Source organism: Hibiscus syriacus, unplaced genomic scaffold (genome assembly GCF_006381635.1).
Source record: "Hibiscus syriacus cultivar Baekdansim isolate YM2019G1 unplaced genomic scaffold, ASM638163v2 tig00116996_pilon, whole genome shotgun sequence".
NCBI classification, from domain to species: Eukaryota; Viridiplantae; Streptophyta; class Magnoliopsida; order Malvales; family Malvaceae; genus Hibiscus; species Hibiscus syriacus.
The window spans coordinates 3,495,032-3,639,210 of NW_024063512.1; the positions used below are offsets into that span (position 1 = coordinate 3,495,032).

The 144,179-nt window shown below is 34.5% G+C and overlaps 8 protein-coding genes, 1 long non-coding RNA gene and 3 pseudogenes across 10 annotated transcripts; 6 read left to right on the plus strand and 6 right to left on the minus strand.

Annotated features, from left to right (window-relative positions):
- Positions 1-22,601: 22,601 nt before the first annotated feature.
- LOC120193491 (NADH dehydrogenase [ubiquinone] 1 beta subcomplex subunit 8, mitochondrial-like) lies at positions 22,602-25,718 on the minus strand. Its single transcript, XM_039195973.1, has 4 exons — positions 25,521-25,718; positions 25,333-25,419; positions 25,122-25,217; positions 22,602-22,927 (listed from the first exon to the last, which is right to left on the minus strand). Exons 1-4 carry the CDS (start codon positions 25,656-25,658, stop codon positions 22,871-22,873), a joined length of 378 nt encoding a protein of 125 aa, XP_039051904.1. The 5' UTR covers positions 25,659-25,718; the 3' UTR covers positions 22,602-22,870.
- A 1,964-nt stretch (positions 25,719-27,682) lies between these two features.
- On the minus strand, positions 27,683-29,642 carry LOC120193717. The gene is made up of 4 exons (XR_005522885.1): positions 29,515-29,642; positions 29,286-29,374; positions 27,805-27,867; positions 27,683-27,711 (listed from the first exon to the last, which is right to left on the minus strand). It is a non-coding gene; the product is annotated as an uncharacterized LOC120193717 (long non-coding RNA).
- Positions 29,643-30,512: 870 nt separating this feature from the next.
- On the plus strand, positions 30,513-34,741 carry LOC120193667. The gene is made up of 5 exons (XM_039196105.1): positions 30,513-30,836; positions 31,833-31,910; positions 31,988-32,072; positions 33,351-33,439; positions 34,283-34,741. Exons 1-5 carry the CDS (start codon positions 30,540-30,542, stop codon positions 34,424-34,426), a joined length of 693 nt encoding a protein of 230 aa, XP_039052036.1. The 5' UTR covers positions 30,513-30,539; the 3' UTR covers positions 34,427-34,741.
- A 688-nt stretch (positions 34,742-35,429) lies between these two features.
- LOC120193635 lies at positions 35,430-36,108 on the minus strand (annotated as a pseudogene).
- Positions 36,109-37,952: 1,844 nt separating this feature from the next.
- Positions 37,953-38,576, minus strand: LOC120193636 (21 kDa protein-like). The gene has a single exon (XM_039196080.1). The coding sequence runs from the start codon at positions 38,574-38,576 to the stop codon at positions 37,953-37,955; it is 624 nt and encodes a 207-aa protein (XP_039052011.1).
- A 6,403-nt stretch (positions 38,577-44,979) lies between these two features.
- LOC120193504 (pectinesterase inhibitor 9-like) lies at positions 44,980-45,805 on the minus strand. The gene is given in 2 exon segments (XM_039195987.1): positions 44,980-45,369; positions 45,372-45,805. Coding segments are annotated over 2 exon segments (615 nt in total). The 5' UTR covers positions 45,769-45,805; the 3' UTR covers positions 44,980-45,151.
- A 6,772-nt stretch (positions 45,806-52,577) lies between these two features.
- Positions 52,578-54,002, plus strand: LOC120193514 (annotated as a pseudogene).
- A 12,470-nt stretch (positions 54,003-66,472) lies between these two features.
- Positions 66,473-68,092, plus strand: LOC120193656. Of its 2 annotated transcripts, none has more exons than XM_039196090.1 (2): positions 66,473-66,594; positions 67,406-68,091. In XM_039196090.1, the coding sequence occupies exon 2, from the start codon at positions 67,432-67,434 to the stop codon at positions 67,972-67,974; it is 543 nt and encodes a 180-aa protein (XP_039052021.1). In that variant the 5' UTR covers positions 66,473-66,594; positions 67,406-67,431; the 3' UTR covers positions 67,975-68,091. The 2 variants fall into 2 exon arrangements, with proteins under 2 accessions (XP_039052021.1, XP_039052022.1); XM_039196091.1 differs by having other exon boundaries at positions 66,493-66,643; positions 67,406-68,092.
- Positions 68,093-70,365: 2,273 nt separating this feature from the next.
- On the plus strand, positions 70,366-72,151 carry LOC120193751 (flavonoid 3',5'-hydroxylase CYP75B138-like). The gene is made up of 2 exons (XM_039196191.1): positions 70,366-71,304; positions 71,452-72,151. The coding sequence occupies exons 1-2, from the start codon at positions 70,417-70,419 to the stop codon at positions 72,064-72,066; spliced, it is 1,503 nt and encodes a 500-aa protein (XP_039052122.1). The 5' UTR covers positions 70,366-70,416; the 3' UTR covers positions 72,067-72,151.
- Positions 72,152-78,812: 6,661 nt separating this feature from the next.
- Positions 78,813-81,460, plus strand: LOC120193750 (LRR receptor kinase SERK2-like). Its single transcript, XM_039196190.1, has 4 exons — positions 78,813-79,512; positions 79,614-79,874; positions 79,967-80,848; positions 80,941-81,460. Exons 1-4 carry the CDS (start codon positions 79,101-79,103, stop codon positions 81,420-81,422), a joined length of 2,037 nt encoding a protein of 678 aa, XP_039052121.1. The 5' UTR covers positions 78,813-79,100; the 3' UTR covers positions 81,423-81,460.
- Positions 81,461-81,910: 450 nt separating this feature from the next.
- LOC120193752 lies at positions 81,911-83,968 on the minus strand (annotated as a pseudogene).
- Positions 83,969-108,232: 24,264 nt separating this feature from the next.
- On the plus strand, positions 108,233-111,742 carry LOC120193484 (acid beta-fructofuranosidase-like). Its single transcript, XM_039195969.1, has 7 exons — positions 108,233-108,708; positions 108,985-108,993; positions 109,699-110,555; positions 110,646-110,807; positions 110,901-111,136; positions 111,217-111,304; positions 111,406-111,742. Exons 1-7 carry the CDS (start codon positions 108,318-108,320, stop codon positions 111,613-111,615), a joined length of 1,953 nt encoding a protein of 650 aa, XP_039051900.1. The 5' UTR covers positions 108,233-108,317; the 3' UTR covers positions 111,616-111,742.
- The last annotated feature ends 32,437 nt before the right edge of the window (positions 111,743-144,179 follow it).

Sequence of the window (144,179 nt, forward strand, 5' to 3'; positions counted from 1 at the left end):
CATTTCCATTAGAACAAGAAGAGAGAGAGAATGTGAAAAGAAAAAAGAAGAAGAAAGGAACTAGCCAAGCTCCCCAGGAACAAGAAGAGGAAACGTTGATGAAGGCACTTGGAGAAGATGAACAGTGTACGACGCAAGTGGGGTCTAAGGAAAAGCATATTAAAAAAATTGCTAAATTGAAATTTTGTCTCTAAACTATTTTAGATTTTACAAAAGGGCCCTTAATTAGTATTTGTCTAAATATAAGGGTTAAAATAAAAATTAAACTCTTTTACTAATATGTCACGTTATCAAACTGACGGCATTTAATGTCCCTTTGAAATTAAATGCTCATATCCCTAGTATTTCTAGTGCTCGAATCCGAGAACTCAAGAAATAACAATAATTATTTTACCACCGAAACTATTAGGCTTCGTGCCCCAATCCCATAACACCTATTAAAGACGATATTCCGTCTGCTAAAATCCTTAAACAAAATCAAAGAAAAATTGATTATGGGAAAGATTTAAAGAAAAGTAACCAAACAAAGAATTATAAAGAAAGAAGAGCTGAATTGGAATGGTCCCTCATAAGCACTAATTCAAACCCGTTAACCAATTTTGTCGCCTATTATAACCTCATACCGCAACCATCATGATCCAAATTAAGTTTCACACTCTCCACGACACGTGCATGGAACGCGTATTACTATAATATTATTGATAGATAATAGAACTATTATAAATTGAAAATCAAATAATAATAATAATAAATAAAAGCTGTGTGTGTGAACCATTATCTTAGAATTGATTTAGTATGAATTTATATCATGAAAGTAGACGTTAGTTTCAAAATTAATTCAGGTTTTTAAATTTCATACACCTAAAATAAGAAGTAAAACTCGAATAAAATTACTTTCTTTAAGAAGACATCAAAATAAAATAGAGAAATATATCACTTTTGAAAAATGATTCAACATTTTTCATAGAAGGTGACTAGTCCTTAACGCTTACATATGAAATTTCATTAAATCTATTTCAGTATAGACAATCCAAATCAAGAATATGAAACCGTTAAGAGTATGTAATGAGTTCAACCTCTCAAAATATAAATTCGATGAATTCATCAAGTCTATCTCATTATAATCTCCCTTATTTTTTTCAATCATTAGATGAAACATTTATTTTATTTTTATCATAACAGTACACTAAATGGCTTGAGCACTGGCAGTAACTTTTCCAACATCATTTCTGCAACTTCAACTGGAGGGTGATGAAGGAAGATAAAAATTATGTCCCTTTTTTAGTTTACGTCTCAAAATTATTTTTTTGATCGAAATAAGTCCTTAAACTATTATATGTAACTACTCTAAGTCCTAACACTTTTTCAGTTAAAAAAATTATTGGTTAAAGAGATTAACATGTCACATAAAATTAGATGCTTTAAAATAATAATAAAAATACAAATTTTAGATATTTGTCTTGACAAAAAAATTAGGTTCTTAAAAATGATTACATATAATTGTTTAAAAACTTATTTTGAAAAAGTTAATTTAAAGATTGAAGAAAAAAACCCTCATTCGTCTCATAATTTGTGTCTTATACTGTATATGCATATAGTTTTAAGAGATATATTTGACCAAGGAAAATGAAAAAATTATCCCTGAAAATGATTGATAGATTTGATATTTATTTTTATATGTGTAAAAGAGTGGGGCATACAAGGATAAACAAAGAAAATAAGTTTTGTTATTTGTTGATTTTTCCAATAGTACATTTTGAATGAGATAATTTTAAAAATTAAGGAATAAGTATAATTTAAGAATTTTATTTGAATTTAAGCCAATTAAAATGCAAAGACAGAATTTTCATAAAAATAAAAAAGGAAGGATTCCTTTTTCATGTCATATATCTTGGTTGACAGTGATGTCCAACTCAACCTGTATTATTATTGTACTTTGTGATTTAGATCGACTTGGATGCAATGAAATTTTGATTAGTTAATGATAAAAGTCAAGCTATTTAATTCCATATTTTCTCCAAGGAAATGACTTCCACAAGCAAGTTCTATTTCGATAATGCTGAGGTGCTAGCAGTTGTAAGGATGATAATGGCATTTTGAGTTTGAGGATGAAAGGGATCTGAAAGCGATATATACTTCATTTTCTCTTTAATTGCAATTATTATAAGAGATTCTTCCCTAGATAGTTTCCCTGTGCATAAATTGAAGAATTTATGTGAATGTGTATAGTTGATCTGAGATTTTAATTAGGTATACATATATGTTATTACTATGATGTATAAATGTAAATTATTACTATAATCCAGAAAAACAATGTAATTAGTTTAAGGGAAAGATTATATAAACATTTAATACACACTAAAATAATGCTATAGAAGTTTTCAAAATTTAACTATATAATTCATTAATGTAATAGAAGTGTGAGTATCGTTGTATTCATCTCTATCCTAAGTACCAATTGTGTATTATTAGTCATAGTTACAACATCATTAGTTCATTTTAATTAAGTTAAATGAATATACTTTCAAATGCAACGTCCATAAATTCCAGCCCTTAAGATTAATGAAAATCAAACTCTAAATCAATTGAAAATACAACAACAATGGTTAAACCGTAGGACAAAGCGACCCTAATCAAAGGCAATAATGGAAAAGTAGACGTTAAACAATTAGCACGGGTGACCAAGGTGGCAACCCCGCCTAGAAGCTGAGCTCACGATTGACTATCTTGTTCCTTGTGTGTCCGCAGAAAGTTTCTTCGATCGCCTCGTTATTAATGAATGTGGGCCTTAAAGAGGGGGACAAATGAAGCCAGGAGGAGGATTTTTTCCACAGGTTATTAAAGCTTGAAGAGCGAGGGGAATGAATGAAGATGTTTAGGTTTAGGAGCTTAAGCCTTAAAGCAGTGCAAAGACAACGGCTGCTTCAAGCTCCAGTAAACCTCCCAGCACGGGGCAGCAAGCATTCTCACTGGGTTTCCTAACCCGATATGCACCAATCCTCCAAGCACGTCCACGCACAGTCCTAGCTTAAGTGCATTCACTGGGCATGTTGGTTGTGTAGTTGGTGGAGCAGGACTACTACTACCCCCACTCCCACCTCCGCCGCCACCTCCACCTCCCCCTCCGCCTCCACCACCTCCTCCTCCTCCTCCTCCACCACCTCCACCTCCACCGCCCCCTCCCCCAGAAGGTGGACAAGGAGAAGAAGGTGGTTGGATTGTAACAGGAGGGTTCGTTATTGGTGGAACAACAAACGGTGGCCTTGGTGGGTTTTTGGATGGTGGCTCTACCTTGGGGCCGCTTCCATGTTTGGTGGATGCTTTATTTTAGGGTTGCCAGGGTGTTTTGGCCGATGGTATGGGGGAGGGTGTGGATGCGTGCAAGGCGTACACGCATAAATGGGTGGCAACGATACACATGAAAATAACAAGATAGAAACATGGCTGTAATCTTCCAAGCCATGACTTAGAGCTCAAAGAGTGCTCCCCCTTGAGTTTAGATAGGATTGTATCAAAGCAAATATATATATATATAACTGAAGTTTACGTGAAAGTACTGTAACCCGTGACTGCTAACAACTAATCCCCTACATACTGAAGTTGAAAAATAAATTGAAGATTTTGGAACGGTGTAGGTTCTTTGCAAACTACAATGTCGTATCCGTGACTATTGAGCTCAGTTTGAATCCGTGAATAAGTGTTTGATTCCTGAGCAGCTGCAGGTTCAGTCTCACAGATTTCTATGGCTACTGTTTGTCTGTTTCTTCCCTACACTACTTTTCCTCGTTGTAAACGCCGTTCACTATTAGGTTTAAATTTTATCTTAGATTAGTTCTGCAATTTCATTTTGAGATATATATCTACTAATTAGCAACTGATTCGGCGATTTTTCCGATATATCACCGTTCATCTTTTTTTGTCGATCAGGCATCGTTTAGATTATATTTCTTGATCTAACACCCTTTGCAGAAAGGCGCGCTCCTGCAGTGCGTTTAACGTTGATTTGGCGTCACGTGGGGTAAGGCGCACCCCATGAGACGCGCCTTATGCTGACATGGGATACACGTGTGTATAGCGCGGCCCTGGGGCGGCCTTAGGCCACGTAGGGTAGCGTGGGGTAGGGACTGCCTTACCGTTACACAATTATGTTAGGCGCGGACCAGGGGTCGCGTCTTAGCTTTATCTGATATAATTATGTAAGGCGCGATGCAAGTACCGCTTCTTGTAGCTTTTCCCGACAATCTTTTCATATTTGATTCAGAAGTTCGTGCGATTTTTCGTTATTAGGTAATTTTATGATAATTTTATTTATTATACTTATTTTTTATTATGATTATTTGAAAAAATATTATACTAATCGTTGTCAATTAATTTATGTGTTTGTAAAATTAGAAAGCGGGAGCATACGCGAAATAGTTTTGCGGTACATGTAATAATATAAAATTATATTATTTAAATTATTTACGTTTATGTGTAAAAAATTTATTGTGTTATATTTTAGTTTATATATTATTTATTTAATCAATTTTGTTTCAGTTGTTTTTTTTTGCAGATATAATATTGCCGCACTTTTAAACTCAAAGAATGGCGCGACTTTCGGCTATTGTTTATTATGATGGTGAAATTCGAGAAAATGAAATCGACGTTTTCGTATCAAATGAGCGTGTTAACATATCATTGAAGAGAAACATAACTCTTGAGGAGCTGATAACGAAGATTTCGATGAAGATTCGTGTTGGAAGTAGTAGAAGAATGTCGTCGTTGCAGTACATATTTCCAACATCATTGTTGCCATTAACTTATACAGCGTTCGAACTATCAAACAATGATAATGTTGAAATGATGGCTGATTCTCAAAGTAATTATTCAGACGGCGATATTGAGATGTATGCAAAGTTTGTTTAAGTACGTGTTGTTCGGGGTCAATCATTAAGCTCCCACTATGGGCTGGCTGAACAAGTTGATCAAGTTGACAGCCCGATGACAGTAATGTGTAATGATTTTAATGTCATAATGGGGAGACATTCATCCGCAACTCCTTACGATATGTACCGAGGTGGGTCGACGAACAATCCGTATGACAACATCGCGTCCAGTTCAAGGGGAAGACATTCATCTGCAAATCCTTTTGACCTTAATATGGAGATTCCATCGACGCAATAGTCTGTGCAATTTCTATTTGACATGATGGCTTCAAGCTCCATGGGAAGGCATTCGACTGCGAGCTTTTTCGATCTGAATGTCGATATGACTTCCAGTTCAAGGGGAAGGCGTGCAAGTAGTAGGTTCTTCGACCTAAATATGGAGAGCATGGAGGAACCATCATCTCCACCAGAAGAACCGCTTCATGAGACTGGTGTGGATGGTGCCAAGACTAGACTATTCGTTTACCCAGAATCACCGTAATTCAACTCCGATGATGATGATGATGTGGATGAAGTTCCAACAAATGTGGCACAAACTGACCCTCCAGCACACATGTATGAAGTTGATTATGGTGTAATATATGCGCCAGAATTTACGGATATACCTCATCTCGGTGACTATGGATATTACTCATCAATAAATAATGATGAGTTATATTTAGGCATGGAGTTTTCAAGCAAAGAAGAAGCGATGATAGTTATAAAAAATTACAAATCCGTAATTCTGTTCAATCGAGAGTCGACCGCTCCACGACAGAAAAATATGTATACTACTGTGCCCGACGCAAAAACGGATACAATTAGATGGTTCGCGTATCGAAGAGGAAGAGGAAAAACAACAGATGGGAACTAACAGTATACAACGGTCCTCACACATATTTTGCTGGAGGGGTCAACCAAGATCATCCCAACTTGGACTCGGAAGTGATATGCCAAGCCATCATGCCCATGGTAAAAGCAAGCTCTCATATAGTTGTTACTGTGTTGATTTCAGCTATACAATCGCAATATGGGTACACTGTCTCCTATAAAAAAGCTTGGTTGGCAAAACAAAATGCAATTGTCAAACTTCATGGCGAATGAGATGCATCTTACAACGAGCTTTCAGGCTGGTTTAGACTGGTACGGAGGTTGAATCATGGGACACTTGTGGACTTCGAAACCTCCTATGCATACCATAATGATCGATTTCTCCGCGATATATGCCAATTCTACCGGGTTTTTTGGACTTACCCACAGTGTTATGTTGTCAATACTGCAAAACCTGTGGTCCAGATCGACGAGACTTTCTTGTATGGAAAATACAAGCAAGTTTTATTATTGGCAGTTGTCCAATATGGCAACCGCAACATTCTTCCAGTTGCTTTTGCTCTTGTCAAAGAAGAAGATACAGATTCTTGGGCTTTTTTCCTCCGAAATTTACGTGCACATGTTATCACGAGGGAAAAATCTGTGTCATTTCAGATCAAGGAGCTGGGATCAAAGCAACAATGGAGTCTTTGGGTCCTATGTGGCAACCACCATTTGTCCAACATAGGTATTGTCTCTGATACATTGTTGCGAACTACCATGGAAGATACAAGAAGCATGATGAGCGTCAATTATTTATGCGTATAGGTAAGTGAAACTGATGTAGTTTGTTTTCTTTCGATCCTTTTGATCTAGTTAGTAAGTTATACATTTTTTGATAAGGTTACAAACTTCTTCCTCGAACGTTTGAATCAATGCTTTAAGATTTGCGGGCGAAGAACGAGGAAAGATACGATTACATCAGCCTCATCGATAAGAAATGTGGACAAACGCATGATGGTGGATATCGATATGGACACATGACGACCAACTTGGCAGAGGCAATCAATTTAAACCTTAAAGGTGCACGTCACTACCTGTAGCGGCTTTGGTAAAGACTACATATTTTGTTTGGGGGCGCTTTTTGCGAAGCTCGGGGGACAAACTCAAATCTGGATGCAAGGCGGTCATGTCTATCATCCTAGATTAGTTGCAGATCTACAGAAAAAAAAAATTGTTGCATCAAATGGGATGTCTGTAACAAGCTTCTCTAGAAGGCATGAAATGTTTCGTGTCACAAAGTTGTCGCGACCTCTTCAAGGGATTGAAGTTGTGTCGTTAAGAGTAAATCTAAGGGATAGAACGTGCGACTGCGGGTTTTTTCAAGCTCTGAAATATCCATGCTCTCATGTGATAGCAACTTGCTCGTATACACGTCATACTATAACCATTTTATGGATCACATATACCTACTATCTGAAGTTTTAAGGTATAAAAATTTGAGTTCCCCCCATAGGTAATGACAAAGACCCTAATGGGGTTCAATATTGGCTTCTGATTGTACCAAATTCGAGTTTATGAGGAGCGTGGTTCCAAAATCCAATCGAATTCATTGCGATATGGATATTCGAGAAAGATCTAGACAAGACAGAAGATGTGGGCATTGTAGAAACCCAGTACACACTAGAAAAACATGTCCACTTCTATTGTCATCAAGTAACAATTGATGAGGAAATGATGTAGTGTTTATCAATTAATAATTATTGTACTTTAATTTGCATTTACTTCAGTTATGTTATTCGATAACCGCTGATGAAGATTAAAAAAATGATACAATTATACGAGATTGGACGTTGGCGTTATATTAACGATAACTGATATTAACGATACAATAAGTATTAAATGGGTAAATGATAACCAATTACAATAACTAATATTAAATGGTAATAAACAAAATTAAGCAAATAAATTACAAAAAGTCCAACAAATTTAACAAAAAATTAAATAAATCCAGCCATATTAACGAATTAAAGTAAGTATTAAATGATAAATAAAAAATTACAATAAAAGTCAATAAAACAACTACAATAAAAAGTCCAATAAACAACTACAATAAAAGTACTAAATACAAATATAATAAAAAACAAAATCCATCAATGCCTGCGACGCGAATGTGTTCTGCAGGGCGGTGGTTGTCAGTCTCGAGGAGGATTTCTTCGTATCATTGGTTGTGACTCCTCGTTGTCATCATCATCACCATCAACATCGTCATCGTCGTCGTCCTGAACAGCTAAATTTTTTTGATGAGGAGCTGATGACGATGAAGCACCTTCATAGAATAAGGACCTGGAGGTGTATGACTGATTATCCTACTGGCCTGCGAAAACTGGGAAAACTCTAAAACCCAGACATCGCTGAGTGTGAAAACTATACAGGTGGTGTCTGTGCTGCGGCCATGGGTGATGAGGCTGAACCCACCAAATATCCGGTATATGAACCCCAAGTCAGATATGCAAACAGACCATAATAGGCTCAAGAGGGTTATAACTCTGTGAAGGTGAAGGGGCGGGGTCATAAAACGGTGAAGGCAGCGGCGGCAGCGGCATTGGTAATGGAAAGGCGGTGACGGATCATATGTTGCGGTATGTAGTCGCTGCAGACGGTGGCTGCTGTGAAGGTCCTGTTAGTGCAGCTGAGGATTAACCAGAGCACCTGCTCTCCGTCCATGTGTCGGGGGATGATGGTGCTGTGTTAGTGAACGTCTCTGTCGACGTAGTGGAAAGGTCCGCCCCGTGCATCCTCGGGAATCAGAAACGGTTTCCGTTTTTGTTGAACCATCATAATAATCATCACCAACCATCAAGTTATCAACATAAATGGGCTCTCTACGGGGATGGCACCGATGTCGATCATCCCACACGACCCACTCATAGTGCCTCACCAGCCAATCTGTATCAGTCTTGTCGCGTCTATTTGTGCTATGCAACTCGTTTCATATTGCGAGGTGCTTCCGGAATTGGTTGAAAACAACCAAATTGTCGGAGCACACGATCAGTGGAGAGCCACTCGATGGTCGCATAACAGATCAAAGGACCATCGCCATCCAACATCTAATAGGCCCCTCAACTCAGGTGGGATCACTGTCCTCATCATCATTAGAATATGGAACCCATTCAAACTAAAACAAATATATATAAATTTTATCAAAATAATAATCTAATATATACTATAATCTAAAATTGATTTTTAAACATTAAATTCATACATGTGTGCCATCCTTCTGATCGATTAGCACCCTAATTTTTTTCTAAATCATCAGGTAGCTCCTGATGATTTTCCTGTCAGTAGACCACCTATTCAAGGAAAAAAATTATTATACACTGTATAAAATGATTAATATATGAAATAAGTTTTATAATTACTCAAGAGTAGCGGAATACGAATGGATTCTTCACAACGGGACATAAAAAGGGCAATCGATACCATGCCCAAGACTGCAGCAGTAGGAGACATCCGCCGAGCATTACGCCTGTAGTAAGTGGCTCGACACATCCTTGTATAGGAAAGCCAAAACTGTTGAGCCCCAACTGAGTGATCCGACCACGAAAGTCGATAAGATGTCGCAACCACATACAGTGAACTTGGTTGCGCGATTGTTCGGCATCAAAACCCTCCTATCAGCTGCAATATGCATGCCGTGCATATATTTTAACTTCATCATCTGACACGTCCTCGCTTAACTCCCAAAATTGGCATCTAACCAATTTAACGGTATCCGACCACCGTTTAAAACTTTCTGGGACACGCCATAGATTATCCCGACACAAAACAGTCCAAGAACCCTGCGATCCCCGATATCACATCTCCATCACCAGAAGCCCCATGTGCATAGAACATCCTCAAGTGTAATCGTGCACTCTCCGCATGGAAGATGGAATATGTGGGTCTCCGGCCTCCACCGCTCTACTAAGGCAAAAATAAGGTCTGGTTCTATCTTACAGTGACCCTGATATCTACTATGTAAGCGAATCCAGCCATACTAAATACGGCATGACACGGCTAGGTATCACTAACTTAAGGTTCCTAATAAAAGGATCTAATACACGGTCATTCTCCTAAAATAATAATTACAAAAATTATTTCTTAATCTAATAGACATGTATTAAATAAATCAACAAATTATTAATAATAATTTTAATTAAATTAAACGTTAAAATGTTAATGTATCTATACACCCAACCCGTACCCGACCCGGATACGAGTCCGAGGTGTCACATTGACTTTTCAAACTTTGACTCTTGACAAAATTCAAAGAAAATTTAAAACTTTCATTAAAGTAAAAGCAGTTTTAGTTACATAATTTGACCACAATAATCAAAATCGACCAGAGCATATTTAACTCAATCAATTAGTACATGCCAACTATATTCAAAATAACAAAAATCATTTAACTCATCTATTTTCTGATTTGAAATCTTGTAAGGGAGATGCTGACCTGTATTGCTCCTCACAGCTTCTATATTCTTTCGGTAACCTGCGGGTGAACACTCACACGCTAAGTCGATGACTTAGTGAGGCATAAGAAAAACATCTAATGGAATTCATACCCACTAATCAGCATGACTATTTTATGCTATCAAATTATACAACTCATTACATATACATCAAAATTATTCATGTAAACGCTAGCATCTCATATCACCATGACATATATGCACTTCTACCATGTCATGAGAAATACACATATTATATTCAATTATGTTCTCTTTTCAAAGCCCATGTACACATGTGAGAACTATAGATATGTGAGTCTATAGAGGTGTGCACTATGCTGTCACCACAGCTCGTATAATTGCACCGAAGTGCCACGTAGAATGCACCGGTACCGCGTAGAATTGCACCGTAGTGCCTATATAATGTCCATAAGGACCATATCATTCCTTAAGAATCATATATATACTAGGGATCAAGTATGTGTCTCACCAGACTTCACACATGTTCCAAAGAATACATATATGTCCCGAAGGACCACATATTCCTTAAGAATCATATACATATGCCAAGATCAAGTAGTGTCTCACCAGAATTCACACATGTTCCAAAGAATACTAATGTCCCGAAGGACCACATAGACCCTCGACTCTTGGCATGCCAAACTATACCCCTAGCTCTCATGACACATAACATGGGCATTAATATTTATGTTAACATACATTCACATATACACATAGTCTGTAGTTCTTTCACATAGCTCATCGTCATATAATCACATATCACATATACATACACATGGTTCACTTACGCGTAGACATTTTCATATAATCTCATAGTCATATAATATTTCATATAAACATATATTTTCTCTTTCATATATCTCATATCATGTAGTCATATAATATTTCATATAACATATATTTTCTCTTTCATATATCTCATATCATGTATCATATCTTGTGATCATATAATCATGTTACTTATAATCACATAACTTCTACTCATAGGGTTCAACATCATTAAACTTAGTTCACTTTTTCATATTAGCATACATTTATATACTCTTATATGTCCTATCAATAACCTATAAACTTACTCATATTCTCATATAATTATTTAATATAATTTGTATAGTAATATTCTATAATTGTATCATATAATGATTTCACCCAAGTACTCCTTTATAAAGTTATATTACAGGTTCAATTAGTATCATTCTATCCTATAAATAATTTTCACTTTTTTATATCATTTTCCCTTTTCACTCACATAAACCATCTATTTATTTAGTTCAATTTCTCATGACTTCCACAATACTCTTTAATAAAACTTTGTAGCTCTTCACTTTAATACATAAACCATAGTTTCCTTTAATTTATCAATCTTCTCTATATAACTTATGTATCCTTATTTATGCCCTCGAATTCATACTATTCTCTTAGAGTCTCCTAACATTCTCGTATAATCACTTATACCATATCATATGACTTATACTTGATTATCTTATTCTCTCATGTTCATTTCATTTCTTATGACTCTATCATACTTATTTCATGTTCTTCCATTATTACATAATAAAGTCTTACATAAATCATAAGCATATACAAAGCATATCATTATCTTTAGTCATGCATACATACAATCAATGTAATACATATATCACATATTTATAACCAACACATAATCATGTCTCTGACTTCATGCATATTACTCTAGGAAATAGACTCATCGTAAGTCTTATTTCCATTAAACACTACATGTCACTAGTATGCACTTACCTTGGCCTCACTAGTCAATTCCAATCTCTTATCTTTCCCTTGATCGATCTTACTTGCCAAATGTTCTGGAATTGCTTTACGCACAGAATCTACATAAATGTACATTTTGAGGCAATCATTAGATACCTACACCTTGTAATTGGATACTAGCAACTTAAACGAACTTATTAAACCCATATTCATAATTTTCCTTTAGGGGGGAATCGGTTCCCTCCTGTGGGGGAATTGGTTCCCCTATGAGATTCTGGAATTTCTGGTTTGTTTGAGGGGGTATCGATTCCCCTTGAATGGGTATCGATTCCCCTAGCCCAGAAATTATATTTTCAACACGAAATTTACTTCATTTCATCTTAAACACTTCATATTTCAACCTCTTTCATATACTAAACTCAAACACACATACTTAAGCCCATTTGTACTCATTTAACCCATCTTAATTCTCAAAATCCTCTCCTCTTAATGAAATTCAATAATTATACTCAAATTTCAACATGTTCTAAATTCCTTTCTATCACTCCAAATCTCTTAATTCAACTATTGACAAGTCAAATTCAACTTAAAATTCAACTTATCAACTTTATTTCAAGATTTCATTCAAAAACTCAAAATCTTTAATCTCTCCTAATTCCACCATCCTTTGTTTTTAAGATGATTTAAGCTTTCCTTAAGCTTAATTATCATCCATAATCATAACCAAATCCTAAATTCAGCAAAATATCAACTAACAAGAGATCTTACCTTTGCTTATGGCTTCACGGTGGAAAAGAAGAGAATGAAGAAGAGAAGTCTTGAACTCTCTCATATTTCCCACGTTTATATAATACTCAAAAAGGGAAGATAAAAATCTTTCACATGAAAAGACCATTTTACCCCTTTAGTTCATCTATCTTTACTATTTAATCCAATATTAAAATTCTTTACTTAAATCCCGAGACTTTTAATTTCATTTCTAAATTGAACACAAAACTTTCAAAGTTTGCAATTTAGTCACTGACCCTGATTTGAGATGTTACAAATCTTCCCTCCTTTAAAGAAAATTCGTCCTCAAATTTTCACTGCATGTCTTTATAATATCACATATTCTAATATTTTCATATTGCTTCCCTTAATATTTACTGCCACCGCTATAACCTACCATTTTCCCATACTCAATTCTTCATATACATCTACATCTTTATAAGTCCATATAATATTATTCATTATATAGATAGCAACCCCAAATCCTTAATCCTCACTATTATAGATCAATTGATCTTTTTCATCATTCTCTATGTGCTTTGCATATAAATCAAGCTTTTGCTCATTTCTTAATCCTTGTAAGTATTATTATACACCCAATCTTTTCATATAACCCTTACGTATTTGTTCAAAAAATAATCACTCATTCTCGTTCTTCTAATAATTGAAAATTGTATTATTTCAATATCAACTTATAACTTATATCTCAATATACCTCTTGTCTTACTTGATCGTTTAACCTCCATCTTTGTCTTTTCCTATCCCTTTATTCTTTCATTCCTTCCAAAATCAAAATTTCCTTATAACATAGATCACATCTTTTCTTCAGGCTCTCATACTCTTTTCATATCATTTATACTTATCCCTGATTACTGATCTTCATCGCATCTTCATAACTTTGATAATCCGCTTTACTTATATAGAACCTCATTCTTTACCATCTCTTGTACTTGTATTTTCTTCCCCAAAACTCCTTTTTAAACATACCAATACTTATTTCCTTGTCCACATCATATTTATATGATCAAAACCATATCCAAATCCACATCATACTTGATTAATTTAACTTTATATTTTCTTCAAATCTTATAACTTTATTTTCCATACTATTACAATTAATCAGTCACAACTTTTCCAATTTAGGGCATAAGCCCTAATCAGACTAATCATATTCATCTTCTCAGTTGAAATCCAATCAGTGTAATTTACTCACTTATCCAGCCCACACTCTTATCCGTATACAATATTATTCTCTTGTTTCCTCTATTACCTTACATTTCCGTGATCAAAATACATAATCGTGTCTCAATTCACACCCTACTTAATTAATTTACCCTGACATCATCTTCTAATCCTTTACCTTTGATACACTTACCATCACATAATTCTGTTAGTCACCACCAATTATTCTAATCTAAAGCATAAACCTTCATCGAACCATTCATATATATTCATTCCAGTCGGAATTATCTCAGCAATAGTTTACTTAACTTATCAAATCCACATTTATTATGATCCAAATATACAACTGTATCCAGATCCACCTCATCTTTGGTTTTTCTGTTCTGACAATATCTCAAAATCTTATAATTCACATACATTTTCCATCACATAATCTGGTTAGTCAACGCTAACTCTTTTCATCTAGAATGCAAACCCTTATTATAGCCACACTCTTGCTTATACACAATATTATCCCTTTGTCTTAAATTCATAAACTCTATCTCCATATCTCTTATACACTTGTCACTGATGCATCTATTCTTGAATTCTTATACAAATACTCACCACATCCTTTGATCTTTTTAACAATCTTATAGTGACACTTGTTCACCATATTCTATCTTATCCACATAATAACAAAACTACTCAATATCATGTTTCCGATTCAAAACAATGAAAACTTTCTATCATTATTCAGATATGATTTCAGCTTTCTGAAATCAACTTTTGATCTTACTAGGCATTTCTGAGTGTCCGCTCTTCATCCTGCCTGGCCAGGGCAGGTGAATAGCTATCACAGTCAGGAATATAACCTTTCACTTACTTCGAAATTATCACGATCGGATTTCTACTGTATTAAACTATTCTTATTCTATTAGCAAGACAACATACTCCTTACACTATCATATCAGAAATTTTTCACTCTATGTTGGCATGTACACATTTTATAACACTTTGGACTTCGGTTTATGCCGAGAATCGGCTAAACCTTAGCTCTGATACCATTAAATGTAACACACCCAACCCGTACCCGACCCGGATATGAGTCCGAGGTGTCACATTGACTTTTCAAACTTTGACTCTTGACAAAATTCAAAGAAAATTTAAAACTTTCATTAAAGTAAAAACAGTTTAGTTACATAATTTGACCACAATAACCAAAATCGATCAGAGCATATTTAACTCAATCAATTAGTACATGCCAACTATATTCAAAATAACAAAAATCATTTAATCATCTATTTTCTGATCTGAAATCTTGTAAGGGAGATGCTGACCTGTATTGCTCCTCACAGCTTCTATATTCACTTTCGGTAACCTGCGGGTGAAACACACACGCTAAGTCGATGACTTAGTGAGGCATAAAGAAAACACATCTAATGGAATTCATACCCACTAATCATGCATGATTGTTTTATGCTATCAAATTATACAACTCATTTACATATACATCAACATATATTCATGTATATTATGTAACAGATACCAAAACCCCTATCACACATATATCATATCATGCAATTCATATCACACATCATATACATATATCACATACATTGTTCTCATATCACCAACCTGTTTATCCTTACTAATTCCCTTGTCATTACTTCAATTCCGTCATATGAGCATATAATGAATATAAACATATTATATATATATTTTAATATGCCACAATACATTACTAATTTCTATAATCATATAATACATAAACGCATAGCATCTCATATCACCATGACATATATGCACTTCTACCATGTCACGAGAAATACACATATTATTATATCAAATTATGTTCTCTTTTCAAAGCCCATGTACACATGTGAGAACTATATATGTGAGTCTATAGAGGTTGTGCACTATGCTGTCACCACAGCTCGTATATTACACCGAAGTGCCACGTAGAATTCACCGGAGTGCCGCGTAGAATTGCACCGTAGTGCCATATAATAATGTCCATAAGGACCACATATCATTCCTTAAGAATCATATACATATACTAGGGATCAAGTATGTGTCTCACCAGACTTCACACATGTTCAAAGAATACATATGTCCCGAAGGACCACATATCATTCCTTAAGAATCATATACATATGCCAAGGATCAAGTATGTCTCACCAGACTTACACATGTTCCAAAGAATGCATATATGTCCCGAAGGACCACATAGACCCTCGACTCTTGGCATGCCAACTATACCCCTAGCTCTCATGACATAACATGGGCATTAATATTTATATTAACATACATTCACATATACACATAGTCATGTAGTTCTTTCACATAGCTCATCGTCATATAAATCACATATCACATATACATATAAACACATGGTTCACTTACGCGAAGAACATTTTCATATAATCGCATAGTCATATAATATTTCATATAACATATATTTTCTCTTTCATATATCTCATATCATGTATCATATCTTGTGATCATATAATCATGTTACTTATAATCACATAACTTCTACTCATAGGGTTCAACATCATTAAACTTAGTTCACTTTTTCATATTATCATACATTTATATACTCTTATATGTCCTATCAATAACCTATAAACTTACTCATATTCTCATATATATTATTTTAATATAATTTGTATAGTAATATTCTATAATTGTATCATATAATGATTTCACCCAAGTACTCCTTTATAAAGTTTATATTACAGGTTCAATTAGTATCATTCTATCCTATAAATAATTTCCACTTATTTTATATCATTTTCCCTTTTCACTCACATAAACCATCTATTTATTTAGTTCAATTTCTCATGACATCCACAATACTCTTTAATAAAACTTTGTAGCTCTTCACTTTAATACATAAACCATAGTTTCCTTTAATTTATCAATCTTCTCTATATAACTTATGTATCCTTATTTATGCCCTCGAATTCATACTATTCTCTTAGAGTCTTCTAACATTTCTCGTATAATCACTTATACCATATCATATAACTTATACTTGATTATCTTATTCTCTCATGTTCATTTCATTTCTTATGACTCTATCATATAACTTATTCCATGTTCTTCCATTATTACATAATAAAGTCTTACATAAATCATATAGCATATACAAAGCATATCATTATCTTTAGTCATGCATACATACAATCAATGTAATACATATAATCACATATAGTTATAACCAACACATCATGTATGACTTCATGCATATTACTCTAGGAAATAGACTCATCGCAAGTCTTATTTCCATTAAACACTACATGTCACTAGTATGCACTCACCTTGGCCTCGCTAGTCAATTCCAATCTATTATCTTTCCCTTGATCGATCTTACTTGCCAAATGTTCCGGAATTGCTTTACGCGCAGAATCTACATAAATGTACATTTTGAGGCAATCATTAGATACCTACACCTTGTAATTGGATACTAACAACTTAAACGAACTTATTAAACCCATATTCACAATTTTCCTTTAGGGGGGAATCGGTTCCCTCCTGTGGGGGAATCGGTTCCCCTATGAGATTCTGGAATTTCTTGTTCGTTTGAGGGGGTAACAATTCCCCTTGAATGGGTACCGATTCCCCTAGCCCAGAAATCATATTTTCAACACGAAATTTACTTCATTTCATCTTAAACACTTCATATTTCAACCTCTTTCATATACTAAACTCAAACACACATACTTAAGCCCATTTGTACTCATTTAACCCATCTTAATTCTCAAAATCTTCTCCTTTTAATGAAATTCAATAATTATACTCAAATTTCAACATGTTCTAAATTCCTTTCTATCACTCTAAATCTCTTAATTCAACTATTGACAAGTCAAATTCAACTTAAAATTCAACTTATCAACTTTATTTCAAGATTTCATTCAAAAACTCAAAATCTTTAATCTCTCCTAATTCCACCATCCTTTGTTTTTTAAGATGATTTAAGCTTTCCTTAAGCTTAATTATCATCCAATAATCATAACCAAATCCTAAATTCAGCAAAATATCAACTAACAATAGATCTTTTTGCTTATGGCTTCACGGTGGAAAAGAAGAGAATGAATAAGAGAAGTCTGAAACTCTCTCATATTTCCCACGTTTATATAATACTCAAAAAGGGAAGATAAAAATCTTTCCAATGAAAAGACCATTTTGCCCCTTTAGTTCATCTATCTTTTCTATTTAATCCAATATTAAAATTCTTTACTTAAATCCCGAGACTTTTAATTTAATTTCTAAATTGAACACAAAACTTTCAAAGTTTGCAATTTAGTCACTGACCCTGATTTGGGATGTTACAGTATCACAAAGTATCGAGATATATGATTTCCATCCAAGCGAAGTAGATCGTCTTCCATTTTATATCTGCAAAAAAATTAATTAAGTAAAATATTAAATAAATTAAATACTTAAATAAATTAAATACAAAATATTAAAAATATAATAAAATATACCTTAGGTAGAGATTATAAGAGTATTTGAGAGAAATTGAGAGAATTTGGTGTGATGAAAGTGATTGAGGATGGGGGTATTTATAGGGAGGGATGGGGGTGAAATGTCGGGTAGATGGGTAATTATACCTAAGGCGCGCCGCAGGGGGCGCGCCTTACTAACGCGTGGCAGATTCTCAGGTAAAGCGTGGCCCCTGCCTCGCGTTATACCTTACGTGACTTAAGGCGCCCCCGGGGGCCACACTATACACACGTGTATCCCATGTCGGCATAAGGTGCGCCTTACCCCACGTGGCACCAAATCACATTAAACGCGCTGCATGGGACACGCCTTTCTGCAAATGGTGTTAGATCGGGAAATATAGTATGAACGGTGTCTGATCGGGAAAAAACGGTGGACGGTGATATATCGAAAAAATCGCCAAATGATTTTGGGTTGAACAAAGAAGAAGAAAAAAAGATTCTCCGCAAATTTTCGAACTGAGTATTTTACTGCCAAGCTATGCCTATACTTACTTGTAAGATCAGTAGATGGTACAGACTGTGACTGTGCCATAGTCATATACATTAGCGGATTTAAAAATATTTTTGAGAGTATACATATATATATTAATTATTAAAAAACTTATATATGATAGACACAAATAAAATTTTAGAGTAAACACCAATAATAAAATTAATAACTAATATAAAAAAATTCGAATTTCAAGGTGAACACGTGACTACCTCCTGAACATGCTTTGCATCGGCCGCTGCTCATATATATATATAGCAGAACTCATTAACGAGCTAGCTCGGGTTTGCATTTTGCTGTTGCAGTGTTCTTTTCACTAATCCAACATGTGAAACCTCATTCATTGTCTTCTCGAATTAGAACATTAATTATATGGTGATTTTGCTCTAGTATTTGTAACTCAAATCATTAAGTTATCTTTTTTTTCTGTAACATCTCAATTATTATACACTTAATTTCATTTCAATTTTGCATATTAATTATGAGATAAAACTACTTTTTATTATTTCCTTTATATTTATATTTTAATTAATATTGTGTATCCTCGTCAATGCAATATAAGGTGCTTCAATTGTTCAATAAAAAAATGCTTCAATTGTTGGTTTGATTATCTAGTGAAAAGTTAAACCTATAGTAGGAGTTTGTATTAGCAGGGATACCTCGAAGTGGTATGGGTAGAGTCAATCGTCTCTTGAAAATTTCAAATTAAACCTATAGTAGGAGTTTGTATTAGCAGGGATGGATCGAGGGGTACGGGTAAAGGCAATCGCCTCTTGAAAATTTCAAATTCTTTACATTTTAGATTTTTTTATGTATTTTCTATTGATAATCTGTTTTCGCTCCCTCTGAAGTTTTATGAGTTCGCTCCTCTCTAAAATTTTATTCGTTCACCCCTACTAACATAAAATCTTGTGTTGTGTATAAGAGTATACTCCTATAAAAGAATACTAATTCGGGTTTTAAATTCATGAAAATTATTATATGTTATTTTTTTTTTTGGAAATTACTAACTCTTCACCAGTTGAGAGTCTTAGATTGACTCCATCTAATGAAGTTTCCAAATAGTTTGGTTCCTTTGAGAAGGAACATTTAAGTTAGCTACAAGCACAAACAATACTTTTAGATAGGACCCATAACAGATCTATATGATTTATCGGGGAAACTTAAAGTATGGATATTAGATTTATCTAACCTGGCAACCAACAAACAACCACATTGACGCTACGTTTGAGACACACTAAATGCCATTATAAATACTCTTTAATGCTATTAAAAGAGGGACTGATACATTTTTCAATAAACACCGTTCTTCTTCCTTAAGATCAACTCTTTGCAATACAAAAATAACAATCAATGATCGTTATCTTATTGACTGCGACTCTATTCAAATAAAAAAATGAATAACTAAATACCAATGAACTAAATTTGTTTTCATCAACATTATACGATACTTCGTACAATTTTGGTCCAGAAAATTCTCCAAACAATAATAAAATAATCATTTTTTTATTTTTAGTTTAATCCATATTTATATTCATGGTTTTCTCAAATATGAAAGAAGAATAAAAACAAAGTAATTTTTAAATATATATTTTTAAATTTTAATTAATTAATATATTTAAAATAATTAATATCAAACTTTAAAAAAGTTTTGTATCAACACTTCCTGCCGGGTTTGGTAAAATTATGTGGACATAAGACATTGCATTAGTGAATCTAAAACTAAAATCAGATGAATTTACTTTCTTTTTCTAAAACTATGTATACACATTTAATCACACAAGAGTATTTTGTCATTCAACATACACACGGTATATAAAATACCATCAATTACTTTGCCTCATAAGTCAAACTATTTGACAGATGAAGGACCCATGTAACACACCTTATCCGGTTTGAAAATTCAATTGAATGAATGATATCACGATGAGTAATAAATTAAGACTAAAGTACAAAATTATCAATTGACTACTTATTATATTTTAAATTCATTTTTTTGTTAAAAGTTTAATGATAGTATGAGTTGGACGTTAACATGTTGAGTGAGATATGATAAAAATATGATCTCATAATCTTAAACAACTATCATATCTCAATTAATATATTAACGTCCAGCTCAGACGACCATTATTTTTTAACGGAAAATGATGAGTTTGAAATATAATGAATAATCGAGTAACCATTTTGTAACTTTTAATAGTCGAGGGACTTAACAAAGAATTCTCTATAATCGAATGATCATTTTGAAAATTGTAATAATCTATGGACTCAACAAAACAATATTTTATAGTTAGGGAACTATTTGTGTAATTCACCCTAAAAATAAAATTAAAAGAATTTCAAGTAAATGGATATACATAACTATAAAAAATCAATTTAAATATATTATAAATGTAGATGTGTTTAAAGATTGTTTTTAATAATTTAAAGTTCAATTTTAAGGTATCACAAATAAAATAAGGAAGAGGGTTTCAAAACCCTCCTATGGTTTCGAAATCCAAAATGGTTAGTATCGAAAACCTTATATTCATCATTGAACTCCAAAACGATCACTATCGAAAGACATGTATTCATTATCGAAATCCAAAACGATCGGTATCGAAAACCTTATATCCATTATTGAAACCCTTATATCTAGGGATGAATATGGATCGGATTGGGTCGGGTTTTCAGTCGATCCAACCCTAAAATTATATATCTTCCACCCGTCCCGACTCGAAAAATATATACCTTCAGCTCAACCTGAACTCAACCCGACTTTTTGAGATAAAATTCGAACACGACTTGACTCGAAATAATAATTAAAAAAATATTATTTTTATTCAATAAAAATAAGAATTTAATTGAAAAAATAATATTTAGAGGAGTATTATTGCAATTATTCTTAAATATATAAAATAATATATTTTTTCAAGTCAAGTTGGATATTTTCACCCCTAAACTCTAATTCGACCTGAACATATCATCTAAAAAACCTGACCTAATCCGATTTTTTTAAAAAAAATCCGAGTCGAACGGGTCAAAATCCGTAGAGTTTGAGTCTCACTCCCATCCCTACTTGTATCTAATATTGAAACCCAAAACTTAATTTAGGTACTAAAATTTTGGTTTTGAAACCACCTCATCGAATTCGACACCCATGTCAGAAAAACGGAAAATCGATACTTGAAAACCTCCCGACTCATTTCAAATGATCCTCCAAGTCATGGGCAACCCCAAGACACAATTGTTCTGCATTGAAAACTTATTTTAGAACATGTGAGGACTACCGTACGTGCTAAGTCTTAAACTCAATGGTTCCAATAGTACAATTACTAATCATAAAACATGCTAATAAACTCAAATATGTCATTTAGGTTATGATTTCATCATTCTTCATTCTATAACTTCATTATCCCTTGAACTGACCTCCATAGTAACTCAACTATGAATATGATTTTAAAAAGCTTTGTTATCAAAACCTATTACTGCATATATTAATCTGTCCAGCTTTTTTCTGTTTTTTGGTAACAAAATATAGATAGCCAAGAAAACCTGTAACTTGTTACCCGGCCAAGTGGTTTTTCCTTCCTTTCTTTTTTACCCTTTCGTAGCTCTCTCCCTACAAGTTTCCATGATCAAGTCTATAACATATTGAGTCTCCCCGAGATCAAAATCTCACTTTTGTGGCCAAACGCTTCTAACTAATCTACACATGATTTCAGAGGAAACAGAAAGCAATATCACCTTGTTTACCATTTATTCTGAAACATGAAAATCGGCAAAGTGATTAAAAAAGTACACGGATGATCTTTACGAACATCATAATCTTAAGTCTGCCAAGACGACATGATGAGACGGCCATGCACATTTGTTCAAAATGTGTGTTACAGCAAAAAGCACACAAGTTTACATTACTTAACCGTCGAGTTCCAAAAGTAAATGAAACACATGGAAAATGAGTGACACAATGACACCGTATAATTTCTTGTACGGATCAACTTATGGTTCTCCACCAAGCTCCACCCGTAGGTTGTCATATGGATAGACCTTAGGTGCCTAGTTAACAGTAGGATAAAAAAATCAATCAGCATAAGTATCAAAACACGTAGCAAGCAACACAACTTGAAGAGGTGGAACAAACTAATTAATCCTAGCAAGCAACAATAGTTTTAAACCAATTTATGAAATGTATATCAAATTCACTTCTGTCTACGGACTTTTGTGGTTACAGAGGACACACTGTACAAAACGCAGATTGATGTCTCAGTAACAAATGAAATTAAATCCATATATGAAATAGAAAGATATAAACCTTCTAAAACAGAGATCACTCAACCAGATGCAGTCATTACAGATTAAAATTTTATCGGCCATATCTCAAGTAGAACAGAATTGGAGTATTATGAAAACAAAATGATATATTTGCCGGTTAGAGCAGAGAGCTTATGTTTGGCTGTTTTGTAGTCACTATCATTAAAACCAAAGGCATATCCACAGATTGTAATTATCATTTACTGAACAATCCATTTGAGATATCTGAGGAGGTGACATGGTAGTGCTTTTGCATCCCTCAAGTAGAGGGATGAAGGGAAACTATCCTACAAGTGCCTTTTACAAACCCCAAAACATATTGTCAACTTTACTAACTGGACATTTAATGAATATAAAACTCCAGCTGGTGGAACAGTAAGCCATGCAGCCAAAGTAGTCTTCATTCCAAGGCAAGGGCTCATCTAAAAAATTCAATGTTAAACAGGGAATGCCATTTCTGGTTATGTTTCCAAGTTCATTGGAAAAGGAATCAAGAACCAAAGAAATGGATCCTACATCATAAACTTGAGCAATGTTCTTTCTTAGAGTTATAAAAGATTGTTGAAAACAGGCTAGAGTACTGAGTAGGGATGAACAAAACTCTAACTCGAAAAAATCGAATTTTTCAACTCAATTTGATTTGTAATTTCATAAACTTGATTGAAAAAATTTCAAATAAAGTTTTAGTTACAAAATAGGAATCGAATAACTTAATTTTTTTTTAGTAATTATTGGATTAGTTTTCAAGTTCAAGCTGAATCCTTCGTCTCTGCATGGTATATGTATAGCAAATATGGTTATATAAAGCTGTTTATATTGGAATCGATTAGTACGATAACATTATAAACATTTACAATTAAATTAAAAAAATGAAGAACTTGACTTGAATTTCATAAACTCGGCTAAAAAAAATTCAAATAAAATTTGAGTTCTAAAATAGGACTCGTCAACTCAACTCAAAATCTATTGATTAAACTCAATTAGAAAAAAATTTCAAAAAAAGTTTGAGTTGTAAAATAAGACTCAACTCGACAAATCAATAAGACTCGTCAACTAGACAAATCAAAATTCTTTTACTCTACTCAATCGAATACTCACCCTTAGTACTGAGTCCTCTACAAACAAATATCTTCAATTTTTTGTTATGATGTGTAGTTAATATTAATCAGATAACAACCATCCTTAAGCAATGTCAGAGCTTCAAATTCTGACATTTACGAATAGAGCAAACCAGATTGGGAGGGTTGACCCCATATTAGGGGCAAAATGGCTGAGTAAATGATGTGGGAAAAAATTCCCAATATAATCCAACTCGGGGATTATTTCCCCATCTATGGTGAATTGCACAGTACCAACCCAAAGAACCTAGATGCCCCATGTGTCTTCAAGCCAAATATGAAGACTCCACGATTGCATGGCGTCTTCAGTAAAATGGAGAAGACCCTATGACTGCATGGCGTCTTCAGGCAAACGGAGAAGACCCCATGAGTGCACGGCGTCTTCAGACCAATAGGAAGCCCTAGTTCAAGAAATAATATGGTGGATGTCTTATATGAGAAAATCATTTTTCCCACAACCCTATATGGGCAAGGAGGCTTAGGCCTCTGTAGTACTCGATCCGGATTAGGCCGATTAAAAGATTAGATAATGATGGTTATAAAAAAAATAATTCAGATTAACATATCCCTAATTCTATGATCGCCACTGACTTGAGCATGGATTCAATTTTTCTTAGCAAACAACCAGCGTGAACACTATGGTGCCATGGCATTTGATTCAATCAATATCATACTTATCTACTTTTTCGAAATTTTAAGGACACCAAAAACACCACCAAGCTACAAATTAACATCACATGAAGAAATTCACGAGCTATAAAGAAAACTAAACTGAAACAAGGCAAAATCAGATATCAAATCTGAGAGTGTTTTTTACTTACAAATGGAATTTTAGAGGCTTTATCATTCCACCAAGCTAGTGTTCCCAACGCTGCAAAGAAGCTCAAACCCCCACACAGCCAAGCCAATGCCTCGTACTATTCTCAGCAAATAAATACATAAAATGAAACCTAAGAATAAGCAAGGGAGACGAGGGAGGGAAATCTCAATTTCTGCAAATAGTCCAAAATCACACAAGGAAAAATTTCCTACCTTTCCGACAGTATCAGCGATTCGATCTATGCAAGGTTCTGGGAAGGCAGTTCCATTGTCCCAAGTTAGCTCGTCATTAACAGGAAGCTGAAGCGTCAAAAAAAGTAAAAATATTTAAAGATTTTCGATTAATTGGTTAAATATAGTCCAGGAATGAATTAGGGAACCTGTAGAGATTAAAAACTTACAGGCTTGTCAGGCACGATGTGTTTGCCAACAGGGAGACCCATGCCGGAACGGAGGCGGAGAGAGGAAGCAGCGGAGCGAGAAACGATGCCGTTTCCGCCCATGATCTTTGACGCTACGTTACTCAATCGTCCTGCCATTCTTTCTGTTTTTTTCTCTTATTTTTCTTCCTTCGCTTTCTCTGAAACCAAACAGTAGTTCTGAATTTGGTAAATTGTATGTGTTGTGCGGTGGAGTCTTTGTAACACTCAAAACCACAGGCCCATTGAATCCAATACTCAATAAGCTCGTCAATATCGACCCATTTACTGATAATAATAATTATTAAATATTCTGACCGAATTTAATTTAAAAAATGAATTCATCTAATTCAGTTTTAAAAATTATGGAAGAACTAAAATTATATATAAACTATAACAAATTAACTTTGATTTGTTGGAAATAATTACCTTCCCATATATATATATATATTTAATCTATATCTTTCTGTATATAGAAGTATGTTTTGAAAAAAAATTAAACATACATAAATAAAATTGTTATAACATTAAATTTAAAAATTACAATTTATACAAACTAAAATTAATAATTTTTAATTGTGGAATCTTGTGTTTCTAGTGTTATTTGCTTATTGTTGGTGGATAATTGGGAAGGAGAAGGAGATGTTATGATTTAGAAACCATTACTAAGAGCATATATGTGAGAAAGAAGAGAGGAAATAGAGGTGGTATTCGCACACATTTACTAATAAGTCTGTAATACCTCATAAGAGACCAGGCACTATTTATACAAGGTAACTATTTGAGTTAGTTGGTGGAAGAGAACAACAAACCACGTGTTGTAACACCCGAAACTCGACTCTAAATATCCAAAGGTCTAAGGGAGTCACGTTCGGATCACTAGAGTGATCTTAACTTAAAGTTCCAAGTTAAATATTTTTTTAAACAAATAAAAATATAGTTTGAAATGATACTAATATATATAAAAAAACAAAACATAAATGAAACAGTTTTACAAAATGTGGAGCTCCAACATAACAAATGTCAAAATAAACCAACAATGAAATTAAGAGTTACAAACTGAATCATAAAGGGTCCTATGACATACATGCCCTCTAAAAGTAAAAATATATTGTACTTTGAAAAGCTGGCTGCTGAAATTCTGAAAAGATGTCGACGTGTAACCCCCTAGACTTAGCATCTACGTTACAACTAGATCTAGCGGATTACATTGAAAATTTTCAAAACATCCTTTACTATTTTAAATTCATGGTATTACCCAAAACATTAATATAAGCGTAAAATATCATGAAAAACACCAAATAGTAAATAGCCAGTAATAAAACAATTTATACGACATCAGTAAAAGAAGTATATGTCATAAAGTATATGTAGCTCAAAATATTGCCACATGTAACCAAATAAAGGCAGACTAGAAGATAGAAACATCACAATAAAAAATATTGTAGGTGATGTGTCGATCCTTCCAATGCCATGTTAAGGGTGTCTATCCGAAAGCATCTGAAAGGGAGAAAGTTTGGGAAGTAAGCTAGGGAGCTCGGCATGTTTCAACAGTACAAATAAAATGTCATAGAAAAGTATTTAGAAAATAATTCAATAACGTTTTGTAAAGTAACAATGAGGTTTATATTTTAAAATTCATAAATACCCTCCTCTCGTACACCGTAATGCAATCCCCAGACTACATCCAACTTATCATATACCCATTAGATATAGGGGTCAACCTAAGGGAGTATCTTGGGGCCTGAGAGCCTACCCAAGAAAGTTCTTGGGACCTCGAAGTCTACTCAAGAGTCATCTTAGGTCGTAAGGAATTACCAGATTGATTAGAGTTGAACCTCCATACTCCAAAATCCTACCCAAACAGTATCTCAATAAAATAGTTCACATAGTAAGCATTAAATTTCATGATCCATACATCGGCATAATCATATTTCCTAGTGACAATAAGTAACCAGATAACATTTATCAAACAATCATATTTCATAAACAGTAAATCAATAAATCATAATATCAAACAGTTAAAAGATTCAGTAAATCAGTAACTTCGGTAAATTACATTTCAAAACAAATAAAACAATCATATATCACATAGGGAACACACCTCGCAAAAAGGAATCAATTGGAGTCTACTGAGCACTTACCTTGACACACTTTGCAGCAGTGCTCGAACCTAATTCATAATGCAACAGAGTTATTATCGGAATAATATTTTAATTTGAGTATCCTTAGGGTTTACGAATCATATGGGTAATCACTAGCTCACGGGATTGAACGGATCGAGAGGAGCTGAGTCGAGCTGTCGAACGATTGAGAGAGTCACGAGTACCTTCAAATAATAACACACAAATTAATCATTGTCCATAATTTAAAATGCGTTTAAATAAATTACTTAAATACATATGCAAACTCAGTAATACACAACTATTCAATTCAAGCTACATGAAAGAAGTAATGCAAGCCGATAAACAGACACAAATTGATCTCACCTATAAACTTGTTAATAACATTAACAAAGTGGATTTAGTGAGCACAAAACCATGTTCACAAATTGTTGCACAAGCTGAAGGGAATATTATAGACGATGATATTTATATAAATATCACATATCAGATAAAGATGTTGTCACATAAAAATCAGAAATAGTGCTTATATATATAACAGATGGGTTGCGTATGCATCAAATATTGGGTATCCAGATAGTCTCGCGCCACTAAGGTCGTATGATCATAATATCATGTGTGTCCATATTGTTTTCCCGATCGCTACAAAGACCGTTCAAAATAATAGTACCCATAAGGTCGTGTATATTAATACTTACTATTACAATCACATTCATCATTTCAGAGAGTAATAAAAAGAGCATACAAATAATACTAATTATGGTAATCACATGATTAAATTATAAAATATAGAAATAAACACATGTAAACTTATACCTAACAAAGCATTTGAGGACTAAAATAAATAACATACAAACAGAAAAAGGCAAAACATGATATTTCCCCCTACAATTTTACAATCTGCCATTGTCTTCATTTTATTCACGTGGGCCCCTCTAATAAAATTAAAACATTTATTTTATTAGTAACTTACAACAAATATATATTAACGGATATTTATGTTGTACGACAATCTAATATACGATTAAAGAAATACACTATAAAAATATTAATATTTTTTTTATCATTTTGGAAGAAACATTATTTAAAATATTATTTTTTTATCAAAAATATTAATTTTATTACTTAATTTTCCGTAAAAAATAACATTTTAAATAGCGTCAAACATTAATATTTTCGATAAAAAAATAATATCTTAAATAACACTTTACTGAAAATGTTAAAAATATATATTAACATTTTCAATAACACTTTTCTTTAATCATATATTAAATTATAGTAAGTTAGACCTCCTTTATATGAACCTTAAACTCACCAAAACTTTAAACCCCTATCTCCCTCCTGTTTGTTTCTTCTATTTCTGCTTCACTACTCGTATTCCTTTCTAATTCTTTTTTTATCCTTTAAAGCCATAATGTTTCATCTATTTCTTTACGAAGTTTAACTAAATTATAACCTAGTTTATAATATTATGATCTCATGTAAACCACAATTACATTATTGATTATCCTTATTATTTTTTTCAACCTTTAAAGATTTCATAACCAAATCAACATACACATATTAAGCAACCAAGCACCACATTACAACATACATGGAGCACATCAAATAAGTTGAGTATCACCTCCAAGTTTCAAGAAAGAAACTTCCTTCCTCAACCTTCAATGACAACCCCCTTCTCCTTAGCTTTGGAAGTCTCTCCTTGCATCTTAACTAACAACACAATAAGGGGAAGCTTTTACACACAATAAAATGATAAGGAGAAGATGAAAGTCATGTGGGAATAACAAAAACGAGCTAAGACTATCTATGGTGTCTTCAACACTAACCCCCTTTTTAAAACCCTCTATTACCTTACACCATTCTTCCAAGGAGGTGGTGAGCTTGGTTTGGAGCTCAAAGTAAGGAAGTATAACCTTTAACTTAATCTATCAAGAGAGAGATAAAAAGTTGAGTTTTGAACAATTTTGAGCTTCAACAATGAAGGAGAAGGGTGGGAAAAGGAAGAGAGAATAAAAGAGGAAGAAACAAAACTTAAGAGAGAAAAAAAACAAAAGTGGCGTGGGGGAAGTTTCCTTTTTCTTTTTTCCTTTTCCTAGTGCTCAGCTATTAGTTCAAAAACCACACATCCAGACAAACTACTTTTTCATTTAATCCATTTTAAGGGTATAATTACAACCTAAATCCTCTAAGAATTCATGGACTTTTAAAGTGTAGACTTTCATAACAATTAGGTCAAGACCAAACCCAAGGCAAGCCCAACTTATAAGTCCAACAAACCTTAACACACACTAACACTTCGATATTTAGATCTTAAGTTAAGATTTGAGTAGCGGTTCGTATCTCGGGTCGTTACACGTATTGTTGGATACTGATTTTTTAAATGAGCAAATTGTTGGACATGATTCTTTGTCTCACTTGAATGATCAAAGGAATGAAAATGTTCAATTATAGATGTAAAATTTACAATCTATGGTGGAAAATCAGCATCCTACGATGACGCAATGTAAAAGTGGGATTAAAAAACCTAAAGTATATTATGTGGTTGAGTCACAAGTTTGCGTTTGTGAACCAAGAACCATTAACGAAGTCAGGTGTAATGAACGTTGGAAGGAAGCTGCTCAAGAAGAGTACGATGTTAGAATCAAATCATAATAAGGCACCACGAGCAGACTTTATCAGTAACAAAAAGATTTCATGGGTAAAGTTTAATTATTAGATTGAAATCTTTTAGACTTGATTGACCAAAGTAGGAGTGAGAATAAAGTTTAGTGATGAATTGAGTAATTTACTCTTTTGTATAACACAATCCCTACCTCCCGCATCTTTAAACCGCAGGCAAACCCCAAAATTCCCTCCCCTAGCATTAGCTGTAAAAATGGAGGCGTTGGCAGAGCTAGAGCGAGTCCAGACTCGAATCCTCGAACGAATATTGAAGCTAGAGCTCTCTCACCTGCCTCAAAATGCCGAACCTATCTCTTCTTCCTCTCCTCTCACCAATGGCTATACCAGCGCCGATGTCGAATCTCGCCTTTTCAATATTCTACGGTCGAATGGCGTCAATGACTTCATGTTCAAGAGAGTCGCCTCCGATTATTATGACTGGCCTTTCGAATCCCGCCGCGACGCCCTTGGCGCCGCCTCTGTCCATCATCTTTGCAAAAGCATCGTTTTGGTTTGTCATTATACTATTTTACTTCAATTTGATTAATTAGTTCAATTTAGTAATTTTTTTCTTAATTAGCTACGAGTTTCTGATTTGATTTTTAGCATGAGATAATCTCTGTGAATTTCTTTAGTCCTCGTATTCCCTTGTCATTAGTTTTTCTTTTTCTTTTTTGTTATTAGATTCAAGCAATTAGCGATAAATTTAAGATTGAGAAGCAATTAAGTTGTGCATCTAGATTTTTATTTTAAAAATTAGCCATGGATTCATTTCATTACAATGCCGAACTACATCATTGAAGAAAGATGATTTGAAGTAGTGAAGCAGCTGACATGAGAATGTGATTTTGGTTGTTCAGAAGGCGAAAAAGTTGGTTGCTTTAGTTAAGGAGGTGAAATGCAAATGCATTTTAAATCTACTAAAAATGCTTGTATTGTGCATTTGCGGAGCTAGTGACTTGACGTGTGGCTGTAATGTGAAATATAGCTTGGATCACCAACTCGTGGTGGGCAATTTTGAGTTGATATTACATGTTGTCATACACCTTGTACATGTGGAAATTTATGAGTTCTGTACAGAATATGGTGTTAGGATGATCATAGGTTCGAAGTTCTGATATGAGCAGTGAACTATAGCCATTTCCCCACTTTTTGAAGTCATTTAGCATTAAACATCATATTTGTATGAAATGTAAAAATACATCAGTACCTCCTGTCTTGGTTTTTTCACAGTTGGTCCATGTTTGAATATAAACATTTTCTGTTGTTAGGAGTTTCATGTGGATTGAAGAAGAAGGTTTTATTGGTGGTTGGGTATTAGCAGAGAGTTAAAACGTTAAACTGCAAAGCATTCAGAGCATATTCTCTGTTTTCAACATGACAGCCTCTTACCTTCACTCCTTCCATTTTTATGGTGGCTTTTCATTTTCTAGTGCAAAAGACCATAAGTTGATTTTGCACATTTTGATCTACCATACTATTTACTAAGGCTGCTTTGTATGCTCAGGTCAATACTCAAGCCCCGTCCAATGTAATTGACTGTAGTGATTGGAACAATTCAAAGTATTATGTTGTTGTAGTCCAGGTAACTTCCTTTTCTCTATGTATCAACAAGATGCCCCTATAAGAAGGATCTTACATTTACACCCTTTCATATTGCAGTATACTGCTAGATTCAATGCTGAAACTGTCAAAAATTTTCTCTACACACTCAACAATGGCAAGATATCAAAGAAGAAATTTAACTGTAAGTTTATTTGTTTGTAATCCTCTTTATGTTAAAATGACATCTTTAAAATTCAAGGATTTTCTTTGAAATTATTATTAGATTATTCTAGCTTTTTTGAAATGTGTTTATACCTAAAGATCCAACATGAACATTTGACTATAATGAAGATTCGAAGCACATGAATTTAGCAGGCTAGAAGCCAAGAGATAACACTTAAAGATCCTGACATATTTGAGTTTAGTTGGTTTCAATGTTATATTCTGGCAGCTTGGTGCCAGTACACATCATTCATGTATTAATACATGATGCCCTAAGTCTTGATTAATCTCATTGTGTGCAAAGAGTGATGGAGTCCTAATTGCCCTTATTTTCTCGTCAACTTATTTATTTGATAATTTGTTCAAGATGAATCATATTATAAATTGATTGTAAGAGTCTTACAGACCTTTCTTCGTCATTGTTGTCTTATTCTCTTTCCTTTTCATTATTTCAGTTTGGAGAAGCTAATGAATTTTGAATAGTAATAACATTCTTATTTCCATGAGTAACACAAACTTTGTTTTCTTATATTTGGTAGCCTGCACTTCATGTCAGTTTAGATACAACCGTAACTAGTTGAAAATCTTAAGCTGTTTGCATCGCTCACAGAAAAAAGTTAGTTAATTAAACAGGGGCAGGAATTAGTTCATTTATTGTCATTTAACTAGTTTCAGCATGAACTGAATGATTAATTAAGGGAAGCTATGGAGTAATAAATTGCTAGTTATCACCATCTTACCAATACATTTTTGGTCTATATATTGGTTCACTTAGTGCCATTTGCCGAGAAGGCGAGGACTAGTTTCAGCATCAGCTGAATCATTAATTGAGAGAGAACTAGAGAGTAGTAAAATGCAAGCTGTTAGCCTGTTACCAATACACTGTAACATTTTTGGCTTGTATGCAAAAGTTGTTGACGAATAGGTGCATTTATGCTTATGACTGCCAATGTTAATAAAGCTATCTGGTGTTCATTATTTTTGATTCTACTGCAATGCCGATTTGTTTGAATTTTATTAAACCATCTATGAAGATATGAGATGCCAGCTTGTAAAGTTTTTTATTATTCTGTTGGATGGTCAAGTTGATGATTAATGTTTTCCTTAAGGATGCCATTTTTTTAATATTGGGAAGAAGAAACCATTCAACTTTTGGTGCAATATTTTCTCCTATCATTCTCTATATGGTTGGAAGATTTCTTTAAGGTTGAGATCTCCAAAATATTTAGTTAATTATTACTTATTTTAAATAATTCAGTGAGACTTGCTCCCGAGGAGACATCAATTAAGTTGACTGGCTATGAACACAATGCAGTTACTTGCATTGGTATGCAAACTGACATTCCAGTAAGTGCTCTTTACGCAAACCTTTATATTCTTGCTTTACATGACATCTAATTGTTTTTCCTTTTCTTTCTACCTCCCCTTCCTTCAATGCAAGGAACAAGGAAGTTTCTAAAAAGTGTCATTTCATTTTTCTTTTAGACATCTCATTGCTTTGACGAGGTTTTTCGTATGAAAATGGTACCTTTACTTGTCTTTTAGACAGTATCTCCTTCAATGCCTGTCCTGTAGGATGATCAAATGAGGACCCTAGGTGTTAGTTGCCTGGGCAGATATCCATTCTTCTCATGCTTAGAACCATTTGCCTGGTTTGTATGCACAGTCAAACAGTAAAAATTATGTTGTTTTCAAGTCTGTTTCATGTATTTGAGCATAGCAACAGATAGACACCAGTTTTTTAATCTATCTGCAAGCTTTTGGGTTGGTCCATTGTTCCTAAAGTCAGCTCAAATCATTTACCGCCAGTCTTTCACATTGAGAATGCACTTCTAGAGATTATTGTTTTGTTGTCTGTATATCTGCAAATTCCTTTAGCATACAAAGATAGCTTGTGTAAACTGAGTGATGGAAGCCTAAGATTAAAAAATTAGTTGCTAGGGTGATGTTTCTTTTGAGACGGTGTAAATTTAAGGGGTGATTAGTGATGAGAACTGAGAAACTATATTACAAATTTCTTCAAGAAACAGAAAATCAATTTTAATGTTTCTCATTGGAGGTATGATCCATCTTGATTAGACTAATATGCATGACATTGCCCATGCCCATGTATGCACCATGAAAGACAGAGAAAAAGGTTTAATGTTTTTCATCATGGTTCTAGTAACTGGAGAATTAAACTGGTTTCAGGTAATTTTAGATGAAGCCATTGTAAAGCTTAATCCCGATTTCTTCTGGTTGGGGGGAGGCAAGGTTGATCTGAAGATTGGAATCAGAACCTCTGAATTCATCAACTTTGTCAAACCTTTCATTGTCAGCTGCAGTGGTAGCTAATTATACCCATTGATTCCACAATAAGAAGAAATTACATGGGAATCCAGTCTGCTGGAGAATGATGATTAGTCTTGTATTGGTTTCTTCGGGTTTATTAAAATTTGAAAGTCAAATGCCGAATTGGAAATTTTAAGTCCTGCGTAGGCAGCCATGTACTTGATTAAGGCGGCTAGTGTGCCTTTTAGGTAGTCTTATTAAATACGGACTTTACTGAATGAGAGATTTCCTAATACTCTTTATGTGCTTGTTATGCAAGATATCAAAGGGCCAAAGATAGGGTATATTGGCTTGTCGGGTACCTAATGACTTTGAAGGCCTGTGATTGGGTAAGTACCATGACTTGGGGTTTCAACTTTGCTTTCGTTTGTCTTTTGGTTGTATTTATGAATTTTAATTTTGCTTAATAAATTGTTCTTTTACTTAAGAAAATCATATTTTAGGCATATTAAATCTCTGAATCTGGGGTTGGTTTAGTAACATAATGCTGAAAAGTAGAGGCAGGAGTTTCTGGAGATGAGAACCGGCATATCTCATCACAAGCCTGTATGTATAATTTCTGGATTAGATGTTAATATATATACTCATTTTCAACGCGCATATCGAGTTTTGTATTAAGGGGAAAAAAAGGAAAACATCGAAATATTTAAATTTTCGATAAATTCATTTCCCTTTTTGCTCTTTCTCTTCCGTTATAATCTTTTCCAATAATCGGTCACTGTTGAATAAAATTGGTGATCAAATTTTCGTGTTATATGGATTCTTGATAACTTCTCTCCGTTCACGTGGTGAGTTAGGGAGGGCAGGTAGGTTATTTTGGGCCTTCATTTTGTGATAAGTAGGACCACGTGGAAACAAGGTTTTGCTATCACATAAGTTAATAGAGAGAGTTGCACATGAAACTGATGATAAAGTATAGGAAATGATACTCAAATGTAAAATTATTCAGGGGGAAAAAAAGGAAGAGGTTGAAATAGTATTGCATATGAAATGAATTGCAGTACATGTTTATGAAATATAACAGTTTACTATTTGCTTCCAGCATACTGGTTGACAAAAGCCAATGAAATGCTTGTCAACTGTGCAACTTTTTCGATTGCCGTCTTCACTGTGGCTTTGACATCTCCATCCATGTCATTCTCGTAGAAGCCATCCATGCAGGTATCGTCATCAGTCAATGCTGCACTGACCCATGTTTCCACATCACTCATTCTGAATGCAAAGCTTATGCCTTGACTATCTTTCATTTCAGAAATGGACCTTCTGAATTCATCAACCGAATCGCTTATTTCTTCCACACAGTCGTGAAGAGCCGCTTCCTCTTTAGGCTTTAGTCCCTGCGTTTTGCAGAGATTCGTCAGGGTTTGTGAAGCTGAAAGCGTGGTGTTAAGTGCCAAAGAGAGAGAGACTTGGTGGCTAATATTTTGGGGTTGGCCTGGATTTCGCTTGCGTATCTAGAAATGGTGGCGAAACACAGGTTGGGGGGGTGGTGGCGTCACACGAAGTTTTGATGAACTTTTATTTGTGTGGAAGCTGAGATTTTCTGACTGATAAGAAGTTTGGGTGAGCTGTAAAGAGAATGAGAATGAAAATAGATGCCGGTGAAAAGTGTGAACTAACTGCTATTTTGCTCGCTTTTCTCTTTCTGGAGCAAATCTTGAAAGATTTACTGGTGTTGGGGGCATGTCCGTCCTAAAAGATTTGGAAGTCGTGTTTCATTTGAGAAAATAATTTCAGTGACTGAAAATACTTTATAATATACGATTTTAACCAACTTTTTTTAGATTTATGAAAATAACCAACAAATTCGCAACGCAGTTTTCAAAATCGCAACGAGATTCTCAAATTCGTAACGCGATTTTCAAATTCGTAACGTGAATTTCATTTTTGTAACCTTAATTTCAAAACGTTAATTACCGATATAGGTAAACACAATTATTCACAGTTCAGTTTTCATATTCACAACGCGATTCTCTAAAAATTCAACGCGAATTTCGTTTTCGCAACTCGAATTTCGCAATGTTAATTACCGATATAGGTGAACACAACTATTCGCAACTCAGTTTTCAAATTTGCAATGCGATTCTCCAAATTCGCAACGCGATTTTCAAATTCGCAACGATAATTATCGATATAGGTAAATACAATTATTTGCAACTCAGTTTTCAAATTCCCAGCTCGAATTTTGCAACAATAATTATCGATATAGGTAAAAACAACTATTCGCAACGCGATTCTCAAAAATCGCAACGCAAATTTTGTTTTCGCAACGTTAATTACCGATATAGGTAAACACAACTATTCGCAACTCAGTTTTCAAATTCGTAACGCGATTCTCCAAAATCGCAACGCGAATTTCGTTTTCGCAACTTGAATTTCGCAACGCTAATTACCGATATAGGTAAACACAACTTAGTTTTCAAATTGTCGAATTCGGATTTTTACCGAATTTTTTCTACCGAGTTTACCTATATCGGTAATTTAGTTACGAAATTGGCGAATTCGAGTTACGAAATTCGCGTTGTGAAAACGAAAACTGAGTTGCGAATAGTAGTGTTTACCTATATAGATAATTAGCGTTGCTAAAACGAAATTCACGTTGCGATTTTGGAGAATCGCGTTGCGAATTTAAAAACTGAGTTGCGTGTTTACCTATATCGGTAATTAGCGTTGCGAATTTGAAAACTGTGTTGCGAAACTGGTGTTTGCATTGCGAATTTGTTGGTTATTTTCGTAAATCCAAAAAAAGTTGATTAAAATTGTATATTATAAAGCATTTTCGGTCACTGAAGTTATTTTCTTTTTAAAATAAGGTCTTTCAAATATTTTATAATAAACCGAAATTATAAAATATCAAAATTTATCATGATACGATTGTTTCTTATAAAATAAAATAAAAATTCAAATATAGGAAAATAAGGAAATATCACAAAACAACTTTATATCGTAATATTTTATTTAAAAAGTGTCAATCATTATAACACTTTAAAAAAAAATCAAAATATATTTTACAGTGTGAGGTTTCTAAATTTTAAGCTCATGTATTATATTTTACATTTACCCATAGATGGGCTGTGTTGAGGAAGAGAGGGACTGAATTTATCGGAAGAGAAAGCTTACGAGTCACGAGACATGTGGTTCCAACAAAAAGAAATTTTGAGACTGGAAACCAACAATTTCAAGTTAAAATCGGAATGCTACACAAGTAATTTGGATTTTGTACATGGTTATTTATGTATTTAACGCTTCTATTTTGATGTGAATAAATGGAAAATCTTATTCATCTTCGAAATGGTACAAAAAATTAAACCAACAACGTTAAGATAATTCTGGGGGAAATAGAGACAAGAAAGACAATACTCTGATATTGCAAATTTAGATCAAACATCAATTTTGCTTAAGGAAATAAAGATTTTTAGTCGATATCAATTTGAAAAACCCTAGCTTTATTTAGCTGGCTAACAAAAATGCAAATCAATACAAACTGTAAAGGCAATACCTCACTCAATGCACAAGACAAATGGCGATATCATTTATGAGTGGCTGCTGCAGCATAGCGGTTGACGAAAGCCAAAGCGAAACTCGTCAAATGTGCAACCTTCACCACTCTTCTTCTCACTCCAGTCTTCAAATTACGGTTAATGGATTTCCCAGACAAGCCATCCATGCAGGTATCCTCGTTAGTTAAAGCTGCACTCACCCATGTCTGTATATCACTCATTTGACGTCGAAAATCCCTGCTTCCCGCAGTAGCTGGACTTAGTTTTGTGATGGAGTATTTCAGCTCATTAACGGAGTCCCCTAGTTGTTCCACACAATCCCGCAAGGCGGCGGCCTCTCTACGCTTTAAGCCGTGGCGTTTGGAGAGAGATATGATCGATTTCGTAGTGAAATGAGTCGTGTTGAATGCCAAGGAGAGGGCTGTGGTGGCTAACGATCTGGAGCTACCTCGGACTCTGGTCGCGTATCGAGCGAAGGTGGTGAAACACAAGTTGGGATGAAGGGTAGTACGGCAAGAGGTTCTTATAAATTGAGTGCTCCTCCTTCCACTGCGGTGAACCGGTGTCGCAGCTAAACATGAATTCAGGTTCGTTGCCAGCTGAATGAGGATGACAAGAGCAGTTACTGAAAAGAAAAAACCCGCTGCTGCCATTTTCTCTTTGGTATAAGCTCAATAGAGAAGTGTTGACGAAAATGGGTAAAGAAAACAAAAGAACACGAGAATTTTACGAGGTTCGGCAATGTGCTTACGTCCTCGGTGCCTAGGCGGTGCTAGAAGTTTTTATTCAATGATATTTTAGGTCTAGGTTACATCTCTATTTATAATAGAAAACCCTGGTACATAATTACAAAATTAACCCTGTACCGTACCGCGAGGCCTACGCCCCCGCACCCCCAACCCACATAATTCGTAACCCCACAACGAGATTTCTTTGTAAGGACAGTTGATGTTCGCTGCGTTCGCTTCGCTCACTCCGCTCCATCTCCTGTCCTCTTTACTGGTATATTTATGAGCCATACCTAACAAATCTCCACCTTGGCGAATATCCTGCCTCTTGAAAATTCAATGTGGGTTGGGTTACCTTGATTCTTTAACAACTCGAAACATTCAACAAGTCCAAGCAATGCTTGAACTTGTCTGTCGTAACTGGCTTAGTGAACATATCAGCGGCATTTTCATCAGTATGTACCTTCTGAAACAAAACCTCTCCAGATGCAACCAACTCTCTGATCTTGTGGAACCTTACATCAATGTTTAGTTCTAGCACGATACACCTGATTCTTAGCCAAGTGAATAGCACTTTGATTATCACAAAGCAACTGAACTCCACCTTGTTGAACACCCAACTCCTTCACTAAACCAGTAAGCCATAAAGCTTCTTTTGCAGCTTCAGCCGCTGCCATGTACTCAGCTTCAGTTGTAGATAGAGCCACAATAGATTGAACAGTAGACTTCCAACAAATAGGCCCTCCACCAAGAGTAAAGACATACCCTGTCGTAGATCTTCTATTATCCAAGTCACCTGCATAGTCTGAATCCACATATCCTACAACCAAAGGATTATCCCGCTGACTCCCAAAAACAATTCCATGTCCCACAGTACCCTTTAAGTACCGAAAGATCCACTTGACTGCTTCCCAATGTTGCTTACCAGGTTTAGACATGTACTTACAAACTTGACTAACAGCATGAGCTAAATCAGGACGAGTACATACCATCGCATACATCAAGCAGCCAACAGCATTAGAATACGGAACCTTTGCCATATCTTCAGCTTCCTTATCTGTCTTGGGGCACTGTTCTGATGAGAGCTTAAAGTGATTCCCCAATGGAGTGCTAACTGGTTTCGCGCTGCTCATCGCAAACCTTTCTAGCATTTTCTCAACATAACCCCGTTGAGATAGCCGCAGTTTCCTTGAGTCTCTGTCCCTGCAAATTTCCATTCCAAGAATTTTCTTTGCAGCACCTAAATCTTTCATATCAAATTCCTGACTCAATAAAGTTTTCAAACCGATAACATCATCCATGTTCTTCGCAGCAATCAGCATATCATCAACATACAGTAATAGAAAAATAAAAGAACCATCATCAAGGCTCTTAACATAGACACAACAATCATACTCACATCGGTTGTAGCAAATCTTGATCATATAGGAGTCAAACCGTTTATACCACTGTCTCGGAGACTGTTTCAACCCGTACAAAGATTTCTTCAATCTGCAAACTAAATGCTCGTTTCCAGGTTGAGTGAAACCTTCAGGTTGTCGCATGTAGATCTGCTCCTCTAAATCACCATGCAAAAAAGCAGTTTTAACATCCATCTGCTCTAAATGCAAATCCCAACTAGCCACCAATGCAAGTACTGCTCGGATTGAAGTGTGCCTGACCACAGGAGAAAAGATTTCATCATAATCAACTCCTTTCTGCTGTGAAAAACCCTTCGCTACCAAACGAGCCTTGAACTTCTCCCCCTCTTTTTCTGTTACTACTGGTTTCTTCTTATACACCCATTTGCAACCAATCGGCTTCTTACCCTCAGGAAGGGGAACTAACTCCCATGTGCGATTGTGATTCAAAGACTCCATCTCCTCAACCATGGCTGCCATCCACTTGTCGTTTTCCTGACTAGTAACGGCATCATGAAAAGTAATCGGATCATCACTGTTAACAATAAGTGCAAAAGATACCAAGTCTTCAAAACCCAATCTGTTCGGAGGCTTTATATTCGTCCGTCTCACCCTGTCTCTGGCGAGACTATAATCCTGCAAATCATCCGTAGTGGAACCACCAGAAGTCGGTTGAGAAGTTTCTGGTTTCTCAACTGGAAACTGCTCGAAATCCACCACTGTCGTGTCTTGCTTCTGCTGCAACATGGATTGTTCATCAAAAACGACATCTCTACTAATCACAACTTTCTTCGCAACTGGATCCCAGAACTTGAATCCTTTGACACCTTTCTTGTAACCCAGAAAAATGCAGTCCTTCGATTTTGCATCAAGTTTGGATCTCTCATCAGCAGGTACATGCACATAAGCAGGACAACCAAAAATCCGTAAGTTATCAAAACTAACATCATGACCAGTCCATACCTCTTATGCAACTTTCCCAGCCAGCGATGCCCTTGGCGATCTGTTGATAAGGTAACACGCCATGTTAACAGCCTCAGCCCAGAAGTGTTTGGGAAGCCCCGCATTCAACCGCAAACATCTGGCTCTTTCATTCAACGACATGTTCATTCGTTCTGCAACACCATTCTGTTGTGGTGTCTTGTGCACTGTAAAATGCCTCTGAATCCCATGCTCCTTACAGAATTGTAGGAACTGTGAATCTGTGTACTCCGTACCATTGTCAGACGCAAACACTTGATTTTTCGTCCTGTTTGGTTTCTACCTCAGCTTTCCACAGCTTGAACTTCTCAAAAACTTCAGATTTCTGTTTCAAAAAATACACCCAAACTTTCCGTGAAAAATCATCAATAAAAGTAACATAGTACCTAGATCCACCCAAAGACGATGTCGTGGAAGGCCCCCATACATCAGAATGCACATAATCAAGAATCCCTTGAGTTGTGTGCTTCGCAGTCTTGAAACGGACTTTAGTCTGTTTACCAAGAACACAATACTTGCAAAAGTCGAGCTTATAGCTTTTGACACCATGCAACAAGTTTCTCTTGTGTAATTCTGCCATACCACGTTCACTAAGATGAGCAAGGCGCATATGCCACAATTTTGTCGTATCATCACACGACTCAACAGAGTGAACTCCACCTGCAACGGTACTCCCTAACAATCTGTAAATATTCCCTGCAGTCATCTTGCCTTTCATCACAGTCAATGCTTCTTTAACAATCCGAATGGTTTCCCTATCCTCGTCAGCCTTAGGGATAAAACCATTCTTGTGCAAAGTGCCCAAGGAAATCAAATTCTTCTTCAAGTCTGGGATATGTCGAACACCACTCAACGTCCGAACGGAGCCATCGTGCATCTTAATTCTGACATCACCAATACCAACAATATTGCAACATCGATCATCACCCAAATAAACCGAACCAGAATTAACCGGCCTGTATGTCGAAAACCATTCCCTATTTGGCGTGATGTGATAAGAACATCCAGAATCAAGAATCCAAGCATCCGTCAATTGTGTCGTTGAAATAGAAAGCATATCACCCTCACTGCAATCAGAATTATCATCCTCGACCACGTTCACAGACTTGGATGAGCCATCACGCTTCTCATCTGTCTGCTTTTTCAACTTCGGACAGTCTCGCTTCATATGTCCCGCCTCCTTGCACTTGTAACAGTGAATCGTCTTCTTATCCCTGGATTTGGATCTGGAATTCCGCTTCCCGGACCCTGCCTTCTCTGGCTTCCGTCCACGATCTCGATTACCCTTGACATATAAGCTATCGGCTTGAGAGCTTTCCCCTGCATTCTGCTTCCGCTGGTTGTGAGCCAACAAGGCTGCAGTAATCTCCTCAACATTGATAGTCTCTTTCCCATATGTAAGAGTAGTCACCATGTGTTCGTAAGAGGGAGGCAACGAACACAACAGTATCATCGCTCTGTCTTCATCCTCAATTTTCACATCAAGCCGAGCCAGATCAGAAACGATTTGATTGAAGACATTCACGTGTTGTGCCAAATCGTGATCGTCCTGTATCTTCAGCCCATACAGCCGCTGCTTCAGATACAGTTTTGTCGTTAAGGATTTGGACATAAACTGACTTTCCAACTTCCTCCAAATTTCGTCTGGAGACGATAGATGCATGACGTGATACATGACCTCGTCCGCCAAGCATAATCGTATGGTTCCTGCCGCTCGCTGCTGCAATTCTTCCCAATCTTCCTCATCCATTGACGCCGGCTTTGTAGATCGCAAAGCCTTCAAGATCCCTTGCTGCGCCAATAGATCCTTCACCCTCGTTTGTCATAATCCGAAGTTACCCTGACCATCGAATTTCGCGACTTCGAATTTTGCTCCTGACATCTGATACCAATTGTTGACGAAAACGGGTAAAGAAAACAAAAGAACACGAGAATTTTATGAGGTTCGGCAATGTGCTTACGTCCTCGGTGCCTAGGCGGCGCTAGAAGTTTTTATTCAATGATATTTTAGGTCTAGGTTACATCTCTATTTATAATAGAAAACCCTGGTACATAATTACAAAATTAACCCTGTACCGTACCGCGAGGGCTACGCCCCCGCACCCCCAACCCACATAATTCGTAACCCCACAACGAGACTTTCTTTGTAAGGACAGTTGATGTTCGCTGCGTTCGCTTCGCTCACTCCGCTCCATCTCCTGTCCTCTTTACTGGTATATTATGAGCCATACCTAACAAGAAGCTTGAAAATTCTTTTTCATGGAGGGTCTTAATTTATAGAAATGATCATGTGCTTATGAATAAAGAATACTAATAGAATATTGTTGTTACCTACAACTTAAGTAGTTTAATTAGCTATGGTTTATCATCTATGATTCTGGGGAAAATAAGCTGGACATGTGCTCATAGGCATTGCAATTTATTGGAAATACATTTTATAATAACTCAATGATAGATGATGAAACACAGCAGACTTTTGAATTAATATAAAAAATGTGGGGCTTTTTCTTTCCCTGTGTGAGGAGGAGAATGAAAGTGCTTTCACAACATCCCTAAACAACAACAATAATGTCCTAAGTGGCCTGCATATTCTGCTATGTAAGATATTACCCAACAAAACTATTAAGCTTAAATCATGAACAAATCAAACCTAAGGCAACCAATATACTAATTAATACATTTAATAATAACAATTAAGGCAGCAATCGAAGATAATGGGCAGGCACTTTAATTTGATTATTGTAGAGGAAATCAACAAAGATGAATCTCATTGAGGTGACGATGGAGCTGGTATCAAATCAGGGACGGACGTATGATTTTATGTTAGGGGGGCGAACCTATAAAATTCTAAGGGATGAAAACAGGTTTTCAATATGAACTAAAAAATATATCTAAAATATATAAAACTTTGAAATTTTCAGGAACGACCGTTCCATCCGTCTTTCGGTCCATCCTGTATCAATAGACTTGACTTTATGTTTTCCCACCTAAATATCAACAACAGTGCTATTACAAGTACTCTACTAGGGTTTGGAAATTTGACCCACTGATTTCGAAGAACACACAAATGAAAAATCCTATATTATATTTAAATAACTGTTACTGTGGGACTTAATGCTTTGCACCTGCTCTGGCCATGGTCGTGAAACTTTGAAGTTTATCATGTTGCTCAATCATTTAAAATTCGAACATAGTATAATGCCATAAATTCAAAGTTAATAATCAATTTTGAAAGACAAATATTAAAATGGATCTCAATCGTAATGTAAAATAAGATAAAAGTTTAACGAGTCAGGTAAATTAGGAGGCGAATCCAAAGTCTAGCCTGTTCCAACCCAAAGCCGAACTAATCTTCCTTTTGGTCCTAATTTTTTTTAAAAAAAAAAAAGGAATGGTGATGAGTAAGGATAAAGGCAGACCACAGTAATAACAAAGAATATAACAATAAATTAGGATTTTCAGTATTAATTCAGTATAGGATCTGAGAATTTTAGACCACAAGTTAGGTACAAAGAATGTTTAAAAGGGTTAAGCCATATGGCACTTGATAAATCCTTGTGGTCTGATCATCAGTTCCCTGTCAATTCCATTCATTTATTTTCTCACATGGCCGCATATCACTTTGTGGGAACTTGTAATCTCTTCACACATTTCATGAATTCTTAATTGCCAATCTCAGTCTTAAAGGTTTCCTATGGATGATTCAAAGACTAATCTTTCGTGATATGTCTTTACTTAAAGAGATAAGCTTGTCTGCTACAGTATTAAAAAGGTGAGACAAGCGTTCATGGTACCTTCTTTTCCTGCATATTATTATAATCCAAAGTTGAGGAGCAGGTACAAATTTAATAATGGTAGATTTTTAAAGAAACGGTTCATGCTCAAAGTGTATCATTTCATTCCAGTAGAAAGGAAAGATTTCATTTACAGAGTATCCCATAAAACTTAACTATCAAACAAGGAAAGTAGTTTTCATTTGCATAGACTTGGACTCGTTATATGATACGGTTACAGACATTTCAAGCAGGCCTAGACCCTTTTGGACAATATCCAGGCTGTCACAAACCTTACTTTGGAAACCAACTCTTTTATACATAAACCAGAGGTTTTAAGTTAAATCTAAGGTTGCTCAGTAAGCTTAGCTGGTCGCTTTGCAGCAAAACGATTCACTAATGCAAGCGCATTGCTAGTAACTTGAGCAACATGGACGACCCTACGCCTTAGTGCAACCTTGATGCTTCCATCCATGACTCTGCCTGCAAAGCCATCGAGGCAAGAATTCTCATCTGTTAGTGCAGCGCTGACCCATGTCTGCGCGTTGCTCATGTGAAACATGACTCCTGACCTACAGCACGTCCCATACGGCCGAGTTCCTTCACAGACTGGCTAAGTCGGTCCACACTATCACCCATGTTTTCTATACAGTCTTTAACTGCTTGACGCTCCCTAGGCTTGATACCCCTAACATGAGTCATCTTGGAAACATAAGCTGCAGCTGACTGAGCCCTGGATAGGCTCACTGATAAGGCAGTCTGAGCAAGGTGTCGGTCGTTTTTCCGAATCGCCTTGGCGTAACCTGACAGGCATTGGACGCATAACGCAGGATAGCTTGTGGTTTTGCAGGATGCAACGATGTAGTCCGTTGGACTTGAAGTTGTCGTGGAAGCAGATGAAGCTATGCCAGGCATGTAAAGTAGAAAGAAGAAAACTAGCACAAAAATACCTAGTCTTTCCATGTCTTTAAAGAAGGAGAAAAACTGAAATGTTGATGAAATGAATGGAGAATCGGAGTTTAACTATTTATAGAGAAGTCAAAAGGTTGGATTAAATAATGTGTTTTTGCATTCCTTCTTTTGAACTGATTTGATCCTTCTCCTTTTGCGGTGATTGTTTATTGTTTTCCCATCTGGTAGGTGACAAGGCATTGTTGGCCAAATCTTCTTTTCTTTTGCTTTTGAAAGCACACTGCAATTAAGATGAATATGTTTGGGACAGAAGCACGATAGCACGAGATTCGGCAATCAAGCATCAGTGGGGGTTCAAATGTAGTGGTCAAAGCATTAGCCATCTAACAAAAAAGGAGCAGTGATCATCCAAATATTTTAGACATGTAAAAACAATTCAAACTCAGCCCTTCCTTTTTTTTACATGCAATTCAAGTAGCATATACCTCTGATCTTTGTCAGCCAGTGAGCTTTGATGTCAGTCAAAATCAAAATTTTCAACTCTATTCAACGTTAAAATTTCAATTCTATTTGACTTAATTTGACTCGATTTAAAAAAAATCAATTACGAGTCGAATTATAAAATAAAACTAGAAAAAATTGTACAAACAAAATGATCTCAATAATTAAGGGATTTATTGTTATCTCTTAAAGTCTTGGGTTCGAGCATTACATATGTAGAGACATGAATGTTTATTGTCAAATTGAAAGTCTTTGTATAGATACTATATTGTATTCACCTCAAATTATCAATAACAAAAAAAAAATCAATAATTTAAAATTTTTAGTAATCAATAGATTGATTTTCAAGTTTAAGTCGAATCTCTCACATCTGCATAATATATGTATATCATATATGATTATAAAAATTTATTTAAATTAGAATAAAAATATATAATACAGTAAAATTATCAACTCAAATAACTCATAATTTTTTAATTCGACTTGATTTGATCCAATTCTCACCCTAATGATGGGCAACACTGAAGAGATGTGATCAGCTAATCAGCCTCTAGACTCCAGCAAGTTTGAATAGCTTAATGGGCTTCATCAAAAGGTTCATTTCAAATAATGTAAACTATAACTCTACCTAGGAACTTCCCTTCCCTGCCACTAATCCAAAGCTCTAATCTAAAATCTCAATTACTACCCTGCTGCGTTTGAAATGATGTCAGCAAGCAGCCAAAACTATTTTTTTTATACATCTAGGGTCAATAAAATGTGATATCTGTTCAAATACTCTTAATCAATTGACAATAAACGTCTACCCTTATCGGTGTTTAAATTCGTGACCTCTAAAAAAATAATGAATCATTTAACTACTAAAGTTGAGCTCTAGAAAGAATAATAAATCAATTAATAAATAAGATTAATTGATTCGTGCGGTAACTCAAAACTAAAACCTTGTGATAATATATGTTCGGTTAGGCCATAAAAAGGAAATGACCCATCTTCTATTCCCACCAATCACCACCACCTTTGTGCAGAAACAATGCTTATATTATGCTGCCATCCATCATACTCAACAGTTGAGCTGTCTAAGCTCATCCATCACTCTTCATTATCACAAGATACTCTAAGCAAAAACTTTAAAATATATATCGAGAGTATATTCTATTATTTTAAATAATTAATTTAATATTACATTAATATATATAGACCAATGATTAAATTTTATTAAACATGTTATGTTTATTGTTTTATTAAGAAAACACTTTAAATACAACTAAGAGATAATAAATAAAAGAAATTGAATAATGATGTATTATTATATCGTTAGATTGAGATTGAAGAAGATTAAGAGTTAAATAATATTCGATAAATTGAAGAATTATTTTTTTTAAAAAAAGAGAAAAATACTCTTAAATTTAATTTGAAATTGAATGAATTAAAGAGATAGATGAAAGAAGGGATAGGAAATTAAAAAAAAATTAATGACCCTTTTAGTCAGCTCTGTTAATTATGAATCAAATTCTTCCATCAAAGAGAAACTTACAGGTAGAGACCAAGACAAAAGTTTTTAGCATGAGGTGTGACCTTAAAGTTGTGTTAAGAGTTTAAGAATGTAAAATTAGAAAATTATAGGAATATGAAATTAGATTATCAATAAAAATACGAAAGATATTTAAATTTTATAAAAATTTGAAGTTTTCAAAAAATACATCAGCACCTTCCAATACTCTTCGATCATCCCTACTTACACGACGAATCCAGTAAAATCAGAACTTTTCTTCATCCCTGAAAAAATCCCCGAATTTCCACCCTACCGAACCCATCTTTCTTAGACTTATTATTCATTATACCTATGAAGCTGTCTTGTAACACAAAAAGGGGCAGTGTTGTTCAATCAAGAATTTCTATCTTTTGAATGTCCAGTCATTAACACCACTAGTTGTGGGGCTCACATCCTTAATCCAAGCCCCAACTTGTACTAATCTACACCAAATCCCCTTCCCTTTTCTCTATAAAAGTTGAGCTTAGATCAACATCTTGGACATTTTTGCGTCGTCGGCCTTCCCTATATATAAACCTAAGGGTAAATTATGTGATTACTATCTAAACTATCAATTTAATCTATTTTAGTACCTAAATTTTTTATTTTTCAAAATCATACTTAATGTTTAATTTTTGTTTCATTTTAGTACATGTTCTTAAAAACTTAACATGATTAGTGCCTAAACTATCAGTTTTGGTCCATTTTAGTACCTAAAATTTCAAAAAAAAATTAACTAAAGTATGGCTTAGGTACTAAACGTGTTCTGGTACCTAAAATTTCAATTTTTTCAAAACTTAAGTTTTTGGTACTAAAATGAAACAAAAATGAAACTTTAGTTATGATTTTGAAAAATTAAAAGTGTAGGTACTAAAACGAATCAAAATTGACAATTTAATTACTAAACGCATAGTTTACGCTAAACCTAATTGTTTGCTTCCTAATTTTTCCTCCTTCTTTGTTTAATTATCTCCTCAACGACGACTGCCATGGTAATAATCTATGTGATTGGACGATTTTATTAAACTTAAAATATATATAAGTTTAGTGATACTTTTAGTCTCAATTTTTTTCAAATAAAAAATTTATCTCCTAAAAATGTTTTTGCATCTATTTTTGCTCTTAAACTTTTATTTTTTGCTTAATTGAATCGATTAACAAAAAATAACAAATAATTTTTTATTTTTCATATTTTTCTTATAATTTTTAATAATTTAAAAATATATTATTTTATATAGTTTTTTAAATAATCTATAATCTTTTAAAAAAACAAAGTAATTAACAAAGTAATCTATATATATATATATATATATATATATATATATATATATATATATATATATATATATATATATTAATATATATCATGGTATACATATATTAAGAGCTGACTCTAGAAAAAGTCAGAGTTTAACCGAATAAAGATTTATTAAATATTCAATATAAAATTTAAATAAATTATTTAATTTAATAAATATTTAAATTTTAAGGAAACCAAAATATCATTAGACAAAAAAATTGAATTCCTTCCGCCTCTGTGGTTCCATCTTGCATATACCTGAGGGTATTTAAATCTTTTAAACTAAAAATACGTTACTGTAATAATAACTATTTACTTAAATAATTATATTTTCAATATATATATTAAAAATTAGTTACCATTTGAAAATTACTTTTAACTCAAAATAATTATAAAATATATTATCTATCAACTTTTTATTACGAATTAAATGATACAAAGTCAATAAATAAAATAAAAATAAAAAAAAAATATTACAAATAAATATGAAAGATAATTTATTTCAAGCTTTAAATAATGAATCGTCCATCTTTTCTTTAAAAAGAAAAGGAAAGCTGCAATTCAAAATTTTGATGATGCACTAATTGAATTTGATGAATTCATCATCCGAATATAATCATCAATGAAAAGCTTGTTATTGGGCAGAATTAACTATTTGGCCGACAATATATTCTGAAATTTAGTTGTGTTTTGATAAAGTGAATAATTATATTCACTTTATGTAATAAAAATATATGTTTTGTATGAGAATTTAAGTTATAAAAAAATCAATATTATATATGATATAATATTTTAAATTAGAAACCAAATTTGTATATGTTCACTTATATGTTGTGACAGTAATGATGTCAATAATTGATAATGCAAAAATCATGTCTCACATTAATGAGATATTAATCTTGTGAATTCGAGTAATAGAAGACATATACACGTACATGTGATTTGTAACTACCTAAATTTTTGAGGTAACATTTGAATGTTAATTTATGGAGGGATTAATTAGTAAGTGTGATTAGATTCATTAGAAAAAACTTGAGCTTATTCAAGTAAGAATTGTGACAAATTGAGCATAGAAAGAGACGACCTTTGAACTTAGGAAGAAAGATGAAGGATTAAAGATGAGATTTACCCATTGTTAAATAATAAGGCTGAAATCTCATTCATTTTCTCATGTTTGGATGTGTGAGAGAGGGGACAAAGGCTGATTAGTGATATCACTCTCTCCCTTCATCTTTTTCACCCATCTCTCCCTCTCATTTTCTTTCTTCCAAAAACCTTAGAGCTCTTGCATTCAAAACAGTTATCTTTTTTTTAGTTATTTTGAATCATTTAAGATTGAAGAAGGTGAGAATCATCGTCTATATTCCGTGAGCTTCAAGAAAATTTCACCGTCTTCTTCAAAAGATGGAGTGAAACTATTTGAAGGACTAAGCTTTGAAAGCTTCTTTAGACCATTTTAACTGTGATTGAACATATTCCAATGAATATTTGTGTTTACGTACAAAGCTTCATCTTGAACCTGATTTAAATTAGATCTGTTCAGACAATCTACTTGATGATCCCCTTACTAACACACTTCATAAGTCAGACGAGAAATTCTACAACTCAAATCAAGAGATGAACCAGAGGCAATAATATGGAGCAAATGTTTGCTTTAATTATTCATAATTGAAGAATGAGTATCCTTTACTTTTTAGTATCTCCCATAAGATGGAGAATGTTTCTATTTATAGTTGATTCTCTTTACATCCAATGATCTAGATCATCTACACCGACAAACTAAGATTAAAGCATTTCTTCACCATCTCGCTATAATCAAAAAGGAATATTTTGATATATTAAACCTATGATCTTGCTATAACAAACATCATAGACTCTTCAAAATTTCTTAGGGAAATGATTGAATCCCGCGTGAGTTTTTTTTTTTTAAAGAAATCACTATTTCATTCAAAATAGGAAATGTCTTAAATTACAATAAATATTTGTAATTATAATCGTAAATTAAGCATATAATTAGGATAATTTCTTATAATTATTGAAACAAATCTAGCAACTTAAGATTATAAGGACCATACAAGGAAAGATTACAATCTAACCAAGAAAACTCGAACAAAGATAGATACAAACAAATCTGATCGCATCGGCAAACGAACCATTAAAAGGGATTAAGCTACTGAAAGACCACCGACAAACCGCAAATCAAACTCGAGTGACATAAAAAGCTAGCCATGAACACATAAAGTGTATCCAAATTCAACAAGGGTCAAAAGTAGGGAAGATCAAAATAACAGATAATCACCATCTTGATCAGTCGTAAGATGTATGATCAACCCTTAGAAAAAAAAATAAGCGAAAAACGGCCAAGCGGCCGAAAACGTGCCAAAAGTCAGAAGAAAATGTACCATAAAAACAAAGAAAAATGTGACATACAAGTAGACTTATTGAAAATAAAACAAGAAAAATAAAAGACAATAAAAATAACGGCGCGATCGACAACTAATATTAAAGTTATGTTTGTCGTCGATCAACAAAAAAAAAAAGAAAAAAAAAAGATAAACGACTTACTAATGAGATAAAAGTAAGGGATAACTAGGTTAATCCCGCGTGAGAATTAAAATTGAAATCGTCCTTTAAAAGTTTAAAACGACCAAGGATTTTACTATGTAAAAGTGGAGCGAAGTAACAAAGAAAAGACAATAAAAAATAACGGCGATCGACAACTAATATTAAAGTTATGTTGTCGTCGATCAACAAAAAAAAAAGAAAAAAAAAAGATAAACGACTTACTAATGAGATAAAAGTAAGGGATAACTAGGTTTAATCCCGCGTGAGAATTAAAATTGAAATCGTCCTTTAAAAGTTTAAAACGACCAAGGATTTACTATGTAAAAGTGGAGCGAAGTAACAAAGAAAAATGAGGGTGGGAATTGGCGCGGGTGCCGCACACCCCAGTTCGAATGCTTGAGTGCCTTGTAGCACCTACAGGTCAATTCTCACACCTACATCTCGTTGAAACCGGGTTTAGTCTTTTCTTAAAGAAAATTCTTAACCATAAAAACACTTGTAAAACACATGAAAACGTGGATCAAGAATACAGAACTTACTTCCCTTTTAAAAAAATGGGTCAAGAATAGCCGGCACATGAAAACGTGGTGATGACGAAATGGATGGTGGAATGGTATTTAAAGAGTGCAATAGGGAGAGTGGGCTTTTGTAGGAAAATGGGAAGATTTTTTTTCCGGAGAAATGCTTAAATATAGCCATTGTCTTTGGGTCACCCATCATCCCATCTTTCACACACGAACACCCCGTTTTAGTTCCAACGTCGCTTTCTTAAACCAATGGTGGTACCTGAGATCTCCTTCCATCTCTGTAAATTCTGAATTATGTTCATATTTACATATATTAACTTGGTTAAACCACATAATCTCCATTTTTTAAATTTATAATATTTCAGCCTTGAAAGCTGCTCGAGCATTTTATATAAAGGGGTGTGTCGTGTGGGGCTTATGGGGCTTTACGGGTATAGATAGAGTTGGTGAGCTTCATTACATTTTAGTTTGTGTCTAGTGCGACTAAGCTATGGGTAGGAAGCCTTGCTGTGACAAACTGGGAGTGAAAAAGGGACCGTGGACAGCTGAGGAAGACAAGAAACTCATCAACTTTATTCTCACCAATGGCCAGTGTTGCTGGCGTGCTGTTCCTAAGCTTGCTGGCCTCCGCCGCTGTGGCAAGAGTGCCGGCTTCGGTGGACTAATTATCTTCGGCCTGATTTGAAGAGGGGCCTTCTTTCTGAGGATGAAGAACAGTTGGTTATTGATCTTCATTCCCGTCTTGGCAATAGGTTTAATCACTCTCTTATCTGTGTTATTCTATCATGATGTGATTGCTTGGAGCAGTTCAACTGATAAATCATTTGATTTGTTTAATTTCTTTTGTTTCTGATGAGATAGATATATCTAATCATCTCGTTTTCCAGTTAAAGCATCTGAAAATCTGACCCTTAAAATCAAACTTAATAATGGCAGGTGGTCGAAGATTGCAGCCATGTTGCCAGGCAGAACAGACAATGAGATCAAGAACCACTGGAACACCCACATAAAGAAAAAGCTTCTAAAAATGGAATCGACCCAGTTACTCATGAACCTTTAAACAAAGAATCCAAGCCTGAAGAGAGTTCTCCACATGCTGAAAATTCTGCAGATAATATATCACAGAAAATGATGGCAAAATCACCAACACTCATCAGAGGATCATAATTCCAGCACTACACAAACCAACTGTGAATTTTTCCACCACCGATGACTCCACTTGTTAGACAGCATTTGCAACGACGAAACCTTATGACAAGCTTATGGCTCGATGAAACCTGCCCTGGTTGATGCTTCATGGAACGGTGCCACACCAGCAACAGAAACTTGTTATAGTAATGAGACAAGCACAAGCTTACCATCCTGGGAGGACAACATCGCATGGTTGCTGGATTGTCAAGATTTTGGGATCCATGAATTTGGGTTCGATTGCCTAAACGACAATGAATTAAACACGATGAACACGTTAGCAAAACAGTAGTCTGATGATCATGCCCCCATAGTTGAATTTGTGAGTAAAAATCAATCAAAATACCAAAAGTTTTATGTATGTAGTTGTTTTTAGGTCATCAATGTTGATATTTAATGTTCTCCCTGTATTATAGTTCCAGAATATTGTTGGAAGGTCCAAGGTAAACCTCGCTTCTTCAGAGGCTTCTTACCTACCACTTCAAAAGTGATACCAACCCTCGTATCCTCAGATGTGATATTCCTTGGTGCCTTGCAAATATTGTAATCTTTTCATCTGTTCTAGACAAGGAAACAATCATCATTCACCGAATAAAATTATTGAAAAGAAAGAGAGAGAATATAGGGACAAGATGGGCATGATAAAAGTGCTTGTGAACGTGCAACTTTTACGCATTATTTATTAGGGATTTGTAGGGTGGAGATAATAATAAGAGTGAAATTTAGATGAATATATTATATATATATATGAGGTAAATATAATATGATTTGATTTTGTTAACTTTTATGAATAAGAGAAATATCAACTTTTATATATATATATATATATATATATATATATAATATATATATATATATATATATATATATATATATATATATATATATATATATAGATCATAAAGATATAAATATATGAAACTTTATGTATCAAATAATATGATGTATATTTCAGAATTCGACATGTTTCATCAATATAATGTTTACTAAAACTTTAAAGTACAGTCCTACAAAACTCAGGCATGCAGTAGAGATTGTAGACATCCGTTTTTGTCCGGGTCTACAAAAATATTATTATATTTATTATTATTATTATTATTATTTATTTTTATTTTTGCAGGCCCCACACTCAACCATCACGATTCACCTTGATTTAGTGAGATTCATAAAATAAACCAACGTATTTGAGTCCTATTAAAACACTAAAACCGAAGCAATTTGAGTCCAAGTAGGACTCTAAATCTGGGCTAAAAATCAGTTTCTTTAGATTATAAATAGACTCAAGCATCAAGAGGAAATGACAAAGAGAAAAACGTGGAACCAAAATCAGAGGAGAGAGGATAGACGCCACTATGAAACAGAAAAAATGAAAAAGAAAAGTTATTCTGGTCGTAGGATTGCTTGTGATCATCGGCTCTGATTGCTTTTCTTTTCTTAGATTCATCGCTCCTCCATTTTCTCATCTCCTCGTTTGTCGTTTTTAATTGAGCAATACTATAATGGGAGGGTCCTGCCTCATCATCATGATACTTTGAAAGTTGTTGTTGCTCAATACAATGCTAGCCAGCTCATCACTCAGAGAGAGAATGTTAGTAAGGAAATTCGGAAGATTTTGACCGAGATGGCATCTAACTTCAATATTCAACTTGATGATGTGTACATTACAAGTCTGATTTTCGGGAGGAATGCACTACTGCAATTGAGGCTAAACAAATGGCTTTTGCTTTTTAACTTGTTTGTTCAAATCATAATAAGCCCATGTGAAGTAAGCCATGGTTTATTCTTTTTTTTTTGTTATTTTATTACTTTTAAAATCTTAAAATTATTATTATTATTATTTTATTTTATTTTTTCCTTTGATTCATTTAATATTTATTTATTATTTCTTATATAATATTTTTGACTTTTTAAGGGTATGTTTTCCAATCGATTAGAGGTAAGTAGTTCGAATCGAATACTTTTTAATTTTAATTTTAATTTTAATTTGAAATTTTCGCAACTAAGGCAACCGACAAATTAATTGGTACCGAAAGGGCGGTTCAAGGGTGCTAATCCTTCATTGACCGTAATCGACTCCCGAACCTGACACATTTCTGGTACAACGAGATCAGGTAAGATGGGGTCCGATATACCTAATATCGCTTTAAAATGATCGATGACGACTCTAGCCCCACTCAATTCAAGTCGAAGCCCAATTCCGGGCCCACCCGAAAGAAGGTTCCGATAGCTTGGCAACTCCGCTGGGGACCGGTAAGTGAGTTAGGCCGAAATTAATTTTCAGTTATCTTTTTATGCGAAAATTGTAAATTTAAATTTATTCGATTCCAATTATTTATCTTTGAGCATTTTCAAATAAATAGTTGTACTGATGTTTTAATGATTTCAGATTCTTCAAAAATTTCATCTCAGGCTCTATACCCGAGCTTCGAACCCTTTTAAGTGGGGGTGAAAGCGACGCCTTCGTGGGGAATTTTTCTCCGTATGGGCCTAGCAAGTAACCTTCGAGATTCATATACCTTATGTTTTCGTATGAATTTATTCTCCGTATGGGCATAAGGGAATGTATCATCTCGAGTTTAACTTAGTCAACATGAGCTTGTAATGGGCTTAGGACTAATGGTTTGGCAAGCCCAGGGGCACCAGCAAGGAGAACTCGGGTACATTTTAGAACCTAAACCGGAGAGTACAAGAAGAGCTCACCCCAAAACCTCATTCCAAACCCTAGGCTACTTTGTTTCCTACTTTACTTTCTGTTCAAAGCATGCGAACTAGACAAATATATGGTTAGGATTTGTTTGAAATTAGCATACGGGATAGAGATCATGTCCGGGTAGGAATACTAAGCATGCGGGATAGATATCATGTGGGGTAGGATTTTTTCATTTTTATTATTGTTTTGTTTACCTCACTAACTCTTTTTTATTTTGTTCTCTTCTATTTTGTTTTCATCATTCGCATCATTTAAAAGAGGTGTAATCCACCAAAACGTGTTTGTTAAACATTAATAATATGCATTAATGGACAAAGGGTTATAATACAAGAGATGAAAAGCTCAGAAGTCCAGTCTTGGTCAAAGAATACTCAAAGACAAAGGTGCAGGGGCAAGACGAGAAAAAATTATTAACAGTAGATAAACTTCGGATGGAGGGATACAATGGTGCTTTCTAGGAACAAGATCAACAGAGAGTGGAAGTCAGAGATGCATTTATTCGAGATTTTTTGGAATAAGCAGTTCGTCACTTGCACAGTCAAGCCAAATGAGCCGGAATGGTTCGACAGACGAAAGACGAACCAACTTGTCAGAGGTTGTTCAGGATTTATACTATCAAAATGTTTTTTGTCTCTTCAGACGTAACATTTTTATTCCCAATGAGGATTATTTATAATAACAGACGCATTTTCGGATCAATGCCTCGAACATTTCATGCATTTGCATTTACATTTCTTTTTAAGCATTTTTAAACATGAAATTAAGTCATGGAGGATTCGATGGAGTAGTCCTAATCACGTGACACCACATGGAAGCGAGATTTTAACAATTAAAAAAACTGAAATCAATACAGTGAGAGCCTGATCAGTTGATTGTAGGACAAAGCCTGCCAGGATGATCTGAGAACAGAATCCCCAAATCTTAAGAGCTACGATGTTAAATCTGTGTGCAGTTACCACATAGGAAGCTTCAGACACTCCTCAAAGAACTATAAGGCACCGAAGCGCAAGATCTAAAACCTGATGGATTCAGGGGCATGGACAACCGAAGAATGAGGCATTGCATATACCATTTGCACTTAGAGCATTGTTTTGTTTGAACACGTCTTTGATCTTTCATGTTTGCTTAATCTTCTAAACGATTGAATTTGTGCTACCTTCTAAGGTGAAATAATTGAACAAATTTTAATCTTTAGTTCTTCTAATATTAAATGAATTAAGGATTCTTTTAATTCTTCAAGAATTATAGATTTTTGACATATGACAATATTAGACCTTTCTTATCCTATCTTAAATCCCAAAATAAAATACCTTGATTCTTTACCCAAAATAATTCATGAACATTACCACAAGACCATATTTTGACATTATCACCATTTGAAACTTTTAAACCTTTCTTTGAGTCAATAAAGTCACACAGTTGTCCTTTTAGACTCAAAATTGACTTTTTTATACCACTAAGACCTAAGGCATTGAGTTGTTCATTTGAACATGAGACTTCTTCTAACTCGGGGCATTTCGTAAGGAGCCTGAACATTAAAACATGTCGAGACCAAGAAGTAGAAAGAAGAATTCATTTGAAATAATTCTATAATGCATTAATTATAATGTTTTCATGTAAATGAAATTAATCCTGAAAATCTATCCCCCTGGGGATACATTTTCTGTGAAAACTTCCATGTACGAAATGATGAACGACTTATTTCTTTATCCTTCACAACAGGAGAAAATAAATATCCCTCGTGTCCCCTTTTGAGCCTATAGTGTTTTTTTCTGATTCAACCCTAACCAAGGATCACCCTCCACATTGGGGGGCAAGGTGGAAGAAATCTGCTCACATGAGTGAAGACATCAATCTAAAGGAGATACTAAATTCCAAGTGCGAAGATCTAATCAAGAACAAAAATAGAAGAAGAAAAAAGAGAAAAAAAAGAGAAAAAAACAAAAAACAAAAAACAAAAAACAAATGAAAAAACAAATGAAAAATAAAGAAAAAAAAAAAGACGCTATGCAAAGATTCTCTCGATTCAAATGACGCATCGAGATTCAAATTATGAGATTGATCAAGCACAATCATTCCAGAATCACTTCACTTGAAGTTCATGTAGCATCCAGAGAAAACAAGAGAAAACATGAGCAGATCAAATTGAGCAAGACATGATTGAAGGCATCAAAATGAATTGATCCTTGGTTCATACCCTGAAACACTTGTTTGGGCTATTTATCTTTTTCTTTCATAACCATGAACCATGGTCTACGTTACGTGCCTTAAAAGTCCCTTCTAATCATACAGGATTCTGAACAGAAGAGATTATCTTCAGATTTCATCCCACCCATCAGGATTAATCTTTATTTGTAAAAAGTTTTCTAAAATCTTTAATGCATAATAGAGAAAAAAACAAAGGGGTTCAGACGTAGATTCTGATTACGTCTTGAAACCAAAGGAAGATTCGAGTTGAAAACCTAAAAAGGCAGCTCGAATATTCAAATTCCTTAATAAGGCATCGCACAATCTGAGTGTGACCATGAAAGTTGGGAGTCGGAGAACACTTCCAGTAAAGGAGCATGCGAGCTACCCATAAAACCATTGAGAATCAAATAAACAAAAATGTCAAACATTTGACCAACACAATAACCTGAGATTTTTTTCCTTGTTCAACATTTTCAAGATAGCTTTGATCTTGGCACTTGTCAAATAGCTATAATTTATTGAAGGGTTAACAATGTAATTAATTCTTTGATATCCAATGAACTCTAGTTTATGATTTGTCTTAATTGTAAGACCGTGAAAGGGGCAATAGTTTCAAACTTTTGATTAAATATTTTTCAAACTCTTTAATTGATATTTTCAGAACTTTGAAAATAAAAGAGAAAAAAAACATTTTTTTCAAACAAGACAATCTCTCTGGAGTGGATCTTGGTAAATGACATATGGCTCTCATACACAAAACTCATACTTGAATCAATGTTGAAGCAAGAAATGAGGAACAATAGGGCATCTTTGAAGATTCATATCGAATATTGGGGCATCTTGGGGATTTAACATCCTGAGCGAATTATCAGATCTTCTGAAGGCCTTTCCTGCATATGCAGGAACAAGCAAACAAAGAATGAGGCTTCATCTAGGAGATAAAAAAGAATTAATTCATGGTACATGCATCTTGGACATCATTTTATCATTTTTAGCATATATAATTTTTGTAACTTTTTGAGTCAAGTGTCAACTTCAAGACGAAATATACTCGATTCGAAATCACATTCAAAAGTTTATGGTGGTTTCTCGACCTCACAGCGAAAGCGACACAATTTGTTTGAAATTGAATTTCAACTCCACGGAGGACATCCAACTCAAAACCAACTTTCTCAAGCTTAGATTTCAACTCCACGAAGGATATTCAAGTCAAGGCTCAACTTCACAACGAATGGGCATCCACGATTTCAACTTCACAAAGAAGGATATCGTGCCCGATGAAGTGATATAGCGTCACAACAAACATGCCATCTACAGATTCGACTTCCTTAAGTCAACGATTAGAGCTTCTGAAAGGATTTCTTTAACATACAAAAACAAGCATTATCGATCGCCTTTGAGATTGTTCTCTCGAAACAAAGGGTCGTCGCTTGAGACTAATTTACTCAAAACAAAGTTTTGTCTCTCTTGAGACAGTTTATCATGAAATAAATTTTGTCTCTCTTGAGACAGTTTCCCTTGAAACAAATTTTGTCTCTCTTGAGACAGTTTCCCTTGAAACAAATCTTTGAATATTTTTTCCTTGAAACAAATTTCGTCTCCCTTGAAACAAATTTCGTCTCCCTTGAGACAGTTTCTTTTGGAACTAAGTTTTGTCTCTTTTGAGACAGTTTCTCTTGAAACAAATCTTATCTCTCTTGAGACAGTTTCCCTTGAAACAAAGTTTTCTCTTGAGACAGTTTCCCTTGAACAAAGTTTTCTCTCTGAGACAGTTTCTATTGAAACACCAACCTTTGAATATGTTTCTCTTGAAAGAAATTTTGCCTCCCTGGATACAGTTTATCTTGAAACACAAAAAAAAACCTTTGAAAATGTTTCTCTTGAAACAAAAAGACCTTCGAGTTCGACTACACACAGCTCGAATGCACATCATTTGCAACAAAGCTCAAGGCAAAAAGGGTTATTTGCCAACAAAAGACCTTTGAGTTCGATTGCACTCAGCTCAAAGGCACATCATTTGCAGTATAGGTCAAGGCAAGAAGGGTTATCTGCCAAAGACCTTCGAGTTTGATTCCATTTAGCTCGAGGGCGTATCAACCGCGTTGCATCAGTAAGGAACTACTTTCCAGTCAGAAGACCAAGGTCGATCAAGATTGGCAACAAAGGGTCATTTTCCGATTAACCCATGATTTCAACTTCACGAAGAAGGATATCGTACCCAATGGATCGACGTAGTGTCACAACAAACACTATCAAGTCTCAAATCAAAGAGAACCGGACAAAAACTGGTTGTCTTTTTCATTTTTGCCTTATTCTTGTTAATACAAAAATGTGTAAAGATGGGCAGCTGTAGACACCCGTTTTTGTCCGAGTCTACAAAAACATTTATTATATTTATTATTATTATTATTATTATTATTATTATTATTATTTTATTTTATTTTTGCAGGCCCCACACTCAACCATCATGATCAACAACCCTGATTTAGTGAGATTTAGAAAACAAACCAACGTATTTGAGTCCTATTGAAACACTAAATCGAAGCAATTTGAGTCCAAGTAAGACTCTAAATATGAGCTAAAAATAGGTTTCTTTAGACTATAAATAGACTCAAGCATCAAGTGGAAAGGACACAGAGAAAAACGTGGAACCAAAATCAAAGGAGGAGGATAGACGCCACTATGAAATAGAAAAAATGAAAAGGAAAAATTATTCTGGCCGTAGGATTGCTTGTGATCATCACCTCTGATTCTTTTCTTTTCTTAGATCCATCGCTCCTCCATTTTCTCATCTCCTCGTTTGTCCGTCTCTTTAATTGAGCAATACTACAATGAGAGGGTCCTGCCTTCAATCATTCATGATACTTTGAAAGCCGTTGTTGCTCAATACAATGCTAGCCAGCTCATCACTCTGAGAGAAAATGTTAGTAAGGAAATTCGAAAGATTTTGACCGAGATGGCAGCTAACTTCAATATTCAACTTGATGATGTGTACATTACAAGTCTGACTTTCGGGAAGGAATGCAGTGTTGCAATTGAGGCTAAACAAATGACTTTTGCTTTTTAACTTGTTTGTTCAAAACATAATAAGCCCACGTGAAGTAAGTCATGGGTTTATTCTTTCTTTCTTTTTTGTTTATTTTATTACTTTTAAAATCTTAAAAAAATTATTTTATTTTTCCTTTGATTCATTTAATATTCATTTATTATTTCTTATCTAATATTTTGACTTTTTAAGGGTACATTTTCCAATCAATTAGAGGTAAGTAGTTCGAATCGAATACTTTTAAATTTAAATTTTAAATTTTCGTAACTAAGGCAACTGGCAAATTAATTGGTACCGAAAGGGCTGTTCAAGGGTGTTAATCATTCCTTTACCGTAACCGACTCCTGAACCCGACACATTTATGGTACAACGCAGATCAGGTAAGATGGTGTCCGATCTACCTAATATCGCTTTAAAATGATCGGTGGTGACTCTAACCTCACTCAATTGAAGTCGAAGCCCAATTCTGGGCCCCACCGAAAGAAGGTTCCGACAGAGATCACAAAAATATTATCTCTCTAATAATTATTTTTCTCATAATTTTAAAATAAAATTTACCCTATATTTATAGAGTCAAATATTTGAACACCAAAAAAATTTATTTCATAAGAATTCTTCTCTAAATAAACTTAATCGTATGTCAAGTAATTTACAAGCACTAAAATACAACAAAATCAAATTTCATTACCAATTAGAATTTGAGTCAACATTATTGGCACAAATTCTATTAGAGAATTGGCCTTTAAGTATGCAACAACTTAAATTCTTACATAAATCAAATATACGTTGAAGATCATTGAATTGATTGAAAATTATTCTCTTATAATTTAAAAGACGTTATAGCAAAATGTCTCTTACATGTCCTAAATCTTGATAACGTAATCCACAATAAATTCTCTTGAAACTGAATAACTATTCATGATAATATCATCGTGATTCTCAAAACAAAGCTCTAACACCACTCGTAAGGAAGGGATACCAAAAAGCGTTGATTAAGATGAAATGGATCAAACATAAGAGACAAAATTTAACATGGCTAAGTTATGTTTGTCTCAACGTATGAGAGATACAATAATGGATTAATCCATTATAAAAATAGATTATAAAGAGTACAAATACATTAAATTTCTTGTATCTAGTAACTCGATATATATCTCACAATTTGGTGTAATCTAAAAACTTCGTATATTACCAAAATTATAATGTGCATCCCTACAAAATTCATCTTTACAACAAAGATCACAAAAAAGGATTACATTCTCTCTCATAGACATCTACATTTATAGAGCCAAATATATATCATATTCAATAATAATTCTTGTTTAAATAAACTTAATTACCAAATAAAATTCAATCACTAAAATTGTATCGAAATTGAACTTAATTACCGATTAGAATTAGAGTCAGTATATAATATTATTCGATCTATGTTATATGAAAATAAAGGCAAAAGAAGAGTGACTTTGTTGTAGTTTTTCCATTTTATGATTAAGGAAAAGAAACTTGTTTAATCTAATTTTTTTAAATAAACAATAGATATATTTCTTATATGACTACAAAACTCTATTTCTTTCTCTTAATTAGGCTTAATGGATGATCATCTTGTCAAGATTGATTAAGATTTGCGGACAAATTAAATAGTATATCCCAACTTTAGCCCTATAATAGTGATGTCAAAGCAGTACGTTGAGAAGAATAAAACTATGAGCAATAAAGTAAAACTTTCCCGTACTGCAAGAAAAGATGAATAAATTCAATCTCTTAATATATATTAACTATTAAATGTATTTAACTGCACAGTGCTAAGGTCACTCAAAAGTTAAAGACTTGTTTTTTGGAGAGCCATAGGACCACCATTTTATTTATCTGTAGAATACTTATCCAATTGATATAATTGTTATTGGAATTTGAAAGTTCATTAATATTAAGTTTAAATGGATTTAATTAAACCTCAACAGAGTATAATTAATTATATAATTAATTAAGAGTGAAGATTAAATATACATATAAAAAACCATAATCCATAGTTGTTTCGAAGACACGAGATTTTGCTTCTGCAATTCGACAGGTGGCTAAGGATCCATCACCTCTCATCATTCATGGGGAGCTTCACGAAATTAATTAAACAAATTCATCACCCTAAATTATATAATTAGTTTGATCCCACTCAAGGATGGACCTAGGTAAAAATTTTAAAATTCTGTATATTTTAATCTTTTTTATTCTTATTGAAAATATATTTTTATCCTCTAAAATTTTATAAGTTTATATTTCTTTCAAAACTTATAAATTCATCTCCTCGATATAAAATCCTACGTAGATCGCTAATCTCATTCCTAATAAATAAACAATAACTTTATCATGATGTTTCTCTCAACTACTGAATTATAGCCATTAGCTTTGTTGTCTTGCCACATAGTGCTTTAATGAAACTCTTTCTAAAGGCAATTATTATTGTTGTTGTTATTCAATATATAACCTAATATCCCCAAAAATTATTCTTAAGCTAAAACTTTTTATGTTTTTTTATATAATATAAATCAAATACTTTAATCCAGTCTTTTCACCATTGCTTTTTGCAGAGATGATATCATTTCTTCATATTCTTTTAAGTTTTTGAAATCTTTGTAATTATCTTTTACGAATTGATAAATAATTCTTTGTTGTTCCTAGGGCCAAGCCTGTGTCACATTGCAAACAAAAAAGAAAAAAACAATTCCCACCATAATTGTACTGACGGCAGACAAAATCACAGATAAGCATTCTTTTTATCATTGATAATGGGTGAATGCCTTAATCTCTTGAGAGAGAAAAAGAAAACATAAAGTCCACGATTTTATGTCAGCAGGAGCTTGATGTTGAAGATCTCAATTAAGCGACAAGCGACAAGTTAATTATGTATGAAATTGAAAATGTTGACTTATTTGTGACTTGTGAATTCAAACGTATCCATCAAGACTAAAAGGTTGATGGTAAGGTTCCTTAGGTCGCACATTCATTTGCTTATGATCTATAGTTTAAATGCTCAAGAAACCATTACAATAATATTAATCTCGATAAATATAATATAAAACGAATGTTTGATTTGCAAGCATTTGTTATCCTGTTAATATTCAATTATCATGATATAAAAGCTGTGTAATCATGGTTTTTCTTAGGAAACAAGTAAGGATCGATGATGTTTCACTAATAAAATTATTTATCAAGAAAGAAAAAAAGATTCTTTTTTCTGTATATATAATTTAAAATGTAACATAATTTGATCCGTATAGTTATTTTTAAATTTTGAATTTAAAATTATAAATACAAAAATATAAATTCCTCTGTTGAAGGGTGAAGGAGAAATATAAAACACCTGAAAAAGAATAAAATAACAAAATTTGAGGAATTTTATTTTTTAGAAAAGGGAAATGATAAATAAGTGTTGGATGAGAAAGGTGTGAGACTTTACACCAAAAATTCTTAAACCACATTAGTCCAGTGGTGACCAATCCTGACCTGATCATCAGATTTGACCTCACAAACATATAGGGGAAACAAAGCTGTGAACCACAAAGTGGAATGTCCAATCATTTGGGTATATGTATATTTATATTTTTTTGTGGTTAATGTTGGAAATCAGATCGATAAGTAGTATTTTATTTTTATTTTTTAAAAAAAAGGGTAGGATGTTGTCAAACACGGCATCGAGACACCTGTTTCAATGGAGAAGATGGTAAGGATGACTTTGTTGTTTGATGTTCACTTGGTTAGAAATTGGATAGAAGGGTTGGTAAAGCGTGAGCCCTAAGGTTACCTACTCATATCACAAACATTATTCTGTTCTGATGTTTATTTTTAGCCCAGTAAAATTGTCGAGATATTATTTTTAATATTTTTTATATAATATGTTAGAAAAATTATTTTCTTAACTAATGTGAAGTTATAGTACATGTGAAAAGACGTTTGAATGAAACTATTTTCTCCAAATTGTATGCATGTTCAAAAGTTGATAACACTATGATCTTATTAAAATCGTCCACATCTTTTTAAAATCGTCATGTTATTCAGACGTCTTTCGACGTGTATTGTCACACTAGATGAGAAACTAATTTTTCAAACATTCTATATCACATATTTTTTTAATTATATTTGCAGACGTTCATTTTTGTTCGGGTTTTAATTATTTATTATTATTATATTATTAATAATATTTTTATTATTTTTTATAAATCCAACAAGTCAAGTCCGAATTACAATCAACCCAGACCCATTTGTAAGATGTCCATTTCGAGTCAAGCCCAACATCCCGTCCAATCAACAGGCCCAACCAAATTAAAACCCAAAATGGTCATATTATTCATGTCTTTCGCCGTGTATTGTCACACAATATGAGAAACTAACTTTTCAAACACTCTATACCACATAATTTTTTTAATTACATTATCTAACTAATTTTACCTTTTTAAACCCAAAAATATTAGTTTTTTAAAATAAAATTTTGAAATTCTTTAAATATATAAATGAACTATTGCCTCTCTAGATCTATGCAGAATATTTATGATGAAATTCGATCTCATATTACACGAGTTAAAATGTTTTTTTATTTATAAAAAAACTAACAACCAGTTGATTTAGTGGGATGATACACTAGATTCTCTAAGTAAGGTCAGAAATTCAAACTCTGACGTTTGTGAATAGAGCAAATTAGATTAAGAGGATCACCATCGCTTCTACAGTACGACGAAAAGGATGAACAAGGAGAAGCCCAAGAACGAATGTGGGTGCGTGATGTAAGTGAGGTGGAAAATTGGACTTTGAAAGAGGTGAAAAATATATTTAAAAAAATGAGTAAATCAATTTTTCTCTACACTATTTTAGGTTTATAAAAAAGTTTATAATTACTATTTTATCAAAATTACACTAGTTAAAATAAAAATTAAACCCTTTTACTAACACGCTACACCATCAAGCTAACAGAACTCAACGTCATTGTGATAAAAACTTAATAAAACGGTAACGTAAGTGATTAAAACTTAATTTTTTTTAATTTGATGGCAAAAGTATACAAATATGAAAGGTAACTGACCATTCCGGTAGTTTACCCTTTTTTCTTTTTAATTGAGTTGGGCTTTATATAATGAATATAATAACTAAAAGAAGCCTATTATAGGCCCATAATGACTTATTCTAATCAAATGGACCGTCTGGTAAGAAAGGCAGCCACATAGGAAAAGAAATTTCTGTCTCCTTCGTTATAGGGTTTACGAATAACCTCGATTTCAATCTCCACTTTCATATCTCCGGCAATAAAACTCCACCGTTCCATTCCATCCTAGGGCGCGGAACACCCTTACTTTCTTGGGTTTTTCCTCAGATCCATTCCCAGGTAACAATTCATGCCTTAGTTTCGAAGTAATCGACAATTCCTTATCTTTTCCTTCTCGTTAAGATTCTACAATTTTGAATCTTAGCCCTTAATGTATTTACTTCCCGATGTTCTACACTTTTTTTTGTTTGGATTTTCGGTAGGATCATAGATTGGTTGAATGTGCCTGTTTCTGATTTGGATTTTGTTTTGTCCTAGCAATTGAATGAATTGGAGTGGTTAATCCATAAATGGTTTTGGATTTCTTTGTCGTTGTTTTAGATCTGTTTGTAATATATGCGTTTCGTTAGTTAAAATAGTTGAGCAGCACAGGGATCTCTATTGCCTGGTCTCAGATTGTACAATGTGTTCATCAGTGGTGCCCGTCTATTGTTCCAACTTTCGCTAGAACAGGCCAATGGGAACTATTCTTTAGTATCTAAGCTGTGATTCGTAGTTTGTCACTTCCCGTTTGCCGTTATGCTAAGTCCGACGAGCTCATAGGTTCCATATACTAGTTTTAGTATTTTATATGACGGATGATCCTTTTTCAATCAATCACTCAGGATACACGTTTTAGTTTTTATGTTGTCCTTTGTAAATTCTGTTGTCTCTGACAGAGTTGTATGTTTTTTGGGCTATGTTAGGCACTCAATTGTTCGTTTTCCCTAATGTTTTGAGCTTACAGAATTCATATACTAATGATTGTGGGAAGTATAGCATGATGAGAACTTGTGAGCTATGTTTCTAATCCGTGATATTGTTCTTTGTTGATATTATTAGGTATTTCATCTTGAGTTGGTTGCAACATGGGTGATTTTTCAATCCAGATTAGCTCCAGCCTTATCAGCCGCTTAGCTGAAGATGATTTGAAGCCGAAGAGAAGAACAAAGAAAACTAAAAGCAGGGTGCCATTAGAACCTCCAAAGCCGGAAACTAAGGTCGATCAGAAGCATATATCTGATGATTCTGAACAACAGAAAGGGATTGAAGGCACCAGATGGCCAGTTCCACCTCCCTTATTTCTGCCCGTAAACCAACCTCCTTATGCTGCCAGTGCAGAGTTAGATGCAATTAGATCTGTTGTTAAAGAGAGTGAGAACGTCGTTGAAAAGCTGCGAAAGCAGGAGGAGAACATGGTGCAGGAAGTAACACAAAAAGCTAAGGATCTTCATGAGAATGAGTTCAAGATTCCAGAACCGAAGCCTATGCCTTGTTTGGTTGAAAGTAATGCTTGGATGGCATGCTATAAGGAGAATGCTAATGACCTTACTAAATGTGCTTCTCTGGCCCAAAATTTTGCAGAATGTTCTCGCAAAGTTAGGCAGTTAGCAAAAACAGCTGATAAATAGGCTTTGACAGGGACAAATTTTCAAGTGATAGAATTGGTGCCTGTTTGAGTTTAATTTTGGCATTGCAAATAAACCAGCAACGGAGAAAACCTACTAATTTGTCTAGCACCCTTGTAGGGTTACATTCTGTGTCATTTTGACCTTAATCGTCTGATATTTTTGGTTTGGGTTTTTTTGCTACCTGACCTTGGTTTCAAGGTACAATTTAGTACTTAATTTTTTTTTTGTTCCAATTAAGTACTTGAACATTGCTTTAACGTTAACTTTGGTAGCTAAATATTTTTTCTATTTGAGTACTTAAATTTGATTTGTTGGTTCAAATTAGTATTCAAACTCTACATTTTGGTGTAAATTAGTACTTACAATAAATGACTTATTTGAATTATAAAGCTTTGGTCCATAATATGATGTCATTAGCTGCATTGACAAGACCCGGATATTCAGCTTATGTAATAGACCGAGAAACTGATCTTTGTTTGCGTGTGCTGCAAGACAATAAATAATATCCAGATATCCACTATAGACACAATAATCATCTGAATCAATACCCTAGTCAGCATAATAAAAAGAAATGAGAGTGAAACATGTCTTCTGAGGAGAAAACCTAAGATCATAATTGATAGTGCCCTTTAGATATATCAAAATACGCCTATCTGCCAACCAATGGCTATCTTTACTGTGCCACCTTGGAAGAAATATATGGCCTAATGTGTAAATGTACTGTAAGGCCCTCACTATGCTTCTGCATTGATAAGGGTTCTTCAAGTCTTTGACCTCCATCTTTGCAAAGCTTCGACGAAATAACAATATGAGTGGAAAAAAGCCTGACATCTATCTTCTTGGCCTTGTGTAAGACTTCAGTGATGTACTTCCTTTGAGTTTTAAAGAGACCGCCACTAACTTGCTTCACTTCAATACCAAGGAAATATTACACATTACTTAGATCCTTCAATGAAAAATTCTTTTTGCAATTTGTGTATAACTTCATTGATTTGTGTTTCAAAATTCCTTATGAAAAGTATATCATCTACGCAGACAAGAATATAAGTGATGATTGTGTCAACAAAATACACAAATAATGAATTATCAGTTTTGGAAAGCCTGAAGTTGAGACTAAACAGAAAACCTCTTAGTTATTGAACCAATTCTTGGGTGCTTGTCCAATGCCATTTAAAGTCTTTCTCAACTTACAGATCAAAGGAGTCCCATAATTTGTTGTTTGTTCAAATCCACAGGGCTAAGGCATATAGACATCATCCACAGGAGTTTTGTGGAATTGAAGGAGCCATTGTTTTCATCACTTAAGTCCCTTCTTATTCTCAAAACTCCTGTGGATGAAAACAAACGTTGGCATGCAATGTCGAAGACAGTCTGAAGTTATAAGAAGGGACTCTTTTGAACGTTGGAGATGAATCGTTGATGGTGGCAGCATTTTGCACCGAAGCGAAAACATCACCAACAATACTTGATGAGAGCATAGCTTCATTCATGATTCTTCAATGCACAAAGAAAACGAAATCACAAAAGAAAATCAAAACAAATATAAAACAAAAGATTCCGAACTCATAATGTCAACATCGACACTAGGAAAACAACCGAGATGAAAGTAAATCTACATCGACAACACCATCCATGATCGAAAACCGAAACTCTAATACCATGTTAAACATCGTACATGATTGATCAGAGATATAACTGAACGGAGGGAATATATTAATATGGATGGGTTAGATTATATAAATAAATGAATATCACTTCATTAATGGATCAATAAGTTAAAACTCAATACAACTAGCCCATTTATAACCCAACGTCTAATCCCTATAATTGACCCAACAACTTTGGGTATTTTCAACGGTTTCATTAATGGGTGGGCTATCAATTGAGAACGAGTCCAAGTCTAAGATCAATGAGTCGAGACTGAGTTTTATGTTGTAAAGGCCCTGCATGCCAATTGTCTCAGTAGATTTCTGCCAGCTGTGGCAATCCCCAACAATAATAAATTATCGTTTGGCGAGTGAGTTGGTAAGCCGAGTTGAGTTGAGTTGAGTCCAGGTGAGTCATTTTTTCTCTGGCTTTGACCGAGTTACTTCTTCTGAGCTATTTTTCATTAGTTTCATGTCTTTTCTGATAGAAGTGGCGGTGCTTGAGCGTCTCCTGGTAGATGCTTTATCTATCACAAACAAACATGAGCATACAATATATTTTGTTTTTTTCGTAATTTCCATGCTTTGCCTACAAAATATCCGATTCAACCATCATCGATATGTCCGTTTGAATTAAATTTACATAATAACGTCATCTTAGGATGGACCAGATTTTTTTATTTTTTGTGGTAAATCTCCATCTACCGTATGCAAGGAAGATCCCTTTTCCCATATAAAAATTCCCTTGATATAAAAATTCCAAAAATTCCGCAATAGGGAAGTTCTTCTCTCTTCCATGGCTCTGTTTTTCACCCTTGTTGGTGTTTTTGCCATCTTCTGGTTTACATGGATGTACCTCAAGTCCAAGGGGAGTCCGCCATCTCCACCGGGCCCTCGAGGCCTTCCCTTAGTGGGAAGCCTTCCCTTCCTCCGTCCTGACCTCCACTCCTACTTCGCTGAACTGGCTCGCAACTACGGCCCAGTTGTCAAACTCCAGCTTGGGAGCAAGCTGGGGATCCTCGTCACCTCCCCTTCGGCGGCACGAGAAGTGCTTAAAGACCAAGACATCGTCTTCTCCAACCGTGATGTGCCTATGACTGCCATGGTTTTAACCGGCGGCCGTGATATAGCTTGGAACCCCTATGGTCCTGAATGGAGGATGTTAAGAAAAGTATGCGTCATCAAGATGCTTAGCAATGCTACTTTGGACAAAACATATGAGCTTCGCCGTAGAGAAGTACGGCAAACCGTGGGTTATTTGTATAGCAAGGCCGGATCGCCGGTAAACGTGGGAGAGCAAATGTTTTTAACGATATTGAATGTGGTGACCAGTATGTTATGGGGCGGCACCGTCGAGGGGGAGGCGAGGGCGAGCCTTGGTGCAGAGTTCAGGCAGGTCATCTCGGAAACAACTGAGCTTTTGGGTATGCCCAATATTTCTGACTTTTTTCCAACGCTGGCCCCGCTTGATTTGCAAGGTGCAGTGAAACGTATGAAAAAACCAATGGATAAGTTGAACACCATCATTGAAAACATAATCGATCAAAGGTTGAAGAAGGAGAGGGAAAGTGGGAGCAGTTCAGCACTGGAATTCAAGGACTTTGTTCAGTTCCTATTACAATTGAAGGATGACGAAGATTCCAAGACCCCATTGACTATGGATCATATCAAGGCCTTGCTCCTGGTGAGTTTTGCTTCTTCAATTAGATCAATTATTGATAAGTTCTTAAATAGCTATGAAAGAACAGAGTTCCTCTCCAAGTGCTCTAACCTAACAAAAAAAAAAAAAAAAGGATCTTTAAACAATAAACATACATTTAATACTTGACAGGATATGGTGGTGGGAGGATCAGACTCAAACTCAATTGAGTTCGTAATGGCTGAAATCATCAACAAACCAGAAGTGATGAGAAGAGCACAGCAAGAACTGGTTGAAGTAGTGGGCAAAGATAACTTGGTGGAAGAATCCCACATTCACAAACTGCCATATCTACTGGCAATAATGAAAGAGTCGTTGCGTTTGCACCCAGCTCTACCTCTCCTAATCCCTCATTGCCCCAGTGAATCCTGCACCGTCGGTGGTTACAGTATCCCGAAGGGTTCGAGGGTGTTCGTGAATGCATGGGCAATTCACAGGGACCCCTCGATCTGGGACAATCCATCGGAGTTCAACCCTGAGAGGTTTTTGAATAGCCGGTGGGATTTTAGTGGGAACGATTTCAGTTATTTTCCTTTTGGGTCAGGCAGAAGAATCTGTGCCGGAATCGCGATGGCTGAGAGGATGGTGTTGTATTCGGTTGCCACACTGTTGCATTCTTTTGACTGGAAAGTGCCAGAAGGTAACAACTTAGATCTTACTGAGAAGTTTGGGATCGTCTTGAAGTTAGAGAAACCACTTGTGGCAATCCCAGCACCAAGATTATCGGATGCCACTTTTTATGAATAACTCAGTTTAGACCTACTTCTACACCTTTGTTTGTACTAATAAAACTATTATTTACTCATATGGGTCAATTAATAGCATGAAAATAACGCTTTTCGTCCTAATTACACCGTATGTTTTCGAATTCCAACGCCAAGAGATTGATGTTATTCTAAATTTCATTCTGATTTTTTTAAACTCATTAAGTGACCTTAATGATTAAAGTGAGTGTTATTTTTATTAGATGTCTCGAGTTGAAACAGCTACTTTTGTAGGCATGATCACGTTGTCAATGATTAATTTTCATTTTAAAATATATATTATTTTATAATCATTAGGTTAAAATAATTGAAAAGAAAACAATTGAAAATCCTAAATATTAGAGTCATAAAATTGTAATATGAAGTCAATCTAGAAGAATAGGCAATTATGGGATTGCTGGAAAGGGAAGGAAAACCGGGAAGAAGACGATAGAAGAATTGTGGGAAGAACGTTTGAAGAGGGAGAGGCGGGAGAAGGAGAGGGAACGGACATTGTTAATCGGAAGGAGCAAAACAAATCCAACTCTGAAGGATACAAGGTTTTCCAGTAGGTGAGCTTGCAGAAACTAAAGCTCTGCAGGTTTATGTTTCTAGTAATTCAAATTGCAGAGTTGTATGAATTTAGGGGCTAACTAGCCTTTTCATATTATACGCACCACCTGAAGAAGAGGAGGAAGAATTCTTTTAAAATATATTATATATAAAAATATTTATAATTATTTTAGAGCAAGTAGGAATGATTTTATTCTAAATTTCATTATTCCACCTCCGATTTTTAACTCATCAAGTGATTTTAGTGATTAAAGTGAGTGTCATTTTTTTAGATGTCCTGGGTTCGAACAATTAGTTTTACAAGATGTATGCGTGTTCTCAATAATTAAAAAAATTGAATATATATTATTTTATAATCCCCGTATTATTTTTTTCACGTCCGTCACCATTTTTAACTTAATTTAAAATTTAAATACTAAATATATAAAATTAAATCAGGTTAGAATTGATCAATTTTAATTTATTTATCATCTAATGGGATTCCTAAATTAAAGGTGAGGACAACTTTCAAACTATAGAATTGTGAGTAAACAAAGATATTAGTGAATAATTATATATTAATAAAATAATAATAAAATGTCATGTTATAAAAATAAATAATAAGATAAGTTAGAAAGATTAAAACCTGAATAATTCAAAAATTAAATAGTTAAATAAAAAAAGTTACTTTAATAATTAAAATATTAGTGAGAATATAATTGAGTAATAATTTACCCATAACATTATTATATTTGGTCATCCATGTTATTTTGTTTAATGATGAGGAGTTTAACACTAGAAAAGATAATCCTTCTAGAGAAAAACAATAACAGGATGGTTTATCTTTCACTATAATCAAAATCTTGAAAAATATATTTATATGTGGTCTGCATAATGCTATCGGACTATTCATTATAAATATATATGCTCATCTTGCAATAAAACAATAAATTAAAGGGTAAAGTACACAAGTGGTCTTCCGACTATAAGTTGGTATTTTATTGAGTCACTTGACTATTAAAAGTTACAAAATAATCATTCGACTATAAATGGTTGCTTTCTTGAGTCCCTCGACTATTAAAGTTACAAAATTGTTACTCGACTATTCAAATATTTCAAACTTTGTTATTTTCCGTTAAAAATTTGTCGATTGTCTAATTTGGACGTTAATCAACTGACTGAGATTTGATAAAATTATATTTTTAATGATGTCTATTGACACTGTCGTTGTTTTCGAGCATTAACTCGACGACATAATGTTTCAAGAACTAACTTGATTCACAAAATACAACTCAAATAGTTTTGAAATCAGATTTTTATAATATTATAGTTAGCATGTTAACATCCAGCTCATACGATATTTAATTTTCTAATGGGAAAAATAAATTTGAAATATATGAATAGTTAGTTGATTACTTTGTAACTTTTCATAGTCGTGATATTCAATAAAACAATTCCTTATAGCCTAAGGATCATTTTGTAAGTTTTAATAGTTGAAGGACTTAGCAAAGTAATACCCTATAATGAATTTGAAATATATGAATAGTTGGGTGATTATTTATGTAATTTACCCTAAATAAAAGTAGAAAACTAATTTTCTTGACTTTTCCATTATTAATTTATTTTAGTTTGTTCTCTAAGATTCTCTTGTGGTATGGCTGTGGAAACGAGGGGTGCATTGCCTCTTGTCGTTATTGAAATGGACTATTTTATTTTGAAAACAGTGATGAGAATAAATTTAAAATTGGGATAAATTAATGTTTTTGTTTAATACGTTGTATTCGAACTGGTTTATCAAAATATTACATACGAATTAAACGAACTTAATGATTAAGAGATTAATATTATTTTTAAGATATCAAATTTAAATACGATATATATAATAATATATAAACGTTTATTGTTAAATGATTATTTTATATTTACTACATACTAACAAAAATTTGATGCCCAAAGGATATAGAAGTTGAGGCTTGCACGAGGAATCAGCCCATTGTTGTTTTGAGTTTCCAACAGATTAATTGGCAATATTTGTGGATGTATTTCGCTTCCCACCATTATCGGCCCAATGGTTTAATTCCCAACAATTGATGTGATTGTGCCTTTTCAATTTTTCTTCTTCTTAGAGTTGTATTTAAAGACGGATACATGATTTCGTTTTAGAAGAGACGGATTTATAAAATTTTAAATATGAATAAACATAATTTTAATAAAAAAATATCAAAAATATCAAAAAATTAAAATTTTATAAGGAGGGAGATTGTCTCATCCGCACTCTCTAATTCCATCCCTGATTGTATTTTCTAAGGTCATTTCTTTCCTTTTTAACGTCACTTCATGGTTTGATTTGAGGCACGTCCATTTCAACAACACTCACGTCTTTTCTTTATAATTTCCAAAAAGGAAATCGTTGATGCTTCCTATTACTTCACAAAGAACCCGCCATTTACGGGCGATGTTTATTGGATATTATTACACTAATAATATCTTTGTATCTTTATTCACTATCTTTTGGGCTGTTTCTCTCTGCTAATTCTACATTGTGGTGGGTCGACTCGTTATGTATCCATTCATTTTATTATTTTAAATTATAGTTCGTTTGAATCTTTTGAGTTAACTCATGTTTATTTAGTATTGTAGTTTAATCTATTTTTAAATTGATCTACTCTTATCTAATGTAATTAGGGATGATAATTTAACTAGAAATTAATAGGTTCTATTCTAATTTAATCAGATAGGATTGTCTTTTTTTTAAAAAAAAAAGGTTCAGGTCGGGTTTTATATAGGGTTAGGTTAAGACAGATCGAGTTTAGGTGAAGAGTGAAAAACTTTCTATCTGATCTGGTCTGAGGGTAACATAATTGCTATAATACTCATCTCTCTATAGCTTTCCAATTAGGTCTTTTGATTTATGTTGGATTGGATCAAATTAGATTGAATTTATATTTCAAAAAATTGAGTTAAGTCAAGTTTTTGAATCGAATTAAATTGAATTCGACCAAACTCATCAGCACATTGTCATCTCTAATTGTAATGTTGGTTAAGTTTTTGGAGAACTTCATCTATTATTTCAGTGACTGATATATTTTGAATAGTTAAAGTTTATTAGTAGTAATCATAGACCATGCATTATGCATATTTGTTTTTGGCATCATTTGCTTGTTATCTCATTATATGTTCCCCATATGGTATATATGTTTTGGTCTCACTTTTTTTTGGATAACTCAAAATTTTAAAACTCGATTTAACATATGGAGGATTGAATATTTAATTTTTATTAGTATTAATTTCGAGGATCAAATAACAGATTGGCTAACAAATACTGAAAGAGCATTTGGAGGGTGAATGTACCCCAACAAATTTGTGTATTCCTATGGTTCATCAATCATGGAAGACCGATGACTAACGACAAAGGAAGATCCTGACATTTGTATTATTTAAACTCAAAACTTTAAAAAAATGATACTTATTTTTAATCACAAAAACCGCTTGATAGATTCACTTCTCAAGAAATTTTAATTAAAGTAAATAAAAAATTATTTTTTACTGAAAATTTTGGACTTCGGGTAAGCAAAACCCAAGAACTCATCCAAGATATGGTTAAATTCTTCGGAAATTCCTTTCTTAATGTCTAATGGAGAAAGGAAAGACACAAGAAGACAATAATTAAACTATATTAATTAATTTTATAGTTTAATTTATAATTATTTATAATATAATTAATATTATATTTAATATATTTTTATAATGTAAATATAATTTATTTTAAAATCGTTTTAAACTTAAAGCATTTTATTCTCAATAACCTAATAATTACCTTAGTTGTGAACCCATTGAATTGTCTCAGTAGTAAAAGATAATATTATTATTTCTAAAGGATCAGTGTTCGAGCATTATTAATGCTTGAGAATTATTCTGAACATATTACCTCGTGATTATGCGTGCATATTGTTAATGACTAAAAATTATGATACTACCTTATAATCACTTCAAATTATTAAAAAAAACATTTTTCAATATCCCAATTTGATTCAAGATAAGAGTCGAATTTTATCCAAGCTCATCTATATTTGAATATGACTAACTTAAGCCTATTTTTTACCACCCCATACTACTTTTTTTAAAAAACTAATAATTCAATAGTTTTATATTATTTTTTCATTAAATTTATTTATTATTTTATACTTGAACAATCTAATACATTTTTAATGTTTATACTATAGTATTATAAATTGTAAATTTATCTTTTAACTTATATAAAATATAAAATTTATAATTTATAAAAGTAACATGCTACAATATATTATAAACATATAAAAGGAGCCTAGCCCGATTTGAATCTTGCATATTATGGCCTGAGTCGACCCATTTTAAAATATATTTAATATCATGTTCAAATTTATTTTTTGAGTTTAATATTTTTACACAAATCTTCTTAAATTTTAAATAAATCTTTAGATTTTATTAATTATTCAGACGATTACAAGGTAATATATGTTGATCATCTTTTTTTAATCATTAATAACACACATACAAACACAATTATTCAAACTCAAGACTTAAAAAAATAACAACGTACCTTTCAAACTTAAATATCATAAATTAAACTTAATTCTTAATAAGTTTAATCACAACACAAACTAAATATCATAAAATTATGTAGACCAATGGCGGCAAAACTACGAGAACAGTTAGATTTAACGATTAATTATCCCAGTGTCGGTATTGCAACACAACATTTGAACAAAGTTATAATCGAAGATCGATCATTCCGACAATAGAATCCATAAGTGGACCCTTTCTTTTCCCTCTTTGAAAGGTAACATTAGTAGTAATTAGGCATAGAAATGCATGTATTGAACAATTAACACGAGCAGTGATTTAGCGTCTATGAGAATCCAAGGCTCAGGAATAATGATTATACACTTTTGTCCTACTTATTTTTGTTTCAAAAAATACTATAAATGAATTGATTTTGGGTCAACAACCTCTTGTATTACATTTTGACTTGTCATAAGTTTTATGCAAATTCATCCGTTTTTTAAATTTTGTTTTATAAATATAAAATTATGTGTCTGTTTGTGGTCGTTACTAGTTTTTTTTTATAAAAAAATTAGTTCTCAAATAAAATTAAACTCGATTAATAAGTGTTAGCTGTAGTGATAAACCACATAATAATTTTAATGAGAAAACTTTAGATTTAAATTATAGAGTTAACATTGTTGAGAGTGACAATCCGAATTTTGAACATAAATCATAAAATTAACATTAAAGATAAAAAATGAATGATATTTTTTGTAAATTAATTTAATTATTTAATAAACTAAATTGTCTAATTTTAATTATAAAAATATATTAATAGTGATATAAAATTAAGGTTAATGTTTTTTTATAAAAAAAAAACAGCATCAACTTGGGTGGGATAGTTTGCTATTTTTTTGGGGGCAATGGCATATATAATCAAAGACCCATGTGAGGGATGCCAATTCCAGTTGACCTCAACAACAGTTTTCAAATTCATAATCTAAAGGAACATTTGCCCCAATTAATTATATTAAAAATAGTTACTATAAAAATATATAATTGGGTATCATTAGATTTGTAAAATGATATAAATAATTTTAATAATACACAATATAAAAATATCATTAAGATTGAATAAAATAATATTTATATATACTTTGTAATAGGATCAAATACATTAAATGAAATAAGATTTTAAAAAACTATATTACAATTTGAATAAGGAATTTGACTACTAAAATCTTTGTTTTAAATTTTAGTATTATTAAATAAAAAATATTTGAACATTTTGAAGAACTTAATAAAAATAATCTTCCACAACATTCCTTAAATTCACATTCGTTGGTCAAGATAGTTGTGCTCTCTTTCACTAATTCAACTAAGAAAATCCAAATTGAGAAGCCTAATTTTCCAATCATACAAAGTCCAAACCCACATGTAAATAAATCTCTAGGTAGGGTCCATTGAACAAATTTGTTCACCTACAAGAAAATTCACCATCATCACAGTAGATACTTGATGATCAGACCTTAATTCAAAACCAAACTTGAAAAAAGAAAAAAAATCAAGCGATGGGAAATTGTTTCCTAGGGTCACAGTCATGATAGCTAGCTGTCATCGAGAACCAGTTGCCCATATTTCTTTATCAACTATTCAACTCTGTATTAAATTTGGAATGGGAACATGTTGCTTTGCTCCACAAGTCGCTATTAATTGTGCATTCTCTGTTTCAACTTCGGCATGCACAGATGCACTAAGCTCTAAACTTCTCTTCCTTTCTGTCTCTTTCCCTACTTACCTCTCTGTTCTCACTATCTTGTTCTTGATTTCATTAAATACTGGACTGCACTTACTTCAAACTTCTACAGGAAAAGAAACAGATATGGGTTGTTTTCTTTGATCTTTTTTTCATCGTTTTCTTAAAAGAGAAGAAACCCCGGAAGATTTCAGCCAAGGGAAAAGATGGGTGTCTTTCGGTTCCTGTTCTTTCTTGTTCTTTTGTTCACACTTCAGGTTCCACGGCGTGTTCATGGGAACACGGAGCTGAAGGCTTCTTTAGACCCAACAAACAAGGTGCTGGAGTCGTGGAAAAGTGATGGGGACCCTTGCAGTGGTTCTTTTGCGGGTGTGGCTTGTAATGAGCACCGTAAGGTGGCTAACATTTCGTTGCAGGGAAAGGGTCTTTCTGGTGAACTCTCGCCTGCTATTGTGAGACTCAAGTGTCTCTCTGGCTTGTACTTGCATTACAATTCGTTGTCTGGAAAGATACCGGTAGAGCTTTCACAACTTCAGGAATTAACTGATCTTTATCTTAATGTCAACGATCTGTCTGGTAACATTCCTCCTCAGATCGGAAACATGGCTGCTTTACAAGGTTTGTTCATCTCAAAACAAAATTATTTTGGACCTGACTGTTTGTCTGATTTTGATGATAATAAGATCAGACACTGAAAACAATTTTTTTTTGCCTTGTAGTTCTACAGTTGTGTTGCAACCAGCTGACAGGGAATATGCCTAGGGAGATTGCCTCTTTGAAGCGACTAAATGTTCTTGCTCTGCAATATAATAGACTAGATGGTAAAATCCCAGCCAGCATAGGCAACTTGAGAATGTTAAGAAGACTTGACTTGAGCTTCAATGGCCTCTTCGATTCAATTCCTCCAACGTTAACTGACATCCCACAACTGGAAATTCTAGATATCCGAAACAATAAACTATCTGGAAATGTCCCTTCGGGTAACAATGTTTTTCATGCACCAACTTCTTAGATTTCTTGTGTGATTCCTGCTTCTTTATGTTAACTTGAGGTTGATTTGTTATCTGTAAAGGTTTAAAAAGATTAAAAGGAGAATTTCATGGTGACAACAACCCAGGTCTGTGTGGAACAGGATTTCCAACATTGAGAACTTGCGGCCCTTTTGATGATATGAATATTAACAAGCTAGAACCATTCAGATCACATCTAAATAATACTGCTCCAGCACCAGCCGTTACCTTGAACACATCAAATATCCAGGGACACTGCAACCACCCTCATAGCCTACATCGATCCAGATTCCTAGAAATATCTGTTATTTCAGGGGTTACTGTGGTTACTTTCATATTTATGGTTGCTGGATTCCTCGCATTTGTTCATTGCCGTAGGAAGAAACAGAAGATTGGAAATACATCTGGTCCTTCTGAAGAGAGCATTGGCATTGACCAGGCAAAAGAATTTCAAAGAAATGGGAGTGTTTCCCCACTCTTAGATCTTGAATACTCGTATAGGTGGGATCCATTAGGTGATGGATGGAAGGGCATTGGATTTTCCCAGGAAAATCTGAATAAGTTTAGGTTAGACCTAGAAGAAGTTGAGTCAGCAACTCGATGCTTTTCCAAGTCGAATTTACTGGGAAAGACGAACTTCTCATGTGTGTACAAAGGGATTCTGAGAGACCGTTCTCCTGTAGCCATCAGAAGCATAAATGTAACCAGCTGCAAGTCCCAGGAAGTGGAGTTCGTTAAGGGCTTGTACTTACTAACATCGTTACGACATGAAAACCTAGTCAAGCTGAAAGGCTTTTGCTTCTCAAGGGGCAGAGGCGAATGTTTCCTCATTTACCACTTTGCTTCCAAGGGAAACCTGTCCGAATACCTCGATCTAGAAGATGGAACTGACTCAGTTCTTGACTGGCCAACAAGGATTTCCATCATCAATGGCATTGCAAAAGGTCAGTTTCAGATCAGGTTTATGCTCCATAAACTACAAGCAACAATCATATGTTTCTCTTTGACTAAATATTCTTGTATTTTGCTCTAACAGGTATGGAATATTTGCACAAAAGTGAAGAAAACAAGCCGCCCATAGTCCACCGCAACATATCTGTCGAGAAAGTTCTCATCGACCAACAATTCAACCCATTGATTGCAGACTCTGGTCTCCATAAGATTCTAGCCGACGACATTGTCTACTCAACTCTGAAAGTAAGTGCATCCATGGGTTATCTAGCACCAGAATACATCACCACAGGCCGTTTTACAGAAAAGACCGATGTATTTGCATTTGGGGTTATCATTCTCCAAATCCTGTCTGGTAAACTTCAACTCACAAACTCAATTCGGTTGGGGGCTGAATCTAGCAGGTTTGGAGATTTTGTTGACAAAAATCTCAGAGGAGAATTTTCAGAATTCATGGCAGCTAAGCTGGGGAAAATTGCACTCGATTGCACCCATGAAGAACCTAATAACAGACCAAGAATGGAGACAATAGTTAAAGAGCTTAATGATTGCAGTGTCAGCCCTTGATAGGCATTCTTTTTTCCCAACTTGAGACTGATGATGACGGAATCAAAAAGATCGCTGAAACTTGCTTTTTGCTGGTTGTTGTAGATCTTTTGAGAGGTACTATGATGATTGAGGTGTGAAAAGATAGCAATGTCGTGTAAAGTGGAGTTGCAGATAGCTGGAATGCTTTGGGAGGAGTTTCCCCACTGATGACTAGCAATAATAAAAAGGAAAACCTAAGGAGATATGGGGAGAAATAACTTTCTAATCACACAATTTGATAACATACATCTTCGTATCTCCATAGGCACTGGGCCAGCAAAACGAGCCTCAACTACTGACTAGTGACATCATGGTTAATAAAATGTCTCCTGGAGAACAGCATCCCCTGATTTCTTTTATTTTCTTTAGTGATGAGAGAAAAATGTAAAAAAGTTAACTGTTGTAAAATAAGTTCTGAAAAGTTGTACCATTGTGTGCATGAGGATCAACCAATGGCCTGAACTACCGAATTCAGGCAAAGCGGTTTATGCTGTAGCGGTATGTTGATCTTGAAACCATTCTGCAGGCAACAAATCTGATCTAATTGCCATAACCTTTATATCCTCCTGCCCCTGTATTGCCGATGTATCTTTGAAGGCATTGTCAAGCCGCAAGACATCCATCCCACGAAAGCCTAGTGCAGTGGCAACATTCCCTAGCCTCTTATTAGTGACAGTGTCGATCACCTCTGATTCAGGGATAAATTTTCCCTCAACCTCTGAAATAATAGAAGTATCAAGATGTGTTGCTGCAAAAATAATTAAAATTATCAAAAGCCCAGTGGATGGAGACTGCCTTCTCCGCTATTATCGAGAAACTTTAAAGGAAGCAATCGCTTGCGAATAACCCCCCTGTGGTGCGTATGAGCTATAAGTTCTTGCCCGACATAGCACCCTTTATCAAAGCTGATTGCGTTTAGCCTATCAAAATTGTATTCAAGTGGAATTGCTTCGCTTAAACAACATAATAACAATATCACAACCGAGACTGGGCGTAATAGCTTAAAACTTTGAAAACATACTAATATATTCAATAAACTCAAGTACACCATTGGCAACAAAGCAAAAGAGCACCTTTTGGAATTTCAGTTAAGCCCTCACCAACTCCCTTCTCTAATCTCCACATTAGGTAATTCTCTTCATCTGTTTCTTTATCAGACTCGACTAAAGGTGCTGCAAGAAACAAAAGAATAAGAAATTATTTAAGCAATAGGTGAATTACATGCTCAAACTTCTTAAGAAAAAACATGATCCTACATAGATTATAATCTCGAAGCAATGCCTTGAGTTAGAAATGTAGACAATAATACATTTCAGAAGCAACAAAAGATATGTGAAGTCACTCGTTGTACCAGATGGAAAAATCCCCCGAGCACCTAGACAATCTAATCTGGGGTCCTTAAACCATTGGCATCCAACATCACTGCCAAGTGAAGCTGACTTGCTAGAACCATCAACACCACTGCCCCAACCAACTGAAGCTGCCTCTGGTTCTTCCACAGCAGGGGTCTTTCCAGAAAGGTTACCACCATATCTCTGCCAGCAACAGAAGTCTTCTGCCACATTCTCGATATCTACTTTAGACCTCAACCGGTATCTACAATAGCGAATACAGCAGATACCAGAACACCACTAAGATGAATTCTAAATTTAGCATTACCATAAAAGACAAGCACACATCACTTCACTATAATCAAATGTCTTAAAGAAACAAGAACATTTTCAGATAAATCTCTTCAACAAATCATTTCTGGAATAAACAGAAACCATGCAGAATTCAAACAGATTATGGATTTAACAAATAATAGAGAATTTCTAACGTCACAAGCATTAATACATGGCATTAAAGGTCCATCCAGAACTCGGAAACACAAAAGAAAGCTTTTCTATATAAAGGCAACAACAGAAGAAAACTTAACCTCAGAACAGGAGATCCTAAGTAAACCAAATGCAGAAGATATAAACAACAGAAAATCAGAACAGGAGATCCTAAGTAAACCAAATACAGAAGATATAGACAACATAAAATCATTCTTTCGAAAGCAATATAGAAAAGATTTAACATTTTAGAAAACAGTTAAACTAAATGTACTCACTTCTTAAGAGTTACTAACAACTCATCCAAGATCGACATATCAACATCAGCCAAAATCTCCACCGATCCATCAGACCCACTACCTGGACCAGACCCAATTCTGTCCAGGTTCTCCTCAGGCCGGGGCAGCCTATACAAGAACAAGTCATACAAAAGCCTCCCTTGAGGCGTCAAAAGAGCTGCATACAGAGGCGGAACTACTACAGAGGCCAAGTTCGGTGTAGTAATGGGGGAGTTCCCTCCACGTGAGGTGTTCATCAAACCTCCGAACATCGTTTGATAAAAGACCCTGAAGGAATTTGATGGTGTCGGGTCCCGAGAACCGGATCACGGACCCGGATTTTAAGTGAGAGCAGAGCGGACCGGCGTTTTGGAGGTCGTGGAAGCAACGATGGTGGAAGAGAAGCGAGGGTCTCAAACGGTACATTTTAGAGTCGTTTTGTACTAGAGATTGGAGTTGATTCTATGCGGGTTTAGAATAGTTCTTCATGGGAGAATAGGATGATGGACACGTGGGCGTCGTTCGAGATTTTTGTTATAATCTAATGGATAAATTATACAGTTCATCAATAAACTTCACTCTTTCTTCTATTTTATTCACTTAACTTTTAATTTATTTAATTTACTTATTAAACTTTATAAATTGAATTGTTTTAGTCACTCCTCCATTAATTGTCTAACCGCGTTTATGACGTGGAAACTACTTACACTTTTCCTTTTTATATTTATATGACTTTTCAAAAGGGTATCCTTTATTATTTTCTTATTCTTTCATTGTCAAAATCGGATCAGAACGGTCGGTTCAATCGGTTTAATCGGAAACCGTTGTTTAGTCCGGTTCAATTTAAACCGGTTGAACCATTATTAATGAACCGGATAGAACCGTTGAACCGTTCAAATCGGACCAGCTGAAAATCGGAAAAAATCGGGATTTTTGTTTTTTTAAAAAAAAATTAAATCCAAACAACGTTGTTTGTTAAACGAGCCAAGTCGAACTCGAGTATTGTTGAGCTCGACTCGAACTTAAAAACTTTAAAAGTAAGCTCAACTCAAACTCACAAGCTAAAAATTATCAAGTTCAACTCAAACTCGAAATATAATATTGAAACTTGAACTCAAAAAGGCTTGAACTCAAAAAAAATTAGAAGCTCGATTAAAGCTTAAAATTCGAGCTTGATTGAAGTGAAAGAATAGTTATATAATTATAGTTATATAATTTTGTTATGATTTTTAACCCCAAATTTATTTTTTAATTATAGTTATATAATTATATTTATTATTTAATATATTTTACCTTAAATATTATGTTGTAGTTAATTTGAATCATTTTGTTTCACTTGATTTTATGGTTTTTAACTTATATATGTTATGACTTGCTTTGAATATGACTTGTGATATAAAAAATTATTTTTTATTAAATATTTTTGGTATTTTTATTTAATTTTTAAATAATTATGACGTCGTTCGGTTCTTCCGACCGGTCGAATCGGTTCGACCGGTTGAATTAGTGAATCAGTAACATGACTGGTTCGCTAACCGGTCCGATTCTAAAAACCATGTATCAGATTTTTCTTTTGATAAGATGCATCAAAATCACTTGCATTTCTAAGGAAAAATAAGAAACTCAGGGTGATGGATCATGGTTCCTAAACCGACATTGAACCGGTGAAATAAACGGTGCTTGACACTAGATTTCACCACCGGAATTCCTCCAACCAAAACACCCACCACTCCAAAAGAAGAATTTCATTGTGTTTTTCTTTAAATATAAATCTAGAAAACATATATTTAAAGGGGAATTACTATTTTACATAAAGATAAACATGGAACATCAGGGATAAGCAATTATTATAAAGTTTCAGCATCTCTTGCTTTCAGTTCCATAACAATTGGAACCAAGAAGTATCAGAAACATCTAAGATTTTTTAGAACTGGAGGTTAAACATCATACTGTGAAAGTCTGAAGCTTCAAATCTTACAATCATACTATTCCAAAATGAAGGAAAACAAAACAAACACGTTCCTGTAAACATAAAACAAAAGCCATGGGCTTTTCATGTTTTTAATTCCTTCTTTGAATCATTAACAAAATACACGATGATGAAAACATTTATTGTAATACAAAGGAATATAAAACAACATAAAATAACAAACATGAACAACATAAATGACAATCGTCAACCAAACGGTGAAGGAGGTTGTCCTCGAAAGATACAAAGAGATTTACAGTGGAAAATACTTTCTCAAATGTACAGGTTTCTGGTCATCCACAAATCACCATTGAAAACTAAAACACCGATCGAAAGCAGCAAGTCGAGCTTCAACAACAATGAAACCATAACGTTCCAACCTAAAAAGGGCTAGTTGAGCTGTGAAAACAGTTGTAAGCCTTTTTTTCATGCTTTTTTTTTTACCGTCGTTGACGGAAAATCTGGCATTGTCACCTCTGTTACCTGCGCATCGGTCATCATGGTGAGAATAACATCTATCATTGCTTTTTCATCAAACTGGTAATTTTCTACATCGTTTTTGTCAATTGCTTCAAGGAAGAGCATAAACTCATTAACCAGTTTCTACTTGGCGGCTTCATTGGCAAGTATACTCTGCTTCCTTCTCTGAAGCATTACACATTCTTCAGCCTTCTGTAGAAGATCTAATTCATGAACCCTCATAAACTCTTTTATCTGCTGGTTCTCCTCTCTATACCTTTCCACCGCGACTTTCAGAGCCAAAGCAATTATGAAATCATGGAGATCCTGTTTTATAAAAAAACTGTATTATTTGTTAACAAAATCTAAGATTCCATCAACAATAAATAGTAAGTGCAAGTGGTTTCGCTATACCTTAACAAAAGAAGAAGATGGCGGCAATGAAAGAAGTGAAGACAACAAAGGATCCTTTGTTGAAAAGTCAAATAAATATATACCGAAAAATGTTGAGTTAACTTGTACACATCATAACGTTGTCAGATAGTTAATAGCATAGTGAAAAAAATTCAATCTATAAAATTTAATGAGAAAATTAAAAAAAATTAAAAATTCAGTAAATGAAATAAAAATGAGAATAAAATTAAGTGATGAAATATATAATTTACTTATATCTAATTTATTAAACAATTATTTTGGATTGATTATTACAAAGTGAGAACAATTCTACCATTTTACTTTACTTCGTTCATAAATATTAAAATTTAAATTTTTAATCTTATTTAAAAAAATTACTCCTCCAATCAGATCAATTAGTTGTATAAACTTACACGTTGACGTTATAGTTCAGAGGGTAGCACATATGTTCGAAGAAATTCTTGAATGAAATTGGTTAAGTTCGAATTGTGGAGAGAAACTTGGGCTTTGAGTTTACATATGCACATGTTTATTGAGTCGCTAGCATGATAATATGTTAGGCCTTTGGGTCTCGGCGTATGACCACAATTCATTTATTTCTTTAATTTTAACCAGTGTAGGTCCAAGAAGAACATTATATGTTTCGTCAACAAATCATGAAAAAATATCATTAATTATATCTGCATATGCAATCATTCGTTCCACTCAATAATTAATATTTCAATACGTCTACTAGACTAATGCTATGGAGTAGACGGTAGTAAAATGTATAGATTAGTTGTCTGAGCATGATATTGAAACATAATATTGTCTACTCCTCGGACACCACACCGGATGAATAAAATTGTTATTTCAGTTTATGAAATAATAGATTAAAATATATCAAATAGGATACTGATAGTATAAATACATGATTATGTAGATATCGATCGAGAACAAATTTTGTAATGATTGAAAGGTTAGAATTGATCAAGAAGAGAAAAAAAGCCATAAGAGTAATTGATAACAAGTGAGGCCAAGGTGAGTGCATCTTATTTTAATATATGATTATGTGGAAATTGGACTTGCGATAAGTCTAATTCCTATAGTTGTAGTGCATTAAGTCATGAATATAAGTATGTGAATTTCCTGATTTGTATGTATTCATGATTATATGTATTGATATGTTTTTGTATGTGCTATATGATTTCTGTAAAAATACTATTATGTGATATATGAAAATGTAATGTAAACTACATATAAATGGTGAGACGTGTAAATATATGTACATAGAGAGAAATAAGGGAATAAAATATAATCCATATAACAATGAAATATGAGACTATGTGAATACATGTCTATAAGATAGATTATGTAAAAATAGGAGAATATGATATAAGTGAGTTTATGAGAAGCGATATGAACTGGGTAATCATGTATAAAAGTTATATGAACAATAGAAACATGAATTGGGGTACATAGTTAGGTGATCATTTATATGAATTAGTATAATAGAATTATATGATTTGATAAGAATTGAGATAAGCTAAATAAGATTGGCCATAGAATGAAATGAGAATAGTATATTAATTAGGAAGCTTGAACATAAGTGGTAATACGAACATATAAGATAAGCTATAAGGGGAAAACTCATGTACTTGAATAAAATTATGACATATAAGGTATATGAAATTGAACTAAATAAATAAATTAGATTAATATATATATAAGTGAAATGTTGGAAGTGATACATGTTTATAAGTATGTAGATTACATGATATAGGTAAATATAATATAATGAAGCTTAAGCTATATGAGATTATATAAGTTATTAAATATATATAATATATATATATATATATATATATATATATATACGACTATGAGTTGGAATAATGTTATATGATTTATACTAGGATAAATTATGAGACTATATGTGAAATGAAATGAGTACATATTTATATGATGAGATGGTGAATTATATGAACATGTGATTATATGTCTATGAGAAGACATAAGAATAAGATATAAGCAAGGTTATAAAAAATGTGAAATGACGTGTAAAGTTAATATAAGTTGTGCAAAAGTGATCTACATGATTATATGTATATGTGATCCAAGTTATGTGACATAAGATACGTGAAAGGTGAAAGTGAATTATGTGTCTATGTGAATACGTGAAATGACATAAATAATAATGCCCATGTTTTGTGTCATGAGAGCTAGGGATATAGTTGGCATGCCAAGAGTCGAGGGTCTACGCGGTCCTTTGGGACATATATGTATCATTTGGAACATCTATGAGGTCTTTTGAGACACATACTTGGTCCTTAGAATATGTATATGATTCTTAAGGAATTTCTATGTAGTCTTTATAGACATTTTATATGGCACTTCGGTGCATTTCTATGCAGCACTTTGGTGCAATTCTACGTAGCACTTCGGTGCATTTATACGAGTTGTGGTGATAGCATTAGTGCAAAACCTCAATAGACTCACATATATATAGTTCTCAAAGGTGTACATGGGCTAAACAAAGAGATAATAATGAAGATAGTACTTGTGAAGTATATGTTTTGTGATATGAACTGTATTATATGATTGATATGATGATGTGTGTATGGTTTGAATGAGTCATATGTTGATGAAAAGTATAATTAAATGATATAAATGATAATAATGTGGATAATAGAATAAGATTAATGATGGAAATAATGTGTGATGTGTATATGTGTACATTATATTATATATAATATAATGATTGTGTGACATCATGAAGTGATATGTTCATACATGTTTAAGCATTTAGAGTTTCCTTTATAAGTTTAATGCCTCACTAAATTATAGACTTAACATGTAATTGTTTCACACGTAGGTTACAGAAGCGAGAAGAGAAGCGAAGAAGAGAAAGACAGGTCATCGTCTCCCTTACAAAATTTTAGATCAGAAATATATGATTTAAATGTGTTTGGTTAATTTGAATATAATTGGCATATACTAATTGATTGAGTTGAATATGCTCTGATCGATTTTGGTTATTTTGGTTAATTTATGCAAATAAACAACTTTTATTTTAATGAAAGTTTTAAATTTTCTTTGAATTTTGTCAAGAGTCAAAGTTTGAAAAGTTAATATGACACCTCAGACTCGTATTCGGGTCGGGTACGGGTTGGGGGTGTTACAAACTCCCAAGTATTCCATTAACTTGTTAAGCCAAATTGCTTCATTCACAGCCTCTGAAACTGCCATGTATTCTGCCTCTGTAGTAGACAAAGACACCGTAGATTGCAAAGTAGACTTCCAACTTACTGGGGCTTTAGCAAGAGTAAACAAATACCTAGTAGTTGATTGACGCTTATCCAAATCACCAGCATAGTCGGAATCAACATATCCAACCACACACTGACGAAGTGCTTCATCCTGTTCAAAAACTAAACCAACATCTACAGTTTGTTGGAGATACCATAGAATCCATTTCACAGCTTGCCAATGTCCTTTTCCAGGATCATGCATGTACCTTCTCATAACTCCAACTGCTTGTGAAATGTCAGGACGCGTACACACCATTGCATACATCAAGCTCCCAACTACATTAGCATATGTAATTTTTGCCATATACTCTTGTTATTCGTTAGTTTTAGGAGATAACTGAGAACTAAGTTTCAAATGAGAAGCTAGTGGGATACTTACATATTTGGTATTTTCATTCATGCCAAAACATTGTAATACCTTTCTCATATATTACTTCTGAGTTAAACAAAGCTTCATTTTCTATCTATCTCTGCTTATCTCCATACCAAGAATCTTCTTGGCCTCACCTAGATCTTTAATCTCAAACTCATGATTCAACTGAGCCTTTAATTTTTCTATCTCCTTTTGACGCTTCGAAGCGATCAACATATCATCAACGTACAATAGAAGATAAATGAAAGATCCATCTTTGAGCTTTTGAAAATACACACAATGATCATATTTGCATCTAGTGTACTTTTGCCTCCTTATAAAGCTATCAAATCGCTTGTACCATTGCCTCGGAGATTGCTTCAATCCATATAGCGATCTGTTCAGCTTACAAACCCATTTCTCACAACCACCATCTTTGTATCCTTCTGGCTGAGTCATATAGATCTCATCTTCTAAATCACCGTGCAAGAAAGCCGTCTTTACATCAAGTTGAGCTAGCTCCAAATTCAACTGTGCTACTAAGGCCAACAATATTCTAATGGATAAATGTTTCACAACAGGGGAAAATACTTCATTGTAGCCGATTCCCTCCTTTTTGAGCGTAGCCTTTAGCTACTAACCTTGCCTTGTAACAAACATCTTTCTTTCTATGAGATCCATCTTTCTTTGCAAATACTCACTTGCATCCAATTGCTCTTTTACCTTTCGGTAATTGTGCCAATTTCCAAGTGTTGTTCTTTTAGAGAGATTGCATTTCTTCATCCATGACACTTTTCCACTTATCACTTTCCAAGCTTTGTATTGCTTCTTGGTAAGTGATAGGGATATAATCATCAACAATTGAAAGAACATAGGCCACCATATCAACAAATCGAGCAGGTCTACGAATTTCTCTCATTGGCCTTGTAACTGCAAGTGGTTCTGGTGTCTCCAATGGTTCTTGGGTTTGAACCTCTTCATATTCTAATTCTTCTATTGGATTTGAAGAATCAACTGCATAAACTTTTGGGATCATCATCTGCTGAAACTTTACCTGCTGCAGAATACTACTTGTCTGGACAACTTCATTTGTTACCTTCTTTACTAGGGCAGATTCATCAAAGGTAACATCTCTGCTACAAATTATCTTCTTGGTGTCTAAACACCAAAGTCGGAATCCCTTCACTCCATGAGTGATTCCCATAAAGAGAACCTTCTTTGCTCTCGGATCAAGCTTAGATTTCTTCACATGATAATAAGCAATGGATCCAAATACATGTAAGAAATCATAATCAGTAGCAGGTTTTCCAAACCATACCTCCAATAGTGTTTTTCCTCCTATAACTGATGATGACAGACGATTAATGAGATGACCAACATATGTCACAGCCTTAGCCCAAAATGCCTTACTTAACCTAACATTATACAACATTCATCGAACTTTCTCCAATAGTGTTCGATTCATACGCTTTGCCACCCTATTTTATTGTTTTGTATTTCTAACAGTGAAGTGTCGAACAATACCATACTCATGGCAAACGTTAAACAATGGGTCACTGTTATAATCCCCTCCATTGTCCGTCCTAAGACGTTTGATCTTTCTACCAGTCTGGTTCTCGATCATATTTTTCCATTTAAGGAAAATTCGAAGCACTTCATCTTTAGACTTAATCGGATACACCCAAACTCTTCTAGAAAAGTCATCTACAAAAGTTACAAAATAATGGTTTCCTCCTAAAGACGGTGTCTTTGAAGGACCCCATACATCTGACTGAATATAGTCCATAATACCTTTTGTATTATGTATAGTGGTGCCAAACTTCACTATCTTTTGTTTTCTCAGAACACAATGCTCGCAAAAGTTCAATTTGCAAGCCTTTGCACATTTCAACAATCATTTCTTTGCTAATATTTGCAAGGATTTCTCTCCAGCATGTCCCAACCGCATATGCCACAACTGGGTTGTGTCCAAATCATTGCATTCGGAAGCAGCTACAACTACTTCAATAATTGTACTACCTAGGTAGTAATATAAATTATTTTTCTTGATTCCCTTCATCATCACAAGTACGCCAGATGTGACTTTTAAAACTCCATCTCTCATAGTGACTACTGAGCCTTTGGATTCCAAGGCTCCCAACGAGATGAGTCAAATTGGGCATGTACCGGACATCAGTTAGAACTCTGGTTGATCCATCTTGATTCTTCAATCAAATTAAATATATCCCAATAGTTTTACAGACATTATCATTGCCCATATAAATAACTCCTGCATTTAGTTCTACTAAATCGGAGAACCACTCCCGATTAAGGGACATATGATAGGTACAACCCGAATCAAATATTCACTCATCTTTATGAAATATTGTTGATGAAGCAACCAATAACATGTCAGAGTCATTTGTATCATGCTCTGCAACACATGCATCTGGAATAGCTTTTCCTTTCTTCTTTAGCTTCGGACAATCTTTATTCTAATGACATTTCTTATGACAAAAGACACATTCATCTTTTCCCAGTCTGGACTTCGACTTTGATCTACCTCTCCTATTTGACTTTTTCGAGCGACCTCTTGCCACCATGACCTCCGCTCATTTGCACTTGCTCTCATTCTTAGTTTTCTTCCTGAACTCATAACTATACAAAGCAACAATTACATCTTTAAGGGTAACATTATCCTTACCATGATGTAACGTTGTCTCAAGGTGTTCAAATTCATCTGGAAATGATGACAACAACATTAAAGCCAAATCTTCATCTTTGAAGGTTTCATCCATGCCCAATAAGTCTGTCACTAGCTCATTGAACGCAATGATATATTCATTCATACTGGTGTCTGGTTGATAATCAAATCTGAAAAATATTTTCTTTATGTGAAGACTATAACACCCCACCCATACCCGACCCGGATACGAGTCCGAGATGTCACATTGACTTTTTAAAACAATACTCTTACAAAATAACATAACATTTGGACTTATATTAAGAAAATACGATAATATACTGTTGAATTATGTTTCGTTATAATAAATTTAAAGAAAAACGTTTTTATGAATAATACTATACTGTATGAATAGTACCATGAACAGTAATGAACAATATCGTTGCTAAAAATTTTCCAAAATACTACAGAGGTATCGATACCCTACTACAGTGTACCGATACCTTGCTACAATAATTCCGGCCAACATATATAAAACTCATAAAAATTTAACCTTTTATCACTATAAAGTTATCATTTAAATAAATACGTTTAAAACATTACAAAATTCAATCATATGATTTTACAAAACCGATTAGAACATATCGGATTCAAACCTTTATTTTCATTTCTCTTCTGATATGATATTTGGAAAGGAGAAACTGACCTGTCTTGCATAACTTTTATCAATCTTCCTCTTCTCGAAACCTACGTATGAAACAATCATACGCTAAGTCGTTGACTTAGTGAGGCATATAAAACATATAATAAAACCATAGAACATTTCATATAACAGAATGCATACATATATATATACCATATTTATCAACATCAACATCATTATCATGTAATACATTTCACTCAGCAATACACACAGTATCACATATAAATCTTGTAAATACTTTTGATATCTTTTATAGGTCCATCAATATGCTTATCAGTACTTATAATACTATCACTAATTCATTTTTATCATATAAGTATATACTGAACATTTCTCTACATACCATGGAACACATATATCATTTCACTACAACGCACATATAGTATCATATCAAGTTATTTATTATCTTTAAAGCCCATGTACATTTATGAGAACTTAAGGTATGTAAGTACATTGAGGTTTGCACAATTATGCTGTCACCACAGCTCGTATAAATGTCCCGAATGACCAGTCCATAAGTCCATAACAACCTAGGTAATCAGTCCATATATCCCGAAGAACATAGGTAATCAGTCCATATGTCCCGAAGAACATAGGTAAACAGTCCATATGTCCCGAAGAACATAGGTAACCCTCGACTCTTGGCATGCCAACTATACCACTAGCTCTCATATCACATAACATGGGCATTTTCATTTATAACTGTTCACATATTCACATCACTTATTCATATCATTTCTCTTATAAACATATATCTCTTCTTTTTTGTCACGTATCAAATGTACGTGTAATCATTGATCTTATATCATAATACTTTCTCATATTTTCTCATATCTTATTACCACATATTCATTTCATTCTCGATGTCCTTATCACATATATTATTCCACATTTATATATCACATAGTTCATATCACTTTGCATATAATCACATAGATCCTATCATATAGTTTATATCATATTTTCATATAATTCAATATCACATATACCTATTTCATGTACTCATGCATGCAAACATGGGAAATAGACTTATCATAAATCATACCCAATGATGTATCAAACATTCATGTATAACTTATTCATGCATTGTAAATCAAATAACAGTTTAGGAGTCACTTCTTACCATAGTAACTCTATCACTGGCTTATTGCAATCCAATGTTTATTAAATAACATAAGTACAAATTAAATTGAACTCACCTTGAAACCTTATATATCCAAATCCACTTCTATGATTTATCTCTTTGGATTGATCCTAACTTTGCATTCATTTCATAACTTGCTTGTGCTCGATAGCTACACAATCATACATTTTTAAGGTAATTATCATATATCTACACCTTGTAATTTGATGCTAATAACTTAAACGAATTTAATAGACCCATATTCACTTTTTCCTTTAGGGGGTATCGATACACTCCTTAAGGTATCGGTACCCTTATTGCATTTTGGGATTTTTCGTTCAAGAGGGTATCAGTACACATATATAGGGTACGATACACTCTACCCAAAACAAGCTTTTTCACCCGAAAATCCATCAACTCTTCACTGAATTTCCTCATACAAAACTCATTTCATACCACCAAACTCAACTACAACCATTTTAACTAACTTCTATCATTCCAACACTTTATCATCTCCCATACTTCATTCAAATTCTTAAAGTTAAGAATCACACCAAATTTTCCATGTTATCTAAACTTGATTCTAACACTTATAACTTCTTATCCTTCTATATGACAAGTCAAATTCAATCTCAAAGTTCTTTTATCAACTCTTTTTCAGAAATTCATTTAGAAACTTCTTATCTTTAATATCTCATAATTTCTTTATCTTTTGATTTTAAGACAACTTAAGCTTTCCTTAAGCTTAAGTATCACTCAATGATCAAAACTCTTACTTAAAATCAACAAATCAGAAAACTTACCTTTGCTCCCTTGGTTCACGGTGGAAAAGAAGAAAGCAAGAAGAAGAAGAAGAGAGTTTCCAAATAACTCTCCCCCACGTGATTCATTCTTATCAAGGGGAAAAATATATTTCTTGTCAAATGACTATTTTGCCCTTTAATTCTTTTAATAATGACTTATAACCCTTCAAGAATTATTTTCAAATAAGTCATCGAACTATTCCATTTTTCTTATAAAATAACATAACATTTGGACTTATATTAAGAAAATACGATAATATATTGTTGAATTATGTTTCGTTATAACAATTTTAAAGAAAAACGTTTTTTATGAATAGTACTATATTGTATGAATAGTACAGTGAACATTAATGAACAATATCGTTGCTAATTTTTTTTAAATACTGAAGGGGTATCGATACCCTGCTACAGTGTACCGATACCTTGCTACAATAATTCCGGCCAACATATATAAAACCCATAAAAATTTAACCTTTTATTACTATAAAGTTATCATTTACATATATACGTTTAAAACTTTACAAAATTCAATTATATGATTTTACAAAACCGATTAGAACATATCGGATTCAAACATTTATTTACATGCCAACCACAATCAATATTACAAAATACAGACTATTCATTTCTCTTCTGATCTGATCTTTGGAAAGGAGAAACTGACATGTCTTGCATAACTTTTATTTTTTTTCCTCTTCTCGAAACCTATGTATGAAACAATCATACGCTAAGTCGTTGACTTAGTGAGGCATATAAAATATATAATAAAACCATAGAACATTTCATATAACAAAATGCATACATACATATATATCATCCTTATCAATATCAGCATCATTATCATGTAATATATTTCACTTAGCAATACACAGTATCACATATAAATCTTGCAAATACTTTTGATATCTTTTATAGGCCCATTAATTTGCTTATCAGTACTTATAATACTATCACTAATTCCTTTTTATCATATAAGTATATACTGAACATTTATCTACATACCATGAAACACATATATCATTTCACCACAAAGCACACAAAGTATCATATCAAGTTATTTATTATCTTTAAAGCCCATGAACATTTCTGAGAACTTAAGGTATGTGAGTACGTTGAGGTTGTGCACAATTATGCTGTCACCACAGCTCGTATAAATGTCCCGAAGAACCAGTCCATAGGTCAATAAGAACCTAGGTAATCAGTACATATGTCCCGAAGAACATAGATAATCAGTCCATATGTCCCAAAGAACATATATAAACAGTCCATATGTCCCGAAGAACATAGGTAAACAGTCCATATGTCCCGAAGAACATATGTAAACAGTCCATATGTCTCGAAGAACATAGGTAACCCTCGACTCTTGGCATGCCAATTATACCACTAGATCTCATATCACATAACATGGGCATTATCATTTATACATATCACTTATTCATATCATTTCTCTTATAAACACATATATCTTCTTTTCTGTCACGTATCACATGTATGTGTAATAGTTGCTCTTATATCATAATACTTTCTCATATCTTATTACCACATATTCATTTCATTCTCTATGTCCTTATCACATATATTATTCCACATTCATATGTCACATAGTTCATATCACTTTGCATGTAATCACATAGATCCTATCATATAGCTTATATCATATTTTCATATAATTCAATATCACATATACTCATTTTCATGTACTCATGCATTTAAACATGGGAAATAGACTTATCATAAATCCTACCCAATGATGTATCAAACATTCATGTATAACTTATGCATGCATTGTAAATCAAATAACATTTTAGAAGTCACTTCTTACCATAGTAACTCTGTCACTGACTCATCGCAAGCCAATGTTTATTCAATAACATAAGTACAAATTAAATTGCACTCACCTTGACACTTTATATATCCAAATCCACTTCTATGATTTATCTCTTTGGATTGATCTTAACTTTGCAGTCGTTTCAGAACTTGCTTGTGCTCGATATCTACACAATCATACATTTTTAAGGTAATTATCAGATATCTACATCTTGTAATTTGATGCTAATAACTTAAATGAATTTAATAGACCCATATTCACTTTTCCTTTAGGGGGTATCGATACACTCCTTAAGGTATCGGTACCCTTATTGCATTATGGGATTTTTCGTTCAAGAGGGTATCGATACACATACATAGGGTACCGATACACTCTGCCCAAAATAAGTTTTTTCACCCGAAAATTCATCAACTCTTCACTGAATTTCCTCATACAAAACTCATTTCATACCACCAAACTCAACTACAACCATTTTAACTAACTTCTATCATTCCAACACTTTATCATCTCCCATACTTCATTCAAATTCTTAAAGTTAAGAATCATACCAAATTTTCCATGTTATCTAAACTTAATTCTAACACTTATAACTTCTTATCCTCCTATATGACAAGTCAAATTCAATCTCAAAGTTCTTTTATCAACTTTTTTTTCAGAAATTCATTTAGAAACTTATTATCTTTAATCTCTCATAACTTCTTCATCTTTTGATTTTAAGACAACTTAAGCTTTCCTTAAGCTTAAGTATCACTTAAGGATCACTTAAGGATCAAAACCCATACTTAAAATCAAAAAATCAGAAAACTTACTTTTGCTCCCTTGGTTCACGGTGGAGAAGAAGAAAGCAAGAGAAGAAGAAGAAGAAGAAGAGAGAGTTTCCAAATAACTCTCCCCCCCCCACGTGATTCATTCTTATCAAGGGGAAAAATATCTTTTTTATCAAATGACCATTTTGCCCTTTAATTCTTTTTATAATTACTAATAACCCTTCATGAATTGTTTTCAAATAAGTCATCAAACTATTCAATTTTCTACTTTAATAACCAAATTTTGAAGTCTTACAATTTAGTCATTAACCGATATTGAGGATGTTACAGAGACGATTCTGAGAGCTTTTCTTTAGGAATTTTCCTTCAATGCTTTCCACAGCTTACTTGCAGAAGTCTCGTTCTGGTAGCCATACTTCTGCTCCCTAGAAAGACAAGATCGAATCGTGCTGTACGCTAAACAATTGATTGTTCTCCATTCTTTCTCCTCCATATCTACGGGTTTTTCTTTCTCAATGGCGATGTCTAGACCTGTTGGAATAAAGTGCCTAACACCTCGCCTTTCCATATGCCAAAATGATTGGATCCATCAAACAACTCCACCGAGAAGTTTGCATTTGACATAACCCTCCTCACCGGTCCAGATGAAGAGACCGATGTCTCAACTGATCCGTATTTTGGCATTTTAATTCTAACGAATAATATTCAATAGAACGAACTGTATCTTTTCAGTAACTAGACCACCAGGATAACCTCAACGAATCTCTTGATACCAATTATTGGGGAAACCAGGTTATTTCTCACACGAACGTAGTTTCAAAATTGATCTAAAATGTCAAGATCAAAACCACCAAAGGTTGCACAGCGGATAAACCCGTCAAACTATTGAATATTGAAACATAATGGAAAAACCGAATAAAAAACAATAAAGGAGAGAACACACCAAATTTACGGGGTTCGACGAGAATATCGTCTACTCCTCGGGCACCACACCGGATGATAACTTCACTATCAATAAATATTACAACAAATGGAATTCTTTAGAATTCCCAAATTGAGAAAATGAAGAAAACAAATGGAAGAGAGAACTTTTTTTTGGATGATTTCTAATGAAATACTTAGACCTATTTATAATTAAATTTTAAGGACTAAACTTATAAATAACCTAATATTTTAGGGACCAAAGATGAAATTCTCATGTGTAAAGTTGGTCACATACCAAAGATGAATTTTCTAATAAGTTGGCCACCAACCAAGATGAATTTTCCAATAAGTTGGCCACCAACCAAAGATGTCAACTTTGCCAACTTTCAACTTTGCCAACTTTCAAGCCAAACATAACAAAAGGTCTTGTCCGTGTGATTGTACAACAATGAAGCCTCAAAAGATTCCTAGTAAGGATTGTGAAATCTTTTTGACTTATATTGTTGACTTGAGAGTTTCGAGCCCAACATTAAAGAATCTTTGTGTTGTAAAAGGGTTTTTTAATGTGTTTCTTGAGAAGTTACTATATTTATCATAAAATAGAGTTTTAGAGTTTGGGATCAAGGTAATGTAAAGTACGACTTCAATGTACATCGCTCTTTATCGTATAGTGTCAATAGCGGTGAAAAAAAAATAGAAGCTTAACTTTAAAAGTTGCTTGATCGTGGTTTTATTCACCCCTAGTATATCCTCATGGAGAGCACATATTTTTCATGTTAAGAAAAATGATAGATCTATAAGATTATGCATTGATTATCAATAATTAAATAAAGTGACTATAAAAAAATATCCACTACCTAGGGTTGATGATTTATTTGATCAATTTAAAGGAGTTCGAGTGTTCTCTATGATTGATTTGAGCTTATGATACTATCTGTTGAAAGTTAAGGAAGTGGATGTTTCAAAAACAACTTTACAAACCATATATGGTTATTTCGAATTTTTGATATTTTTGTTTGGGCTCACTAATACTCTGAAAACATTTATAAATTTAATGAATAAAATCTTTCACTCTTATTTGGATAAGTTCATGATAATATTTATTGATGACATTTTGGTTTACTTGTATTCAAATGATGAGCACAATTCCTATCTTTGTACTATACTTCATAAGCTCTAAGAGAGATGATTGTACGCCAAATTCAATAAATGTGAGTTTTAATTATCGAATGTGACTTTTGAGTCATGTGATTTATGTAAATGAATTCGTGTAGATTCATAGAAGATTTAAGAAGTGATTTATTGGAAATTGTTGTGGAAAGTTTATGAGGTTTATATTTTCCTTGATCTTGTTAAGTATTATAGGCAATCAAAAGGTTTTCGATGATTGCAGCCCTTATGACTAAATTGTTGCATAAAGGTATTCCATTTGAGTGGAATGATAAGCAATAATAGAGTTACAATCGATTAGAGGTGATTCTAATCGAGGCATCAATATTAACTTAGTTCAAGTCTAGAAAAGATTTTGTGTTTTTTAGTGATACATTATTGAATGATCTTGAATGTGTTTTTATGCAACATGAGAATGAAATTGTCTATATATCACATCAACTTAAGTCACATGAGTACAATTATTCTACTCGTGATTTGTAGCTTATTGCATAAATCTTAGGATAGAAAATTTGGAGGTACTATCTCTTTGAAGATAAGTGACATATTTATACCGACTATAAGAATTCCAAGTATTTACATCGAAAAGAATGAAGGCGATTGGAACCATCACCTGTTGAAGAAGATAATTGGAGCAATGTCGATACTGAGTGACGAGAATATAGACAAAAAAATGTTTAGAGAGTTTTTAGATTTTTTAATGTGAAAATGAATGTGTAGACACCCATTTTCGTCCAGGGCTTATTTAGTATATATATTAATATTATATTTTATTTTTGTATTTTAGTTTAAATAGATGTTAGTACTTCAATTAGGATTTAGGATTTTATTTTAAATATTATTTTATTTTATCTTTGTTTTAGGTATTTTAGTTTAAATAGTTTTAAGTATTTTAATTAGGATAAAATATATTATTTTAGGAATTATCTTTAGCTTATTTTTAGGAATTTAAAGGCTATAAATATCCTCTCAAGGTAAGCCTAAGAACAGACACATCTAAGCTCACACACACATCTTAAAATAAAATCTTATTTTTCTCTCTATTTTCGCATACTCCTTTATTTTCTTTTAATTTTCGTTTTCAACAAATGCTAAGTATGACTTTTGTTATGCTTAGCTAATTTTCTTTTAAGCCGAGGGCTAAAGCGAAGACTCAAATCCAAACGTGAGAATTGTAAGAAGGATTGGCTTATTGAAACATGTTCGACTTTCCGATAACATACTTAGCAAAATTGTTTGCTAAAAGGAAACTGAGATCGGAACCAGTTATTGTTGAAACAACATAATCCGAGTCGGAGATGAAGAATTGTCCTTGTAAGCCTACGTAAATTTTAAAGATCTGTTTCGATGATCCGAGAAATTTGAGGCAAAGCTGAAAGCTGAAGTTCGACGTAAATTTTAAAGTAAAGATCTGTTTTGATGATCCGACGTAAATTTTCCTTTATTTAATTCTTATCTTTTATTTTAAAAACAACTTTTAAAGATCTTTTTTATCTTTACTACTATTATTTATTATTTTATTTAACACTTCTTTTATTTTATTTTGTTTTATTTTTATTTTTCCACTTCTTTTTTTATTTTTTTGTTTTATTATTTTCTCTTTTAACATTTTTTATATTTTATTATTTTTCTTTTCTGAAATTTAATATTTTCTTTTTTTTTTTTTTTAACATTTTTATATAACATTTTTAAAATTTAATATTTCATTCTTTGATTTATTTTAATTTAATTTTTATTTGATATTTCTTTTATTTTATAATCTAACATTTTCAACTTTTTAGAGGTAATTTCAATTGATTAACGGTAAGTAATTTGAATCGAATTTTTACTTTTTAATTTAACTTGCAATTTTTTAATTAATACAACTGAAAATTAAATTAGTACCGAAAGGGCAGTACAAGGGTGTTAATCCTTCATTGACTGTAACCGACTCCTGAATTCGACATATCTCTGGTAAAACGCAGATCAGGTAAGAAGGTGTCTGATCAACCTAGTTTTTTATATGTTTAAAAAAATAAAATATCGGTGACAACTCTAACCCATTTATTTAAGTCAAAGCCCAATTTCGGGCCCACACAAAAGACGGTCACGACAGAATGAAACAAAAGTTCATGACTAAATTGATATTTTGTTTAAAGTTTAGAAGTCGAATTAAAAATCTACCCTTTTACTAACCTCTCATATCATCATGAGTTAACTACTTAGTGATCAAATTACAATAAATTGATAACATAAGTGACCAAAATATAACTTTTTCATTTTCAATCATCTTATAATTTATCTTAACACTTTATCTAAATAATAATTTAAAAATAATTTTAGATGCCAAATTACTAATATAATTTTAAAAAGTAAATTACTAACATAATGAAAAATTGATACGATAATTCAATTTAGAATCAGGCGGAAGGGTCAAAGCCTATGCCCCAAGGCATTGAGCATCAATGCAAATGATAAAGTTTTTACTGCGTTGCATAGCATCAGGGAGACATTAAAACTTCTACAAACCTGCAACATTACGTTATTTGAGGATACAACCAACTCAATGCCGATGTTATCATATGTCAACATCTTAAACTTTACTACCTTAAAGTTTGCCATATTATCTTCCACATTTTCGATTAAAATGAAAGGTTTTCTTGTATAAAAATAAAAGGCTAAAAAGCTTAATTAAATATAAAAACAATGTAAGAGTTTGTTTAAACAAGGTCGTGTAGTTGAAGGACCTTTTTCAACATGTATTTTTGTAATCAAAATTCCAACTTGTGATAACATTCAACGCATTTGTAGTCGTTACCAAGTAGTTCAGGGTGGCCTTCAGTTGAACATCTGGACACGACATTTTTAAGGAAGAAATAATAATAACCACTAGGATTAATGCATAGGCTTTAAACCAGACATGTGTCTCAATAATTGATCAAGGCTGAAATCAGGATGGAGAAATTTGAACCAAAATACGTTGGATCTTCTGTTTACCCACCAATCAAAAGTGTACACGAGACCACCCCACCCCAGTCTGCACCTCAACCTCCACCAACCATATTTAGTTTTATCTATTTCAATAATTGTAGCAAAAATCATTGCCCTTTTGAACTATACCCATCTCCATTTGGTCCCACATTTGCTTTTTTATGCACCACAAAAAATGTGTGGTCAGTGTTCTACACACTTCTCAAATTATAGTTTAAACAATCATTCCCCCCGAGCCAAAAAGAAAATAGATGTGAAGACATGCAGGTTTTAAATGAATTATTGAAGAAACTTCTCAATTTTGTTCTGCATTAGGCGTGGAACATTACATATGATCCAATAATTAATGTGTTGGCATGTAATTTCCTTGTTTTTAAATGAATTATTGAAGGAACTTGTGGCTGTGGCCGAACCAGTTCTTGTCAGATCCTAATCAGCACTTACTCATCCTTGTTTCCGGACCAAAACTATTTTTTCTTGTAATTAAAGCTAAATACATAATATACCTAACAAATCATTGTTAAATTACTCAAAACTCAATCATGTCTTTCGTTTGTCTATCGTTTACTGATATCATTGCAATTGTGGAAACTCAATTATCAAATTGCTAATCAGTTAATTTCTTCTTCTTTTTTAAAAAATTAATAAAAAATTAATAGAAAATTAATTTTATTTTAATTAATTGGATTCTCTTATTGACCATTTCAGATGCTTTGACATCGCATTCAAGGGTTAATTAGCTTTGCTGTCACTATTAAATTAATATCCCAAATAAATAATTTTATTGTATTTGAATCTATATTAAGTTTCATAGTCGTTTTTGTTCTACATTATTAATACACTTCCATAGATGCAATTACGCAATTATTATTGGTATAAAGCCAAATATTCTAAATTACCCACACCGGGTGATTTTACCAAAATATCACCTGTACAAGTAATAATTACATGTCAGGTACTCTGTCTCCTAATATTACAAATCTAGCACTCTTTCTGACAAGGCACAGATGGTAGTTCTGCCCGAGCTAGCGTCACATAAGAGAAGACGCAAATCGTCATCCACGCCTTAGCTAAACCTCTGACATATACGGAAGACACGAATCATGAAGCGCATATTCCATAGAACCACATCATCCCTCAAAGCATTTTTAAAAAATATACTTTAAAAAATGTTAAAAATAAAACTATAGGGACTAAGATCATAATTTAATACATATTAATTCTATGAGTTGAAGAGCTTAATGGGGTTAGCTTATATATGCATATTAGAGTGTTTAGGTTATGTTTTTTGACAATGTGAGATAAAAATTAAAAGGTGTATTCCTTTATCTCTATATCTAATGAATTTACTTATACACTATTGTTAAATTACATTAGGTTAATATTTATTATTAATATTTATATTGATTAAAAGATTAGATGACTATCCAGCTCAGTTGGTAGAGCACAAGGTTCTTAACCTTGAGGTCGTGAGATTGAGTCCCACAGAGGGCATTTCATAATTCGGAGATCTTCTACGGAAGCTGCTCTCAACCTGGTGTTGGGGGTAGCCTACTATCTTACCTCCCCCTTACCCCATTACATATGGGAACAAGGGACATCCATTTTTATATTAATTAAAAGATTATATATTTTTTATATGTTAATATATGTACTTAGTTAAAAGTAAGTTTTGTATATATTTTTTATATTGGTACAATTAAGTTTTGTCATGAGATATAGACGTTCGTCTTCTTCGATTAATTTCCCCCATATGATTAGTTAGTTGCATATAATGAATTTAGAAAATAGCAATTATCATTAGTGGTAATGTTTAATTTGGTTCATATATTATATACAAAAAGAAATAACGACGATGAAATTTATTAGGTGATTGAGCAATCAAAGGCGTATAGATTGTTTTATCTATAAGTTCGAATCTTGATACTTAGTTTTAAAAATAATAATAAATCGTATTACGTCACTCATAACAAGCTGCTTGTGGATGTCATTTAACCAAACCAAATCCTTTTAAGTTATTCTTATTTTCCTTTCCAAAAGATTATATAATATATAGATATTTATGTGTGGACTAAGAGAAGATAAATTAGTCCAAATTTTTATTTTCTCATCATTGGAAAGTAAACCCTTTTGATGTTAGCAAAAAAAAAAATCCGATTATTATATTTACCATCATTGTCTTCTCACTTGGATATTTGGTTGTCTTTTTGCTTACTAATATTTCATTAATTTTCTTTTTTTAACATATAATAGATGTTAATAATGCATTATTACATTCAGCAAAAGTATGCATGCATTATTACATTCAGAAAAAGTATGCATGCATTATTACAAGATTAACAATTAATGTTCAATCACATTTGTAATCGTTGGTGCTTGAATTCGTAATTTCTAGGAACAACAACTATTCTTTTAATTATTAAAGTAAGTTGATTCGTGCTCACTTTTAAATTTCTTAAATTAACTCCTCTCTATTTATTGAAATCAAAATGCATATAAGATATATATATATATATATATCACAATGTACGTTGATGATATAGGAGTAACATGATCTAATACTAAGTAATTAATCAATTATTTTTGCACTTTTATTTTTTTGGGTTGATGTAAGTAACTTAAAAATTAAACAAATAATAAGTTATCAACTTCTTATTACATTTATACGTATATAATTGAAATAAAAATGTAATGAAAATTATCGAATGCAACTCATGGAAACATAACCTAAATACGAAATACACATTTTAACTTTTATCCCACATTATCAAGAAACATAACCTAAACATTTCAATATGTCTATATAAGCTAACCCCATTATGCTCTTCAACTCATAAAACTAATATGTATTAAATTATGATGTTAGTCCATATAATTTTATTTTTTTAATTTTTTAAAGCATATTTTTTAAATGTTTTTAGGGATGATGTAGACTTATGGAAAACGTGCTTCATGATCCGTGCCTTCCGTATATGTCAGAGGTTCAACTAAGGCGCGGATGACGATCTGCGCTTTCCCTTACGTGACGTCAGCTTAGACAAAACTCCACGAAGGCGCGGATAGTGATTAACGTCTTGTCAAAAAAGATGTTAGATCAATAATATTATGAAAAAATTTACTGACATATAATTATTACTTGTACAAGTGATATTTCGGTAAAATCGCTATCATACGGACTGTTACTATAAAATAATAATAATATTATGTGGAAGCAAATCATACACTCTGAAACAGCATCACGCGACTTGTCCAATTTCTGTCTTGTCTACGACAATTACATTTTTTATGCGGATAAACTCTTTAGTTTTATTAAAAAAATAACACCCAACATTATTTTTTGAATGAATGAAAAAAAATCCAACATTAGATTAAACATATAATGGACATATCTCTATAATCTTTACTATAAAATATATATAATCACTTGAGATCATATAAAGATCATACAAAGACAAAGTTAAAATTATATTTAAAAAACTCGACTAAAAGATAAGATACTAACATACCTTATTTCATTGACAAACGAACCACAATATTAGATAAACTATTAAAAGATCACCAATATTCACAAATCAGAGTTGAGCATCGTTAGAAAACTATATGCAAACGCTAATTATGTATTCAAATTCAATTGAAGGTCTAAAGCAGAAAAAATCAACATGATAACAAACGTTGTCAAATTCAATCCTAATAATTAAATGAAAATACGGTCAAACAATAAAAAATATACCAAAAGATAAAAAAAATGTCAACATACGAAAGCATGTCATAGAAATATAATTATTAGAAATAGAACGAAAAACAAAACAAAAATAAGATAAAAAAAAAGAATACAAACGATCAACTACGAATAATAAAATAAGGTTGGTGTTTATCGACTACCGGATAGAAAAGAAAATAAAGGAACAAGAAGTAAATAGTTAGAGGAAAAAACAAGGGTAAAGTATATAAATGATCATTAAACTTTTTGAATACTTGCATTTAGGTCCTTCAACTTTTAAAACTTACAACACAATCATCAAACATTTAGTTCGTTTGCAATGTGGTCCCCGACGTAACCGACCATTTCACTACTGTTAGAAGAAGATGACGTGGTATGCGAGGAAATCGTTTGCAGTTGAATAAAACCTCAATTGAATCAGACTAAAAACAACAAACCCGATTTTGTTCCTCAAAATTGAAACCTTAAACCCTAAAAACAAAATTTCTCTTCTTCTATTTGTTTGGTCAACAATTGCAAGCAATTGATACACCACTAAATGCAATCCCAACTTGTTTTTTTTTTGGAATGTCAACTATTTTATGCATAGCTTGGATGAATAAGAATGTTGGAAAGAGATCCTTTAGATGCATTAATTACGGGTGTTCTAGGAGAAAATTTAATTTCTTTGTTTGGTATGATCTACTATTATAGTTGGTTTGCTAAGGAAGATAATAACCACAGAGAGAGGAAAAAGGCTTAAGCTAGTGATTTGGGGATTTTGATGTTGATAATTATGTTGGGTTAATTGGTAGGGAAATTTAGCATTTAGGATTTGTTTTGGGGGTTTAGGGTTATTATTTCAAGTTCAGTTTGATATGGAAGATTTTGATAATGTATTTTGAATTTGGGGTTGAGCATGTAATTGAAATATTTTAGAATTTGAGGTTTAGAATGTAATTGAAGTATTTTGGAATTCTGGGTTTAGAATGTAATTGATAATCGTGTTGCAAGTTTTAAAAGTTGGGAGACCTAAATGCAAGCGTCTGAAAAGTTCAATGACCATTTATATACTTTATCCTAATTTTTATAACTGGAAATGGTTTCCTCACGTGCCACATCATTTTCTTCTAACGGCAGTGAAACAACCAGTTACGTTGGGACCACATTGCAAACGGATTAAATGTTTGATGACTGTGTTGCAAGTTTTAAAAGTTAGGAGACCTAAATACAAGTGCTTGAAAAGTTTAGTTACCATTTATATACTTTACCCAAGAAACAATTGCATTCAATCATATAATTTTAAAAAGCTAATATTGCCATTTAAGGCAGTTTCACTGGCTTATTTGCCCACAAGTCATATGCAAATATATATGGTAATAATACAATTTTATTTTCTTTAATTTATTTTAATTTTACTGCAGTATTAATTAGCACGTTTATTTTGGTTTTGGTCCTTTTCTTGGTCCCTATCAAATCTCAACCATGGAAACTACCCAGCTTCTTGGCCAAGCGAAGCACTGCCACTGCCCTTATATAATACTCAGAACCTAACTCTTCAAACATACTCACCCATCCCTGAATCTTCACTCTTTCTAAGTTCATCTATTTTCTGTTTTGTCATTTTATTTTTTTATATCCAACAATGGTGGATACAGTTTCGTTCCTTCCGGTCTCTAACTTCGATGGCTCCAATCCATCGGAGCCTCTTCAAAGTCGCCGCATACCCATGAAAGTGCAGCTCTTGATCTTCTTTGGGTTGTTGGCGGTCGGATTGTTTGCGGCTTTGTTGACAAGTAACAATGGGTCAGATTTCGTAACAGAAAGCGAGCATGGTTCATTGGTTTCGTTGAACACCGCCAAACCTGAACTGTTACAGCCGGTGTCACGTGGGCCGGCTGCCGGAGTATCAGAGAAATCGAACCGGCTTTTTGCCAAAGATGGCGAAAATATGGTGGCGTTTCCATGGAATAATAGCATGTTGTCATGGCAAAGAACAGCTTTTCACTTTCAACCCGAAAGGAATTGGATGAATGGTATGAGAAAGAAAGGGTCATTTTCCATTTTTCCTTGAAATTCATTACTGTAAAAATGCCCCACATTTTTTAATATGATAGTCATAAAAAGTTTCGTACTTAATCACCCACTAATCCAATCATAATATCATTGATATAAAAGCAGGAAAATAACAGGAAATCCGAAATCTCTATTTCTTACATCACAGAAAAGATTAATGCCTAACATTTGGATTTTTTTTTTGTATGTCTGGGCGCTTGTTGTACGTTGTTCTCCGACATGGAATCTGGCTTCAGATCCTAATGGTAAGCCTTAACTTTTTTTAATTTTTTAATTCCTTTCTTTGTATAATTTTGCATGAAAGACATTTTTGGGACAGAGATTAATTAGACAATATATTAGATTCCATATATTCCTAATCATTCCTAGTTAGTCGAAAAGATGGACCCCACCTTTTCTATTAATTTATATATACTTTTTTCTCCAGCGAGTCCATTTAGTATTACTATATATACTATTATCAAATTAAATTTGATTGTTTTCTTCAATTATCCTGGAAATATAACATTCAGAAAAATTAAACGAGACATGTAAATTTTTTCTTTCTTTTTTATTGACAGCTCGTGAAATGTTGGAATTGTTTGTTTGTTTTGTTTGGTATCTTCTTAATCTGACTTGTCAAATCCAGAAAAGAAAATTTATGTTCATGTCCACATGCGATAGTTGGCTTTTGACAACTAAGCTTGTTGTATTTGTACGTATAAACAGTAAAAATTCATGGCAATCTGATTTTGTTAAAGTAATATGTTGATTGATGATATGATTACAATTATATGATGAAATCCATTCAAACATCATTATTCTTTTTTACTTTATTTAATAAATTGTTAAACGTCCTTTATAACAATGATCGTTGATATTTCTAACATGACAAAGTACATATCAATTTTCTCTTATGTAATAAAAAAAAGGTAACGACTTTATGAAATTTTGGCTGATAACGAAAACAGGTCCACTATTCTACAAGGGATGGTATCATTTCTTCTACCAATACAATCCCCATGCTGCTGTGTGGGGTGACATAGTTTGGGGTCATGCTGTATCCAAGGACTTGATCCATTGGCTTCACCTCCCATTGGCAATGGTTGCTGACCGGACATACGACAAAAATGGTGTTTGGACTGGTTCCGCCACCATCCTCCCAGACGGAAAAATTGTTATGTTATACACCGGATCCGATGCCGATGCTGTTCAAGTTCAAAACCTTGCTTATCCTACTGACCACTCCGACCCTCTTCTTATCAATTGGGTCAAGTTCTCTGGGAACCCTGTTCTTGTTCCACCACCAGGCATCCTTAGCAAGGATTTCCGCGACCCGACTACCGCCTGGTGGACCTCTGAAGGGAAATGGCGCTTGACCATAGGGTCCAAGATCAATAAAACCGGCATAGCTTTTGTGTATGAAACTAAAGATTTCATAACCTATGAGAAATTGGATGGTGTACTTCATGCTGTGGACGGAACCGGCATGTGGGAGTGTGTGGACTTCTTCCCTGTTTCGAAAACGAAAGAAAATGGCTTGGACACATCGATTAACAATCCGGATGTTAAGCATGTGTTGAAGGTAAGCCTGGATGATGACAAGAATGACTACTATGCTATTGGGACTTATCATGAGAAGAATGCTGCATTTATTCCTGATGATCCTGAGAACGACGTTGGAATTGGACTACGGTATGATTATGGTGTGTATTACGCTGCCAAGACTTTCTATGATCAGAACAAAAACAGAAGAGTCTTGTGGGGCTGGATCAAAGAATCCGACAGCGAAGCCGCGGATGTGCAGAAAGGATGGGCATCTGTTCAGGTGAATACATTGGACCACAAACTCCATAACCATTAACTAAAAAACCCATATTTCTTCAGTTTCTAATGTGATATTTCACTTTACTTGCAGAGCATCCCAAGGACGATTTTGTTAGACCAGAAGACTGGTACCCATTTGCTTCAATGGCCAGTGGAAGAAATAGAAAGTTTAAGGTTGAACAGCTACGATTTTAACCAGGTGACAGTCCAGGCAGGATCAGTTGTTCCTCTAGATGTTGGTCCAGCCACACAGGTTCGTCTTTTTTCTCATGTATTTATGTGTATCACTGATACTTTGTTGACCAAGATCCTGTTAGTTGACAAGAAGATTCTGGTCGTGTGACAGTTGGATATCATAGCCGAGTTCAAGATCGACAAAGAGGCTTTAGACAAAGCAACCGGGTCCGATCTTACATTCAGCTGCAGTAGCAGTGGTGGAGCTGTAAAACGTGGGGCACTAGGACCATTTGGTCTGTTGGCGCTGGCCGAAGATAGCCTCAGCGAACAAACACCTGTATATTTCTACATTGCAAAAGGATCCGATGGAAATCTCAAAACTTTCTTCTGTAACGACCAAACTCGGTATGTATATAAAACCCGAAGCCGTTCTTCACGTAAACGTGCGCCTTGGACTTACCGATTACCAAATCATGTTATTTCAGATCATCTGAGGCATCTGATGTTAATAAACAAATCTTCGGAAGCGTGGTTCCAGTACTGGAAGGCGAAAACTTATCCCTCAGGGTATTGGTGAGTAAAGTTACTTGTCTCATACTCCTAGTTATATAAATTCCTTGTTTTGGAGAGCAATGAACATGAAAATGGTATTGTTTTTCTTTTCTTCTTTGTAGGTGGATCATTCAATTATCGAAAGCTTTGCTCAAGGTGGAAGGACAGTGATAACATCTAGGGTTTATCCAACAAAAGCAATCTATGGAGCTGCTAAACTGTTCCTATTCAACAATGCGACCGAGGCGGGTGTTAATGCTTCACTTAGGATTTGGCAAATGAGCTCTGCATTCATTCGGCCTTATCCAAATATCGATAACCAGCCCCAATAGGATGCGTTAACCATTGATTCATTCCTGTTACTTCTGTCATTCAAAGGCAAAATGAAGTTTCTTGTACTTGTAATACATTTTTTTTCTTTCCTTTTTTTGTTAAGGCTAATAAGAATATTACTACAAATCGAAGAGTTTAACTTAAAACATAACAAGCAGGGAAATCAAATCATCAAAGGACATCTCCAAATGCATAAAAGATTTGGATTTAACTAGAAATTTGATTTAAAAGGGCAAGGGAAGGTAGGCCACGGGCTTTCTAGTAGCTTGCCAAGCATCCAACCATCTGGAGCCTTTATTGGCCTGAGAATTTAGAACCACCTCAATGGTAGATTCATCCCATTAGGTTATTGTTCCTGGCTCTCCCAAAACCTATATGTTTTCTATAAACCTACATTTATAACTGACTTAATGATTGAGCCTCTTCATGACCAAATCTCTAATATCTTGGGAGTCCATGAGGAATCGGATCCTGGATTATATTTAGGTTGCCTATGACAGTAGGCAAGAACAAGACTGCCACCTACAGTTTTTTACGATATAAGATGTTTAATCAAGTTTAATCTTACGTGAATCTTGAGACATGTGTTAGAAAGATAATTGACAGTCATTCATGTTTTAAGAAGATATTTCTAATGCGATTAGTGGTAGTAATACCGAAAGCGTTGTCCATCAATACAAGGCATTTCATTTTGCAGAAGAAGAATGACAACTCATATGATTAAAAAAGTATTGTAAGAGATAATAAATAATGACGGGTCTAGTAAATGTGAGTAATTACATGGCAAGGGAGGGTGGTTAAATTTTAGGGTTGAATTATCATGTTTTGGCCTTAATCTTAAAATGCATGTACCCTCCATATGTACATGTTTGAGTGGTAACAAAGTGAGTCAACAAATATGATTTTAAACAAACCAGAGAAGGTGCTGCTGGTCCCATTTTCTAGGCCCATCTTTGGTAGCAGAAAACATAGCTTTAAATCACGGATCCTTGTGCAAAACCAGGTCGATTACCATTTGCCCTTGTGTAGATTTCAGACTGGCCCAGTATTGTGTCGAAAATTGAAGCATCAAATGCTGGAAGACCTTAGCTTTTTCTTGGGCTTTGATTCTATAAAGTTTTGGAGTGTGAAACACTAAGCAGATTACAAGTATACAAACTATTTTTATTATACAAGTATAGGTATAAGAATAACCTAAATTATTATATAACAATTAAAATAATTTGTCAAAATATAAATAAGAGTTGGAACAAATTGAAATTTTAAAATAGAAAGATAGGAGAAAGAACTCTTTCAAATAAGTTAATATATTTTTAATAGTTTGGATGATTATAAGGTAATATTTGTTCAAAATCTTTCTTAGTTAATGACAATGTATACTCATGCAGATGCAGTTGCTCGAACCTGGAACCTCTAGGGCGAATAACACTTCCTTTTACTACTAAGATCACTTGATGGATTCAAATGACTAAAAAATTATAAGTAAAATTAGTTTATTGTTATTTCATGAACTAAGATATGTTGGGAAAAAATGAATCATAATAAGGGTATATTCATGTTCGTTTATTTAATTTTAATCGAAAAAATGAACAAACACGAACAACTAAACAAACACAATTTATTGTTCGTGTTTGTTCGTTAAGGAATGCAGCTTTTTCGTGTTATTTCATGTTCGATATTTAAAATGATAAATGAAAAGAAACAAATGCAAACAAATATAAAATATAAATTTCTTTTAAATAAATTAAAAATTCTTGAAAAAAATATAAATAAACGAACATAAATATAAATTTAATTAAATGAAATAACATAAACAAACGGATTATGAACGTTCATGAACGGAAAATCTTGTTCATGTTCGCTCGTTTAATAAATAAACGAACTTTCCGTCGAACAATTTATTAAACATTCAATTCGTTTACACCTTAGCATTAACCCTTGAATTAGGGTCACTAAACATTGGTGATTATTTGAAAGAAAGTTTAGAATAGAGCATATGAGATGGACTCTTCTTTTTATATGCTCATGCTATGTAAAAAGCTGAATATGGGAGCTACTGTCCTACAGCCTCTGTTGGAACCGAAAAGGCTGCATTATTTCACAAATTTCATTCCTGCTTTTTACATGGCAAGTGGGAAGAAGGTCGAATGGCCGATGGCGCCTCTTTGAGATTGTGGTCTTCCTCACTTTAGCGTGCATGGTATCAACACTGTTGTCATCATGTTCCACACTGTGGGAAAATTTGGATCATTTTCTTCCTTGGATCCCGGCATCTAATGCTGAAACAACTCCATTTTTGTCAACCATAGCAGCATACTATGTTTTTAGATAATCTGTTCTTGGACAAAAGGAATTATTTAACACTTTTAAATCCTCTTACTGGAACATTATTTTGCTGGATAGTACTATATGTTTGTGGCACTCTTCAATTATGCATTTATGGTATAAACGATGGGTTCGGAGTGGGCCTGCAACAATAAGAAAAAGTCATGACTGTTCAAAACACCAACACTGTTTTTGTTACTGTGATTGTGTTCCCCAATACTCAACAATGGCATATAATCCTCTTCGGATTGTTGTGCTTTTACATGGAGTCAAAAATATTGGTATTTTTGTGTTATATTCATATTTCTTTCTTTTGTTAAATTATATTGAATATGGACATATTTCTGAACATATCAAATTTAACATGCAGATATTTGTATTACATTTCTATTATTTTTCATTTTTTAATTGTGCCCATCTTTGCATGTGTTTTCAGCCAGGTTTTCTCATCCTGAGTGACATTGGCCGGAATTTTGGGATAGCATTAAAACGGATAGGGATTCTGTTTCAATGGGTGGATGAAGCAGTTATTCCTGTATCAAAACAGATTTTTTTTTATTAATTTAGTGTGATTATAATGTAATATTTGTTTAAGATCTTTATTAGTTATTGACAAACACAACTCTGCATACACAACTGCTTAAACCCGAAACTTAAAAAAAACAACTCCCTTTTGACCACCGAAATCATTCAATGAGTTTAGAACGTAATAGATTTTCATGGACCACCTGACATCAAATACCACCATCAGAAGCCCACTTAGTTGGACCAAGTTTAAAGGGCCATGCCTTGGTGGATGTTGAAACTTAAAACGTCTAATGAAATTAGCAGTCATTCCTAGAAAACCACATATTTCAGGTAATCAGTACCTTCATTCGTTGATTCGAACTATGAGGAGTAAGAGGATGTCATGTTAAGCAACATACCTCGAAACGACATAGACGTAATGGTTACAAATTTAAATCTACACTATTTCGTGTTTTTTTAGAAAAAATTAGAAGATAATATTTGGATACGGGATTGAAAAAAATTGGAGAAAACTTTTCATTTCTCAACCACTGTTAATAATGGATTGATATTGACCTAATACAATGATTGTCATCATTTGTTGCTCTAAATGAGCCAATAATACACATGGACATTACCTACATGATAATGACCAAATAAACATACCGATACAATGCGAATGACGACACTCACATTAATCGAAGCAACCCGATTTAATTTGATTCAAGTATTCACGAGAATATTAGTTTTTTTCTCTTGGAGTGATGACTTTCTCTGGTTCCACTTGTTGCAGTTTGAAGGTGGTTAGCTGAGCTGGTTCATACCAGCTGTGATATGAAGGCAGTTCAGGCTCTTCGTTTCAGTCTAAAAGAATGTTTACAAACAAAAACGTTAGTGTAACATTGGATGAATTAATTTTCTTCTCTGGAAACAGCAAATCCTCTTAGTTGTTCGCAGTCATCGACTGGAAAAGATGTTGATCGGTGCCATTCAACCACCTCCTTCGAAGGTTACTCTTGACAACGACGATGTTGTCGATAATGAAGATTTCGATGCGTTTGTTGCCCATGATAGCGTCCTAGCCTCCTAACTTCTTTCCACAATCCATCATTCTTTGCTTCCTCACTTTATCGACGCTAAAACTACTGCAGATATCTGGAGCACTGTCACTAATTTCTTCACTAGCAAGTCCACTACCATCATTATTGTTGCGGAATACGGCTATCGGATAGAGCAAAATCGCAACTGATAATTTGATAAAATAAAAATGAAGATAAAGAGAAATAAATTTTACTATGAGAAAGTAGGAATTAATAATTCTCTTGATCTAACAAGGAGAAAACAATGACAATTCTCTTTTGATAAAAAGGAGAAAAGAACTCTCAAGAAACTCTCTAAATTCTCTAGTATTGGGAGAAAGCTAGAATGATTTAGGATGGTTTTGAAGCTAAATGGGATAAAGTATTTATAATTAAAGCTTAAGGACTAGTCTTGTAAATATCCTAAAGTCTAGGGACTAAATGAGCAATTTTCCCATTACCATATTTTTAACAAGATCAAGCCAACTTTCAGTGCCCCTTAATTGTTGACAAATTTAATATTTTTTTCAACTTTTCAGTGAAAGTTTGGCCATTAATTTGGCCACTTGATGTTTACTTTTCAACAATCTTCCACTTGAAGATTTGATTGGAACCGTCATATCTTCACACCATTGTTTCTACCTTGTATCTTTAATGTTGCTCACATTTCTGTCAGGCCACAAGAGGATCGACACCAAGAAAATTTATCGGCATTAATCGCCTTCGTCATAAAATCTGCTATGTTGTCTTTGGTATGGATCTTCTGCATATCTACCGTCCCTTCTTCCACATTTTTACGAATGAAATGGTACTGAACTCGTATGTGCTTTGTCATTGAATGAAATGTTAGATTCCTTGCTAAATGCAAGGTGCTTTGATTGTTACAAAACAGAGAGACATACTCTTGATTGTGCTCAAGCTCCTCCAATAGCATCTTCAACCAAATTGATTCTTTACTGGCTTGTGTAGCTGCTACATATTCTGCTTCAGTTGTGGATATAGCCACAACTGACTGTAATTTCTACCCCTCTTCCTATTAACTTCAAATTATCCTCCAGTATGAGTCCTAGCAGTGAAGAAGAGGGGATGGAGATGTCTCGAGTACCGTATGCATCGGCAGTGGGAAGTTTAATGTTCGCTATGATATGCACGAACCAGACATTGCACAAGCAGTGGGAGTGGTTAGTCGGTACATGGCTAATCTAGGCAAAGAGCATTGAAATATATTAAAGAAGATTACTGAGATATATCAAAGGGACCTCAAATGTTGCACTATATTACAGATGATCAGATTTACTTATCAATGGGTATGTTAATTCTGACTATGTAGGGGATTTGGATAAAAGCAAATCTACTACATGATATGTGTTCAAAGTTGCTGGTGGAGCTGTAAGTGACAAGGTCTTCTTCAAGTAATTCTTTTGTGAAAGCCAAATCTTCCTATTACTTCTGTCTCGGTGAATATGCATCCCTAGAATCTTCTTTGCTGATACAAAGTTCTTCATTTCAAATTTCCTAGCTAGTTGTGCCTTCAATTCTTCAATATGATCTTTGTTGGGTCCTGCAACCAACATGTCATCCACAAATAATAGCAATATAACAAAATCGTTATCACCAAACCTCTTGAAATAAGCACAAAGGTCTGTATTAAGTTTGTTGTATCCAAGGCACATAATGAAGGAATCAAATCTCTTATACTAACACCTTGGCGCCTACTTTAGATCGTACAGAGATTCATTCAACCTGCAAACCAAGTTCTTCTTTTCTTTTTCTTCAAAACCTTCAGGCTGGAGCATATAAATCTCTTCTTCAAGATTTCCATGAAGAAAAGCTGTTTTAACATCTAGCTGCTCTAGATGTAAGTTTAATGTAGTACACATTGCCAAGACTACTCGAACTATTGTTAGTCGAACCATAGGAGAAAATATTTCATTAAAATTAATACATTCTTTTTGAGCATATCCTTTAGCCACCAATCTTGCACGATACCTCTCAACATGATCGTCACCATTTCGCTTGACTTTGAAGACCCATTTGTTACCAATTGGCTTCATTCCTTATTGTAGTGGCATAAGGTCCCATGTATTATTTTTATAAAGGGCTTCAATTTCTTCTTGCATCGCCATCATCCACAATGAAGCATCTGAGTTGTTTATTGCCTCCTGGTATATTGATGGCTCACCATCCTCTGTTAAAAGGAAGCATGCAATATTTCCTTTTATAACATAATCTGAGTGCCAATTGGGACGTTTTCTAACATGATCTGATTGACGAGTTATTGGAGCTTCAGAACTCTCTGGTTCTTGTTCATCATGTGCTGGTTCTGTTTCAGAAGAATCTCCATGTTTAAACTCATTTTCCCCATGTATTTGTGAAGTCTCTGAATTTTCAGCACTATCATCGTCTTCTTTTCTTTGTATCTTATCTTCTACAAAGATAACATCCCTGCTGATGATCACTTTGCGGGCAATGGGATCCCACAAGCGATACCCCTTTACAATATCAACATACCCCAAGAATTTGTTTTTCCTGGATTTTGGATCCAACTTCAAAATTTCTTGAGCGTTGTACATCATGTACACAGTACTTCCAAATACATGGAGGTTTGAATAATCAGCTGGTTTACCGGTCCACATCTCTATTGGTGTCTTCAGCTCTATTGCAGTTGATGGAGCTCGATTCACCAAATAACAGACGTTATTGATTGCTTCTGCCGAAAATGATTCTAGGCCTGCAGCCCTCAACATTGCTCTTATTCTTTCTAACAAGGTTCTATTCATCCGCTCTGTCACTCCATTTTATTGAGGAGTGTTCGCCACTGTGAACTGTCTTTTGATATCTTATTTCCTATAAAAGTCATCAAATTCTTCACTTGTGTATTCTTCTCTATTATCTGTTCTGAAACAATTTATCTTATTTCCAAAATCAAGTTCCACCCGCGCTTTGAAGTTTTTGAAAGTTGAAAACACGTCTGACTTCTTCTTAATAGGGTACACCCAACATCTCCTGGAGTAGTCATCAATAACTGAGACAAAGTATTTTGCTTCGCCTAGGGATGTAATTGATGCTTGCCATACGTCAGAATGAACCAATTCTAGAACACTTTTTCCTCTAGAATTTGACGTTTTGAATTTCAACCGGTGTTGCTTACTTGTTATGCAATGCTCACACAAAGTAAGTGATACCTTTGTTAAGCCTGGAAGTAGCTTTTACTCCACAAGTACTTTCATTCCTTGTTCTGACATGTGTCCAAGTTTCTGATGCCATAGTATTGCAGAATCTAAACTACATAAGGCAACAGAGGCTTATGCTTCTAGCAAAGTCTCTCCATTCAACATGTACAAGTTTGTTACTATCTTTTCATCTTTCATCACCACAAGTGCTCCACAGAACACCTTCATGATTCCTTTCCGTGTTTCAATCTTTCTTGCATTATTATTATCCAACAATCCGTAGGATAATAAAATTTTCTTCAGGCCTTTCACGTGCCGCACATCTCGAACAACTTTAATTATTCCATCATACATCTTCAATTTGATGGTTCCCACTCCAACGATCTCTAAGGCAAAATCATTACAACTATACACAGATCCTCCTAAGACAAGTTCATAATGATGAAACCATTCTCTTCTTGAGGTCATGTGATATGTTGATCCTGAATCAATGAGCCATATATCTACAAATCTCTTTCTACCTTCCACGGTGGTTGACGCTTCACAACATAGAGCATCTCCATCATCTGAAGTATTTGCGGTATTGCCTTATGGGTTGGATTTTTTTGTTTAGACTCGAACAATCCTTCTTCAAGTGACCATTCTTTCCATAGTTGTAGCACTTTAAACTCTTTTTGCTTCTCGACTTTGATCTACTATGTTTGTGACTGTAACCCCCCAGACCGATGGGGGTAGCCCGATCCGATCCGGGAAGTCACATTAGGGCCACCGGAGCGACCCACTGTAAAAATAGCGGAAAATTAAAAACTTTTTATCAGAACATGTAAACTTATAAAATCAGTTTTCACTATTTAAAAATAAAACAGATTTCCAAACTCGTATATATAAATCAAAATACAATTACATGCCCCCTAATCACATGTACCATACTCTGCAACAACGCCGAACGAACTCCCTTACTGAAGTCAATAGATGCACTGGTACAATTCTTTTAACCTGAAAAGGTGAGTAATAGAGTGAGCTTTGGAAAGCTCAGTAATACAGAACTACCAGAAGATGCTGATGAACATGCAGATACAGATAAACGTATTTTCCTTATTGATTCTGATATTTACAGATTTCTTTGGCTGAGCTGAGGTTCATTGATATCGCAGGTAGTGACAGATAATATTCATTTCAGATAGAAATATTTCGGATGTCTAGGTTCAGGAGATCAGAACAGGTTTTCTAGTGTGTTCCCAAAAACCATGTAACTTTTCAGATCTTTTTAAAACATATATATATATACCCCCATCCAACAAGTCCAAATTGTGTAGGTTCCCCAGAACCATACACCCACCATCAAGTCCAGTTGGCCCTGAGCACACAGCCGAGGAACCGGTAAATAAGGCCCTGAGCACATAGCCGAGGAGCTTCCAGGTATACTTCCTCCAATATTACCCCCCCAAGTAAAATATGTCCGTCCGTAAACGGATATATCAAAAATCAAAATATAAATCAGGTCAAGTATCATATCAGAAATCAGGTCAAGTAACAGATCAGAATCCAAGTCAAGTATCAGATCAGAATCCATGTCAGATATCAGATCAGAATCCATGTCAAGTATCAGATCAGAAATCAAATCGAAAATCAGGTAAAATATTCATGTGAGTAGGGAACACACCAGAATTTACAGATAGTATTCAAAGATATTGGATAATCTTAACAAGTAGGGGAACACGGATCTTTAGTATACCGATAGAATATCGGAGTTCAGAATCATTATTGAAAGAGTTCAATAACTGACAGAATCATCAGTTATTCATAATGTGACTTGAGCTGATAAGGAAGAAATGAAGGTTCAGGACATTTATATTCTATGTCGGTTGATCGGATTATCAGATAACTCTTACATGAATAGTTCCCAGAGCTAATGCCTGTCGATTGGTCAATTCATTGTTCTTCCAGGGTATTTACTATTTAATACCACAATTCTTGTCCATAGACCATTTTCGGAATCATCGTTGAATAGATCTTCCAATGTCTTTATTTCATTTCCACACTTCCACAATATCATGAAATGCTGACGTACTTGATTAATTTGTTCATAACCCATTGTAATTGTACACTTCGTAAACTCATCAGAGTTTCCAGACTTGTCCAAATCACTTACTAAATCCTCAGTCATTGAGGTTACCTATTTCATTTAGCAGTCATCTCCATTCCAGTTACTTCAGGATTTTCCAGAGTAATTCAAACGTTCCTGAATTTCAGATAAATGTTGTACTTCCATCCCATTCAATTTGGTCTTCGTGGTTGATTGTCGAACAAACGTCCAATTCTTAATACTGAATGCGATCTAGAGTTGAGCTGAGTTGAATACTTCCAAAATTTATCATTGAGCCAAACTTGAGAAGACGAACACGAATTCAAGTAATATCTATGTCGTTCAGGTACTGACATATTATTAAGGTTGATCGGCTCACTTAAGTTATGTTCCATAACTTTTAAAGGTAGTCCAATACCTATGCTTATTTGGATTCCTTAATTAATCCAAGGCATTTACTTAATATAGGCCAAAAGGGTATTTTGGTAATTTTGGTGTTCAGTTTTATTCCATTCCTTTCAGAGCTCGAGGATATCCAATCATTCCTGAGCTTGGTGATATTCTTGAGTTATTTACATTACAGGGGTATTTTGGTCATTTTACAGATCTACGGTATTTCAATCTTTTCCTTCCATCCGATCTTATTATTTAATTCAATCTTATCATTTACTTCAGTCCTTTCGAACAATTCTGACAACAGAATACCCCCGATAAATTACTCTTCAAGTATTTACTCATTATTCGAATATTTTTAGGTCAAGTGTCTTCTCAGACTTTACAAACGGAATATCATAAATTTTCCTGCACTAAGTCGGGATCTTAACAATTAAATCCATACTTAATCGAGTTAAGTACGAATCCTCTAAGTATTTTCTCATTCAGAGTCATCTCAGACTATTCTACCTCTTAAGGCATTTCCGTAATTTCTTAACCAGATAAGTTCGATATTAGCACTTAATGAAAATAATATAATTTAGAGATCCTATGATTAATTGCTTTCTTGAACAATCTCTGATCCTGAAATAATTCCCTTAACACACTTCTAGTATCTTGCATAAACCTTCTTGGGGTTAAAAACCGGTTCTCCATAATTTTCAAGTAAAACTAACATTTCTTATGCACATCAATAGTTTTAGCAGATCAATAATTCTTTTCAGATTTATTAATCCACTTCCAGAGACAATTCTTATCATTTTCCAACATAAGGGTAATTTTGTAATTTTCCCTAATCGAAATATTCTCTTAATTTATCATCTAAGTACCTTTAATGAGATAAATTATAATCTACAATCCATGGTTAATTCTTTTATTACTTAATTCCAGAACTTGTAATTTAATTCAAACCGTCCTCCAATTTCTTATAATAGTCATCTGAGCCATATTCAGTTATCTACTTTCTACCGTATTCGTACCTAGTGTAGATCTTCATTAATTACACATATGGGACCAAACATTTCCATTCATGCATTTATCAATACCAACATGTTCCATAAAGCATAAAGAGGTAGTAAAGTATTACCTCGATTTCCGTGCAATACTGATCGACCATAAAAATTCCATTCGAACGCCTTTGATCTTCAATTCAACTTCCAATAATTCCTCAGATACATATCAACATAAATTATATCAGAAACGGAGCTTAATTACGATAAACGGATCGAATCGGGTGATAAATTAGTGAAAGACGGCTTACCGGGTTTGAATTTGGTGAAACGGACTTCGGATTCGGATTCAGGACGTCGAAAGCATAAAATATGACTTTTCGGAAATTTGGAATTTTCGGTCAAAATCAAAGTTAACGGGTTTGACTGACAATTTCGAGGCCTTCGGGTTCGAATTTCGAAAAACGGACAGCGGAATCGGATTTGGAACGTCGAAAAATGTCAGGATAGGTATACTCAGTCGAAGTCAAAGGGTGTTTAATGCCCGATCAAAGCCGGTCAAAGTTTTGGTCAACAGTGGTCAACTCCGGTCAACGGTCAACGGGTCAACGGTCAACGGGTCGGGTAAACGGGTCGGGTAAACGGGTCGGGTCGGGTCAACGGGTCAGGTCGGGTTGTGACCGGTCAAACCGGTCAAAACAGTTCCAAAACCGGTCAAACCGGTCACTTTTCCCTTCCCCACGCGCAGTGGCGGCGCGTGGGGGCGCGTGAACAGTGATAAAATCCTGGAAAAATTTCTAAAAATTATTTTGAGCGATTTCGAGATACTTACAAAGCTCGGTTCACAATTTTGAACGGCGGAGAGCTCGATTTCAACAAATCGGGAAGTTTGACCGGTTCACCTCCCAACGCGCCGCCGCCGCCGGAGAAAAAGGAGAACACCGGCGGACTCGGAACAGCACAAGGAACACGATGGTTCGGGAGGTGTCGTAAACGGATGACCCGATCGTCGTGAATCGATGAAAACCCAACTAAAACCGAGTTATTACCGACGATACTTCCGACTGAAATTCACGACGAACGGCGATGATTCACGACGAAAGGTTTGAGGGGTTTTGTTCCTCGGTTGACAACGAACACGATGGTTGTTTCGGCTTGTCGTTTGGAGGTCGGACGGCGAGTAGATCGGAGTTGGAAGTAGGGAGAACGGGAGAGGAAAACTGGAAAATTTTCCAGAAACATACGGGAGTCTGGTGGTTTATAACATCTCATAATTAAAAATGGCTAAACCAAGAGTTTAGCCACTGAACTTACTGCACTTCTTAAAACGGTCTGCCATCTTTGAAATCTTACAATTTAATCCCCAAATTTCTTCCAAATACCAATTAAATTCACCATTTTATAATTTCTTAAATTTAGCCCCTAAATTGGAGTGTTACAATTCTCCCCTCCTTAAAAGAATTTCGTCCTCGAAATTCATTCATGTCACATAATTGCATAAATGAAACTTCTATCAACTCTTCCATATCTTCGAGTAGCTTTTATAGAAATACGGATTCTCCACTAATCCTTAACCAGTTGAGTATACATTCTTATCAAAACTCTCTATCATTTCAATAAAAGAATCCGAACGAAAATTTCCTCGAGTAATCAATCTCATCAGAATTCTCCCTCAGTCTAAGTAAATAATCAAAACAACTTTATCCTTGTGAAATCAGTTCAGCCTTGGTTACGTGAATAGGCTCATAGAGCAGCAGCATATCCCAATTTCATTTTTGGAGTCGGGTTAGAATTTCTCAGATGAATAACTCTCACATAGCTCGTGAGGTACTTTACAACGTTTAGACAGATGTTACTGGTATTCCTTTTTGTACAAGTATAGCCTTAACGGATAGAAACTTCGGTTTATTCGTTACAGATAGGGACTCAGCCATGGAGTTCCGGCTCAGAGAGGTACGATTGCAGTCTAGGGGCATGTACTGATCAGACATATTTTGACATTTGACCGGCCGATCTATCTTGAAAAATTTTGACTCAAACCATAGCTCTGATACCACTAAATGTAACCCCCTAGACCGATGGGGGTAGCCCGATCCGATCCGGGAAGTCACATTAGGGCCACCGGAGCGACCCACTGTAAAAATAGCGGAAAATTAAAAACTTTTTATCAGAACATGTAAACTTATAAAATCAGTTTTCACTATTTAAAAATAAAACAGATTTCCAAACTCGTATATAAATCAAAATACAATTACATGCCCCCTAATCACATGTACCATACTCTGCAACAACGCCGAACGAACTCCCTTACTGAAGTCAATAGATGCACTGGTACAATTCTTTTAACCTGAAAAGGTGAGTAATAGAGTGAGCTTTGGAAAGCTCAGTAATACAGAACTACCAGAAGATGCTGATGAACATGCAGATACAGATAAACGTATTTTCCTTATTGATTCTGATATTTACAGATTTCTTTGGCTGAGCTGAGGTTCTTTGATATCGCAGGTAGTGACAGATAATATTCATTTCAGATAGAAATATTTCGGATGTCTAGGTTCAGGAGATCAGAACAGGTTTTCTAGTGTGTTCCCAAAAACCATGTAACTTTTCAGATCTTTTTAAAACATATATATATACCCCCATCCAACAAGTCCAAATTGTGTAGGTTCCCCAGAACCATACACCCACCATCAAGTCCAGTTAGCCCTGAGCACACAGCCGAGGAACCGGTAAATAAGGCCCTGAGCACATAGCCGAGGAGCCTCCAGGTATACTTCCTCCAATATTACCCCCCCAAGTAAAATATGTCCGTCCGTAAACGGATATATCAAAAATCAAAATATAAATCAGGTCAAGTATCATATCAGAAATCAGGTCAAGTAACAGATCAGAATCCAAGTCAAGTATCAGATCAGAATCCATGTCAGATATCAGATCAGAATCCATGTCAAGTATCAGATCAGAAATCAAATCGAAATCAGGTAAATATTCATGTGAGTAGGGAACACACCAGAATTTACAGATAGTATTCAAAGATATTGGATATCTTAACAAGTAGGGGAACACGGATCTTTAGTATACCGATAGAATATCGGAGTTCAGAATCACTATTGAAAGAGTTCAATAACTGACAGAATCATCAGTTATTCATAATGTGACATGAGCTGATAAGGAAGAAATGAAGGTTCAGGACATTTATATTCTATGTCGGTTGATCGGATTATCAGACAACTCTTACATGAATAGTTCCCAGAGCTAATGCCTGTCGATTGGTCAATTCATTGTTCTTCCAGGGTATTTACTCTTTAATACCACAATTCTTGTCCATAGACCATTTTCGGAATCATCGTTGAATAGATCTTCCAATGTCTTTATTTCATTTCCACACTTCCACAATATCATGAAATGCTGACGTACTTGATTAATTTGTTCATAACCCATTGTAATTGTACACTTCGTAAACTCATCAGAGTTTCCAGACTTGTCCAAATCACTTACTAAATCCTCAGTCATTGAGGTTACCTATTTCATTTAGCAGTCATCTCCATTCCAGTTACATCAGGATTTTCCAGAGTAATTCAAACGTTCCTGAATTTCAGATAAATGTTGTACTTCCATCCCATTCAATTTGGTCTTCGTGGTTGATTGTCGAACAAACGTCCAATTCTTAATACTGAATGCGATCTAGAGTTGAGCTGAGTTGAATACTTCCAAAATTTATCATTGAGCCAAACTTGAGAAGACGAACACGAATTCAAGTAATATCTATGTCGTTCAGGTACTGACATATTATTAAGGTTGATCGGCTCACTTAAGTTATGTTCCATAACTTTTAAAGGTAGTCCAATACCTATGCTTATTTGGATTCCTTAATTAATCCAAGGCATTTACTTAATATAGGCCAAAAGGGTATTTTGGTAATTTTGGTGTTCAGTTTTATTCCATTCCTTTCAGAGCTCGAGGATATCCAATCATTCCTGAGCTTGGTGATATTCTTGAGTTATTTCCATTACAGGGGTATTTTGGTCATTTTACAGATCTACGGTATTTCAATCTTTTCCTTCTATCCGATCTTATTATTTAATTCAATCTTATCATTTACTTCAGTCCTTTCGAACAATTCTGACAACAGAATACCCCCGATAAATTACTCTTCAAGTATTTACTCATTATTCGAATATTTTTAGGTCAAGTGTCTTCTTAGACTTTACAAACGGAATATCATAAATTTTCCTGCACTAAGTCGGGATCTTAACAATTAAATCCGTACTTAATCGAGTTAAGTACGAATCCTCTAAGTATTTTCTCCTTCAGAGTCATCTCAGACTATTCTACCTCTTAAGGCATTTCCGTAATTTCTTAACCAGATAAGTTCGATATTAGCACTTAACGAAAATAATATAATTTAGAGATCCTATGATTAATTGCTTTCTTGAACTATCTCTGATCTTGAAATAATTCCCTTAACACACTTCTAGTATCTTGCATAAACCTTCTTGGGGTTAAAAACCGGTTCTCCATAATTTTCAAGTAAAACTAACATTTCTTATGCACATCAATAGTTTTAGCAGATCAATAATTCTTTTCAGATTTATTAATCCACTTCCAGAGACAATTCTTATCATTTTCCAACATAAGGGTAATTTCGTAATTTTCCCTAATCGAAATATTCTCTTAATTTATCATCTAAGTACCTTTAATGAGATAAATTATAATCTACAATCCATGGTTAATTCTTTTATTACTTAATTCCAGAACTTGTAATTTAATTCAAACCGTCCTCCAATTTCTTATAATAGTCATCTGAGCCATATTCAGTTATCTACTTTCTACCGTATTCGTACCTAGTGTAGATCTTCATTAATTACACATATGAGACCAAACATTTCCATTCATGCATTTATCAATACCAACATGTTCCATAAAGCATAAAGAGGTAGTAAAGTATTACCTCGATTTCCGTGCAATACTGATCGACCATAAAAATTCCATTCGAACGCCTTTGATCTTCAATTCAACTTCCAATAATTCCTCAGATACATATCGGCATAAATTATATCAGAAACGGAGCTTAATTACGATAAACGGATCGAATCGGGTGATAAATTAGTGAAAGACGGCTTACCGAGTTCGAATTTGGTGAAACGGACTTCGGATTCGGATTCAGGACGTCGAAAGCATAAAATATGACTTTTCGGAAATTTGGAATTTTCGGTCAAAATCAAAGTCAACAGGTTTGACTGACAATTTCGAGGCCTTCGGGTTCGAATTTCGAAAAACGGACAGCGGAATCGGATTTGGAACGTCGAAAAATGTCAGGATAGGTATACTCGGTCGAAGTCAAAGGTTTTTTAATGCCCGATCAAAGCCGGTAAAAGTTTTGGTCAACAGTGGTCAACTCCGGTCAACGGTCAACGGGTCAACGGTCAACGGGTCGGGTCAACGGGTCGGGTCAACGGGTCGGGTCGGGTCAACGGGTCGGGTCGGGTTGTGACCGGTCAAACCGGTCAAAACAGTTCCAAAACCGGTCAAACCGGTCACTTTTCCCTTCCCCACGCGTAGTGGCGGCGCGTGGGGGCGCGGGAACAGTGATAAAATCCCGGAAAAATTTCTAAAAATTATTTTGAGCGATTTCGAGATACTTACAAAGCTCGGTTCACAATTTTGAACGGCGGAGAGCTCGATTTCAACAAATCGGGAAGTTTGACCGGTTCACCTCCCAACGCGCCGCCGCCGCCGGAGAAAAAGGAGAACACCGGTGGACTCGGAACAGCACAAGGAACACGATGGTTCGGGAGGTGTCGTAAACGGATGACCCGATCGTCGTGAATCGATGAAAAACCAACTAAAACCGAGTTATTACCGACGATACTTCCGACTGAAATTCACGACGAACGGCGATGATTCACGACGAAAGGTTTGAGGGGTTTTGTTCCTCGGTTGACAACGAACACGATGGTTGTTTCGGCTTGTCGTTTGGAGGTCGGACGGTGAGTAGATCGGAGTTGGAAGTAGGGAGAACGGGAGAGGAAAACTGGAAAATTTTCCAGAAACATACGGGAGTCTGGGGGTTTATAACATCTCATAATTAAAAATGGCTAAACCAAGAGTTTAGCCACTGAACTTCCTGCACTTCTTAAAACGGTCTGCCATCTTTGAAATCTTACAATTTAATCCCCAAATTTCTTCCAAATACCAATTAAATTCACCATTTTATAATTTCTTAAATTTAGCCCCTAAATTGGAGTGTTACAATGACTGCTGCTTTGGCCACGTTCTGTTGATCTCCCTCTTATCGTTGTCAACGCTTCTGCTTGTTACAGATTTACTTGTCTGTCTAAATTTTTCTTGCGTTGATTTTTTCTTGTGTCGATTTTTTCTTGTAGAATAGCAGCTACAATGTCTTCGAAGACTAGACTGGTGACATTACTATTTTTCAAGTTGATGATGAGTTGATCATACGAATCAGGTAGACTTTAAAGTAGAAGTTCAGCACGTTCTCCTATTGTACATCTTAAGGATGTAAGCTGAGAAAATAAAGTGTTCAATATGTTTAATTACTCCGTCACTGAAGTAGATTCTGGCATCTGGAGAGAGTACAATTTCCTCTTAAGGAAAATTTTATTGTGCAACGATGTGGCCTCGTACAGTTTGGTGAGATGATCTCATATCTCCTTAGCTGTATTCTTCTCCTCCATACTTGACAATACTTCATCTGCTAATGGTAGATGAAAGTTTGTCATAGCATTCCCGTCCATTTCGATCTATTTGTTGTCATCTGTGAAATCTATCGGCCTTTCACTGATACCTGCTAGCCCACCGTCTTTCCTGAAGATGTCCTTCATCTTCAATTTCCACAATGAGAAATTTCTCCCATTGAACTTTTCAATATCAAATTTCGTTGCCATAGCTTCTATTACAGATAACTCCTACTATTTCACTATCATGAATAGTTCTCTGGAACCTTCAAAGAATGAGTAATACCTTCTTATTTTCTTATATTGGAGGATCCACCTTTTGGTGGCAACCACAAAAATAATAAGTAGATATCACATACTCTAATTTATCTCTTGATACCAATTGTTGCGGAATACGACTATCGGATAGAGCAAAATCACAACTGATAAATTGATAAAATAAAAATAAAGATAAAGAAGACACAAATTTTACGTGGAAACCCCCTAAATAATATAGGGTAAAAACCACAAACAAAGGTAGAAGAATTTCACTATGAGAAAATACGAATTACAACTTCTCTCGATCTAATAAGGAGAAAACAATGACAATTCTCTCTTGTTAAAAAGGAGAAAACAACTCTCAAGAAACTCTCTAAATTCTTTAGTATTGGGAGAAAGCTAGAATGATTTGGGATGGTTTTGAAGCTAAATGGGATAGGGTATTTATAGTTGAAGCTTAAGGACTAGTCTTGTAAATACCCTAAAATCCAAGGACTAAATGAGTAATTTTCCCATTACAATATTTCAACAAGATTAAGCCAACTTTCGGTACCCCCGCAATTGTTAACAAATTTAATATATTTTTTTCAACTTTCCACCGAAAGTTTGGCCATTAATTCGGCCACTTGATGTTTACTTTTCAACAATCTTCCACTTGAAGATTTGATTGGAACAACAATATCTTCACACCATTTTTTCTACCTTGTATCTTCATGTTGCTTACGTTTCGGATAGGTCACAAAAGGATCGACACCAAGTAAATTTATCGGCATTGATCGCCTTCGTTATGAAATCTGCTATGTTGTCTTTGGTATGGATCTTCTGCATATCTATCGTCCCTTTTTCCACCTTTTCACGAATGAAATGATACTGAACTCGTATGTTCTTTGTCCTTGAATGAAATGTTGGATTCCTTGCTAAATGCAAGGCGCTTTGACTGTCACAAAACAGAGAGACATACTCTTGATTGTGCCCAAGCTCCTCCAATAGCATCTTCAACCACATTGCTTCTTTATTGGCTTGCGTAGCTGCTACATATTCTGCTTCTGTTGTGGATGTAGCCACAACTGATTGCAATTTCTACCCCTCTTCCTATTAACTTCAAATTATCCTCCAGTATGAGTCCTAGCAGGGAAGAAGAGGGGATGAAGATATCTCGAGCACCGTATGCATCGATTGTGGGAAGTTTAATGTTCGCTATGATATGCACAAGACTAGACATTGCACAAGCAGTGAGAGGGGTTAGTCGGTAGATGGTAAATCTAGACAAAGAGCATTGGAATACAATAAAAAGGATCATGAGATACATCAAAGGGACCTCAAATATTGCACTATGTTACGGAGGATCAAATTTACTTATCAATGGGTATGTTGATTCTAACTATACAGGAGATTTAGATAAAAGCAAATCTACTACAGGGTATGTGTTCAAAGTTGCTGGTGGAGCTGTAAGTGACAAGATCTTCTTCAAGTAATTCTTTTGTGAAAGTCAAATCTTCCTATTACTTATGTCTCGGTGAATTTGCATCCCTAGAATCTTGTTTGCTGATCCCAAGTCCTTCATTTCAAATTCCCTAGCCATTTGTGCCTTCAATTCTTTAATATGATCTTTTTTGGGTCATGCAGCCAACATGTTATCCACATACAACAGCAAAATAACTAAATCGTTATCACCAATCCTCTTGAAATAAACACAATGGTCTGTATTAAGTCTGTTGTATCCAAGACACATAATGAAGGAATCAAATCTCTTATACCAACACCTCGTCGCCTGCTTTAGACCGTACAGAGATTTATTCAACCTGTAAACCAAGTTCTTCTTTTCTTTTTCTTCAAAACCTTCAGGATGGAGCATATAAATCTCTTATTCAAAATTTCCATGAAGAAAAGTTATTTTTAACATCAAGCTGCTCTAGATGTAAGTTCAATGTAGCACACATTGCCAAGACTACTCGAACTGTTGTTAGTAGAACCACAGGAGAAAATATTTCATTAAAATCAATACATTCTTTTTGAGCATATCCTTTGACCACCAGTCTTGCACGATAACTCTCAACTAGATCGTCACAATTTCGCTTTATTTTGAAGACCGATTTGTTACCAATTGGCTTCATTCCTTGCGGTAGTGGCACAAGGTCCCATGTATTATTTTTATGAAGGGCTTCAATTTCTTCTTGCATCGCCATCATCCACAGTGAAGCATCTGAGCTATTTATTGCCTCTTGGTATGTTGATGGCTCGCCGTCCTCTGTTAAAAAGCAGTATGCAATATTTCCTTCTATAACATAATCTGAGTGCCAATTTGGATGTCTTCTCACATAATCTGATTTAACGAGTTGTTGGAGCTTCAAAACTCTCTGGTTCTTGTTCATCATGTGTTGGTTATGCTTCAAAAGAATCTCCTTGTTCAAACTCCTTTTCCACATGTATCTGTGTAGTCTCTGACATTTCAGCACTATCATCGTCTTCTTTTATTTGTAGCTTATCTTCTACAAAGATAACATCCCTGCTCATGATCACTTTGTGGGCAGTGAGATCCCACAAACAATACCCCTTTTCTCCATCAGCATACCCCAAGAATTTGCATTTCTTGGATTTTGGATTCAACTTTAAAATTTCTTGGGAGTTGTACATCACGTACACAGTACTTTCAAATACATGGAGGTTTGAAAAATCAGCTGGTTTACCAGTCCACATCTCTATTGGTGTCTTCAGCTCTATTGCAGTTGATGGAGCTTGATTCACCAAATACAAGCGGTATTGATTGCTTCTTCCCAAAATGATTTTTCTAGGGCTACAACCCTCAACATTGCTCTTGTTCTTTCTAACAAGGTTCTGTTCATCCGCTCTGCCACTCCATTTTGTTGAGGAGTGTTCGCCACTGTGAACTGTCTTTTGATGCCTTTTTTCCTACAAAAGTTATCATATTCTTCACTTGTGTATTCTCCTCCATTAACTGTTCTGAAACACTTTATCTTATTTCCAGAATCAAGTTCCACATGCGCTTTGCAGTTTTTGAAAGTTGAAAATACGTCTAACTTCTTCTTAATAGGGTACACCCAACATCTCATGGAGTAGTCATCAACAAATTAGACAAAGTATTTTGCTCTGCTTAGGGATGTAACTGGTGCTTGTCATACGTCAGAATGAACCAATTCTAGAACACTTTTTCCTCTAGAATTTGATGTGATGAATTTCAACCGGTGCTGCTTACTTGTTATGCAATGCTCACACAAAGTAAGTGATATATTTGTTAAGCCTAGAAGTAGCTTTTACTCCACAAGGACTTTCATTCCTTGTTCTGACATGTGTCCAAGTTTCTGATGCCATAGCATTATAGAATCTGAACTACATGAAGCAACATAGGCTTCTGCTTCTAGCAAAATCTCTCATTTCAGCATGTACAAGTTTGTTGCTATCTTTTCGCCTTTCATCACCATAAGTTCTCCATAGAACATCTTCATGATTCCTTTCCGTGTTTCAATCTTGCTTGCATTATTATCCAACAATCCGTAGGATAATAAATTTTTCTTTAGGCTTTTCACGTGCCGCACATTTCAAACAACTTTAATTGTTCCATTATACATCTTCAATTTGATGGTTCCCACACCAACAATCTCTAAGGCATGATCATTACAACTATACACGGATCCTCCTAAGACAAGTTTATAATGATGGAACCATTCTCTTCTTGAGGTCATGTGATATGTTGCTCCTGAATCAATGAGCCATATATCTGCAAATATCTTTCTGCCTTCCACGGTGGTTGACGCTTCACAACATAGAGCATCTCCATTATCTGAAGTGTTTCTGGTATTGCCTTGTGGATTGGAGTTTTTATTTAGACTCCAACAATCCTTCTTCAAGTAACCATTCTTTCCACAGTTGTAGCACTTTAAATTCTTTTTACTTCTCGACTTTGATCTACCGTGTTTATGACTATTGCTTTGCCCACATTCTGTTGATCTCCCTCTTATCGTTGTCAACGCTTCTGCTTGTTTCAGATTTACTTATCTGTCTTCCTTGTTCTTGAGCCAATTTTCTTCTTGTAGAACAGCAGCTGCAACGTCATCGAAGACTAAACTTGTGACATTATTTTTTGTCAAGTTGATGATGAGTTGATCATAAAAATCTGGTAAACTTTGAAGTAGAAGTTTAACACGTTCTTGTTCTCCTATTGTACATATTAAGGATGTAAACTGAGAAAATAAAGTGTTCAACATGTTTAAGTGCTCTATCACTGAAGTAGATTCTGGCATCCAGAGAGTGTACAATTTCCTTTTAAGGAAAATTTTATTGTGTAACGATGTGGCCTCGTAAAGTTTGGTGAGATGATCTCATATCTCCTTAGCTGTCTTCTTCTCCTCGATGCTTGACAATACTTCATCTGCTAATGCTGATGAAAGTTTGCCATAGCATTCCCATCCATTACGATCCATTTATTGTCATCTTTGAAATCTATCAGCTTTTCACTGATAGCTGCTAGCCCACCGTCTTTCCTCAAGATGGCCTTCATCTTCAATTTCCATAATGAGAAATTTCTCCCATTGAACTTTTTAATATCAAATTTCGTTGACATAGCTTCTACTACGGATAGCTCCCACTATTTGACTATCGTGAATAGTTCTCTGGAACCTTTAAAGAATGAGTAATACCTTCTTACTTTCTTATATTGGAGGATCCACCTTTTGGTGGCAACCACAAAGACAATAAGTAGATATTACACACTCTAATCTGGGTCTTGATACCAATTGTTGCAGAATACGGCTATCGAATAGAGAAAAATCACAACTGATAATTTGATAAATAAAAATAAAGATAAATAAGACACAAATTTTATGTGGAAAACCCCTAAATAATATAGGGTAAAAACCATGGGTAAAGCTAGAAGAATTTCACTATGAGAAAATAAGAATTACAACTTCTCTCGATCTAACAAGGAGAAAACAATGACAATTCTCTCTTGATAAAAAAGAGAAAACAACTCTCAAGAAACTCTCTAAATTCTCTAGTATTGTGAGAAAGCTAGAATGATTTGGGATGGTTTTAAAGATAAATGGGATAGGGTATTTATAGTTGAAGCTTAAGGACTAGTCTTATAAATACCCTAAAGTCCAAGGATTAAATGAGTAATTTTCTCATTACCATATTTTCAACAAAATCAAGCCAACTTTTGGTGCCCCTAATTGTTGACAAATTTAATACTTTTTTCAACTTTCCATCGAAAGTTTGGCCATTAATTTGGCTACTTGATGTTTACTTTTCAACAATTATGAACTTACATTACAAACTGAAATCGGTGAAGAAAGGCGATCTCACCATGCTTGTTTATATTTCTCAGGTCAAGGAGGTATGCGATGCGTTGACGACGTGTGGATGTCTGATCTCTAAGTACGAGCAGATTGCCACAAATTTGAATGGTCTGTCAGTTGAATATCGCCCGTTTGTGGTAGTCATCACGGCAAGCAGGGAACCATTCACTCTCGATGAAATTGTATCTATTCTTGTTGATGTGGAGGCGCAACAACAAACCTTTGATCGTGCTGACAGTATTAGTGCCAGTGTAGCTCGTGATTCTCTTGATGATTCCAATCATCCATCGTATGAGGAGAGAAACTCTAAATTTGCTCGTCTAAATTCCACTCGTCAACAGTATTCTCAAGGAGGTGGAAGTCGTGTTCGATCAAAACTTCAATGTCAATTGTGTGGAAAGATAGGTTATCTAGTAGATCGTTGTTGGTATAGATTTGATGAAACCTTTCCTGGTGTTTCGACGAGTGGTTCAAAAGCTTCATCTGCTACCCATTCTCCCTCAATGAATATGTCTGTCTTTACAATGACTGGTGTTCGCCATAGCTGCTGTTGCTCTGGTCACAGTTCTTTTACTATTTCAAGGACCAGTTTGGTTGCTAAAGGTCTTTCTCACTCTGATAATAATAGCCCCCAAGTAATACTCAATGGTGTGTTGAGACAGGGGAAAAGCATCATACAAATTCTAATGATATTGTTGTAGCTGTTGGTGTTGACTACAATGGTACATGTAAGGGCATTGTTGGCAGTGGCAAAGCATTGCCTATTTCAAAGATTGGTCAGACTACTTTGCTTACTTCGAATCATACTTTGCTCCTAAATAAACTGCTTCATGTGCCTTGCATTTCTAAATAATTGGTATCGGTGTCTAAGCTTTCTAGAGACAACCGGGTATTCCTCGAGTTCCATTCTGATAGGTGCATTGTTCGTGATGAGAGGACTCGGATGCTGCTGTAGGAGGGACTTAAACATGGTGGCCTTTATGAGTTTGATTCAAGTTTGTTGAATAAAACTGTTGTTAATGCTGAAGCACATCTAGCTTGTAGTTCCAATAGTTTGTTTGCTTTATGGTATGGAAGATTAAGGCTTCCCTCCTTTGATGCTTTATGTAGGGTTTGTCACAACTGTAATGTGTCTGTTTCTAAAAGTTATAATGAGACTTTGTGTTTCTTGCCAGTTGGAAAAATCTCACAAATTGTCATTTGAAAGTTCACACACTCAGTATAATGCCCCATTTCAATTAGTTTTCTCGGATCTATGGGTCCTCCTCACGTTATCTCCAATGGGTACATTTACTACATTTCGTTTGTTGATGCATATTCACAACATACATGGTTTTACTTGTTAAAAGATAAATCACGGACTTTTCAAGTATTCAATCTATTTCAACAGATGGTGAGGAAACAATTTGGTTGTGAAATTAAAGTTCAGTTTGATAAGGGAGGAGAATACAAACCTTTGGTTGATGTGTATTAACAGGATGGTGTGAGACACATACTTACATGCCCACATACGTCTCAACAGAACGGCGTGGTTGAACGAAAGCACCAACATATCATTGAAATGACCTTGGTCTTGCTCGCTCAAGCCTCGTTACCACTCAGTTTTTGGTCTTATGCTATTTCCACCACCATGCATCTTATTAACTGACTTTCCACTCGCATTTTTAGTGGCATTTATCCCTTTAAAAAATTATTTGGAAGGAAGCCCAAGTATGACAATTTATGAGTTTTCGGATGTCGCTATTTTCCATATCTTTGACCATTTCAAGCCCATAAATTCCAATATCGGTCTCAACCGTGTACTTATCTTGGTCTTATCATGCAATACAAAGGTTATACTTGTTTAGCAAAAGATGAAAAAAATTCATGTCTCTCGGCATGTTGTTTTTTTATAAGGGTGCCTTCTCGTTTGCAACCGATAAGGATAACTCGGCTTCTTCCTCTCCTGGTTATTCTCAACATTTGCTTACTATTTAGTTGGTACCTGGTACAACACAATTTCTGGGTAACATGAATAAAACTTGTCCTAGGATTTTGATAACTCCGTAAAAAGACTATTTTATGTCTTTTTACTTAAGTTATTGATTGTCTAAAAGTCATTGTCATAACATTTTAGTTGCATTTAGGGCATTTCTACATGTGGTGGATAAGTTTTGTTGCGACAAGGTTTATTTGATTAAAATGATGATGTTGATAAGAAGGGTTGTGTGTTGGTTGTGATGATGCATGTGATAGGAAATGACCAATGAAGAATTTATTTGCCGAGACAAATTATGTGCCATGGCCAAAGGAACTAAAGACGATGACCGTGAGGAATAACTTTTTCCGCGGTGAGTTTTATCTTGCAAGTCTGACGTAGTACAAGACAAAATTACTGAGGTCGCGTGGCCAGCGCGCAATGCACCTCACGTGAACCCCTACCCCTACTAGGGATTTGGGACCACTGCCAGCTACCATTTTATTCACACAATGGGTGTGAATACAGGGGTAGTTGGGGAAATTTCAAGAGCACTAAACCATAGAAATTACCCACTATAAATAGCACATTATACCCTCTATAGAGAGGAGAGACATATACCCTAAGGAAAAGGCTTGGAGAAAAGTAGCTGCAACATCTCTTTTCCATCGTTCCATTCTCGCCCGTCCTTGGTGCCCTTCATAACCAGGCTTCACCGAAGTAGTGGCTATGCCCTAAAGAGAGGCTAGCATACTAGAGCAGTCTTGGTGGTGGTTTGACGTCAGAGCAGAGCTCTGTTCTAGGATTTTTTCTTCCTTTTGTTCTTCATTCTTATTTTTTAAGGGCTTGTACGTAACGAATATTTTTGGGATGATGTTAGCCACACCATAAACTGTTTATTTGGTGTTGAAAATGCTTAGATGATATTTTATTTTACGGTTAATGGATGATTAAGTAATTTTTTGCTAAATGTTATTTTTTTCGTTATTTTAATCTTTTGTCTTAGCACTGTAAGAGCTTTTGAAAGATTGTTGGGTGCCTTGGCAAAATGTTGCTAGTCTTTGTAAGAGCTGTTGAAAGATAGCCTTTTTTTCTAGGAGTTGATACCTAATATCGAGAGAGTTAGGTTAGTTCTACATGAATAAGGGAACTAATCTAGGATGGTGAGGTTCTAATCCACCTTAGAGATAAGGAGAGAATTTCATGCAACTGAGAAATATAAATGCTTGAGTAAATAGGCTAGCACTATAGTTTACACTGGGGGAAATACCGTAACAACAGTTTGATAAACCAAAGGTTGCAGTTTACGCTGAGTAGTATTGTCGTATCAATAGTTTGTGAGGTTTCGTGCTAGAGATATTCTTGAAACATTTTAGTAAATTATGTCGGGCAACATAGGCATAGCATACTAGATCATCCTAGACATAGAATAATTTCTCGTTGTAGCAAATCCAACCCAAGTGCTCTGTTAGAAGTCTGATTGTGTGAGGTTTTCAGTCTATATTTAGAACTAAAACATTTTTAGTCTTAACAACTTTTTTCTGTTTACTATTGCATATTTTTCTTGCCATAACAACACTTTACTGCTCATTTCACTTCACACTTTTCTTTCCTCGACATATTCTTTTTCATCTATTCATACCATTTTCCACTGCTTATTTTTCCTTTGTGAATATCATTAGACAAGAAACATAGGACTAGTTAGTGACACCTAATTCTAACTATAGCAAACTTTAAAGGATTTCCCCCCAGTCTCCGTGGAGACGATAACTCACTTACTACTATATTACTTGCATCGATTATGTGTACATACACAGATTTATATGCCACAACATAAACATATACATGTGGTAAAGTTTTTGGCGCCGTTGCCAGGGATTGATAACGAGAGGAATTTTGATAAGTTTTTCTATAGCAAATTTATTTGTTTTCTTAATTTCTTTTGTAGGTTTTTTCCGTTACATGACCATAGGAGCTGCTGACGAACCATTAATACACACCGAACCTGAGATTGATCAATTATTTAGATGAATGTGACGTGCTCATCGTTCCAGAGGCAATATTAATCAACTATCATATCAGACTGATAACCAAATAGAGGATTAAACAAATCTCGAGGTCGCAGTAAAAAAATGTTCCCATAAATGTTGGAAAACCACGAGCTACACAAATCTCGAGGTCACGGCAAAAAATGTTCCCATCAAGTGCACCAACCAAAGATTCCATGATTGGATTCAAGTTATGATGTTCTACAATGGAGTCAATTAACCCACTCACATGATGTTGGATGCCTCGACGAATGGTACTCTACTTGACAAATCACCCAAGAAATCCTTTAATATACTTGAAAGGATAACTAACAACAATTATCAATTCATGTCTACAAGGCTTGGAATCGAAAAGAAAGTGTATGTGGCATTTGAACTTGACGCCAATGATTCATTGTCTGCCAAACTTTCTGTCATAACAAATATGTTGAAAAATTTGCAGCGTTCCAGCGAAGTGAAGGAAGTTATGGTAACCAGCTCAACATGCATTTTTTTGCCGCGACAACCATCATGAGAGTGAATGCCCAGAAAATCAGGAGTTTATCAATTTCATGGGCAATTTCAATAGAAGCAACAACATCCCCTACTCTAATATCTATAACCCTGGATGGCATTAGCATCCAAATTTTTCTTGGGGTAATCAAGGGACCAATAACAACCATGCAAATAACCTTAACAAGCCACAACAAAATATTTCTGAACCTATAACAGATGCCCTGGCAAAATATTAATAAGGGTTCAACATCTTCCTCAAATTCTAACTCCCTCGACGCTTCATTATAAGAATTTATGGCCTCAACAAAATATTTCATGGCTTCAACAAAGGCTCTACTGCATGAACACTCATCAACAATCAAGAACCAATGCACTCTATTGTAAAGCAAAACAACTTTATTGCAAAGCCATAGCTCATCTTTGAGAGAGTTGGAGAACCAAGTAGACCAAATTGCTACGACATTACATTCTCATCTGCAATGAAGCCTCCCTAGTGATATTGAGATCACTAAGCCTCATGCAAAGGCACAATGCAGTGTGATTATGTTGAAAAGTGACACCCATATTAATATGTAAGATAAGTTTGGGGGGAAGAAACAAGAAATTTCTCGCCACGACATTACACATGAAGAATCTGAAGGTCAAGTTGAATTTTTTGAATAAGAAGATATTCCTAAAGAGAATGACAAGGACGAGGGTTCAACAAGAATCCTACTGATAGAGGAAGATTTATTGCCACAACAAAAGTTTCACCCCCATTTGTAGCAGATGAAGTTGTCACGCCCTCAGAACCTTCAAACCCAAACTGTCACAATATCATAGTTAAGGTCTGACAGGTTATGTGGCCTTAGATGCTTCTTGACACTTATGGGTCTCTTTTGTGACTAAGTAAGCCTTACGCAAGCCTAGTGGGCATATAAACTCACCAAGGTTGGAACCAATCCCTCAAGGCTTCTAGGATACAGAAGCTTTAACACCAACGTGGCTACTCTAAGCCACCAAGGTTGAACTATGGTGCGTAAGTGCAAACACAAGTGTGGCTACTCCTGGTCACCAAGAAAGGCAACAAGCACAAAGAGAATAAAAAACAAAGCACACAAGAAATAGTGTAAATACCTCAGAGCTTTATTACTCTCTCTAGAGAATGAATGAAATGATATGTTTGAATGCATACAAATAAGGATGAGAGGCTCTCTATTTATAATTGAGCTCCCTTTCAATCAATGGCTTAGATCGATTTACATCAAACACTAAGATCTACCCAATTAATACAAGATCCCCTAAATCAAGGGATTATATCTACAAGATTATCATTTTTCTAAGGAAACCCAACCCAATCCTATCTAATTACATCAATTATTAAGATTCTTTCCTTGGATAGATATGGTAAGATTCTCCATTAATATCTTCCTGATTTTTTATTTCTTTCCATATTTACCGAGCTCTTGTGATCATCTTCGGATATGATGCCACTTTCTTTTTCTGCATGGCCAATGTGAATGGGCTCTATAGCATTCTCCAAGTGATGGGCCAGGTCTAGTGGCATTGGCAAGCCCATACTCTGCATATAACCTCTTTGGAAGACACTTTCATCAATGTCTCAGACGTAAAGATTATGACTCCTGACATTTTTCCCACCAAACCTAGCGATGCCCTTGTCATTACACTCGACGATCCTGGGTAACATCACCTTGGATACTTCTCAATGCCTTGGCTCATCGTGGTCCTCCCATACAAACTTCTTGCCTTGGCTTCTACCGCATGTAACTTTACGATCCTTCATGCCATATTTCATATCAATTTGGTTACCTTTCGACGCCTCCACTTGCTCACGTCTTCCCCCATAAGGACTTGGTCTCCCTATAAAGGTTGTGGTTGTTTTGGCTCTTGTAACCAAGTGATGAAATATGCTAACACGCCCTTAAGTATATCTCTATCGTAAGAACCTTTTCCTAAAAGTCTTGGCTTGTCTCATCTTGGACCCTTTTGGCCCTACGAAAAAGCATTGGATCCCTCCAAACTTAGTTTCCTCTATGCAAAAGGTTAAGTCTTACTCGACCTACGCTCACTAAAAACAATAAATCAAACAAAAAAGAACACTAGAATCGTGTTGAGATGTATTTTTCCCTATGATTTCGTGGTATTTACTAAAAAATGCACAATCCCTTCTTACTTTATGAAGTCTGACCCTCCTCGCATCGAACCCTCCTCATTGGAGTTCTTTGCGTCACCATGCACTGATAATTTCTCACGGCAAAGTCTGATGCCCCTTCTTGATTCCTCCCTTATAACTCAAAGGTTAGAGTTCACTTCTCAACTTACAAATGGGTAGTTTATCCATGGTTGCCTTTTCCCTCAAAGTCTTGGCCCCCTTCGACTTTTGTCTAATAGTCTTTGAATGATTGTTCTTCACTTGAACATTCTCGACAAGTACCTCAGACACAAACAACCCTTCCTGTACTTGGCTCTCACTCACCCTGGCAGAAACAAACCTTATTGAGCCAAGTCTCAACACCTCTTCAATCATGGGTTTGTCCTCTTTTCTGGACAACTCAATCCTGGGCTCATCATTCACCTTGGATGACTCGGCTCCCCTTGGCTAATCTTGCAACACCTTTGGCATCTTAATTCGACCCTTTGTTTGTTCAACTCTTACCCTTGGCTTAGTATCTTTGACACTTGTAGTTGTGCCAAGTCTACATGCATCTTCCCCAGACTCACCATCTGGCTCATCATTGAGTGGACTTTCTCTGCCACTCGAGGAATAAAATTCCTTATCATTTGACTTGTCTTCATCACGGATTTCCTTGCCACTACCCTCGGCTTTCAGTTTGGCCTTGTAATTCTTGATCTTCTTGACTCCAAATTCATTGATGGACTCAACGATTGTCAAGGCTTTAAACAACTCCTTGAATTCTTTTCGCTCCAACATACTTTTCGTCCACAGCATCAATCTGAACATGAAGGTAAAAAACCCATCTTCTTCTATCAACTCGGGACTTTAAGAATGAGCTTTCTAAATTGACTCACATACTCCTTAAGTGTCCCTTTATGCCTGAGACACCTCAACTTGGACCACGCCTCCATCCTGGCATATTGTGAGAAAATTTACTTACTCTACACCCTTGACTTGACGACTTTATCTTTTTTTATCGCATCGGGTCTCTTTCCGTGCTTGACTGCTTTAACACCTATATTCATGTCACGTCTCGATCTTGGATTGACTACTTTGAACCTTGTAGTCGCACCACTTTCTGGCATGTCAGCATTGATATTGTTGAACCATGTTTTATAATATTTTGATATAACAAATTAAGGCAAAATGTTTTTGGACTTTATTGAATTTGTTCAAAGTTTTCAAAAGATTTCAAAAATAATTCAAAATCCATTAAACTTGAATTTGAGCACAAAAATAATTTTTCACTAACGAAATACCAGTAGTGTTCTTCCAGTATCGATACTATATGAACAGTATCAATACTATTCATATGGTACTAATACCAAAGGTAAGAGAAGTATCGATACTCTCCAGGTAGTATCAATACTACCAACTTACTCAAATTCTAGAATGTAAAATAGGTATCGATACCCAAAGGGATACCGATATTACTTTACATAGTAGTATCAATACCATGGTCACAGTATCAACACCGTTATGCCTAATGGCTAGAAACATCTAGTTTTATTTAAATATATTAAAGGAATTACCGATACTCTATGTCCTGGGCAGTTTATGTTTGCAGAGAAAACATCCCCAAACTGTTAGAAATCATCCCCAACGGCTAGAAATGGCCACAACCTTATTCCAACATATAAATACAAGATCAAGACACTTGAAGAAGGATTATAACATCTATCCAAGCATTAAAACACAAGATAAACATTTTTCACTCTTTATTTTCTTTATATTGTAAATAGTTGTGTTTTTCCGAGTTTTAATTTTGTAAACACCTACCTTTTAGAGATTTATTTGTTTATTTTCTTTTTACCTTTTGAAAAAGGGTTCTGGTTCTAGCTAAGCCTTTGAAAAGCTAGGGAGTTTGTAAAGGTTATCTATTTGTCCTTGAAAAGGAAAGATCAAATTAGTGGAGTTGTTGGAAAATCCTAACTGAGGATCTTAGGTAGTGGACGTAGACTTTGGTTAACAAAGTCGAACCACTATAAATCATTGTGCATCTTTTTTTTTATCCATTTAAAACTCCTTACTCCCTAAAATTATCAAAAAACCATTTACCCCCTATTGGTAAATTATTTCGGTTGATCTTTGAGCTTCATAAATCCTAACATATAACTGCAATCACGCCGGGTCTCTTTTCAGGTTTGGCTAATTGACACTTGCAATCGATCCAAGTCTCTTGCTTGGCTTGGCTGTTTCTAACTTACAATTACACCATTTCATTTCTGGATGGAATTGACACTTGCAATCGCGCCAAGTCTTGCTACTCCTCATTCTGGCTCGTCTATTCCCTTGATGATGGCAGTAAGATGACTCTTATTGGGACATCCTCTAATCAAATGAGGATCATCACAGAAGTAGCACTTCAACTTTTCCTTGCTTGTCTTCTTCTTCACACCATACTTATCATTGTCATTCTTTCCCGATGGATTTCCTTGGCTACAAACAGTCATTAGCTCACATTATCCATTCGAAGAGCTTCATTTACCATCTCCTAGTTGCACCTCTTCGTGGTCTCCACCACTATTGCCACTATCCCTCGGCATGGGCCTGGACGACACAACGATAGTTAGCTTGTCTCCCGCAAGCTCGATCAGCTTTTTGGCTATAATTATGGCCTCCGAAAGTCTATGGGCATCACCTTTCTCTCCCCCGAGCATCTCCCCTTGTCTAAGTCCTTCCAAGAAAGTCTTGAGCACACCGTATTCACTCATTGCTCTATTGCATATGAGCAACTCATCCTTGAGCTATTCCACCTCATTTCTCAAAGCCATCACCTCGGTTTCATGGGCATTTCTCTATCAAACCATCTCTAACTCATTGAGAACTCAGTGCATCTTGTCTTTGGACCTGTCCTCCATATACTCTAATTTAACAAGGCGAAACTCCATAACACATTGGGTCTCCTTGGCCTCTTTCTTGACTTTTTCAAATCTTATGACCTTCTTTTCCCAAGAAGTTAAGATATCTTCCAACTTTATGAGTTTCTCCACATAGAAAATCGAATCTTCCATCAAATAAGCCCATCTCTCGTCTATTGTCAGTCACTCTTCTTGTTCTCAATCAA

What these genes read in the sequence shown, in the direction of transcription:
- LOC120193491 (XM_039195973.1), bottom strand. Translation starts at nt 25,658, where the DNA reads ATGGCAGGACGATTGAGTAACGTAGCGTCAAAGATCATGGGCGGAAAC. An exon ending in ACATCGTGCCTGACAAGCCT is followed by an intron (nt 25,420 to 25,520) that starts GTAAGTTTTTAA and finishes TTGACGCTTCAG; the next exon opens with CTTCCTGTTAATGACGAGCT. An exon ending in AAGCCTCTAAAATTCCATTT is followed by an intron (nt 22,928 to 25,121) that starts GTAAGTAAAAAA and finishes ACTGTTAACTAG; the next exon opens with GCACCTAAGGTCTATCCATA.
- LOC120193667 (XM_039196105.1), top strand. Translation starts at nt 30,540, where the DNA reads ATGGAGGCGTTGGCAGAGCTAGAGCGAGTCCAGACTCGAATCCTCGAA. An exon ending in ATCAAAGAAGAAATTTAACT is followed by an intron (nt 32,073 to 33,350) that starts GTAAGTTTATTT and finishes TAAATAATTCAG; the next exon opens with TGAGACTTGCTCCCGAGGAG. An exon ending in GTATGCAAACTGACATTCCA is followed by an intron (nt 33,440 to 34,282) that starts GTAAGTGCTCTT and finishes AACTGGTTTCAG; the next exon opens with GTAATTTTAGATGAAGCCAT.
- LOC120193636 (XM_039196080.1), bottom strand. Translation starts at nt 38,576, where the DNA reads ATGGCAGCAGCGGGTTTTTTCTTTTCAGTAACTGCTCTTGTCATCCTC.
- LOC120193656 (XM_039196090.1), top strand. Translation starts at nt 67,432, where the DNA reads ATGGGTGATTTTTCAATCCAGATTAGCTCCAGCCTTATCAGCCGCTTA.
- LOC120193751 (XM_039196191.1), top strand. Translation starts at nt 70,417, where the DNA reads ATGGCTCTGTTTTTCACCCTTGTTGGTGTTTTTGCCATCTTCTGGTTT. An exon ending in ATATCAAGGCCTTGCTCCTG is followed by an intron (nt 71,305 to 71,451) that starts GTGAGTTTTGCT and finishes AATACTTGACAG; the next exon opens with GATATGGTGGTGGGAGGATC.
- LOC120193750 (XM_039196190.1), top strand. Translation starts at nt 79,101, where the DNA reads ATGGGTGTCTTTCGGTTCCTGTTCTTTCTTGTTCTTTTGTTCACACTT. An exon ending in AAACATGGCTGCTTTACAAG is followed by an intron (nt 79,513 to 79,613) that starts GTTTGTTCATCT and finishes TTTGCCTTGTAG; the next exon opens with TTCTACAGTTGTGTTGCAAC. An exon ending in CATCAATGGCATTGCAAAAG is followed by an intron (nt 80,849 to 80,940) that starts GTCAGTTTCAGA and finishes TTGCTCTAACAG; the next exon opens with GTATGGAATATTTGCACAAA.
- LOC120193484 (XM_039195969.1), top strand. Translation starts at nt 108,318, where the DNA reads ATGGTGGATACAGTTTCGTTCCTTCCGGTCTCTAACTTCGATGGCTCC. An exon ending in AAGGATGGGCATCTGTTCAG is followed by an intron (nt 110,556 to 110,645) that starts GTGAATACATTG and finishes CTTTACTTGCAG; the next exon opens with AGCATCCCAAGGACGATTTT. An exon ending in ACTTATCCCTCAGGGTATTG is followed by an intron (nt 111,305 to 111,405) that starts GTGAGTAAAGTT and finishes TCTTCTTTGTAG; the next exon opens with GTGGATCATTCAATTATCGA.